Below are 110,468 nucleotides of genomic sequence, written 5' to 3'. Positions count from 1 at the left end.
TGTTCGTTTACCGACGACGGGTGCATATTCCAGCTCGGAAGTGGATCCCTATCGAGAATATTTTACCGCAAAGTTTGCGCCGTCGAGACGATAAAACACCAGTGTTATTGCCCAATAAAAGTAAATGTCGTAACGTCGCCGTTTCGCTACTACTAGGTAAATTAAGTTTTTGTTACGATCCAATAGCTGGCCATTTCGTTAGCAGTTCAGAAAATATAGTGGATATTTTAAAAGATATATTTTATTTAAATAGATCGACAGGTTTTCAAATATTACTGTTATTATTGGAAAATCCTTCTTTTCCTTTGAGTGTTACAATCTGGTGTAGTAGATCTAATGCCTATTTGACCAACAAAGTTATTTCGTCGTTCTATTTGCCAGATATTTGGGTATTTGGAAAGTTCCTTTAAAAAAAGTCAGGATGTATTTATTACTTATCAAGAAAATAGAACAATATGATTGAAGACTTCAATAGTTTTTTCTAAATTAAATTAAAGCTAACGATTTTTTTTACAAAGATTGCTTTAAATATATCAAATATGTTAACCACATGGCATTTTCTTATTTTTCAGTTTTGGTTATTAGGTTTGTTTACTTGGTTGTCAATATAACTTATAAGATAATTTTATAGTCATAGCACGGATATAAGAGCAAAGATAAAAAAAGTTGAAAAAGCTACTGCTACTGACGAAATAATATTGAGAATTTTATCCCATCGTAACCAGGGTAACTATTTCCTTATATAAAATGGTCCACTCTGTAATAAATCTTTTAACAAAATGGTAAACAAGCATCTCATTTTATAAGATTTGCATGAGTTTTTAGCTAGTTAAAATGAAGATAACACACATGATAGAAATCTTGAGGGTTACAATATTAATCACGATATGCTGTGTGGGACGTGCAAAATCATGTTTTATTTAATTTCGAGCAACAGCAACAAATATAGCTGAATTAAAATATGATAGTTTAAATAATTTAATTTAATAATTGGTCAAGTATTAATTTGTCAGTTTTTTTATACAGAATTGAAATTAATCACAAAAAATAAAACTAATAACGAAGTTACTTAGGGATTACTTGGAACTTATTTTTTATATTTATTTGGACTATTTCTTTTAATCTTTAATAAGTTAATTGGTTACCGTTTATATACAAAATTTTCAAAATTGTTTCTATTTGTTTGACCTTAATCTTACTCACCGAATTTACTACTCTTTATAAGATTTAAAAATTAAAATTCTGGTATTCACAGAATTTTCAATTCGTTTTCATAGTTCTTTCGGAGTATTTACTGCTCCGTTATGATACATTCACCGACTCTCTCAAATTACCGCTGAACAAAAAAAATTGCAAGGCGTTAAATCTGGGGAGCGAGAAGGCCAAGAAATGAGTTTATTACGCTCTATCTATTTGGGTACTTATTATGTAGATGTTCAAGAACTTCTCGCCTAAAATGTAGTGCATGTCCGTGATGTAGAATCCACACATTCTCATATTTGGAGAAACATTTGCTAATAACTATAGCAGATTGTGTCGAAATCTAAATAAATTTAACCGGTCAGTCAAGATGGAAAAAATAAGGTCCAATAGACATGTCATTTATCACGTTAGCCCAAATATTTAATGCAAATCTATATTGAAAATAAATATACTGATAAGGGAAATGATAAGAATTTTGCAGAACGTTGATGAAAACGTCACTGGATAGTAACCCAATGGCCTCCGTGCCTCAATGTCAAATTAAGACTTTCTTGAATAGAAGTTAGAAATGAAAAGAATGGTAAATGGAATTTTAAAAGAGTTGAAACGAAAGTTATGAATAGGCGGAGTTAACTGTTTTATTCCAGTTTTCTTAAAAAAAAATCAAGCTCAACCTTGTTCTTAGTGGATCTACTTTGTGATCGTGATATAATTGTGTAACTCATAATACCGATCGGCCAGAATATTAAATAGTGTGCTAAGTACAGGAAGCGGTTATTTCATTGATCAAACCCCTTTAGATATAAGTACGAACGTTTTGAAATTTTGTTCATTTAGAGCTACACTTTTAATATAACGTCAAAAAATACAGTTTTCGTTAATTTTAGAGCTTAATCGAAAATTTCATGGCCATACCTATTTTGATTTTCGATATTTTTTTTTCATGGGATTTTTATTTCCGACTGACAGTCCTTGCTAGATATTAAAATATTTTTTGTCAATTATTCTTTTATATGCCATATTGATTTTTTTATGTATTTCTTTATTACTGTTGATCCGATTTGAACTCAGTATAATGCACGTAAGATGCAACTATTTAAATGTGTTTTCATTTTAACGCGATATGTCACCTTTAAATGCCATTTCTAATTTGTTGGTGAATACACTATAACGCAACTATATATATATCACATTATGCACAAAATGTTATCTAAAGCATGATAACCTAAAAACTTATCCTCACTTTCCTCCTAAATAATTTTCGGGCCTCCAGTTAACCGTATCTAACTATTTTTGATAATTATAGCTTATTCAACTTTGTAAAACCAAACTGGTCTCCATGGACTACAAGTATACATGCGTGACCAAAATTATATTTATCTATCATTCTATCTGTCTGTTGTATCATTGTACTAGGACTCAATAATCTTCTTTTGATGATTGCTTTAACTTATTTAGGTCTTTCCAAGTCATAGCCCTATAGGAGTTAGATAACTTGCATCATTTTATGAGCCACACCACACATACATAATTTTTTAGCAAAAAACAAAGTTGAAGTAAAGTTTTCGATATTTACTCTAAGCCATTAAATATTCAATAGTCAATTCAATATGGTCACAACAGTCTAGTTGATTAACTTTAAGAATAATTAAATTGTTTGATACCTGCAAATTTGAAGGAGCACGGAAATATTTACATAATGACCCTAGGATTTACATGGTGATAAATAAATATCATATAATTTATCATATTTCGTCAAAAATAAATGATATATTCTCATAGTAACTTATAATCGACAATTTGGACTAAAGCAGAGTAGTGTTTTTCAACTAAACTTTCAGTATTAAAAAAATCTATTTTATTGTATAATTATCCAAAACTAAAGTTTTTCAGGTAATAAAGGTATTAACCCTTTTACTATAGAATTATTGGTAAAGTGCAAATAGACTGTAGGCAAATGCTAACATCGGACGAACGGAACCAACACCACCGAAATAAAAATTTCTTCTTCTTCTTCTTTTCTTTTCCGATCTATATTTCGGTGGTGTTGACGGAACTCGATTAAATTTGTTAATGAATGAAATCTCTTAATGAAAATGAATGGCAAATTGAGAGACAAGGAGGGTAACTAATTAAAAAATATTTTGTTTTTCGAAATATTTACATACTCTTTTAGCAAATGATGTGTTGTGGGCAGAATTTTTTTTTTAACAACTATGTATCATTTGATTTCCCTGTGGCTCAATAGCCAAATTATAAATGAATACAATAATGAACGGATTATCATAGAAAAAAGAGCCAATGAATAAATAGGTGAAATTAAGTGTTTTATATAAGTTTTCTTAAAAAAAGATGAAAGTGACTGGAAGTTAAATGTATACCCATCTTCGTTCTTTCTCATTTTAACGATAATTAACAATTGAGTTCAAGCATGTTCCCAGTGCGCCTATTTTGTATTTGTCATATAATTGTATAACTCATGATACCGATCTGCTAAAATATTAAATAGTGTGCTAAGTAAAGGAACCGGTATTTTATTGACCATATTATTATCCCTTGGGACATTGAAATTTTAAGGACGTTTTAAAATTTCGTTCATTTCGATTTAATTTTTGATTTTTTTTTCTTGGAATCGACAAATCGGTCTAAAGCAAATTAGTCTTTTTCCATTTTAACAAATGTACAAATAGTTGTTTCTGGTTTGTAGATTACTTTATCATTTAAGTTATTTAAGAATTAGATATAAATCTTCACTTATCCAGCAAAAACTAAAGTGGAAGGTAAGTTTGTTCTAAGCTGACGGTTTGTTATATTGACGGTGTCGCGCTTAGACTAAAGCGGGGATTTGCCTAAAATTTATTTTGTCGAAAACGGAAGCTTCTTTGCTATGATTTCCTTAAGAGAAAATATGGTATATTTAAGTGAGTTTTGTGACAGTGGAACCTATGGATCAGGCATTCTTGAGTGGGGTTGTTTGGTCATAATAATTATAGCTTCTGATGAATTTATCCAAAAATCACCCAGAAGAGAACAATAAAGAGGCTTAGGTGTCTAGTTATCTTACCTCTATATTGAGTATGCAAATAAAGTTAAAGCGCTTATATTTAAATTAGATTTGTTTGTGATCTGTTATTATTAAGTTGTTTGTTTAAGATTTAATCGACTTGTAGAGGTTTTTAGTTTTTGATATCTTAAATAATGTTATGGAACTTATGTAAATTCAGTAAGTAGATGAGATGGGTAAGTTAGTTTGTAGTGAAAATTTGAAATTGCGTGTTTTAGATGAATTTTGTAACGCAACTCAACCCAAATTAACTTATTCATTATTATTAAGAAACACACTCGTTTTATAATAATCATACTTTTTCAAATTTTTAACCTCAGATTTGAATACTTTCTCACATCCCGCATTGTCTATCTTATTTTGGATTTTTTCTAATATAAACAACAAAACTTGAACTAAATATAACTGGAAACAGTGACTGGATACCTACTATAAAATAAAATATTATAAAATCTATGAAAAATACGTTTTATCTTACATTTTTATAACTCTATGAAAGATTTCTCATCTATAAAAAGTCTTTGACTTTAGGATAGAACACATTCTGGAAAATGGATGTTCTCATGAAATTGGGTTAAATTAGTGCAGATGAAAGGGCCGTTTTAGCTATTAAAGACAGAATGAGTTTATTATCAGCTTCCTAATTATCAACTTTCAATTTTATTTCTTTCTAACCAATAGTTTTCTTATAAAGATTACTAACTTATATTTCCTGTAAAAGATGACGATAGGTTGCAAGCATATAAAAACATAGATTGCAAGGCCTAAGAATAACGTACATATTCTTGATCAAATGGTGAACAAGCCTTTACCTAACTCCAATTATCGATTAAACAAGATTCATTTCTTTGGTTTCTGCTTCGTTTATTTAATCTGTACATGAATATGAAAATCTTATTTTTGTTGCAAAGGAAATAGTTGAAAATTAGTTTTTAAAAACTTTTGAATAATAAAACCCAAAATACGTAATAACTATTTATTTTTAATACCATCACATTTATTTACAAATTTGTAGATTACTTTACAAACACATCACATTCTTATAAAATTAATTATTTTTACAGTTTTAGTCTATATTTTACATTTGATATGACAAACTTGTATACATGCCTATACCTTTCAATGTATATAAATGGTAAGAAAATTATACGTATACTGATTCTAGATTTTAAAAATTGGTAATAGCATCATATTTTAACTAATAAGGTCCCCAAATGGCTCAATTATATACATGTAAAAAATAGTTTAGAAAATTATTTCAGTAGATGCTGAAATTAATTTACTGACTTATTATTAGATTTATTGATTGACTTTCAAGATGCTGCACTTTCTCAGCACCAAATAAAATTTCTCAATTTTTTCTTAATTATATCGTATCGTAATCGTAAAATCAGAAAATCAAATCATATATTAGATTGATTGTTAGATTCGATTCGAAGTTTTCAGTTGAATCCAAATAGATTCAATTGTTAAAAAACATGCCTGATATGTTATTTGAGTAAAACATCTTTTGTTCTCCTACATCATTGGTAAAGTAATTTATTCTCATATGGGCTCTTATTAATGCTAATTTATTTATGTTAATAAAATTACAAAATATCTTAGAAATGTGATAAAAAACTATGAGAAAAATATAAATGGGAAATTACGAAACCCCTATTATGGATTTACATTAAGTCCATAGGAAGTATTTTAGGATATATAAATAGAGGCCTTGTAGAGGTCACATAAGATTGCACCTATATGTCAACTATCAAACCTTGAAAAAAATCCTCCTCAATATAAAGAGTATATGCATACAGACCCAATTGCTGTACGTAAGTCCAAATAGTTTGTTGTTTTAAAATAAGAATATATTTGGTTTTTGGGCAAAAACCTAAAGATTTTTAATATGGCAGACATAACGTACAAGTTGTTTAATAAGTCTATAGTTCTCTAAATCTTCGTAATTTCTATTTTATAAATTGCTATGACCTTACAAATCTTTAACGTACTTGGGTAAATCCAGTTTTTTTAAAGAACAACACTACATAATATGTAAGCGGAATTATTAAATTATCTTTAATTTTTTCTAAAGATAATCGCTTAATAGCCAAAAATGTTGCTAGAAATTTTAGATTTTAATTTAATCAATTGCCTTCCTGGTTTCGATAAATCTTTCGATAGAGGCATTATTTAGGCTAAATCTCTAAATCGGAAAACTCTTGACAAAATGCATATTTAAGTATTTCAAATAATCCGAAAGTCTAACAGATGTCAGTCTTTAGTTCAGACAGTTAAACAATAAATAAAGTGTTAATTGATCCAGGCCATTAAGTATTGTTGGCCCTCTAGGTTTTAATGTAAAGATTATTAACTATCTATATTGAGATTTTGAAAAGTCTTTTTTATAGGAATATTACAGGAGTGATTCACTTGATAGACTTCAGCTGTAAATGACTCAATTTTCAGATTAAGTTGAGGTCAAATATAATTTATTATGCCTCAACCTTTTATAACATAATAATAATAATTTGTTTATTTTGTAAAACATGTAACCGATATGATAGATAAATATTCATAATTAATTTCATATTTGATTTAGAAAAAAAGAGGCAAAAACCATTTAAAAATATCAAGTAATATACTTATGGTTATAAAAGATTTAACATCTTTCGTGTTTTTAAAACAGTAGTCTTGACTTTAACGAAAAGTATGACAATTTAAATGAAACAATCTATGCAAATCCTCATTTATGGCCCAAAATAAAGCTGTGTATGGTCATAGATGTGCATAGCAGATTTTTAGATAATTAACAAGGTGATTAGTATCAATATTAAAGAGTAAAGGGGTCAAGAGTGAGCTCATCCTGCCATGTTCTGACGTTCCATCTAATCTTTCAATTAAAATCTGATGTAGTATGAATACATTCTAAACTATAATTGCACGCTCTGAAAACACAATAAAACTCAAGTTTGAAAAAGAGATTTCATGATCTATATAGTGTCAAACGAGCTGCGCATTTGCTCTCATCTGCAACCCTTATTATATCGTCAGTTATATTTAATAGTGCCATTGCACAACCAAAAACAGAGTGATACGGATGAAGAATCTTATATTGATTTAAGTGTTCAGGTATTTTTGTAAACATATGTTTTTCATGAACTTTGGATAAGCTTATGACATTGGTTGGTTATTTCTATTTTCTGTTTAAATTTATAGTTGGTCTCAAGATAATGTTGAGATATGGTTTTATAGAAAGGAAGATGGTATACTTGATTATGGCGAAATCATGTGGACGACGATCGCCTTATAAGGGAGAACATTTCAGCTAATAACTCCCTACAATATTTAAGGGATGTTAACAAACGAACAGAGAATAAAAAGAGAAATGGAAAATTAAAATACTATTTCTTAGTAGAATTTAATTAATTTACTATTAGAATAAAATACAGAAAAAGTATGAAAATAATTTGCCAATATTCTAAAGATAATTATTAAGATATAATCGGATATAATAATTTAATGAATTTCACAGTCACGAAAAATATGTTTTTTCTTAATAAGGTAAATAGAATAGTATTATTAAATATAGAGAATAATTTGTGAAGCTTTGTCATTTACTAATATAATTAAGCCATTTGCTCATTTTGGTATATTTAATTTGTTCTACGGTCTGACAAAATTAATATTACAATAAATAAATCATATAAAATAATATGATTGTCATATTACGTAAGAAATTTACATATAATTTACAAAAAATAAAAGTTATAAAATAAAAGAAAAATATTTCAAATTTATCAAAACATTTGTAATGTATATTCTACACAATGTTTATCAACAGTCATTTACATTTAAATTTACTTGCTTTTCCTAGAATTAAATTTTTTGAGGAGTACGTCTAAAAAATGTTATAAAATATTGTAGTATATAACGGAATTAAAGGTTGAACTTTTACAAAGTTTTATGAATTTTTACTCTATACGACTGAAGTATAAAGGAAAAATTCTTTAAACATTTTTCATTTACATTTAAGACTGATCTTTTCAAAGCTACAGATAAATATATACTGACATTCATTATTTCACTTATTTAAACTAAATAATTTTCTAAAGTAATTTTAAAATTTGTTATTTACTTACATATAGGAAGTTAATATAAAAATATACTATACCTTTTTAATATTTTAGCCCCTAGTTAAAAAAAAATTGTCGTAAACTATATTTATTAAGGAGACAATATTCAAAGCTATTTAAGCATTTCTAATGCATATTTAACACAGCTTAGTAACATAATCTTTTTTTTTTAACTTGTAGATCTCATTAAATTAATTTTCATTAAAATTTAATACCTAATTTAAAAAAAAAAGGAAAATCTTTTATTGGAATAATGGTATTTTCAATTGATAGCTCTTACTTTTTTATTGTACTTTCATAGCAAATTCTAATATGCAAATGAGTAGAAATCATAGTTTTTAAATTCATGGAATGTACATACCGTAGAATAAATATTTTGAACGCGTTTTCGAAAAGCCAAAAGAAATGACGATGAAAGAAAATAATTTATTTTGAGGCTGGATTTAAAACAGAGCAAGCAAAAAATAAATTTGCTTGAGTGAAAATTTCATTTGTTTTGTGTATATCTTTTGACTTTTAATGCCTTTGTCAATTTTGATCGAATTTTAGTTAGACTTTGGCCAGACCTGTATATATTCTCATTATAGTTGTAGGTAGTCTAAAAATAGTGATTAAATCATTTGTCTGAATAAGGTTATCCGCATATTTTTTAAATGAATAAATGTACATACAATATTTTTAGCACATAAATGTAAGCTTTTTCATAAAAATATTTTAATGACTTTATGTGTTACTACAACTACTATACTTAACCCTGTTTTAGTAGTCTTTCTGCTTTTTCAAAAAAGAAAATTAAATTGTCAATACATTTCCAAACGAGATTTCACTTTTCTGTCCCTATAGAGTTCATAGTAATACCCAAAATACAATTAGTTAAAAATTATTAATCTGAAGTTATTATTAAGTCATTAAGGAAAGTGGCAAGAAATATATGCAATTTAGTTTAAAATTGGATTAAAAATAAGTGAAAAAAATTAAAATCAATTAATCTACATAACGGCCTAAGTTTAGAGTAATAAAATAATTTCCATACTCAAAACCTGAATAAGGTCTACCTGTACATATTTCCACAGGCAGATAGGATCAGGTTTATCCATAAAGTTGGTAAAAAAATAAAGTAATAGACTATATTTGAAAAACCTCTTTTATTAAGATATTTAAATATATAGTGCATTTGCGATGAAAGGAACAAATTCATTTAATTCAGGCATTTTTTCTTCTTTTATTTTTTGGAAACATCGATTAGTATTGTCACTTGCGCGTTTTTTGCAATAAAAATCAGGCTGCCAAGCAGCGGTTTGTCAGATTGGACGTAATACACTAATGAAACATACGACATTAAAAAAGAGTAATTTGGTACAGTATTTAAGGCAACTGATGTTCAATTTGTTGTCCATTTACTTCAATGCATTTTTAATCTTAAGTCAATAAATAACTTCCAATTGCACATTTGCGGATAGATTAGTCTAATTTCTTATTGAATCCTTTACTTGAAATCATCAACATGATTTCCTCTATTCACATAAACTTTGGACTTCAAATATCCCCTTACGAAAAAATCTAATGAGGTTATATCGGGTGACCTTGGTGGCCACTCCATCGGTTCCTTTTGTCCAATCCATCTGTTCGAAAAAGTTGTAAACAGTAAATTGTCGAACGTTGATGGCAAAGTGAGGAGATACCCCGTCTTATTGAAAGCATATCTCATTGACATATCTAGTCAGGGTCTTGAGGATCAAGGAATAAAACAACTAAAATAAGAATAATTTTAAACTGTAGAAAGTTTAAGTAGCGTTCTCCATTTATTGTCTTCTAAAAAAAAGTTCAACAAGTAATATGACAAATATACTCACTAATGAATGACAAACGTTGCCAAGTAGGTTCTAAAATTGAAAACTATTAATTAAAAAATAATAAGAACTACTTAATTTCTAAAAAATCACAAAAAAAAATTAATGTTGACGTCATAAATTTTACTTGAGGCACCCTACAATTTACTAACTAAAATTTTCATTGTAAAGGACGCGGAAGTCTATTTATTTGACTTAATGTCAGAATCATGACATATACTCAAAAGCCGTGTAAAACACATTTAACGAACACAAAACATCATTTGATTTTCCACTGGGTATTTCGAATTCTAGTTTCAAAATAACAACGAAGTTAAAATTGTAAACTCAGCAGAACAACGGAAATAAAGGGTGTCCCGAAATTACATCGCAATATTTTACTAGCCGCATCTTCATCATCCGGAACGCCTAGTTGTAATCTTTTGCAATTTTCAACATTTACTATTGGTTTTATTAAAAACTGATATTGCAATCATTTTTGCCGAAATGTATACAGGGTCGTGTAAAATAAGTGGTCGGTAAAGTTTAAATTGTTGAAACTTTTTTTCTAGCAACTCCGTGATAATTTCAGTTTTAGAATTGAAAAGAACAAACATTTTTACATAAAAAAGGTGCTCTTGTCTAATTTCGATAGGAGCTTCCGTTTTCGAAAAAATTAGATGTAAATGTTTTGCAAAGAGAACGCGTAAGTTATTTTGGTAACAGTTAATACAATTAAAAAGCATCTTAAAAATTTGTTGGGGATAAACATGACCTAAGACTATCACAAATACTTTATTTAAGATCAAAAATTGTTTTTCGAGTTCAATTGTTTTTTTTAATGTAATTGAATAGGTAAAAAAAGGAATAATTAATTTATTACGTAAAAAAAAACATAAAAACACCAAACAAAAAAGCACAATATACAACAAATGTTCAAAGTGGTTTCCATTTTGCTGAAGACACAATCTTGCCCTACGCGTTATTGCGCGAGTAGCCCTTAAAACAAAAAATGGATTTCTCTTTATTTCATTAAAAGCCCAATTAATCCTTTGCATCAGTTGTTCATGGGTATTTATCTCCACGGCATATACCAACTCATTTAAATGTCCCCATAAATAATAATTTAACGAAGTTAAATCTGGAGATCGAGGGGGCCAATTTATAAGACCACCTCGACCAATCCAACGTTTCGTGTGAAAGTGGCTTCGTCCGTCCATAAAATGGAAGTAATTAAGTTTGGATTATTAATTACCCATTGACAAAATTGGATCCTCAACGGAAAATCGTCTGGCTCTAAATCTTGGACCCGCTGGTAATGAAACGGATGTAACCCTTGGGATCTTAGCATTTTCCCAATCTAATAAAAATTAAATTACTATCGTAACAATAAGTAATTTTTTTTAATTACTTACTATAGAGCGAGGGATATATGTGGCTCTTGACACATTTCTTATATTTTTTCTTCAAAAACATTTAAAACATTTTCTAAATTATAATCTTCTTGTGGTCTGCCTTGTCCACGAGCTCTTTGAAAACTTCCGTTATTGCATAAATTTCGGTAAGTGTTTATAAAAACTTGACGATCTGGAACATGTCTTAGGGGAAATCTTCGGCGATACAGATAGCCGCTAAAGAACTACCATTACACAAACCACAAACAAAATGCATGTCAGCTAACTCTTGATTTGTAAATCTATCCATAATTTTTGAAAAATGAATCGAAAAAAACTAATTTACTTTGCCAAAGCAAATTTAAAAAATGTGAGATGTCAACAAAACGTTAAACAAAATTTAACAAATAAACTAATTGTCAACAAACACAGCCAATATTTTACAAGATGTTATTTGTAGTTACTTTTTGAAATACAAATTCATGATTTAATAATAATTGATTTTTTCGAAAACGGAAGCTCCTATCGAAACTAGACAAGAGCATCTTTTTTATGTAAAAATGTTTGTTTTTTTTTTTAATTCTAATACCAAAATGATCACGGAGTTGCTAGAAAAAAAGTTTTAATAATTTAAACTTTACCGACCACTTATTTTACACGACCCTGTATACATTTTGGCAAAAATGGTTGCAATATCAGTTTTTAATAAAACCAATATTAAATATTGAAAATTTCAAAAGATTACAACTAGGCGTTCCGGATATATTAACAAAAAACCATCTTTAACATGATTCATAAAACACCCTGTAACTTAAAAACGATGCACTTTTGAACCATACAGTATATGGACTTTTTGTCTTATTTTTAGATAAAGATGCGGCTGGTAAAATATTGCAATGTAATTTCGGGACACCCTGTATAGAGAAAAAAGGTGTGGTTAATAAAATTCTTTATATTTTGTTTATTATAAAAGATACAGTAACCAAGGTGAAGATAGAATTTGATCAAGAATTTAAAGATAAAGTGAAAATTCTTCTAGACCCCCTACATTAAATGATATATTGAATGAGTCAACAATCAAGTTTTCCATGTTTATGTTGGGTCAGTATAATTAATTAAATGCATTGAATTAAGTGGACAATAAATTAAACATTAACTGTAATAAATCTAGAATAAATTTTTATGTTTTAATTTCATATGTTTCGTTAATCTGTTACGTCATATTTGACAAACTATTCTACCTGACGCACCCTAAATAGAAATGTTTTAATTTAAAAAATGCGCAAGTGATAATACTAATCGATGTGAATCCATTTTATTGCCATTCTTGATACCTTAACTATTTAACCTATTGTTTTTGAATAGTAATTAATTAAACTTTTAAACAAAATTTCACTTAATTCCCTTTTCTTTTAATATTATCCCTAAAGAGTGTTGATAATGATTTACTGAAAAGAAGGATAGAAAATTCCTCGTCGACAAATATTTTTTTTTTCAGTTCCTAGGGGCTAAAATATTAACTGTAATATATTCTAAAATTGACTTCCGGTATAAAAATTAGGTAAGCTAAATTAATAGAAAATTTGTAGGCAGAATTGTTTAAATATTGCAGTTATTGCTTATTCATAAAAAAAAACATTATTACTTAAGTAAGTGAATTGTGAGCCAGGATGGAAAAATATGAAGAGGATAGTAAGGAAGCACATTCTTAAGTAACACTGATATCCCATAAAACCAAAACTTTAACAATATAATACTGTTTCACCATAAATATATATAATTACATCATTAAACATACAATCACTGATAAACGAAACAATAAAGGTAACACTCTGAAATTTCCGCTAAAAGAATTGATATAATTTACGTCCTGTAGCAGTCTCGAGTCCGCCGTTTTTCCTTTTGAGTCTGAAACACAAAAGAAATAAAACAGTGTTATTTATTTGCTTACAATATAATTGATATCCTATATTTCATATAAAGAAAAATGTTTAAAAGAATGGCACAATAACAAAAGAAGCATTTCCACTTGACGGAGGATTATAATTTTGCTTTTGCGAACAATGCGTACTCGACCCTTCTGTTAGGGAATATTTCTTTAGCATACGCTCTTTCTTTTATTTGAAGCGTTAACAAATTTTTTTGGAAAACTGACATAAATTATTAGTTTTTTAATTTGTATATCTCAGTTATTTTACAGTATTTTTAAATAAATTAATTTTTGCTTTAATGGCAAACGGGAAGTTTTAAAAATAATGTATTAGGCAAAAGGTAGCATTTACGGTAATTTGTATAATTTATAAGTCTACTATAACAACTTTCAACTAACAAATTAATTTATGCAAATCGGCTCTAATAATTAATTTTATTTAATGCTTTAGGCTACAACTTGAATTTGAGATTAATTATTTATATTTAGTATACATATAATTTCGCGATGGTAAAAAAGAAGAGCGTCATTACCTGTAGAGGGTGCTAAATGTGATTCGAAAGTAGCAAATTTTATTGCTATATGATAACTATTAGAGAGACAAAAAATTAAATAGAAATAGTTTTAGACAATTATATTTAAAAATAAATGCCGTTTAATTTGCAATTAAGAAACTTAAAAAAATATATATTTTTTTTAAATACCCAGTAGTTTCCCTACAAAACAATATTTTTAGAATGATTTTATGATTTTTTAAAATAAGACATTTTATTGAAGATTACAAATAGGGGAAGTCTTTATCTCCAAGAAAAATGCATGTAGGTCACTTAGGTAAATGTATTATGCATTTCGGCTGTGTAAACAACCATCATCAGATACTAAAATAAAATACAGGTAATTTAAGACAATTTTAAAAAATAGCTTATTCGCCATAACAATATAGTATCTGATGATGGCTGTTTACACAACCGAAATGCATAATACATTTACCTAAGTGATCTACATGCATTTTTTTTGGAGATAAAGACTTCCCCTATTTGTAATCTTTATATACACATTCTCCTACAAAGTATGGACTTCTATTCAACTAGATATTTTATTTACAATATCTCTGTTTTTGACACCGTCGACTTTTGTTTTTTTTTTAATTAATAAGATCTACATTATAAGAGTTAAATATAATTGTATTATAAATTTATCTGCCTAATAAAAAACAAAAATTATAAAAGATCATATTAAATTAATCTCTAAATTACTTTATTTTATATGGCCTACGATTCTGATTTAGTAAAATATATTTATTTTATTTTAAAATCGACCTTAAAATAAAGATAGGAAAAAATGTAACTGATTTTTTAGAATTTCGGATTTTTGACATAAGAATTTGGAATTAATCTAACTTAGATATATTATTGCATCTTAACTTAGTGATATCCGCACTCAAGACATGAGTGGACGAGACCGGTATACATACTCTTATAAGTTGAGATAGCTTAACATAAATTAATTAAGCAATTGTATAAATGGAATTATCCGTATATTTCTTGGCAATTTAGTTTTTAATTTAATAAATATTTCCTAAAATCGGCTTTCTTAGTTATAATATTTTATTGTGTAAAGAGATTTGATCTTTTATAAGATGGCGTTAAAAATATATAAGAAGCAAATTGGCAGCATTCCAAAATTTAAATTTTTTAATTAACATAATTTATAATATTTTTAAAATTATTATTGCGAAAAAATTATCTTAATAACTGTAATTTTTTGTATTGTGTTAATTATATATTGTCTATGGTTTTGAATCATCTTATTTATAAAAGAATTATTTGTTTCCTAGTAAACAATGCGCACCAGTACCGCCTACCAAGATCTTCAATATTTAATTTTTTTAAAGTTTGAAGCTTGATATTTTTAAAACCGTTTTAGTAAAAGTAATTAAACCATATATATTTAAAATCAGTAAATTTTTTAAATGGAAAACTTTACCAATCAAGAATTGGCGAATATGCATTTGGCATACGGAGCAACAAACTGCAATGCACGAGTAGCATCGCGGTTGTATCATGAACGTTATCCCGAACGACAGCATCCTGGATACAAAAAGTTTATTGCGGTTCATCGGCGGCTCGTTGAGACAGGCATGTTTAAGACCAAGATGCATGATACTGGTGTTGGTCGAACCGTAAGAACGGTCGAATTTGAAGAAGAGGTGCTTCAGCGAGTTGCCGATGAACCATCAAATAGTGACGTCGCTAAAAATATGAATACGAGTAACGCTTCTGTCTGGCGGGTACTACACGAGCAACAACTCCATCCTTACCACTTCCAGAAAGTTCAAGGTATGACTACAGCCGATTATCATCCTAGAGTTCAATTTTGTCGATGGCTTCTGGATCACATCATTGCACAACCAAATTTTTTACGATATGTTTTGTGGACCGATGAAGCCTCTTTCACAAGAGACGGTATTTTTAATAGTAGGAATAGCCATGTTTGGGACGAAGAAAATCCTTATGCAATTTTTCCAAGAAAACTGTCAACGTATGGGCAGGCATTTTTGATGATTATTTAATTGGGCCATACCTTTTACCGGAACGGTTAACAGGACCTATTTATCTGCGTTTCTTGGAGGAAGTTCATTCAGAACTCCTTAAAAATGTTCCACTAAACGTTAGACAGCAAATGTGGTTTCAGCATGATGGAGCGCCGGCTCACTTTGCTGTACAAGTACGCGAGTATTTGGCTCAGCGGTTTGGGCACCGTTGGATTGCCAGAGGTGGAGCAGTTTCTTGGCCTCCTAGGTCACCCGATTTAACGTCGCTCGATTTTTTCTTGTGGGGACATGTAAAGTCTTTAGTCTACGAATCTTCAGTAGAATCAGAGCTAGACTTAATTGGACGAATAACAGCAGCATTTGAAATAATTTAAAACGAGGATCAAATTTTTAGTGTAGTCCGCCGAAATCATGTGCGGCGCTTAAATCGGTGTATTGAGGTTGGAGGAAGACATTTTGAAGAATTGTTGTGATGGTATCATATACAAAAGGTAAAAATAAATGCATCAGATCCTATTTAGGTATTTAATATTTTTTCTAAATTTAAACGCGTCTTAGGCCCCTAGTGGCGTAGTGACACATTTCCGGACATGGGTTCCTATACTCAAATGGATTCTACTATTGCACTGAACAACCCCTAGAAGTTTGATCCCATAGTTCTGAAACACCCTGTATAAGGAAAGACTCTGTATATGTAAAACTCATAAATACATATTAAAGTGATGGTATTTTAGACAATATTAAATAGCTAAATTACCTTTTATAATAAATATCAGTTACACTTACCGCCATTTTTTGACAACATGGAAGGTTTCGGTATCCCTGTAAAATAGATTATATTAAAATGCAATAGTAAAGTACTAAAAAATTACCAGCGTTTCCTACATATTTATTTTGTATGATAATCGTGCTTTTTTTTTGAATGTTTAATAATAAACTTACTAAAAAGTTGTAATGTCCCATCAGTCTCTCCTAGCTGATTTTTGGCGACGCATTTATATTTTCCATAATCTGAATTTGATACGCTGGAAATTATTATTTTCATGTAGGTTTTGTATGACTGTATCTCTTGGTGGATATCGTATTTTACACCTAAAATTAATGGTTAAAATAATACATTTTATAATATTAATTAAAATTTATTTTATCGTTTTTAAGCCTTATGCTTGTAAAATTTAGCCACTTCTTCTGGAACTTCTTACTATGGGAAAGAAAATAAAAGTAAATAAATATAATACTTTAAGCTTTGGCAGACCTACAAATTAATTATTATATAATTATAGGGAAATTTAAATTTTAAAAAAGGTTGACAATTTTGGTGGGTATTTTAAATATCGTTACAATAATGCAAAATCTTTACTATTTTTAAATTACAGGGTTATTTGTATAGATCTTTAAATTTTACGACGTTTTGACATAGAATCACTATCGTCATTAAATTTTTGTGAAGTGTTTAAGTATGATTTATCAAATAAATTGAGCAAACATTTAATTTAAAAAATCAGTATTATTTTTCATATTTTGCTTTATTTCCCATGGAATTAAAAATACCTTGATAAGGTGTACATATTTGGAAATTCCCTATATTATTAATATGGACTGTAAAGAGCACTTAACCTAATAATTTATAAATACCTTTTTACCTTTATGTGAAATTATGATCCCATTTTCAGTAGTCCAATAATTAATCGATCTTGGCCAGGCCTCAGAGTGACACTCTAAAATAACTTTTTGGCCTTCATATGCTCCTACAAGTTGATTTTTGATCCATATGTTTGGGGGAACTATAAACACAATAAACATTATTTAACGTGGTATTAATTAATTGATATAAAAGGAAAAACTAGGGAAAACTATGAAATAACACAGGAGTGACCTAATAATAAGACTTAAATGTCCAAAGAGTTTTTTTAAGTCACTGACAATTCTATAAACTGTAAATAAGCCACCCTCAATAATATATATTGAATTGAAATAAAAACAATTTGACGTTGGAGAGATTTTTTATAATTATGCATAACTTTAATGGACAGGGTGACGCAATGAAAAAGGACGAAATTTGCCTAACCAATTATTTTCCACGTATTATATTCTTAAATAACATTTAAAAATAAAATGATGTAACATAATCAATAGTAGAAATATTAATAGAATATATAGGGCTATAAAAAAACCCTAAATATAATTATTTTTTTATAAAAAAATACATAAAATATACATCTTGAAAAAATAATTTATTATTATTAAAAATAAATTATACGCAGGTCATTTACACATTATTTTTCAAAATAAAGTACTTTTTTCTGTTCTTATCTTAGGATTAATTTTAAAAATAGCAGAACAGAGAAAACATTTTCAAGAAGTTTGAAACTAAAGTAATAGCCCGTAAAGTTTTCCTATATAAGTATTTTAACCTGTTAGGTTTATATTTTAGACTGTACCTAAAATAGAGAAAAATGGCGTATAAATTTTCCTTCAATCTTATCTGACGCATAAAAATATGCTTTTTATATAATTCTTTCTAGCAAAAATTATATGTTAGCCCCCTAGTTACTATTTAATATAGATTTTAAGTTTAATAATGTTTAAATTATCATAACAATTATTTTATTGCGTTAATTATGTGGTTAGATTTAATTGATCATATAAATAACATTTATAGCTTTTTATACAGGTCAAGTTTTTATTTGTCGCTTACAGTAAAATGGCTTATTTCGAAAATATCCTTCTTAAATATAAAACATTGTCTAGTAGCCATTATTACTATATTTCGATGTTTGATTTTTCAGAATCAATAGTCAACTTTTTTTATTCTAATCATTTCCTACTTGTATTTCCTCACTTAATCTCACTATCGCATGTTAATACTAAGAAAAATGTCGTTTAAAAAATACCAAAACAAAAATAATTATATACCCATTTCTGTTGAGTACACGTAACTATTAAACTCAGAAGGGTGTACAAAATTTTTTTCTCTGGAATTTCTTTCTCTGGAAATAATGAGTTAAACAGGGGTAAACTTATATAAAAATTATTTCAATTTAATTAAGTTTAATAATGAATGAAGATTGTTTTCAAAAAAAATTAATTTCTTACAAAGAGTTTTGGGCCCTTAAGTTATGTGCATATACCTTTGAACCAAGACAGTTCTTTTTGCAAAGTTTTCCAACGTGAAAAACAGAAATAAGTTTAACAGAAAGTTTTATAAATTTTAGTCCACTTTATACAGTATATACAGTTGTTAAAAAGTTTGCGTTTTTGTATAGTATAAGAAGTACAAATAGTATCCATTTAAGTTATGCATATTTTGTTTAGTTTAAATTGTTTTTTCTAAGTCAGAGGTCCACTCCTATAATGATTTTAATTGAGTAATGGTAATAACAAGTTTTTTTTTCAATTCAGTTTATTTTATTTTTATACAGTGGATTTTGTTTTGCCAAGTATTGGTTTTTATGCATTCTAGACATGACTGGGCATTTGTATAAAAAAAGTTGTAATTTTTGTTAACACAATAATTAATTATACCATATATTATTTTTTTATTTAAGAACTTTTTTATTTAAGAACTTAAATTTCTAATTAATCCAATAAAAACTTTCAATGTAATTAATAATTAATGACTGCCTTTCAGATGTATATATACAAAACTGCCTAGTACAACGATACAGACTTGAAATTTAGCTATGTAATTAGAAAAAAAAGAATAATTATATAAGATTTTATCGCGAATAAAAACAAGATATGTACTTAAGATTTATAACTATATTATAAAAAAAGCAAATAAATTCATAGAGATAATAAATATTTCTTGATCACTTAAACTGACTAAAGACGAAGTTTGATCTATATTAGTGAAAGTGACCTAAATAATTAGGTAGCCGAAATTTCATTAAAAGAATTCATTACTATAATAGCATTACTGTGCCTTAGTACACATACACTACCGGCCAAAAGTGAAGAAACATTTACAAATTTAACAATAACATCTTAACATATAAGATATTATTTTACATTTTTAGTAGAAAATATTTAGCTCTATTACTGCAGCATAAAAACGCATCCTTCTTGTTTGTATTTACCTTATCAGTTGATCAAAAAATTATTTATGCTATTTTATGCGGACAAAAGTGAATAAACATTCCAAACAAATCTTATTTGGTATTTAAAGTGATTATTTATCATTAGTTTGATCTTAACATTGAGTGTTAAACTGTTATATACGATTTGTGCAAAATGCCTCGCGGAATAGATCTGAATATTGATCTCCGAAAATTAATTGTTTCAAAATTTCAAGCTGGTATAAAACAAAGTAAAATTGCTAGGCAAATTAATCGTAATAGATCCGTTGTTTCAAAAACTATTGCTGCTTTTAAAAAATATAATAGTGTGACTACCCGTCCAAGGTATGGACGGCCAAGGAAAACGAATAAAGTTATTGAGAGAAAAATAAAAATGTTGGCAACAGAACATCCCTTGCCCGCCACAGAAATTTATAATGAAATACCTGGGGTTTCGGTATCTGTGCATACTATTCGTCGTCGTTTGACTGAATTTGGACTTTATAGCCGTCGTCCAGCCAAAAAACCATTCATTTCCAAAAAGAATAGATTGGCTAGACTCTAATTTGCACAGGAACATCTTGATTGGACAACCCAAAAGTGGAAAACGGTTCTATTTTCTGATGAAAGTAAGTTCTGCCTATTCGGATCTGATGGAATGAAATGGGTTCGTCGTCCTGCCAATACTAAACTTAATCCAAAGTACACCAGGGCAACTGTGAAACATGAAGGAGGCAATATCATGGTTTGGGGTTGCTTTTCCGGATCAGGAGTAGGACCATTAAGAAAAGTTGAAGGAAAAAGGGACAGATTTCAATTTTTAAGAATTCTTCAGAATCATATGCTTCCATACGTAGAAGAAAATATGCCGCTTCGATGGTCGTATCAGCAGGATAACGATCCGAAGCATACCGCTAAAGTAGTAAAGAAATGGTTTGAAAACAACAATGTGCCCCTTATGAAATGGCCCCCACAAAGTCGGGATCTAATCCCGATAGAAAACCTATGGGACCATTTAGATAGGACAATTAGACAAAAAAATAAAGATAAATTTAGAAACCAGGATGATTTGTTCACAGTTCTTTAAGAGGAGTGGAATTCCATTTCAGCAGATTATATTGACAGCCTAATAAATTCTATGCGAAGTCCGTGTGCTGAAGTTATAAAAAATACGGGTTTTGCTACACATTATTAGTATTTGTGTGTACAACTAACTAATACATTGTGTATAAAAAATAAATAAAAATAGTGTTTCTCCACTTTTGTCCCCTGTAAAAATAAGAATAAAATATATTAGTTGTCATTTGTTTTTTTTTTAAATTTTTTATTGAGGTACTGAAGACTAGAAACAAAATTATATTTAAAAAAAATAAAAAATTAATGATCAAATGCACTAATATAAAAATAAATACAAAAGACACTTCGTTCCTCCACTTTTCTCCGGTAGTGTATAAGCCTACCATGGCGAATCTGAGCCGACTCATCAGCATGGAAATCACAGAGAATGCTAGGTTTTTGGTGAAGGTATATCGGTAATTTCGTAATTCTAATTATAAATATTAAAGACGCCAAATGTAATACCTTTCGATGCAAACCAGTCAACCAAATTCTCTTAAATGTAGCGTTCTGTACTCCTATTTCTAACTTAGAAAAATGAAATGGTTCAAGCAAAGACAAATATCTAATTCGATGGTCTGATTAAAAACTAACATATTATATAAAACCCAATCAAAATCAAACAAATGAATAGTAAAAACTGTTTATCTTTAAAACAAGATATAATTTGAAGTGTTTAATTTTATTTTATTGCAAAATAATGTAGTTTTGTATTTATTTGAACCTCTTAACATCTCTACAATTTAAATAAGGATATTTTTTGATTGGCATTTATTGTGTCAAATATAAATTACTCGTATGTATTACTTCTTATAGGGGATCAAGAAAAAGCGAACAGATCCTTTTTAATATAATGGTATTTTAGTTTTATTAGATGTGTCAAAATCATTTAATATTATAATAAAAAAAATCGATTTAATTTTATTTGATTTATGAAAACCTGTTTTGTATACACATGAAAAATTCCGGCAATACTTACAATGTGTAACGACCATAATCCTTTTGCTAACTGACGGAGGCACCCCATTAGATGCGATGCATAAATATGCGCCCATCTCCCTTCGGTTCACCCTGGTCAGATTTAGTGACGGTCCCTCTGCCACTGCAACTAAAACCGGAAAATCATCTGCTTTTATTTTTTTTTTACATTTTACACTAAAATGAACGTCGCACTTAAATTTGTTAATTTGGCTCTTTTAAGTCGTGAATTGGACCTTTATATTCTCATTTGCCCAACCGGTGTGTATGCAGATGAAAAGATGATGAGGGAATAGGAAAATCCAAAGTAATGTTGTGTGTAATTAGAAGTTTAGGTTTGGTTTAGCTTTTTTATAATTGTCGGCTTAAACTGGCAAAAAGTTGTCAGAGTATTTTTGAACATTTTTAGAAAATAATTGTCATTTTAAGTAAATAAATTTAAAAAAAATTTTAAGTTTTGAAAAAATTATTAAAGTTATCCAGTGACAAGTATTATACAGTTTATACAGACATCATTTACTTTTTATGGTAAGAAATACGAATTTTCAAAATTTTAATTAAATATATGTATACAGCGTGTCCATTTAATATCCCGATGCTCCATTGTGGTTAAATCTTAAATCGGAGAAAACCTTTAATAGGGGGAATGGTAATTGAGTTAGAGGGACTCCTTTTTAAAATTAATTTAACTGATGCAGAGTATTCCAAAAAAGCGTGGTACATAATGTGATTTTTTTTTAATGGAAACACCTATATTTTTTTTCCGAAATGGGAGTCCTATTTGACCTTTTTTTAACCCTAAAATGCGACGTTGCCTAGTTATCAATAATTTAAAGAAATTCTCACAAAAATCAATGTTTCACTTAAATTTTAATATTTACCACCGATGTTTTTTATCTTTTTGAATAATCTATATAGAGTCCTTAACTAAGTTCCTTTTATCTTTCGAAATTCTAAAATTTATATCAAAAATATGATGGTGATCAAAATCGTTACTCATATAATAATATTTTTAAGTCAATTTTGCGCTATTTTTTTTAATTGAAGACCCTGTATCTAGTAACGCGTTTTGATAGAGCATTTTTTTATATTCAATTTAATATAATCAATTTAAGGCATTACGACACTGATGACGGAAAACAATTAATACATGTTTAATGGAATCAGAGTTGAAGAATGTTCTAAAGTAAACTTTTTTAGTTTAGACAAACGTAAATCTTTTTTTTAGGAAATTATAAATGTGTGTCGATAAGTGTGTAACTTTCAGTAAAATCCTGCAGTCTGCTGAAATCTCAGAATTTCTCTATTGATTAATAGATATATTCTGCAAATAGAACATTTCAGAATTATTTTACCTAAATATTTAGGAATACATATGATTTCAATATTTTGGATATTTTCATAATATCCCTACAATTTTATTTCATTTTATATACCTCATTTCGTGCTTGGGATGACTTTACAATATTAAAAATACACCTTTCAAGTAACACGCCATAAATTATTATCTTTAAATATAAAATGTTTATACATCGATTATTTATTAAATTTTTGGTTTTTGCGTATTTATTAACCTTATATGATTAGGATATATTTAGTAAACCGTAGTTAATACGTATATCATGTACTTTTCTGTTTACAAAAGAGAGAAAATGTTGGCACTTAAAAAATGACACATATGTATATCCACATATCTCCTAAGCAACACATCATATATTATTATCTTTAAATAAATATTAATTCAACGTTTTTTAGTAACTTTTTGCTTTTGTTAGATTTATCAACTATTTATATGGTCAAGGTATATTTATTAAGCTGTAGAATATACGTATGTCATACACTATTCTTTTTACAAAAGGGAGACAATTTCGGCATTTAAAAAAATTAACACGGGATTTACGAATCTAGTTTTTAAACTCGAATACTACACCTTAAATATTTAATAAAATGACTCCTGTATCACATATATGCCAATGTGTAGCATAGGATATACTTTTCATACAGGTATATATCTTATAGTAAAATAATGAAGTATCACAGGTAAATCTAGAAAAAAGTAGGAAATACAATAACGTGTATGAAATACAAAGTTATAATATACAAATAAAAAAAACTTAATAATACAAAATTGCTCACAACTTAACAAGGATATAAAAAATTAAATTTATTTTAGAAAAAATGCAGTGATGTACTTTTTTTATTAAAAAATTTATTATACCAAAAATTTATTTTTATTTTTATTTACAATAAATCCCTTATGGATGCCATTAGTAAAATTTTTTTTTATTGTACGTCGAATAATGCCCCCTGATGCATAAAACGCATCTGCAAAAAAATATCTACATTGGTAGTATAGGTATTTAAAAAAAAAGGTTTTTTAAGTTTTAAGGCCCTGTAGATCCGAAAGTAAGACGTTTCGAATATGCATTCAAATAAAAAAAATCTTTATTGAAGAATTATCCTGTAAAGTTTGCCGGTAGAGTTCCTAGACACCAATTTAAACTTAGATCGATACCTTTATTTTAAAATCCATATCAATAATTATTTAGCGATTAAAATAAAGGTTTTATACTGGTTTTCTATAACTAAATATTCAACGTTTTGTTGATGTCATTCCATTAAACGCATTTTGTAAAGGTCTTTAAATAGTATAACTTTTATGAAATAGTTATTGTACATTTTTAACATGTAATAAACCTTTTTGTTAAACGTAAATAACATAAACATAATATTAATTCCCTCAACGTATATTACGCGGACATTTTATTTGATATTATTAATTAAAGTTCAGATAAAAACGTACACGTGGTGTAAACTAAAAATAAACGTTTATTTTCCTATCATGTGTTGTTATTTAGCTAGTATTTAAACTCGATTACTACCTCTTAAATATTTGATGAAATAACGCCGATATTACACACAGGCCACTGTGTAGGATACGATATAATTTTCGCACGTATATATCTTATAGTGTACTAATGGAACATCATATACAAGGATATCTAGGAGAAAGTAAGAAATACATTAACGTGTATGAAACACAATAAACATATTACGCCACATCTTGGCGTACTTCATCTTTTGGGTGGCGTGATTTGCCATACCACGAGGTAAACCGGCAAAGCGTCAACATGTTAATGGCATTAATGTTCAACCACTTGAAAGGTAACCAAGTCAAGTCATAAAATCAAATAAACTAACCTTTCTTGCCACTTGCTAAGGATATGGATTCTCCATTTTCTCTTTTCCATGTAATAACTGGAATAGGAGTACCATCAGCCACACAGTTTAAGTTTACATGTGCCCCTTCTCTAACAATTACGTCGCTGCTTGTTGCATAGTCAAGAATATCAGGTGGAACTAAAAAAGGAAACATTAATTTAAAATCAAGGTTTTAAATTATTAATTCATGTAAGAATGCAAAAAATACTTAAAAGAAATGCTAAAATACTTATTATATCGTAGGTTAGGAAAAGATGATGTGTTGGTAAGTTGCCTATAAATAAAAAAAATTAATTGTTGTTGTCAAAGTTTGTTACTATATCATAACTACTAATAGTAACCGGTTTATAAAAAACGCTTATCACAAAAGTAGATTTTCCAATTTTTACATTTAAAATTCGATATTTAAGCTAAGGATTTATTTGAATAATAATTTCCAAGATCCTTGCAGAAATACACTGGTGAAATGTTTAATATAGGCGCACACTTCACATATTGTTAGGAATCTCCTCCTAAGGTCTTTGTAAGAAATAGAATATCGTACTGATGAATTTACAATAAGATTATGTTAAATCGTTACGTATCTATCTTTCACTCTTCTAGTACAACCAATATCTTCATATAACCCGCTCATATTCGAAAGAAAATTTCGGTAAAAAAAATGCATGGCCTGAAAAATTAAAAATCTCAAATTTTAAAGGTCGATATCACGGTTTCTATAGACACTATTGGGAAAATTCCGATGGTATGCTCTTATTTTCGTTCTTCTGATTTCAACGAGACTATCTGTAAGGACGTTCTTGAAATCGTCAAAAATGCCATTTTTGCGAATTTTCAAAGTGCTCTCATTCCCTTAGTTTCTGCTCTTATCCTATTATAACCTAGTTCTTTTATATTATAGGTATTGAGAATAAGTAGGTATAGTTAGTTTGATTTTGAGAAAAAAATAGCTACAACAGTAGCTTTCTTATTAGCCAACATCTCGCATTTTTAGGCCCTATTATTGGCCTCAAAACAAATCGTAAAAAATGGCACTTTAGCGAATTTTTAAAATGCGTTTATTTCCTTAGTTCTGCTCGTATACATTAGACGCCAATATAACATAAAACGCTGGTATAATTTTGTTTAATTTCGGAAAAAAACCTTTTTTTGGTATACAAAATGTATGGTAAGAGATACACGAAAGATGGAAAATCCCAAACATTGAAGGTCGACGTCTTGGGCATATATCTGTAACAGTTCAGACATATCTCTATAAGTTTTTATTCTTCTGATTTCAATGAGTCCATCCTCAAGGTCATAACGCTCTTATTAGTCTCAAGATCTCGCATTTATAGGGTACATTTCTTATATGAATTTCAGTTGCTTATTTATTAAAATCATTAAAACGTCTTTAAAGTATAGCACATTATTGCTCTAAACCTTTGCTCTTAATTTCTTGCATTGAAATAAAGAGAAATAACAATTTAAAGGATTAAAACAAATAAAGCAGGTTATTAATATTGTGGTAATATTGGGTCTCTAAAATGTTACTGCTTAAAATAACTGATATAATAAGCTAAAGATACCAAAAACACATAAGAAATATATGATAATAATAGGTTTAGGCTACATGAGTATTTTTAATAAATAATAAAACTTGTCCGTAAAATCTAAAAAAACTAATGCATCAAATATTTCACAGAAACAATGCCAAAAGCTCAATTTTAAATTTGAGATATTATTTCGTCGAAAATTACTGAAGAGGCAATAAGCGGAAATACGGAAACGTACTATCATTTATTCATTTGTGCTTTATACGCAAATTCCCGAAATATATTCTTGTATTTTAGAATTTGAAACATAAATCAGGTAACTTTATAAATTACTTCGGATCAAAGCGGATTTTGTAGTATTACCTAAGTGTTTTTTTTATGAAATAGAGAACAACAACAACATGATCTGAAGTTACTTTTAATCCACATCAGTGACTCCCAAAATAATTTAAAAAATTATCTTATTAAAAAACTATCTCAAATCTAACGGTACAATAAAATCAAAGGCTAATTAGAAAGATGGAGGTTGGAGGTTCAGAATAAGCTTCATAGACGCCAGTAATATACTACCGCAACCTGTAAAGACGTATTGTAACACCTACAAATTGTGTTTGAGCTCTTTCCATTCCATCTGTGCCATTCTATTTGCCTACAAGGGTGACACTGTTTCTTGCATGTATCTGCTTGACTTAATCTTATGTTTTCACAGTGACACCATACATATTTAGAATTTTTTGAAAGTGCTATAAAGGCACTTTATATTACACTCAAAATTCCTATAATGATAATAACAGGTTTTCTTTTCGATTAGTTGATGTAGCAAAGGTTTAAATTTTAAATTTACGAAACTAAGGATTTAAAAATTACATGTTAGTTGTGTCATTTGTCCGGAAATTTTGAAAGCTTGATGTCAAAAGCTCTAGTATGGCCACCATTTACGCCCCCTTCAAGAAAAATTTTGTTTTAAATATCGCTATTATACGAAAGTATCACACATATCTCTTTGTGTATATTACTATAAAAACCGAAAAACCATCTTATCTTTTTAATAAATTTACGTCATTCTCCGATAATTATTGTGGTACACGAAATGCTAAAATATTAAATTTCACATCATTGAACAGCAAATTTTAATTATTAATATTAATAATTAAAATATTATATAAAATTTAAATAATAATAATTTTCTTAAGCCGCAACAAATTCATGGAATAGCCTTTCTTGGATGCTAAGCATATGTCAAAATATAAGTTTGCAAATATCATAAAAACCTATTTGTTAAAGTTACAATAAAATGTATTATACTTGTTTTATTTTTTTAAAAATTATAAAAATTAAACATGTGGGGTACATCGAAGGTCCTATCTACCACTGCTCTGACCCAAAGGCGGTTTGCTTCTGCGCTGCATTGTTCCCTGCTCTGCCTATACCCGCGCCTATATTCTACATCTTTCTCCCTTCGTGTATATGTTTTTTGATTAATTTTGTATTTTATTATGTAGGTACTTTCATCAACGTTTATATTATCAATTTATTCTATTTTTATATATTTTAAGTTCTGTTTTTTTAAATTATTGATCTCTTTTTCTTTAAGTAAGATGCCATCGGTTTTTATAATCATGATTTTATTCTATATGGATTTGAGATAAAATGTAATAAGAATTGTATTTATTATAGGCAAATAAAATGTTTTGATTTTGAGTTTAAATAATGTAAAGACGAAAGTAATAACTGTAAACTGGGCTTATAAGAACATCCCTAAAATTATAAATGTCGCCAGTTATCAAGTGGCTAATTACTTTGAATATCTTAGATCTTATCGTCATTAATACCGGAGATCAAGAAACTGAAATCAGTAGGCATATTACCATAGCACGAGACTCTAAAGAGAAAATAACTTGTATCTGGAAGGACACTTCCATCACAAATTTCGAAAATGAAAATGGTAGATTGTCCCAAAACTTTCAATCCGACATTCTCAAAATGTGATGGTACAGAAGGATGCTCTGAATTTCATGAACTACACATCGCACCAACGAATCAATTCTCAGACAATTGCAAACCAAAACCAAACTATCCACTTATGTCAATTAGCAGTATTTGAAGATAATTTGGACACATTGGCAAGAAATCAGGGGCAATGGAGCAGGTCATAGAAGGAAAAGTAAATAAAAGGATAAAACAACTGAAAAATCTGAGAAAGTCTGCAAGATGCAATATACCAAGCCCAGAGATAAGTAAAGAGAATCCTAGAAACAAACAATTTTTGGAGTGTTGGGATTATATAAAAATAAAATTATATAATTATTTTGGTTATATACTCGTTTTGTCGATATTTTTTTATTCGTGAATATGAAAAATTGTGGTATTGTAATTTAACTAATATTGGTTTATTAGTTTTAATGTCCTTTAATTTTTGCAAACGATCTTTACTAAAAAGATTCTTATATGGCCATCTGTATATGGTAATTAACAGCGTTTGCTTGACCTAACCAATTTAATATTAAAAGCTTTTAAAGTGTATTATGCAAAATCGTTTTGTAGACTTACTACATCATGCCACCACACTCCTCCGAGGGGTTTACGGACGACGAATGAATGGTGCTTTTGTCTTTAAACTTTTCTGCCTCAATAATGATGTAGATTGTATCGACGTTAATTTTGGTCCCTTGCATACTATATGTATACATATGTGCCTTTTTATTTTATTTTCATTTTTTCTTTCCTAGTTTTTGAATGTTAAGTAGTAGTAGTATCACTGCTGATATACCTAATAATGAACATAGATAATTAATAGTATTAAAAATCGAGATACCATTTTTTTGTCTAAGAAAATTATGTGATTTTTTAGGCAATAAATTATAGTAAAAATATGTTTTTATAAGCAAATTTACATTTTATTTATAAGCAAATGAATAATTGAAGTTAATTATGTTAAAGATACGCATAACTTTAGTGGAAACCATTTAAAAAAACTAAGTCTTTAACCTACATACTTCAAAGAAAAGAATTTTGTAATTTTTTGAAGTTTTGTTGACAAACTACTATATTCTAATAAATTAAATAAATTAAAATTAATAGAAAATTAATCAAAAACTGCGATAAAATAACTAAAAAAGTATGCATTACAGGTAAATATTCCTTAACATAAATAGATAATTCTAGATAATTATTAGGTATTTCTAGATAATACGAATATTTTTAAATAAAAAATCGTATTACGCTTATCACGCACATGAGAATATTGTAAGTGTAAAACAAATAACCGCTTATCTTATGCGTTTAATTTAACAAAATATTTTCTTTATTGTTTGGAAATATCCAGAAAGGACTATTAAATATTTTTACAATTTTACTTCTCCTAAAAATATAAAACATATCACCAACTATATATTTGGATCCTGTATATTATTTTTACATTTTAGAGCTGAAATTAAATATTCTTTTTAAGTTTCTGCCTTTTAGTCGTAAAACTATTAAATTTTATTTCAACATAAAACAATGATATCTTTATTTTTAAGCAAACCTTACTTAGAAAAATGTACTGCTCTAATTAATATTTATATATATTTCTAATGCCACGTGCATATTTCTTAACACTTATTAATAATAAATTGTATTAGTAAACCCAATTTTTATATATATTAACATTAATTATGCCAATTAAAAATAAATTAACGAGCATAAAAACAGCTTTCCTATCAAACATACATAATTATGCTATTTAATCAAAACTCTAATACCTAGTATTCATTCCGGGAAATAACTAATAGCCAATTTAGCTCTGGTTTACCTTTTGTTAAAAGAAAATAACAGTATTATGCTTAACAATAGTAGGGTTGCGTTTGCAATATTTTTTTTAATAAACTAGCTGCTATTTCAATAAATTAATAGAAATATTTTTGGTTAATTAATCCAAATATTGGTAGACTAGGTCCATGTTATAGAAGTAGACTATACTGTAAGGCATAACAGTCAATACATATTTTTCGTTTAAAATCATTTAAGTTTTATAATCTTTTTCTGTTTTCTTATATTTTACTGTGTTTTCTTATATTTAAAATATTTGAGAAATTAAATAATTTTAATGGAATCGTATTTTATCGTATTTCTACTAATAAAATAAAAATAGGAATTTAATAAATATACCATATATCTTAATATTGTATTTTCAGCGAAGTAAACAAATTCTGTTAAGTTAATTAAAACTGACTTAATTAATTAAAATCTCATATTTGCTTATGTAGATAGGATTGATTATTCATATGCAAGCCCCTGATATAAATGAGTAGGAGTATTATTTGATGTATGATTAAATATTGACTGAAGGTTGGGCTACTAATATAATTAGAATATTTTAAAACTACCGCGAGTTATGTAAAAGAGTTTTAACTTTTTATTACATATTACCCAATAGAAAGTTGTTGGAATAAGATTCTTTCAGTATTTATATGTTTTAGGATTTAAATGCTTGCATGTAAGATATATATTTCAAAGTTCCTCCTACTATTTTTTTAATCGTGAATAAAACTTCTTAAGTCTACTTCTAATTATTTATTTAATGCATAAAGCCTCGGTCAAAGTAGACAGAGGCAATATAGAGACACAGGACTAAAAAATAAGCCAAAGTACATAAATTAAACAAAAGCCTTAAAGAAATACCGTTCTCATGTTAATAGATGATAGCATTTTAAAAATCCATGGTACAAACATTAACGTCCCTCCAACAGATGTAGAAGTGAAGTATAGCGGGTTAAGGACAGAAATCAAACCTCAAGATTTGAAATTAGCCGACGTTTCGACGTTTATTTACGTCTTTTTCAAGGCTGAAAAAGATACAATTGCTACAAAATGGTGAAAGCAATAGTTATTAATATAATAGTTAAGAAACCATCAAACAAAAACACAAATAAAACGGAGAACAAAGCATAAAAGTTAAAATTAAGATGACTTACCAAATTTACGTTAGAGGCTTACGTAATAATTAAAACCTAATAACATCTCCATCATACATACACCACAGATACGATTGTTATACATTAAAATATGCAGCACAACCATTAAGTAAAACCAAAAAATGGTTTTACTTGGTTTTTTGGTTTTACTTAATGGTTGTGCTGCATATTTTAATGTATAACAATCGTATCTGTGGTGTATGTATGATGGAGATGTTATTAGGTTTTAATTATTACGTAAGCCTCTAACGTAAATTTGGTAAGTCATCTTAATTTTAACTTTTATGCTTTGTTCTCCGTTTTATTTGTGTTTTTGTTTGGTGGTTTCTTAACTATTATATTAATAACTATTGCTTTCACCATTTTGTAGCAATTGTATCTTTTTCAGCCTTGAAAAAGACGTAAATAAACGTCGAAATGTCGGCTAATTTCAAATCTTGAGGTTTGATTTCTGTCCTTAACCCGCTATACTTCACTTCTACATTTTAAAAATCATTATTTTATTAAAAACCCAAAACAAGCCAAAAAAATAGTAAAAAAACGTGTTTAATTTGTATTAAATATAATATCTGTGCTAACCTTATTTATAACTCTGACAATGACTTAGATCAAGGTTATAAATGCTCTAAAATCTAGGTATTAGAGATAATTATACAAATTAGTTGTTCGCTCTTTATTGTCAACCCATTTTTTTGCCTTTTATCCTATGGTTTTCTAGGTGCCCTGCTCTGAAGAAGCCAAAAAGCAGAAACACGTTTTGACAGATACTACATTTGTTCTTCGGCTTCCCGTCTTACGCAGCATTACGTCAAGTTGTACTTTCTATTACTTTTTATTGTGATTCTCATTAGAAACTCTTTTATATATTTTGCAATATTTTTTATAAATATTCATTATTTTATAAATAAATGTGGAGTTCGTAAAGTAAATATTTGGCTTTTGAAGAAAGATATTATTTTAAGGATAAAATATATTTTAATCTAAGATAAGCCAGTTTTAATATTAATTATTTACATGATTTTCAAATCTTAGTTGACTTCCTATAAATATTCTTTGACAAGCTCTCTTAATGCTAAAGATTTGAATGATAGATCATTAGTTAAGATTTAGAAGGATTAATTTTAAAAATGTATTTTCTAATTCAATATTTATCTTTAATTCTCAAGTGCAAAATGTTTTAGAATTAAATGATAAATTCAGTTGAGAGCTATCTGCATACTGAGGAATTTCAGGGTGTTTAATTGATTTGTTCATGTCAGCGAGATAAATTGGAAAAAAACTATGATAAAATTAAACTTTGAAGAATGCTTTTATTTGACTACATATCTTGGATTGAAATATTATCTGCATTTGTCATGATTTTATTTACTAAATCAATCAAATTAATGGCTGTTATTTTGTTCACAAAAGAAAAAAAATTGGATGTACCGTACCATTTTAAAAATGTTTAATTTATCATAAGTTATTTTATTTGAAGGGCCTCTATGATATTTAAATTTAAAAAAATGTTATTTCATCTTTCTGTATCCTATAAGGAAGGAATATATTTTTTAATTGTTCTTTTCCTATTAAAGTTACTAATTTTTGCATGACATGCTTTGTAACACTTAGATTACAAACATGTACATAATTATGTACATCAGATTTAGTTTTAATTTAAGTACGCCTTGACTTATTTACCAAAGTTTTATTTTATTTATAATTATAAACGTTTTGGCGGAGAGACATGCATTTGTCTATAAAGTAAAAAAACACTTAATTTTGGCTATTATTAATAGTGTATATTTCATGCAGTAAAATAATTAAGTCATTAGACTAAATTTTATTTTACTTATATTTTTTCAGAATTTTTAATCAAAGCTCGATACGATTAAAATTTGTTTATTTTTATAAGGTATGTTAAAGTTGCTTGCGATATCGAGTGTTCATCATCTTGCGTTGGTAAAGTTATTAAGCCTATTTCTGTCACTTTTTAAATAACAACAAAAACCGGTTTAAAAAATCATTATCCTACTTATAAATTAAGTTCTTTAACTATGCGGAAGTGGGTTGCCTGTACATAAGAAAATCATTTAATTTAAAGAGCCTTATTTTATGCCAAGCAGAAATAACTATATAACTGGTCTTAATATGAAATTCTGGGAGAATAAATAAATTATTGTATTGTCAATTTTACTATTTTGCTTGTAATTCCCATTAGATGTATAACTTTTTTACTTTCGCACATTTAAATAAATATGCCATACAGTTTTTGGACCTAGAAAAATTCAAGAATAGACCAAGGGGAAGAACTATTTTTAATGGAACAACAAAAGGGTAGAATCGCTTTGTAGCTCAACAAGAATAAATCTTATAATATCAAATCCAGAGCTTCAAACGCAACTTTTGCAAGCTACAGGTATTAGTGTTATTTGAAGAAGGTTTTGTGCTCGGGAATTATTTAGGAGAGGACAGCTAAAAGTTCCAGAATTGTCAAGACAAAATGAAACTGACTCTTAAAATTGGCCTTCTCACTAGCCGGATCCTAATTCTATATATAACTTATGGGATATCAAAGAAAACCAAGATTACAGCGCATCAAGATAAGCAACAACTTATACAGGTGATTTAAGAAGAATAGGCAAATGTTGCCCAAGAAGAAATTTACATCTTGATAGATAGAGCACCTCGTCGATCCTAGGACCTAGGCCAATACTAATTATTAAACTTAAATAGAATTATTTTAAAGTAAATTAACATTTTCTCAAAAATTATTATTATAAAAATCTACAATTTTTGTTATTTGTTCTATTATTAAAAAAATTGTAATGTTTTAGTTTTTTTTTTAATTAACTTGTAATTATTATCTTGATTTGGAAAAACTGCTCTTTACTCCTTAATGACATTACTTCTCAAATTAGATTTTATTTATCAAAATTACGTCGTAAGCTTGGTTGTATGTAGTATTGGATTAATAGTTTTGTATGTTTGTGTTAACAAATCAACTTTTCCCATCCTAAGATGCTACTTTTCTACAAAAATAAATAAAAGATAAATCACACTTAAATCAAAAAGTAGCCAAAAAAGTCAAAAACATACTAGAACTATTCATATTCACAATTTGCACAGCACTATGTAGAAAACTTAGATTTTTTTACATTTTTACATTTTTAATTTTTACAATGAACTAAATACATTTAAACTATGTTTACACCAAAAAAAGTAAGAGTTTATTTTATATGAATTCTCGTATCATATTCTAACGCTACGAAGTTAGATATATAAAGTCAAAACTAACTAACTAAGAATTATATCCATTTAAGTTATGCAGATTTTTAATAATAAGAATTTTTTGTACCTGTGTCTTTATAAACTTTTCTCCTATTTGAGAAGGTCAAATACGATTTTCAAAGTTAAAAGCTTTGAGTTGACAGTTATATATTAAAATATTTTTTTAAACGAATGTTAAAGGATAATTTCTGTATAATTTATATATTAATATAAAGTTAAAAAATATATAAAAAAATTTATAGTTTATTTAAAAAATCAATATTCCTAAAACTAAATTTCTATATTTTATTATATGCGAATATGGGTTAGAAAGAATAACCTTTCTCCACAAATTAATTGTGGAAAAAAGCCACCCTTTTACCCTTTCTAACCCGCTATATTATAGCCACATCACTTTAATAATGAACTTCTAATTACAAATATACAAATACCTTCTATTTACTAATATAGTAATTATACTTTTACCTCACTTTTTATAACGATTAATGATTCTTTGGCATATCTTTATTATCAAGCTTAAAACTAGACGTTAAATTAGTATTACGGCTAGAACTTAACGACCTCATTAAATTTGAGAGTTAAAGTTGGTTCGTAAACGGAGAAGGTACCGACATCTCAAATACTGAAAATAATGTTTAGCGTGAAAACTTTTATTTTAACTTCAACTCCATTTTTCGTCCTTTTTTTTGGCTTAAAAGTTTAAGTGGTAGTTAACTGCGCCTTATTAAGGTGATTAAATTAAGCGCGTTAAACTTGTCTTATCCTAAAGTTTATAATATAAATAGCATAATGTTATTGAAGCCGTAATATAGCGCTATAAATTTTAAAAGCTGGTTAAAGCATGATATTTACCTAAGTTATAATGCTTTTTTATATTATTTTTAAAATTTTATATTACCCTTATAACTATTATACTTTAAACCTTAAAAGTATGTATTCTTACTGACCTAAAATAAATATTTTAGTGTAGTTTTTTAATTTTAGAGAGAAACTTCAAGAGATAAAGGTCTCTAAATGCTTTTTACCTGTATAGTTTCTAGTTAATAAGAAACATGGTCGTAAAACCTACTTCTCGTGTATAAATCAGGGTACGTGTGTTTTTTACGACTGTATAAAATAGCAAAACTTATATTTTTCGTATTAAGGAGACTAAAACAGTACATTGAAAAATGAAAATTACACAAGGAAATTTACAAATTGCTGCTTGTTATAATGATCTAGAAATGCTTTTATGCTTCACATTTTTTAAATAAAGGTTACGAATGTATACTAAAAAGGCATTTGTTTTCTAAAAATATTTTTGCTTTTTAATTAAAAACTGAATAATATAAAATTGTGTAAATTAATCTATTTAAAAAAATCATATTTAGATATTTTAAGTTTAAGGAATAGCGCTATTTAAGATTTTTTTTAATTAGCTAATTCCAAGGTTTCAACATTGCAGTTTGTCAAGCTTGGTTGCAGAGTAACTATTTTATACGAAATTCTAATTTAAATTTCTTTAATAGTTTAATTTAATAGACATTAAATTATAATAGGGAAAGTATATTTTTTTACAAATAAATCATATTACTATTAAAAATATTTACTTAAAAGAATCGGTCAATTTTTCTTTACTTCGTCAATATATAGGGTGTTTATAATATACAATTAATATAATATAAACAATTTTATAATTTATATAAAATCTCGCCTTTAAACTCACGTAAATTTTTATAGTAATAATTTTAAAGGTCTTTAGCGAGAATTAAAAATTTCATTTTATTTTTCTTCAAATGATCGATATTCCCTAGGAAGTTAATTTTTTTGTTTATTTTTTTTAATGAAGCAGATTAGCATTCAAATAATCTTTTCTACTATTCTGTGGTTACAACTAATTATATTTAAGCAAAAAATTCAAATATGAACAACTGTTTAAATATCATATGACAATTTCTAAGCAAGACTACGTCATAGCTTTTTTTTAATATATATTTTTGGTTCTGTAGTATGGGTATGACTGAGTAGCTGAGCTTAGAAAGACATAGAGTAGTATGCTTCAAATGCTGGTTTTTTCAATCTATTTACCACCAAATCTGGTGGTAAATAGGTGTATCAGTTTGTCCTTGATATTGATTTGATCCAAAAACGTTTCGTTTATTAACAATTTTTTGTTTTTGCAACTCCGAAATTCGAAAATTTTCGACTCTAAAATTTACATCTTTATAGAGATGTTTGAGTTTTTATTTATGATTGTACACATAGTTAGGCTACAAGCCGGTTCTAATAAGGTCGCATAGATCTCTTGAAGTCGTATGGCTAAATATAAGATAAAAGTGGGTAAATTATGTTGAAGAATTTCTAAAAGATTTGTAGGCTGTTAAGTATATCTCGTTAAAGTAATTACGTTTGCTTTTGTAAAATAGTCTCTACAAATTAAGGTGTTCATGGTAAAGGGTTTAATAAACCTGCGGTTTCTCGCTTAGAGACGTTTAATAGTTTAATTATTAAACTAATTATAGTTAATTAATAAACATTTCTTTTTTGGTAGTAAAAGTTAGTGTTAGATTCTTAAGTCTAATAATTGGTTATTTCAAACCGGGTAAAAGTGTCTTATATCTAATTGGTTTTTTCTTTCATTATCGTCAACACCTATTTAACTTGACAAATAAGAGGCGTCTAGCATCAGGAATAACTCTTTGATCCGCGAAAGTTAATTTTAGAGTGTCTTTAATTAAAACCCAAATATTATGTTATTACGTTATTACATATTAAAAGCCAATCAGCTCAGCTGCTCTTCTCCTAAGTTAACTATAAATACTGTTTAATATAATTAGTTTATTGTATTTTCACAAATGACATCGTAATTACTACATTTAAGGTGATTTTAAAAACGAGCAAAGTTTGATTTACTATTTACTATCTATATCAATAATTTACTTATAAGCGATTGGAGAGGGTAGGTTGTTAGCTTTGCTGATGATACAGCGATTTCCTATACTGAAAAAACTTGGTCTCATGTAAGGAAGTTGGCTGAATCGGATATTAACAATATATTTAATTGGTTTCAAATTAATAAGTTAACATTGAATCAAAGCAAAATAAAATACATTCTATTTGCATCGTGCTCCGATGGCTTACCTGAGTTTCAGTATTTAAATACTTCTAAACGCGTTATAGCACAAACAGATAATATCAAATATCTGGGTATAATAATCGATAAGCACTTACGCTGTGATAAGCAAATAGATCATATAACATCCAAAATAAGATATTTGATATTTAGACTCTTTTTTTTTTAAATCTTTTTTGACTCTTGCACAACTTAAAGACCTATATTATGCGTTTATTTATTTTCATATAGATTATGGTATTGTAGGTTGGGGAACGGTACGCCAGAATTACATACAAGGATTAGAAGTAAATCAAAAATGGATTCTAAAGATTATTTAAGATAAACCAAATTATTTTCAACAGAAATACTATACAGAGATGCAAAAATATTTGATATAAGGAAAATATTTTTTTTAATTTTAATTCTTATAAATAAGCAAAAAATATAATGTATGGTAGTTCTCTTAACAAAAAAAGAAATAGGGCACAAATTCAATAACTATTTGGCGTCAAAATTCTTTAATTTCTTACCTAATGACTTAAAAGATATAAATTTAAAATGTGGCTATTCGAAAAAAACTGAGAAGATATTCATGTTTTTTTTCTAAAAATCATAAGTATTTAAAAAAATAAGCGTAGGTACTTAAATGGTAGGTAGGTATAGGTTATTTAGGTAATAAGAAAAAAAAAATTTTCTATAAAGAAATCCATTAGTGACTTAATTCTGATTGTGTCGTGAACCTAGAATTGACTTATATAACCCTAAATAGACTCTTATAACTGGATACTTGGTAGTCGTAACACTTAAAAGCGGCGTCTATGTTGCTTCAGTGTCTTATCTATGTATTTCATTTACCTGTTTAATTGTTGCTTTGTAATATCTTTAATTTTTTTGAAATAAACTTTTTTTATTTATCTACCACCTTTAAGCCCACCATACGAATATTTAAAATACGATGTTACTGGTGACAAAAAGTGAGGAATTGGCAACGTTGCATATATATTTAAGCCACAATTCTAATATTTTGTCCTAAAATTGACTAAATTAAAAAATTGACTTAAGGATGACTAATATACAGGGCATTAACCATTTCTAAGATATGGTAATACAGGGTGTCCCATGAAATACTGACTTGGCCTAATTTAGTTAAAAATTGTGTTCTTCAAAAAATGCTTTAATCTACTTATTTTCAAATAATATTTTAACAAACTATAACATTTATTTACCAAAAAAGTAAAGCAATGGTAACGTGATTAAATCCTCTTATAAAAGCATCGAAGTGCCGTAATTGACAATTTGTAACTGATCTCATTAGATCTAAATGAAGTTAAGAATTTTCGAGATGCAACATATAAAACTCGACTATATCTTAAACTGGATTTTGACTGTACTTAGACTTTAGACAGTACTATATGTCTTGCTAGTAGCTATATTATTTCGATACCTTATATTCCAGAATCTAGTCATATAAAGACAACAAAATCAAAGAAGATATCAAGAAGAAGTTATGACAAAGTATTGTTCAGAAATCTAATTTCTTAGGAGGGTATACTCCTTACTAATATATATTTTTCTCTACTCTGCATAATATAGTTCTTTGCTTTTTTTTACAATTATTAGTGTACAGGGTGTCCCATTTTTGGGTACTTTTGCGCGTACGAAAACCTATAACAAGGAAAATAGGGAAAGAAAAGAAATAGATGTTTCGGGATATATTGAAGCAACACCTTCGTCATCATGCAGAAAAATTGAGAAATATATTGGTATGTATCATCCGTATAAATTTAGTATTATGCAACAGTTGCATCCTGGCGATGCTGAGCGCCGAACACTGTTTTGCCGGTGGTATCTACAACAAATCGAAGCTAATAATTTGTTTGGCAGAGTTTTTATTTGATCAGATGATTGTTTTTTTTCAAGTGCGGGCATTTTCAATCGTCACAATACCAGGAATTGGAAAACAGAAAATCAGCATTTATTGTTCGAAAGGGCACAACAGGGACGTTTTGGAGTTGGGGTGTCTTGTTTTATTTTGGGCAAAAAAATAGTTTATTGGATTTTTGAAGGAGGTCTTACAGCACGTAGATACCTAGAAATCCTTGAGGAAGTTATTCCTAAACTGCTAGAAAATATTCCGCTAGCACAATATAATGCAGTTTACTTACAACAAGATGGTGCTTCTAGTCATAATTCAAGGCTAGTAAGGGAATTTCTTAAGAATAATTTTCCGCAAAGATGGATAGGTACCAACGGACCTGTAAGATGGCCCATCTCCAGATCTTTTAATTTTGGATTTTTTTTATGGGGGTATCTACTAAATGAAGTGTATAAAACACGTTATGATAGAATTGCCGAACTTCGAGAGGCAATTAATTTAGCCTTTTAAAATCTGCGAAGGTTCTATTTAATGCCATTGAAAGAATCACAAAAATGTGCCAATTTTGCGTTCGAGAGAATGGTCATCATTTAGAATACTACCTTTAATTTTTTTTTCCTTTTTGTTAAATACAGTCGAGTTTTTTGCTTTGTATGTTTTGTTGCTTTATGCTACAAAACAAGCTTATGTTGTAAAAATTGGAGCTATACTGTGGTAGTGTATTTTTTTTAATAATATGCTTTTGTCTCAATAGGTATATTTTAATTGCATCCAATGTATTTGCAATGAATCCAATTATTTGTTAGTTATTTGTATGTTTCTTAAAAAAAAGTGCATACCATTATATATTTTTGAAAAGGTAAAAAGAAAACAAATTTATTAGTGCATATATATACAGGGTGTTCTATTAAAAAAACATAAGTTTGGCTTATAACTCAAAAACAGTAAATATAAAAAAAAAATCTACGCCACTGCATTCTACGGAAAAAAATATATAAAACTGTTTTTTTTACATATTCGATAAGTTAAAGAATAACCGAAAGACAAGGGGAGGTCCCAAAGTGTCGAATTTTCAAAAATGGCCTATGTCTTAAAAACTAAGAGGGCTTTGGAATTTTTGTTAACGGCATCGTTATTTTCACGAAAAAGTAGCACACTGTCGCGAAAACCGCATCACGCTAACGTTAAAAATAACGGAGATACCCGGCAAAAGTACCCAAAATGGGACACCCTGTACATATAGCAGTAATACTAAAAACCAATAGATAAAGTTGGGTAAAGAATAAAAAATAACAAGTTTTCTTATTTGGAAAAGCGATAACTAATTGAAAATCTGATTTTGTTATATCAAATAACTTTTTAGTGTTTTATTATAACGTATCTCAGTCTATAAAGTTTTATATTTTTGTCACATGTTTTTTTCCTTTAAAGGCAATATTATAACAGGATTTTCCTGTTTATAACAAAAACTATACTTACCCACAATATCCAAATATCCAACTTGGCTCTTCATGGGATCAGTGTTAATTTGACACATATACCATCCCCGATCGGAAGCTTTAACCTCTTTAATATGTAGAAACCAGGTCTTGTGCTGACTGTGCGTTACGGCAATACGATGATTTTTCGTGATTACGTGATTCTGAATGGTCAGAATGGTTTGCGTGTCCACCTGTAGCCAGGCGACCTAAAATCAAAGCGCGCCTTTTTATTTATGTATATCTTATTTGCATTTCTATCAATTGTTCCCCGGTAATTCATGGGGAAAATATTGACCTAAATAGAAACGGAAATGGAAATATACACACGGGTTTTGTTCTTTGTTATCTAAATTGTATCAAAGGTTTTATTTTTGAGGGATTTGAAACTTTTCGGTGTGTAACCTGAACAGAAACGATCTCTTGAAAGCTGATATTTGTTGAGCGTTTCTCTTTAGAATTTAAATTATCTAAGGCATTATATTTATTTGACTTGGCTGCTATAGTACTAGAACATATATATTTTATAAATTATATATAAACGTGATATTTTAAAAGTAAATGTGGAAGGTTGCTAACTATTTCAAATTATATATATGATTTCTTGTTCTTTAATTACTGGTATCAAAACTAGAAGAAGAAAATATTCAAACTCAACATTCTATGTAAAAATTTTCAAAAAAAAAGGTTTTTTAGACTACCCTTTAACTTTACCGGACCCTTTTATTGTATATAGAATTTATATTGAAGGTTTATTTAAGCTTAAATTATAGTGTATTATATGGATCCTTTGCATAACAGATTTACTTCGAAATTCATTATTCCTTAAGATTGACTGATACTGCCAAATCAGAAAACTTCCCATTTATAAAATCCTTGTACATTATTAGGTTATCGCAAAAGTCTTTTGGTTTGACAACAGCCGTCAGTCTTGGGGAAAAATTAATTATGAAGATAACATAGGTCTTTAGTTCAAGTTTTCCTAAAATATTAACATCCATAAGCATCTTTCGAAAGTCCTCATTAATTTTGTAAGCACAAGGTTTATTTTAAAATATATATCGTTTCCATATAAGCGTTCATTTTGTTATTTTTTTTAAGGTAATTTACTAGAAAATAAAACAAAATACAGATTTAATTTTTTTATTGAACTTTAGGTTTTAATTACAATATATAATTATTCTAATGTTTATTTACAATCTTTAAGTGGTATATTCAATACAGTAGCAAAATATAACAAAATTGTAATATTTAACTCGAAATATTAAAACGTGATAAACAAAACATGATTAAAAAATAATTTAATACAACTTCTTTATTAAATATAATATTTTTATACAAAATACTATTTTTCACCAAAGATGACTTTTTAAGATTATTTTGGGCATATTGGCTTACTATATGCTAAGCTATTGGGGTTAGATAAGTATAATATCTGAACTGGTTTTTCAATATGTAACTAAAATAAAAATATAAATTTCTAAAAAATGTACATATTCTAATTTATATTTGGTTCATTTAATTTTACACATGTGCTGATTCTTTGGAATGGAAAAAAATCAAGATTTAAAAAATTCGTATCAGGCCTCATTGAACTGGATCAATTGTAAAATTAAGTTAGAACATATATTATAAGAGCTATGATATACATTTATATGTATTATATATGCAGTGCGGCTCTTAATTGAGGACCGTTTTTTCAAAACTCGCTTTGTCCAAATTATGCAAAATTGAGTTTTATATCGTTTCTTTATAATTGCGACCTTCCGCATCGATTGAAGAAGTCGGTTTTTGCAAAACTCGCTTAATCCCAACCATAGGATATAATATCAACACTCGCTTCATCCGGTACATATTGGTAAATATATACATAAATAGATCTTGATGCATTATATATTTACATTTCGTGGTTCGTTTAATAATCGTTTATTTTGATCTTAGTTTGGTATAAGTAGTAAGCCGATGCACATGTGTTTCGCAGTTTAAAAATGTCTGAATATTTAACGAATGGCGTAGAAGTACCTGGAGGACGCAAACGAAAAATTCCGCGGAAAAAATCAACTACTTTGTTTTTATTCTATATGTAAAGTAGTGCCTTATTTTAGTTATTTCTTTTTTTTAGATTTTCGGAAGCTTTTGTATCTAGATAGTACCAAAGAATCGCAGGATGCATTTTTGCTCAAGTATATGAAGGTTAGTGCACCAAAGCGGCACCGTGTTGATCCTGATACCGTACGATGTCCCAAAAATGTATCCGTTAGGTACGAAATCAGAAAAACGAGTAGTAATGAACCACTGCAGATTTATGCAAAATCACACAACACAACACAACCAAAGAAGATCATAGGAAGGTGACTGCAGATGTGATTAATCACATAAAAAATATAAGTGTAGGGATAGTCATTATAGTCGCAAGAAATGCACCCGAGCTTACCTGCCACCTGAGTTAAATTTGTCCAAAATATACGAACGTTTCTGTAAGGAGCAATATAGCAAAAAAAATATGCTCCATGAGTAAATGTTAAAAAGTTTTCTATGGGCAATATAATCTTGGATTTGGCTCTCCTCACAGTGACACTTGTTCAACTTGCAAGGAACTATTGATTAAAGTGAAAGTGGAAAAAGGTTTGGAAAAGAGAAATGATATTAGAACCAAGTTAAGAATCCACAAACTGCGTGCAAAAAGATTCTTTGAGTTAATGAAACAAAAAAAATGAAAATGAAATTGACATCACTTTTGATATGCAGCAAAACCAACCCGTACCAAAACTATCCATAGGAGAGGTTTTTTACTTAAAGCAAGTGTGGCTTTATAATCTCTGCATTATGACTAATAACACTCCAGTAGATAAAAATAAAGTATCGCTGTACACATGGCTAGAGACACAAGCTGGAAAAGGAGCTAACGAAGTAGCTTCTGCGTTATTAAATTATCTGCAAATTTTGGAACAAAAAATAATTAAAGAGGAAACAGAATGGGAGCCTAAGGCACTTCGTCTTTTCTCTGATTCTTATGCGGCGCAAAATAAGAACTCCATACTGATAGCAGCTTTATATAGATTTCTTGAAAAATCGAAAGTTTTTTTTTCAAAATACAGCAAATTTATCCCATTCGCGGTCACAGCTACATGCCCCCAGATAGGATTTTTGGGAGAATAGAAAGAGAATTTCGTAAGCTCGAAAGCATAAAAATACCTGCTCAATATTATGACGTACTAAGTAAACATGGACACGTAAAGAAGAGAGGGGAGCATTGGAAACCCAAACTTTCATTTAATATGACACAATGTAGAATGTAGAATAATAGAATACCGCAAAGAAGGAGGAAAGGTAAATATGAACGTTAAATCCACATATACTGGATGTGCTACGGAAGTAGAAATATTTAAAAAAGGGGTGAAGACCTTAAAGTTATTAGACAAAGCATTGGAGATTTTAAAGACAAATCATGTTAAAGAGGTAAAGATAGCAGATATACGTAAAATAAAAAAGTACTTTGAAAATGCTGAAGACGATTTTTACAAGGAGTTTCTCGTGACAACTAATGAAAACCTTACCGAGGATGACCACTTGCTAGAGGGTGAGAATCAAGACCAAATCTAGAATGAATAAGAAAAACATTTTTAATAATAAATATTTTCAGTTTTGAATTAAGGATTAAAATATGATTATTTGTTTGAATAAAATTGGATAAAGTAAGTTTTGGCATGTTTAATTGTTTAAAAAAAAATGTATGTTACATAATCAAACATAATCAAAAAGGCTATATAATCAAAAAATAACGTTTCCTGTAAAATTTGAAATTTGGAAAAAGCGAGTTTTGAAAAAACGGTCCTCAATTGTACCGCCCCTCTAATTTTTTCAATGTTTAAATTCATTTTGAAGTTTTGCAAAATGACCCAAATTCCAAATGTAAGAGGAAGGAGGAACAATTAAGAGCCACACTGTATATACATATATATTTTATCTATATTTTATATACACACATACCTATGATACATTTGTATTTTATTATTTATTCGAAATGTAATAAAATAATTTAAATATTTTATGATTGTAATTTTTTTGAGTGCATGGAAAATTTTAAATGTAAACATCTCGAAAAGGATGAATGGTAGCGAGGTTTTTAAAGTATATCGATCAAAAAAAATAATACGAAGTTAAAAAAAATTAAATCTTGCTGGTGGCGCCGTCTATGCCATAACTTAAAAAAAGTCAATTTTAAGATATTCCATATAAAAAACGAAGAAAGAATGCTAAATTTATTACCAAAATTCACAAAAAATTCATTAACTTTATCACCCTGTATCTTGATTGTCTTTGACTTTCGGACTATAAAATTTAGATTAACCTCAGTTTTTTTAAAGAGGAATTTGCTGTTAAATTATTTAGCCTTATTTATGGGATACCTTGTGTATATGGTATCATAGTATCATGTGAGTAGTTTGCTTCAATGCCTTTTTTATTATTTGAATGTAATAAATAAAGTAATATTCATAAATAAAATACAAATAAAGTAAAATCAGCAATGACTAAAAATATCTATACTAACTAGCTCTCAGAAAATGGTAGAAAGTTAACAAAGATAAAACGTTACCATAGCATGCTTTAAAAATAGTCATTATGTTACCGAAAAATCAAGTTGTAGAAATTTTTCCTTCTAGATGAAACACTTCTTATACCAGTGATAATACATTCCTTAAATATCTTCAGTATGCAATAAAAAGTATTACTCTCATCTCAATACCAAGTAGCGACCTGGATTTATAAAATCTTAGATTTAAATTAGCGAGTAAATATACTTAAATAGAATAAATACAAAAACAGACTCTCTTAATGATAACGTAGTTAAAGAAAAGATAGGGCACGCTGACAAGAAAATGAATGACGTTATTTATTTGTTGAAAACTTTGGCTAACTGCCTTCTAAGTGAAAATAAATTTGACGCTCACGCAAACACTAAGATGTCATGTCTAGCCCTAATAAAAATATTGACAGGCCCTGCCGTACTGTGGATTTATTTACTTACCTTGTCGTATTTAGATAAGTCGCGACAAAATAAAAAAAAACAACGAAACATAAATCAATATTTTTTTTTTGCAAAAGACCCACTCGTTTTCTTATGGAGATTTTATGTACATAGCCAATATATCAATTTTTCTAATTCATCAGTATTTTTATTATAAGTTTCGAAGATAGATGGAGCTTATAAAAAATTTAGAGCTTAAGCAACTTATTTATAATTTGTTTTTGTATCATGAGATTTTTGATATTTTTATAAATTTAATAGTTTTGTAAGATTTTAAGAAAGAAATTAAAAAAAAATATTTCAAGTGCTAGTGCAGGTAAGTATTTCCACAAGTAATAAACTAATACTAAAAAATATTATGTGTTTAAAGTTACTATACAAAAATATGGGTATATTATGGCAAAAAATTATAACTAGTAAAGCTGAAATTTTGTCAGAAAAAACTGATGAACAGGCAAATCGAAAAGCCTAAGTTGCAACTGACGGATTAATTAGTGCAAAAATATCAAATCACTCATATTTCAAATTTGTAATAAATTAAATCGAGATTTTTAAAAACTACAAATATTGCAAAATTGGATTAAGAAGGGAATTTCTAAAGCACAAATGGTACTGCAATTAGATCGCTAGCAGCAACTAATTCTCAAATGTTTTTTCTTTCTTATTAAATACTTTTGATTAATTTATTCCTATATTTTTCTTGCAAAATCCTTCTATTACTTTTTTTACTTTAAATAGTCATCAGTTATCGTTTTACCTTAGGTTTCATTTTCATCAAATATTTTTGACTATAATAATAATAATAATAATAATAATAATAATAATAATAATATCATTTATTAAGCATAGTAGTTACATACAAAAAAGAATTACTTGATTACTTTATTATATTTGTACAAAATAAAGTTTAGAACAGATGTTCACAACTTAAACCTAAGGTATAGGGGCTTAATATCTTCTCCTTTCCATAAGACTGCCTTTTTTGCAAAATCTTTCTCTTATAATGTTTACCTATTATACAATCATATTCCTCTCGAAATGAAAATACCCACGCCAACAAAATTCAAATATCTATATAAAAATAACTTGCTAACACACCACTAAAACTTGTTGTTGTTTTTTGTCTATCTTTTTTTTTCATACGGTATAGTGTACTTGTGTTTTGGGTAGGTACAAACGTCTACTATAAGTATAAGAACTAGAAACTATTAGAATTTTTTAGGTAAAAACAGTGTTGTAATTTACTTATGTTGAAATTATAAAACTACATACTACTTATGATTTGCTATTGTGCTAACATTGAATCTATATAGTAATTTATTATTCTTTGTTGTTAGTTACAGTTACAAAATTTTTACGGAGTTTATTCAATATCAGTTTTACTGCCTTAAACTCCATTTTGCAGTAATACATTTGTCATGTATGAAGAATGTATACCAATAATGCATTGTAAACTTCTACTATTACTGGCAAATAAATTTATTTATTATTATTATTATTATTATCAGAAAAAAAGAATATAAAATAAACTACAAAATACATAAAACTGCAGGGAGAAAAAAAATACAAAAACCTTAAAAAGCACAGAAAATAAGACATTAAAAAGTGGTAAAAAGTAATCTGAATTAAAAATGATAAAGATAAAAAAGTTTAAAATTCTAAATATAAAATGGGAAAGATGAAATTGTAAGGTTAAAATGAAAGTTAAGATGGTACATATACAATGGCAATGACAAAATATTACAACAACACTGGCGAAGATAAGAATAAAATAAATTATCACAACTTTTGACGTCATTAGGTAGCTTATTAAGCTCAATTAAGCCCTTGAATAAAACAGTGTTGAGCATTTGACTAGTTCGACATCTATCTACCAGAATAAAATCTGTACAATTTCTTGTATTTTATAAATGTACATCTGCGATTATTCCTAATTTTTGACAAATACATTCGGGTAGTAGACGTTTCTTTATTTTAAAAATAAACAAGTACACATTAAACATAATTCTTTGTTTTACAGATAACATATTTAGGACATGTAACGACCACATTTCAATACTAATCTCATGGCTCTGTTTTATATTATTTCTAGTTTGTCCACTTTATACTGAGGCAAACCAAATAGCAGTGCAGACTTACTTGAATACTACTTGAATTATTAATTAATACGCAACAAAGTTTTTCGACCAGAAACATTTGTTTAATTATTTTTTTAATGAAATGCTTTTTTTAAAAGTTGTTACTATGAAAAATAACTTTACTCTGGTCTGAAATTATTACAAATATTGTTTAAAGTAACATTAAGGCAAAATCTTTATTGCTATGATAAATTCATAGTCAGCCATCTATTATGTTCGGTATTACACAATAATAAATATCGTTTTAGAAAATACTATTTTATGCGCTTACATATTGAAGAAAAGAAGAAAATAGATTTTTTTACTTAAAGAAGAAATATAAAATGTGAAGTCCAATAACTCCTAAATGCTTTATTACTTGATGTATTATTTTAAATTTAAAAAAAAAATTATGAAACTTGAATCTAACTTGAATCTGAAACAAGAAATAATAAAAAATTCAACACTATATTTAAATGACGTATTAGTTTATTTAACGTATTAGTTTTTTTTCTGCCATTATTCTTGTTTACATTGTATATTTATTTTATTTATAAATTAATCAGCTTCTCTTTTAATTTTTCTTCTCTATTAGAATTTTTTTACCGCAAATGCTTTCCACATAATTAAACATATTTAATACCGCAAATGCTTTCCACAGATTTAAACATATTTAATACGTTTTTCACAAGTTAAATCATAATCATTTATTACCAAGAGAAAAATACATTTCATAATTTTTTTAAACAATTTATGGTGGCAAAAGTGATTACAAAGACATTAAAACAAAGACATTTTTGTGAAATATTTCTTGGCAGCAAAAACACGAATTTTTTTTTAAACCTTATAAACAAAAAAAAAACATAGGCAATAATTGAAAAAGAAAAAGCCATAGAGGAGAGAACAGGAAGAAAATACCAATATAATTTCAACTGCAAATTATTAAATCAGCATAAATTGCTTATTTGTTAATACATATTATAAAAATTAGAGGCACTGCTAAAAATAATTTAAACATATTAATTGAAAGTAAATTATATAAAAAACTTGATGGAATCAAGATGCTATAATTTTTTTATTATATATAACATAATTTTTGATAATTAATCCGTATTTGTACAGCTACTACTAAGAAAAATTATATACTATACTAAATGGTTTTTCCAATATATCTTTTATTAAGCTATGTATAATTTTTAAAAGCCTTTAAATATGCAGGGTGCCCTCATTTCATAATTTAGAAAATTAAGTAGTACATGTTATATTTTCTAGTTATACTTATATTTAATATATGATGCTCATTTGAAAACACACATTTGTTTTATAGTTCTTCGACAAGGGAAAGAGATCTGTTATTTAGGTATAATTTAAAAAACATAAGAGTTTAAGAAAAAAAAACCATTATAATTTAATGTAGCTAATAAAACAGGTATTTCTCAGTGATTCTGCTGACTATATATTTGTTTTATTGCTGTTAAGTTTTCTAAAGCCTGACGGAGATAATAGTGTTATTTTGTTAGTACTTGCTAAGAAATGTTCTTTAAAAGTTTTAAACAGCACTATCGATTTACTTATGGACCTTAGGTTCATAAAATCTATCGGACCTTTAACTTTATAAATAACTATATTAATCATTTTCTTCCAAAATGTTGCCAAATCTATTACACAGGAATTAATTATGTATGTAAGTGAATTTATGCAGTTAATTAAACACATCTTGAGGTCTTACTCTTTTACCTTTAAAACTGATATAAATAATTATTTTATTAAGTTATGACCTAGCTCTAAATCAAAGTCACAGAAAATATAACTACATTTGATATTTAATTACAATTTTTTTTGAATATCGGACATATGCGTTGTATTTAATTATATTTAAAAAATCCTCACTGTTTTACTTTTTAGAAAAATCAAGATACTTATAAATCTACAATTAAAGTACTAATATGATTTCAGAACATCCGATTAATATGACTTACTAGGATAGAACTTAAAAACGTAATTTTTTCTCAGATCATTGATCGTATAATTTTTCAATTGTTAATTTATATTTTAAAGAGTTGTATTTTTTTAACTAGTTTTGATGCGTTTTGTTCTTTTACTTTAATCAAAATTTAAGACTATCTATAATGCACAGTGTAAGAGCTTTATTTTTTTTTAATAAAAATGTGTTTAGAGATACAGAATTTATTCCCCAAAAATGTTTTCTATATTATTAAACTATTTTGTTCAGTAAAGGTATCAATTTTTTGGCAATTAAGGCGTAGTGGTAAATAAAATTGCTTTTTCCGATCTATTTTAACCCCCGCATTAAATTACGGTCAAAAAGTTTATGAGGGCGAAATTAAAAAGGCAATATCTCATAGTAATATCGATGCATATTTGAATCTCTTTTACTTATTTACTTTTAAATTTTAAAAACTTTGTTTAATTTATTTATGCTGCCACTAAACTTAAAATTCAATTAAACTGAGAAATCAACTTGAACACTACCGTTTACATCTTAAGCTTTAACTAGATTTTAGAAAAAGTTATAAACTTTATTTCATAGTTAGACTAGAAATACAAAAAAAAATATAAAAACGTGCCTTAATTGAAAGCGTAACGCAAACGCGTTATTCTACAACGAAACATTTTAAGCCCATTAATTATTTATGCAATAATGCATTTACTATGTAGATAAATTTAACTTTTGCTTTTTTCAAAAGCAACTATTTTCCAGCCTATTAAAATAAATGAATACTGTAATTTAAACTGTATATAAAACTAACCTAAAACAAAGAAAAGACACTTTTTTTTTTAATATCTCTTTCTAGCCTTTTTTATAGGATATTCTAGTATATGCTAATTTATTTTCATATTTTTCCTTTAATTTTTTTTATTTCACTTAATATATGTACATATTTATACACATACATGCACGTCATTATAATATTTAATTATTTACCTTGTAAATTCCTAATTCATCAACTATACACGTTAATATCGCTTCTCTACCAACAGCTGATGTCACGTTGGTAATTGGGGCAACGAAATTGGGGTTTTCTAAAACAAATGTAAAATTATTTACTAAATTGTTAGATAATTATAGCTTTAGTATTTGTTGGTGAGAAAAATAAAAAGTCTGATATTATTTGAAAAGAAACCATTTCTAAATAAGTAAAAATGTAATTTTTATATTGGGCACAATAAGCTTAAAAATAATACAATGTCAACGTATGTAAAATCTAGCTTCATCATTTGCTTAGTTGCAAAAATTGGCTAAAAAGGAGTACGAAAAGACTTAATACATAAAAACAAGATATAAAAATGAGTTTGCATTTTAAGACTGTATTACATGAATAAAAATAATGATCTTATGGTTTCTTATCCTACTAAATTTTCAAAGCAACAGTGACTGTAGTTTAACAACCGAATTTCGGTTAGGTATTAGTTAAAGCCCAGCAATAGTGTCAAATACATAATTTACATTAAATTTCAGAATCATGTCGTCTGTATTTAACTCATTATGCTAGAGTATACTAACGTACCAGATTCGGTGCTTCTGAGATCTTCCATTATTATCCTGTTATCGTGCACATTTAACTTCAGGCATATAAAAGAGAAATTTCGAATATGACACAATTTCTATTTTTATATTCATGTACTAGATCATCCGCAATATTTCTAGTAATTGTTAGATGTCAAATCTTTCGATTTCACAAATATCCTACTTTAGCCTTTCCTGTAATTCAGCTTAATATTTTTAAGTGGTCCATTTTTAATAATTTCCGATAAATCAGCATCCAGTTTGAATTATTTATACATGAACCAGTATTTTGGCATATCCCAAAATGAAAATAAAATATAGAATAGGAGATATATACGTTCAATAAAATCAATTTATATTATTTTCATTTCATCTTCTGCTAATGAGTGTGATTGTGGGTTTTTAAACCCACTCTTGCTAAAAATAATGGTTGGTTTACTTGGTAATTTTGAGAACTATTAATAAAAAAAAAATTATGACACTTGCATTCTCAATGCTGTGCCTTTCTTAAGATGTAAAAAAAGATTGATTTATAAATTTTATTAATTCTAGAGATAGAGGCTTTATTGACTGAATAATTTATTTAAATGTGCGCAAATATTTACGATAAATATTATTTAATGTTTTTATTATTTGTCGCTAATCAAAATTAGGCTAAACGCTTTGATTAAAAGATCAAAGTCCCCTTATAATTAAAAAAATTTATACATATGCCGCATAAGCTAAGCATATTTAAAACAATAAACAAATTCTATATAAAACACAATGGGTACTTCAAAGATCTTTTAAGTGATTATTGAAATTGGACCAGTATTACCAAACAAATTTCTAACAAAACAACGTTTGAGTAAGGAATTTGTAAAAATAATACAATTATGATTTTATTATCTACATTAACTGATTTTCATTAATTGCTTAGGTTTCCTGTGTAATTTATGATATGTATAGCTTTCTAGCATAAAAAAATAAATGTGTGTGACGTCAAAAGACATTTTTGCACCATGTTCTAGTATTATGAATTAACGTGCATTTTCGTGTCATTATTGATGATTTTTGGAGGGAGCAAAGATAGAAAAGAATTTCTAGGAGAAGAGTCTGCTAATAGTTTTTTAATAAGGATGTGAGATATGTCATACAGTTTGATCATTCCATACATGTATGTGCTTTGTCAAACTTTAACACTTAAGATATTATTTAAAATATATCAATTGTCGTTTTTATTCAACCTGACTATTTAGTTAGTCTGACGCTGCTCTCCAGGGTGCTTAAGATAAAAATCCTAAGTATAGGGATCTCGACACGTGTCGGAGATACAGAAAGTTTGACAATAATGATTTTTTTTGTCTTTATTTTAACAGATATTAAAAAACTAATGACACGCTTTTTTGTCAGTTTTAAAATGCTGCATTTTCATTTTTTTTATTTTTGTATAGCCTAAAAATGCATTTTTCATTTTCATGCATTGGTTCTATTTCTTCTAATGAATTCACTGATGTCCGACATGTAATTTTTTTTAAGTATAATGAAATATATGCTATTAAAAAAAATACTTTTTTGCTTTAAATGCAGAACAATTTTATGTTCAAATTTTAAATAAATATATTTTTTACTCCACCAGCTTATAGCCACTGGCCAAAAGTAGATGACAAATAAGAGTGGCGGAAAGCCAAATTTTATCACGAAGAGGGTGTTATCACGCACTAAATCACTCACTATGGGACATGAATAGAATAACGTCATTAGAATAACCCTGTATTCAATTAGTTTTGACAACAAATAGGTTACAACTAAGGTGAGGTTAGGTGTGGTGTTGCCAGTTCTGTCGTCTACTGCGTTTTGTCACTCTGCAGCTTCAGCCTTATCCCCAGTGTAGTGTGGCTGACTCACGAGTGCCTTCTCTAAAGTGGCGAATTCACTCTATATTTTTTAGTCACGTGAAATGTTAGGTATTAGGCGTAAAATAAATTCACAAAAACTGTTTTTACCTTTTCTTGTAACTAAATCTGTTATTTTCGTGCAACAAACATACCGAAGACACCCATAATGTATTATTATTTTGGTAATTTTTAGATTTTGGTCCGAATTAAAAATAATATGATTCCGCACTTTAGCGGCTTTTGTCAAATTTGGCGTATTTTCACCGGTTTTCTTTTTTAAATAACCTAATCAAATCAAGCCCAAACCAACCCAAAGGAGCTTACGCTCCCCGATGGGTTGGGTTGGGTTGGTTCTTAAATTGCTCAAGCACCGCTCATCAAATTTTGCGTATTTTTACAATTTTTTTTAAATGGCCCAATTTTACCCAAAAAAAATTAAAAGTGGCGGAATGATACGATATAATTCACCGCAAATATGTGAATTTTGATAGAACTTAAAAAAAAAGAAATTTTAAAAATGATGTACTTCTAAAAATAAATTTTCAATTTAAACAAATTTGTGTTTATTACATGTAATTGACATTTTAAGTGATATGTTATTAAACTAGTTTATAATGTTATGATTATACACTAGTTTCATTCATCATGTTTTATATGTTATGATAATGAATGACTAAAAAAATACAGAGTGAATTCTCCACTTTAGAGAAAGCCAGACTGGAGACAAGTCTTTAGCTGCAGAGTGACAAAACGCAATAAAACTGGCAACACCACACCTATCCTCAACTCAGTTGTCACATATTTGTTGACAAAACTAATGGTATACAAGGTTATTCTAATGATTAATCGCATCCTATAGTAAGTGATTTAGTGCGTGATAACACCCTCTTCATGATAAAATTTGGCTTTCCGCCACTCTTTGTGAAAAATATATATCAAAATCTACCCACTTTGCAAAAAACCCGACCATTTTTCATTAATTTTGACAAAAGCCGCTAAACTGCAGAATTATCTTGATTATATTAGAGACTGAAGATTGACAATACAAAAATATAATAGTAATAATAAGATCACATTTTCTTACCAGAAACCTGGAATTGCTCGCTGCAAATTAATTAAAACATTAGTCCCAATATTAAAAGAGAACTTTTTCAAAAAAAAGTCATGAATTTAAAGTAACAGCCTTAAAGCAAATAGCAAACTCACACTTCCAGCATTCACTAAAATGAAAAACAAACTCAAATGGTACGACAATGACAAATGATGTTCTATCAGTCAATGTAACTGTCTGTCAGTTCCCTGTCAATTTTGCCAAGCAAGATGGCCGACATACCATTCCGATTTTCATCATACAAGCTTCCAACATGTGCCAACAATGATTTTGGGGCTAGCAATTTAAGTGGTGGGGAAGTTGGTCTTAATATAGATTAAGTTGTAGCGCGGTTGCCAAATGTGTTTAGATTTGCCACACTTTTAAAGAACCCTTGGCTTTTCCTAGACTACAATAGGTGTTGCGAAGATTAAATCATGTTTAATATGTTGTTTCAGATTAGTTTAGGATTAAAAATTGATTGTATTTAAATTATTGAACAAATAGTATTTATTTGCCAATAGATACTTTAGTTTTTTCGAGGTTAAAATTACTTAAGGCTTGGAAGTAAGTTCAATTTCTGTTTAATTTATACTCTTCCTGCTATACTAATAAAGCAGCTATATCCATGTCTATTTATTTTTAAAAACCATATAATATTATAATGTTTGCCTTCTCTCAACCACTGTTAACTTTAGCATTGTTTCAGCTCCTTATCAGATCGACTATCTGCGTATATGTGACCTCAACAGTAACAGCTTGGGGTTGTTATGACGCCATTTACGTATGATAACCCTAAAATTGTCCTTTCCTTATCATATTTTCACATTTGTTTGCTCCATTTTTCTGGCATAAAAGTGTTATAAAAGAAATATAATGGATGTTGTATATAGAAAGGAAAATGATATATCAAGGTATTAGTTTATTTATTAAAATAAGTAGTAGCTTTAAACATATTTGAAACTTTTAATTTTTTTTGTTAACCAGTTTATAAATGTATCACGGTGTAGTTGAATATCACATATATTACATAGTGTCAATCATTAAAATACAATAATGTATTTTTTAAGATTACCAATTAGGATTTAGAAAGATACTTTTTTTAAATAATTTTAAACGCACAGATTTTTCCACGAATAATTTAAATTATAATATCAATAAAAAGAATTAAGAAGCAGGATAAATTAAAAACAAAATAAAAAACCCTGCTAAAACTTAATAAAGTTATTAATTAAAACTTACTTATTAATTAAAACAAAAAATAATTACTATAAATGAAAAAATAGATTCATATAAATGAGGAATTAATAGCGCTTGATAGGAATAATACAAATGAAAAAATTGTCTACTAAAGCTAACCAGTAATTTTGGATGAATTTTAGTTAATGAGAACATTTAATTAGCAAGATATACGAGTAATATGCAGAACTAATCTATATTTAAATTTAAAAGAGTTTTTATAAGAACTGGGTCTCTGGGATCATTCCTATCCTTCGAATGAAGTTTTTATCTTTATGGGCAACTTAAGTAGATATTACTGGAAAATAATGAGGTCATTACTTGAGGTCTTATTCTAATAAATTATCTCTATTTAATAGCGGTAATTCAGGAGTCATTTATTCTTTACTGATTTGACTTACAGATATTTGGTATCATTTTCGAAGTGGATTTAAAGACTAGAGTTACCTTATTGTTAATAACTAGTAGTAAGAAAAATTAAATATATATTGTGTATGATAGATAATATTTCTATTTACTTATTAAATTAATAATGTACTTCGGTCTAATAATTTTATATTGATCTAAAGTATTTTTTGTTTCTATAGTGAATAAATTAATTTTTTTTTAAACTGTTTACCAAATTGTAATCTTTAAGTTAGGAGCATTGACGTTTATAATTATTAAATAACAAATTGTTGGCTTAATTGGGTTGAGTTCAGGAAACATTATATCAAAAGTGAGATGGTTGCTCTTTTTATTTTTTTGAATATTTACTATAAACTGGTAATAGGAAAAAAATAAAATTTAGAATAAATAAAATTTAGTAATTAATTCAATATTTTCTTATTAGTAATACGATCTTACGAAGGTGAAAACCAGAATTTAGTAATTACTCATGTTAATAACTGTTGGCACTTTAAACAAAACCTTATAGGATATTGTCAAATATCGCAACCCTGGTAAACATTCTTGTAGAAAATTAGTATATTGAAGTGTCTTTATCATTACATCATATAGTAGAATTTCTTATAAAATGTTCATATACAAAATATGGTTCATCCGATTTTTTTTATATTCTATATATCGTACCCTTTCTACAAAATTTTTTTCTAAAAATTCATGAATCTTAAATTAATTAAGCACCTTTTATTTTCCATAATTAAATACAACTCAATATAAATACAACTCAATTTTTTAAATAAGACTTTCTTCTATTTGAGTGATCTATATTACCCTTTTTCTACATTAAGTATACCTAAAATTTATTTAAAATTTCATTCAGATAGTAGAAATATTTTTTGTTTAATTACTTTGTCCAAAAGTTCTGTTTCAAAAGGCTTTAAGATCTTATACAATGAACTTATATATTGAGAGGAATTTTAGTGTAGAAAAATTTTAAATAACCGAAATTGTAGCCGATTAGGAGAAATTTTGCTTAAAAAGTCGGGATTATAATAATATGATCGGTTGTTTATGCATCTGACAATATTCCAATTTATCTCTATATTTAGGTAATATTACTAGAACTATTTTAAAATACATTGACCCATACTTGAAGGATGCATCAATTAGAAATGTTGTACAAAATATAAAAAAAAAACTATTAGTGATTTTTGAGTGAAATTCTATGAAATAGAAAAACCTACCCATTGATGCAAAACTCCTTATTCTTGAAGGATAATAGACTGTGATAATTTGGGAGTCTTTGAATAGCGAAGAGCTGCTACTAGGCACTAGATTAATTAAGAAATTACCTTGTAATTATAGTGAAAATATACCATTTATATGATATACATAATGATATTCTCATTAGTGATGACCATAATTTATAGTTCAATATTTTGTAATGATATTACGGACACAACTCCTTTAGAGATTTTAATAATATTTACATATATTGAAGCCCTAAACAAATATTTGAATACAATTATTTTAGCTGAAACTGGTATAATTACGAATATATAGAATTTTGGTATAAAATGCTATGCATATTATTTAAAGCTAAAATGTAACCTAGTATAATTAATGGTGTAAGTAATAAAAGTAATGGTTATGTGTAATATGTTTAATAAGAATTATTATTAAATAATATCAATATAGACGTAATTAATCATAAATTTATAATAATATTATTATGTAAAAATCAGTCAATTATTATTATTATTATTATTATTAATATTAATATATAAAATGATTCTTTTTCATTAAAAACAAAATAAACATGTATTATAGCTTCCTATTATGTCAAGCTACTGGCTCGACTTTTTTTTCCAAAGGAAAAAGGCATTAAAGTAAAGAATGGACAAATATTTTGATTAAGAAAATTCACGTAAGTGAATGTTATATCAATAATTTTTCATTTCATTAAATTATTTATCAATGTTGCTGGTTATTAATCTATATTTCGATCATTTGGAAATGACGCCATTAGTATAATCAAAGGACCATTAAACTATGCATTTTATCTTATATTTAGGAATATGTAAATAAGCATCTCTCAATGAGCAGAGAAATATTTTTTACTCAAGTGGTTTTTGAAGCATAGCAAAAATTGTTATCAATAAATTCATTTTAAATATTAACACCATCAATTATTGCGAACCTTCAGTTTACTGTAAGAATAGTGAGTGTTCGTGAAAATTTTTCTTTAAAGTTAGCTTGTTTAGTGCGTTTTTTAAAATGGATTTGGATGTAGAACATACTTTTCCTCTGCCAATGCCTTCTAAGGAATACTTAGGTATGCAAAATTACTTCATCGTAATTAATTAAAAAACGGATATACATTTATTGTCGAGGAATCAATTTTAAACGTTTAGTCAATTTTTGTTTTTTTTTGTACAAACATTGCAATCCTATGATTATTTTTATAATTTTATATTTTTATCTAGTAGCTTTTATTTCTTTCTGGTGTGTAATTTTAATTTATATTAAAACTTTTTTTTTGTTTTTGATAAATTACTTCAATTTTCTTGTTCAGATCATTGTCTTAAAAAAAATGTCTTGTTTACCATTTTGTTTTAAATTATTACAAACTCCATATATTATATATTGCTATTTATATTATTCAAAAAAAGTATAATTATTTGATTCTAAAATAATCTATTATTAATATATAGGAACTCAAAAGATATGAAAAAAATCTGTTTTACATTCATTGTTTTACAACTTTTGATAAAAAGCTGTGACTGCACAAAAACTAATTATGTGAAATCAGAGTGTTTTTCAAAAAATCTTATGATTCTCTCATAGAAAGTTGCTCAATCTAATTGAATTGATTAATTAATTTATTTGCACGAGGTTTATATGACATATAAACCTCGTGTTATATACATTATATAGTTTTATATACATTGTATATAAAACTGTACAGCTAAACTGAAATGAATAAATATGACAGATCCTCAGCACATATAACCAAATATCCCGCGAAGACATATTTAAATATATCAGGAATAAAAGTGAATGAGATGCACCTCAATGGAGATTTCTAGATTCACATATACCTTTGATGACCTTTACCGAGACCACATATAGAGAGAATAGTATATGCTTATAGTTAAAACAATTTTATTTTAAAACATAACAAATAGATGATTGTTTCACTTAAGTCTTTATCAAAAGACAAAAACCTCCATTTCTTAATTATATATTATGAGGTTTAACTGAATCATGTCATATTTTCTTCTGAAAGGACTAACCACTTTGACTCTAATAAAGACCTATTTGATTATGACAGATATTTTTTTCTGTCTTTCGTTTGATTCCACGAGATCTTATAATGAATAGAGTCAAAAAAGTCTAGGTATGGCAAAAAAAGGTTTTATTTTCGTCGATGTGTCTTTTTCTTCTTCTAGAGACTCGATAGACTAGTATCTTTGATATTGAGTCATTCTTGGTTGCTAATTTTTAATTTTTCTATTTTAATAAAAGGTCCTTGGTGTGACTAACTAACTTACAATAAAAATGTAATAATAGCGTTTTTTCACTCCCCGTATTCGGTAGTCAGACCCAACATTAACATAACCAAGATTAACGAGAGTGTTACATAATGAATAGCGAGAGAATAATCTGGACGGACCACGATCCCTTTGAACGCTATGAAGAAGTCAAAATCGTCATTGTATTAAATAATAAGTGCTCATCTGTAATAGATCAGAATTGAGCAGTGTATATTAGAAAAATTACATTTTCTTGGAGACAATTATCATTAATTCCTTATGTTTCATCGATCCCTGTTAATACAATACCATTTATGGCTATCTAACTACTAGGATATCCAATATTAATTATATTTTTTTTTTGGAAAGGCGTAATATTGAAATTCAATGATTATCAAAAAAATACAGATTTTATATTGTCTTATTTAAAAAATTATAAAAAAACGTTCTAGAAACGATATTTGTGTTTCAATTGAATAACCTTTATAATCGAAATATACTGTTTAATCAAAATCTTGATCTTAAAGTATAACTTTACAAAATAATCATGCATTAAATTGTTAATTTTATTTAATTTTTAAAAGACCAATGGTAAATATTTTTTATATGAGCTAAGAACAAGTAACACTTCATTAATTATTATATTAATATTAATAATCATAAAAGTTTATTAACAAACAATATACAGGCTGGTCCAGTTGAAACGTCATTAATTTTAATACGTGATAGAGAATTTAAAAAGAAATAGACTTTCATTATAAAATTTAATGTTTAATAACAAAGATACAGGATGTTAAATTTAAGAATAATTATTTGCTTATTTATCAGAACTTGTAAACTACCAGCTCATGCAGGTTATTGTACTGAATTGTCAAATATTAATGAAGCCAATTTTTAAAAAAATTTCCAGTGGCGTAACATACGGAGGGACTTGGTCCTTTTTTGTCTCAAATCTGCGAGGTGATGAAATATCTTTTTATAAAAAGTAAACTGTTAGATTCTCCGTTTAATTTGGAAAAAAAAGTTACTCCTGCAAAATTATGATTTAAGGCACTGTTTTTAAAATATCTTAATTTAATTGTTCAGAAATACCTGCTAAAATGTTCCGAAAAATTAAAAAAAGGAAATCAAGCTTGGATTTGTAAAAAAGTTGAATATAAAAGATGATTAAAAGTTACCTTAAGTCATTATTTTATTTGACAAGTTTAATTTAAGATTCAAGTCTAATTTTCTTTTTTTTTTTAAGTTTTTGCAGCATTTTAATTGGCGTTTCTGTACAATTAAACTAAGATATTTTAAAAACGGTGCCTTAAATTAGAATTTTGCAACAGTAACTTTTTTTTAAAATAAATGAGGAATGTAATAGTTGACTTCTTATAAAAAAATATTTTATCACCTAGCAGATTTGAGGCAAAAAAAGGACAACTGCCTCCGCATGTTACGCCACTGGCCATTATTTTAAAAATTGGCTTTATCAGTATTTGACAATTCACTACAATAACCTGCATGCGAAATTTAATTAAAATTGAGCTAGTAGTTTAAAACTAGCAGAAAAAAAAGCTAGTAGAAAAAATTTATAATAAAAGTCTATTTCTTTTTAAATTCTCTATCACGTATTAAAATTAATGACGTTTAAACTAGACCATCCTGTATATAACATGTACTTACCAACTAGTACAAAAAAAAACCTTTAGAAAATCACTAAGCACTTGTGCGTCATTTATGGTTACGTAATCGGTAAAATTTAGTTCACTATGTCCTTATTGGGTAAACCGACTATACTCGGGTAAGAAATTTAATTTCAGGGTATAATTAGTACAATATACAACAGTAATACATCTAAGTTTCAATTTCAAAAGCAGTTAAAACAAAAAGCATGCATTAAATGTATTTAAAATTTATTAATAAATCATTAAATACTTTTCCACCCTTAGAAAATATCCAGTTCTTCGTTTTGCACTTAAAAGAGTCACAGCATCCTTATACCATTTGGGACTAAGTTATTTTGTCTATTAGATGAATTTATTTAACTCTATCTTGTTTTTCTTTTTTTATTTTTTGAGGATTTCTAAGCAACTAAGTTGATGCAAATCCAATACATTACCTTTAGAAAACAGGTTATCATATTCTGTATCTGCCAAAAATTATTTTTAAACCTGGTGTGTATAACCTACACCAATATTTAAGTTTTTATCCTCTGATGATGGACACCGCTGCTTCCGAAACATATCAGAAATTTTTAAGACTAAACTATGTTTAACAAATAAGTAGAAGGAGACTGTATGATTTTCATTTTATCTTAATCTACGACTCCACTTCAAGTATGGACTATTTGTTCACAATTTTTGAATTGATTTTAATTTTTGTATGTGTTTCAGAAACGCTTCCCATCATAAAATACCATAAGCCTAATGATTTGGTACCAGAGACATATACAGATCGTGTTATCGTGAGCTACGTATTACCCAAAATAATGGCAACATCGCTTGATTGCGGCTTGCAGGCTTGTTTTCTGATGAATCTTCTTTTCCATTACATGGCAAACACAATCCTTCCATTGTTCGTTATTGGTCTCAGGAAAACGAGCACAGAAGTTTTTAGTTTCGTACCCAGTATCCTCAGATATTGAATGTTTGGGCACGTATTTGGGGCGACAATGTTATAGGGCCATTTTTTATTGATGGCACTTTAAACGCCCAAAAGTATCTTGAGTTGCTGCAAAACCAATTTTAGATGTTTGGTAGTCAAAAAGTCTTAAAGGTACATACATGTTGAGAGATGTCCCCTTAACTTCTGAACCACTTCATCGACATGAAAGTCCCATTTAAACAAATTATCAATTTTAATACTGAGATATCAAAAAGATCTACATCTTCAATCAAATCAATCTACATCTCTTTAAACTACCTTTGGGGATTTCATAATCGTCAATTTTAATATTGCCAAGCCTTTGTAAGGAATTTGTGTCAGTGGTAAAAGACATGTACTTAGTCTTTTGTATATTTCAAGTTAATTTTTTGTGCGGAAACCAGTTTTTTAATATCACAAAGTCTTTTATAGTTTGAGTTGTTATAATTCTCAAAGACATCACAGAGTAAAACGGTGGCATCTGCAAAACTAACCAGCGTCCTATTTATTATAATATTAAGCATGTCGTTTACATAAATTCTAAAAAGTAAAGGACCCAACACAGTGCCCTTGGGTAAACCTAGCATGTTGTTCACTGCTTATGGTTCCATTAGGTCCCTACAGACACACGCTGATGACTTAATTCATGAACGTGCGTGCATTAACGTGCATTCATCGATTCGAATTTGCTTTACGTACGCTCAAACTTTTGTACTAGTAAGTGGTTGTGCGCGAAGAGAGTTGTGATGTCGTCTGATGAAGAGCTTGCTATTATAGCAGTGGCGTGCAATTAAATTTTAAAAAGTACCAAAAAGACAAAAAAGCGTCGTCATCTGTGGTCTAAGGAATGGCTTTTAAAAAGACAGTCATTTTCACATACTAACATATTGGAAGAATTGAAAGGAGAACCCGATGACTGGCGTGATTAATTACGAATGGATGAAAATACCTATGTAGTATTGTTAGAAATGGTTATTCCATTAATGAAACGTCAGGACACAGTTATGAAACCTGCAATAAGTGCACATGAACGGTTAACCGCAACCCTTCGATATTTAGCGACAGACATCATGAAACTTTAATTACTTGTTCAATTATTATTCGTCTTCTGGGCTTCTTTATCAACGAAACGACACTGACCTATAAATGTATGTCGAATTCGCACGTTCTTTGGCATCTACACGTTGAGACTTGCATGCGCGTCTCCTCACGCGCGTTCAAAATTTCTGTAGAGAACAGAAATTTGCACGTCACGTCAATTGTGAACGCACGTTCATCAACGCTGTCGATATACGGTGCATACATACGGACGTTTTTGAGTAAGCGTTTATGAATTAAGTCATCAGCGTGTGTCTGTAGGAGCCTATTGACGTCAACACGCTGCGTTCTATTTATACGGTAGCTTTTACGCAAATCGAAAACTGTGCCTTAGAGTTCATAACTGTGTAGTTTTCAGTAACAGATACCAGCATTTGATACTTTTTTTCGTGAGTGTCTATAGTATCAAATGCTGTTGAAAGACCCACGAAGAGGCATGAGCAAGCTTCATTATTATCTAGTCCATCAGATGATTGTGATGTTAAAAGTTTAATTGAATTCTGCGTTTCCTGAATTCAAATTCCAAGTCTGATAATGCACGAAATTTTATTAAGGATTTTGCCATTTTTTTTTATTGTTCAAAAGTTTTTAAATTCATTTGAAGTAGTCTATTTCTCAATGTATACATATATATCATTTGTATTTTTATTTGGCGTATTTCAGTTTTTGATTAATTTATGTTACAAAATTTATTTATGCATTTTCAAAGTTTCAATCTTTTCTAGATTTTTGGTTTAGTTGCATTCGAAATTATTCGATTTGTATCTACATTATTTGGTTGTTGAAGTAAGTTAGTGTATAGTTTTTTTTTCATGTTTTTCATTTTTTTTTCATTTTTTGTAGATTATAGTTCATGCATTCTCTTCGAAAATGGTTTTCGTTTTGTTTAAAGTTTACAACCAATGTGTTTTAGTCTAAATAGAGTTGCAGTTCTATCTATTAAAACCTGTATACTTATACTTCCATCATTTATGGCATAAACTTGATCCTATGTTTATCATTCTTAAGGTTAGTATTATTTGTTACGCGTTTAGTTTGAGCTGGTTTTATTTCATTAAAAGGTTGTGAAAAAAAGAACAAATACTGCTACTGCGTAGTAATCAGTAATATGATTTCAATACACAAATTATTTAAAATTATCTAGTAACGTACATTGACCGATAAAAAGGATATGATCAAGACAAGTAGCAGATCTAGGTTGTATGGCTTTGTTTATGAATAATTTATAAACAAAGTCACGAGATTAAAAATACAATAACTATTATACAATAAGTATAATCAATAAATATTAAAAAAACAACGTTAATTATATAAAACCCCACCTAAAAATCCTAATGATTTAGAGGATCAGACAACTCGCGAATTAGAATTAGAGGATCATATATTCGCCGAGAGACATCTGCCAACGTTCTTTAAAACAGCAAATAGCGAGGCACATTTTGAGTACCTAATAAAATTAATTCTGTGAACTAATTAAATTGTTTTGTATTTTTTAAACACCTTTTTACACCCTTACTGTTTATAAGTCTATGAACTTACATTTTTATACAGCGTTGGGTGGTAGATTGTATATTCTTTAAAATGATGTATCACACTATACGATAACCATTTGACAGACCAAAGTATGACGTTGATAAAATATTCATTATTACCAGACATTTTAGCTCACTATTTGCTGGTACATCAACCGATTTAATTTTTTTGGCACTATTGAATATATGACATTTTAATGCTGCTCACAATAATATATTATACAATGTATTAAAGGTGGTTGGTTTTGAAATGAAAGCACTGTATGTAGGTCATAATACGTTTAAAATTTTTTAAACAAACATATTAGAGGGTTGACTTTTAACATTTTTATGATAAATTTTCAAGTCAAAACTTTGAAACCAATTATATAAATAAACTATAGGATTTATTTAAAAGCGCTTAAGCAAACATCCAAATTTTAATATATTACAGCAACATTAGAAGATTGCCAAAGGTAAACAATGGACAGTTTAGATTATTTATTTAATCAATACATGTGAACAACCCCATTATAAAAAATAAGTATTTCTGAAAAAGAAATAAAAGTTAGACTACCTAACTACCAATAATTATTAATTAACAATACTTATCAGACTTAATCTAAATAACCAGGATAATTAAACTGTTTTACCAGTAGTAATAATAATCTCTCAAAATCTAAACAATTGACAATGCAAAATTAGCTAAGAAAAAACAAAATTTATTATTATTAATGGCAATGATCAAATGTACTTCAAATTAGTAATCATGGAGCAAAATTATTTCAAAAAAACAAAATCCTACAAATTTTTAATAAGACTCCTAAAATGCATTAAGGAAATTCCCAAAACTTCAATTCCAGTAGAGTTACTAGATTGAGGTGTGGAATATTAAATGAAATTTTATTAAGTAGTTCGGGACAAATCACAAAGCCATTCGAAAGTTTATAAATAAACATTAAATCGTTCTCAGTGCGTCTCTTAAGAAAACTTCGCATATTCAGCAAGTTCATTGCTTCATCATGACAATGGTCATTACAAACTGGAATGTAAAGTTTATAAAGGTAGAATCGTAAAAATGTATTTTGAACCCTCTCCAGTGCGATACAATTATTCATGTAAAGAGGAGACCAAATTATTGATCCATACTCTAACAAAGAGACAACAAGTAATATGTACAACCTCTTGCAAGTTTTAACCAACAGATCTTCACCATTGTGCAGGACAAATCAAAGGACCTTATATGCTTTAGTTATAATAGTATAGTATTACACATGGGTATATTATTAATTTTAACATAATAATTTTAACTGAAACATGGAACTTAATACAGATATGTTTATCATCCTCAATTATTAAAGCAAATAATCATGAGAGAACTAATCAGAATAATGCTGTTGTAATTTACGTAATAATTTTCTAGATTTAAATTGCGAAATATGTAGCATGGCTAGCATAGTAATTTAGGTTATCAGAATAAATTTGGTTGTTCGAGAGCAGAGCGCGATCAGTTACGATAATTTACCGTTCATAAAGTATAGAAGGAAAAAGTTTAATTATAGTTCAACTCAATGCCGTAATACGGAAATTCTTATCGGAGATATTAATAAGAATCTTTCTGATATGAGTTTTGGTACACAGGATTACCTAAATAAATTCCCTCTTATACTCGGGTTGCAAATAATTCTAAATCGTGTATTGAGTACGTCTATTGATAAAGAAAATATATCTTTGGTTATTAGAAAATTCAAAATCATGGATCATTACCCATTACTTAATAATTATATAATTACCCATTATTTTAAGATTAACTACAAAAAAAAAATAGGTGAAAGGTTAAGAAAATTATAAATAATAAAAAACATTTAAATGATTTTTTTTAATAGTAAGTATCTATTCATTATAACAAGAAAAAATAAATAAAAAATCATAAATACCATAAAATCCAAGACGAAAATATTTATATAATAATTTTAATATATAAATATTACAGAAATAATATCAAAACGTTTTTTGGAGATCTGAACAATCAATATTATAGAAATATAATAAATCAAAACTAAAGTAACCCAAAAAAAAAATGGAAATCTGCATACACTTCATTATTTAAGTTAAGTCAGTAGGAATAGACAAATTTTTAATGTCCAAAAATCTAGAAACGTTCACCTTAGATAAGAAAGCCGGAATATTTAATAAGCATTTTATAGACATCGGTTTGAAATTAGCGTATGATATTATTAAAAGCACAAATAAATATAACAAAGAAAGTTTGATACAAAATAATTCAGTATTAATTTTTTCGAGGGACTTAAAAATCAATTCATCACCAGGAGAAGAAAGCATAATATTGGAAAAAATTAAAATATGAGGCACATAATTTAAAAGCCGTTAATTAATTTAATTAATAATGAAATTCCTTCTGGAAAGTACCCAAAACATTTTAAAAAGCTACACACTATAAATCTAACATTTACAAAATATATGAAAAAGTTCTCAAAAAATTATATCTCTAATATAATATAATATATATATCTCTAATGATAACTCTCTAATAGTTATCGTTGGCTTTCGTTAGTACTGCAAACGGTTGATAATAGTGCGCCTGCAAATGACTCAATGATCAAAGGCTTCCTTAATAATTTTTAGCAAAAAAAATATAAATGGCCACGTAAGCACATGAAATTCAGTAAATTATGGAGTACCGCAGGTTACAGTTTTGGGGCCCCTTCTTCTTCTAATCTATATCTATAAGCTTTTAGTATTAAAGTTTTATGAAACTATAAGTTGATATTCGGATGATATGTCCTTTGTAGAAGGATCCACATGGAAAGATGGATACACATGGACAGCATGGTTTGGCAGTAATCTTATAACCATAGATGAACAAAAAACTAGATACTTGGATTTTCTTCACATATCGATACGTTGCCGCCAATATAAAAATAACACTTAAGTAGAAATGGTTTAGAAATTAAATTGTATTTTTTTTAAATGTTTGAAAATTAAATAGGAAATACTTAGATACTAGAGTTCACTGTTCCCTAATATGTGATATGCATGTAAATAAATTGGTGAAAGAACTTTAATTACTTCTGTATCTTTTTTAACAGCTTAAAAATATTCTGCCTTAAATATCTTAAACACTATCTGCGATGCTCTTGTTCTATCGGATCTGATATATGGATTTATTTCTTGAGGATATTAATGAAGCATACCAAAATACTATTGGACCTTTGGAGTTTCTATGGAAGTCAATAACTACAAAAATATTTCATTTCCTGATTTTATACTCTTTTCAACTATTACATATTTTACCAAATAAAAAAACGGTCTTACGCAATTTTGAGTTAATGAATATATCATATTTTCTAAAGTGAAAACGTTAAAAATAAATTAAAAATATATACATAGGTAGAAAAGCAAATGTTTCACTTGCTTCCAAAGGAGATTAAAACTAAAATTAATAACAGAAATTTTAGCGAAATGGTTTTTGCAAAACTCAATAAATTTTTAAGAGTAAAAAAACTCCTTGATGTATTCTTGACTTGCAGAAGACGTAGATTCAAAGTAAGACAACGTTTCTCTATATCAGTGTATTTTTGAATTATTAAAAACCTATTATATTATACACTGCCATACAAAAACGTTGTCTTAATTCGCTAAATATAGTATCGAACAGTAGCATAAAAATAAAGACCAAACATATTTCTCTACGAATTTTTTGAACGGAGTAAAGGCCTTAAAAATTAATTAAGTATTTCAAAATTTTAGATTAGTAATATCACGTCCATAAATTGATGTGAAATCAGGTATTTATGTTTGCGACAGCTTTACTTTTGTTTCGTTGTGTCTCATTTTGATTTCTCATGTTCTTTCTTAAGTTACTACCTTCATATGTTATTTTAAAATGTGTTATTTTAGATTGAAAATTATTTTAAAAAACGGATCAAGGACTTACGTTCTGAAATACTGCTTTCGAGTATACTTTTGATAATGAGGCTTTGAAATATTTATTTCTTTTTTTGCTCATTAGATATAAATTAAAACTAGTTGCTTGCACAATAAATATTTTTAATTATCCTTCTATGGAATCATGTAGTGCTTATGATGAAGAAAAAATGACAAAAGATGTGTCTTGTATCACTTCTCCTTCACCAATTGTCAGTATTACAATGAGCTAATCAATCTCTTGATTAGATATAGAGAAATACGATAAAGTTACGACGACCTCAGTTATACTTTTTCTGAGAAGTAAGGATCTACTACGTTTGCTTTAACTCTACTTAAATTATGGACCTGGAGTCATTTAGGTGCCTAATGTATTGTAAACTCCGTGATTCAGAGATATATCCATGTAATTTATTTAAAAATTAACAAATGTGGGTTCAAATAAACTTAAAAAAAATTTTAAATATTTATTCAAGGCATACGAATATACAGATAACATTAAAAAAAATAGATATTTTGCTTATTTAAAATATTGTACGATATTCAACTAAAATTTCAATGTTTTAGTTGCAGCTCGACGCTCACTTCAGCACGATTTTCTTCCATATCCTAGACTTAGCAAACAACGAAAAGGAAGTCTACACATTAATCTTGATTATTACTGTGAAAAGAAACCGACAGAAGATTTCCAACCCTGTAAAGGTAAGCGGTGTAAGAGAAGTGTAGAAATGTCTAGTTTACTGTATAAGTTTTAATGACTTTTAGAATAGAAAATAAAAAATAGAACTTATTTCGGTCTGCTTAATATACATAGTGCTTACCTTAAACTAGAGTCTTAATTACCAATGTTAATTGCATAAATCACTTATCTATATTTCTAAAGAGATAGTAGAATTAAAGATCCATTATTATGTTAATTGAGTCTCATGGTAAGTTTGACTTAATCATCAGGTCTTCATTACTTAGGATAATCTTAGAAGAATCTAATTTCTTAAGTTTACAAAGGTAAGTTTACGAGAATAGACAGTACCAGACCAGAATAGACAATACAAGCCCCTCAGGTAAGTGATTCGCTATCCATTCAATCCAAATAAATATGAATTTTTATATATCAGGGAGCATATGCTAAAATGCAAGGAGGGAAACCAGAAAGAAACTTATTGTAACTTTCCGGAAAGTATGGTGAGATTCTTTTTTTTTTAACTTTAAAGAATAAGCTATAAAAAATAACGTAATTTGATTTATAATACTGATTATCTACTTTTTTAGAACCACCATCATCACCAGTAGGAGTGTTCCAAAATGGAAAATATATAAAAGACCCCAATGCACCTAAGGATAAGAACCATTTTGTTCTAATCACAATTGCTCTTTTTGGATTGGTACATATGCTGCCTTTCCTGTTTTTTATGACAGCCAACGAGGTGAATAATAATTATATAATAAATATACATCTTTTTTTATTCAATAATAGAATTAGTCAATCATAAATCGACAATTTTTTTATTTAATAAAAAATTTAACATAGCAATAAATGTAATAACTGGAAATCATTTGTATATATGTTTATAGTCAAATTTCATATATTTTAACCAATAATATATTTTGTTTTATTAATTGTAAACCATTCTCATTATTCAAGACAGAACCAGTGGAAAGAAAATGTACAAACTTATTGACCAAAATGCTGAATATATAGTTAAAAAATTAGTTATAGTTTGAGAAACCTCCAATTATAATTTATTTGGTTAAAAAAAAATCTGAAAAAAAGCTTTTCTAAAATATATTGTAATTTTTCTTCTTCTCCTTCTTCCTCTTCTTCTTTTTTCTCGTTTTTTGTTCTTTTTTTTTCTCGCCTTTTTCTTTACAAATAGTATATCCTCATCAGCTGATAATTCCTGATAGCAACTTGATCATTCATTATAAACATTTTAATAATTTTTATTAATTTGGTCATCATGTCATCCTTTAAAGTCTCATAAAAACGCATTGTTCTATATCTAGAGTTATTTTATTTCAAAAATCAGATATTGATTTTCAACTACAATAATTTTCTTGTTTCAGTACTGGATGTACAAGTTCCGAAATGTGACACACGAAAGTTCCGATGCAAACGATCGAACATATCTTCAAAGATATTTTTCCTCGTTGAACTCTGTGACAATTACCACTCCTGGAGTAATTTGCAATTTTATAGCAGGAATTGCTGGACATAAAATTTTGGCTACGACACGGATTTTTTGTGTCCTAGCGGTCCATTCTACTGTGTTAACACTACAAGCCGTTTTTGTTATGGTAAATACTGATACATGTAAGTATATATACTAATGTAATGTATATCCAAAGACATAACAAATTTCCCCCAATGCAAAATTCTAAATCAGTTTCTTTATAGACAATAAAACGGTCATAGGCAAACTGCTCAATCGTAACATAAATTTTTTAAAGGTACATTCTGCATTAAAAAGGGTTCAAGGATCACGGAAATATGTTTAAATACAATAGAGTTATGTCAAGTTTTATATTATTTTCTAATTAAGTAATTTATGTTACGCTACTGTTTTCAGACAGGCTTATAGACAGTAAAGGATTAATTAAAGGAGAGAGACGACTCGTTACCACAGAATAAACGATCTCACAGAAGCGAAGGCTTGCGTCGGCTCCTTTGATATCCGTGAACCAGTTTTTTATAAGCCCAACTGACAGATGCACCCGGCGCAAATACACTGAGATATCTCGTAAAGTTGTAGTAAACGCATACACCGAACGAAGTGCTTTGATTTTTAAAATCGAAATGGTTATATTCATATAATACGGGAGCAAACTACAAAATTTAGTTACATTTCAAATAGGATTTTTTCTTGTTAAGGCTTATATTGGTCCTTGCTTTTTAGAATAATTATAATAATTATTATTTTTATAAAAATTGTTATTTGACAGTTTTGATACACGATAGAGGTGTAAGTTAGTATACTTTTAATTTGTTTTGGAATGGAATTTTTGTGTTTTTTTGTGGAAAGTTGTTTTTTTGCAGGTATGTTTTCTCGTATGTTTTAAACACAACACATTTAAGAGTAGATATCATCGGCTTTTATATATTTATATATAAAAAGATATATATATAAATATATATATATATATATATATATATATATAATAAAGATATTTTATATGTATATATTGTAGGTGCCACACATACGTCCATATTTTATAAAGGTATTATACGTTGTATAGTCGTCGTCCATTATGATAGTCTGGAACAAAATATAAGATTTTTAAGGGTTTTACTACTACTATATTATGCACTTGCATGGGTAAACCAGTCCATAAAAAGACAGATAATTGAAAATTAAAGTCATTATTCTTTATCACATAAAAATACTGTATACCTTAATCAACTTTAATATTTTTATCTATGTGCAATGTTATATACCTGCACGTATGTACACATACATATAGATACATATGGTTTAGGCATATACATATATGTTTATTAAATTAAATAATTTTTATTCTGTATTTATTTGCATGGCACGACAAATTAATTAGGGAATATTCTGAACTTTTCAAAGCTTTTAAACAACCATAATAATAATGAATAATACATATTAATGTAACTTTTGTATACCTACTTTAATGAAAATAAAAAACGGCAAATTACAAAATATCGCAAATATACACACTAACGCTCGTACTAATTATGACCCGATACACCACGTGGGCGACGACAGTTGTACCCGTTAGAATGGGGGTAAATGGGAGGAGCCTGAATGAAAAACCGGTACGGTAGAAATGGCTAGCCTTCGCTTCTGTGGGATCGTTTATTCTGTGTTGTTACCGGTGGTCGGGCCGGTTTTTTGACATTAATCAGTTCATGTAACTCGCTGATCTTGAGCCTGAATCCACATGGATACCGAATTACGGATCCGTTGGTACCACGTGATTGCTATCAGCTAATAAGAGACCCAAAATCGGGATTCAGGCTCTAATAAGTAGCAAGTTCCTTCACTTTGTGTTTATAAATTAAAGTTGTAAAATTGAACTAAAGTTTCTCTTAACACTACGAGTTATATAGAGTAGAATAACTAGTAATGTATTCACAACGCGATAGTGTGATAATAAAAATAAACTGCTTCATTACTGAAGGAAAGCTCACATTTTTTTGGCAACCTAGATACAATAGATGCCTGGATTTGATACATTAGAATGAATGAATCTATCCATGAATTCATGATAAAAAGAGAAAACCACATAAACCAAATTCTTTGTATTTTCTGATATTTTGATTAACGTAATCATTTATTGCCTTTATGTTTTAAAGGCAATAAATGATTACGTTTCTGATTTAGAGCAAAGTATTATGTAATGGAAAAAATAAGGCGAGAAAAACTGATTTTTTTCTTATGAAAAAGTTTTTTTATGAGATTTGAAAATGATTTATCAAAATTCTTCTGTTTTTCTGCGAATCTTGAGCTGATTGAATATCCAAGGTTCATTTGACCAAACAAGAAACAAAAAAGGTATTGTCGTAAGTCTGGGAGTAAACAAGTAAATCTTCTAAATATTTTTATAGTTTGTGTTAGTAGCTAACCAAATTTTGAAATTGATTATAATGAGAGATTTAAGTCAAATATCGCAGAAAAATATTGTAGCAACTGATTAGACAAAGGAATATATACAGAACTTAAGATAAATCCATAATTAATAAAATTCGAAAACCTTTGTTAAAAATATCCAATAACGTTTGATTTCTTTGCAGAATCTGATTAAATTACCGGGAGATTAGTTTTAAGAGAAGAGTTGGTAACAATATACAAAAATTCCAGCAAATCTGCCAAATAAAAAAATGCCTGGCCCTCAATAGTAATAAGGCAAGATAATCGGCCTTACATTTTAATTTATTAAGAAGAATCTGTAGAATAAATTTTAATAGTATAAGAGTATTGATATTTTATGACTTATTTAAATATTTTTAGTGTAAAAAAATAGAAAAAACAGCAATTGCTTGTGGATAGGTTTTTCCATATCAGAAAGAAGAGAATTATCAAAGACAAATTATATATTGGCACTCTGCAAATTTGATAAAATGGCTATGCATCGGCAGAAATAAAATACACAATTTCTTTTAAGTTTTACGATTCAGCAAAGATTTCTTTGTTAACAGGTCTGCTTCTTGAAGATTTTTTTATTGAAACTTTTTAATAAAACGTAGTTGTACTGTTAGCGAAAAAGGTTATTGTTTTTCTATTTTAATCAACGTAATACTAAACTAAATAATTTTTTCATTGCCATATGTTAGTGTTCGATTGGCTATTTTCTTCTCAATATTCATTACACCTAATAAATCTTCAACAAGCATCTGAGTGACTATGTCAATGGTCTCTTCTGCCCGCCGTATCATTACGCAGGGAACTATGATTAGAACAAATATATTTTATCGTTATGCTTTCTAAGTTCGTCCTTGTGCCATGCAATTCGGAATGAACATAAGTACTAGCTTTATCTTTTTGTTCTGTCATCCGCAAGAATCCACCAAAAAAAACACAAGATGCTCAACTTTTAGTTGAGTTTTATTTTCTCTGCTTAGTTTTAAAATATTTAATAAGGCAAGAGCCAATTTCTTGGGCGCTTTATTGCTGATAGTGCAATGCCCAAAAAAGTATCATGATGATACTTTTTAAATATGGAAAGCTGCATTAATCGGATCTGGTAGAAAAATAGGCTTGAAACCATGAATTTCATCATCTAAAAATATTTACTCTATATATTTTTAGACATCTTTAATTAAATAAATTAAATCGAAATGAACACGTAGTTTGTTTTGCTTTCATATTTTTTAAGCAGCTAAAAATATGGAGACTAGTTTGAATAAATTAACTTAAATGAAGCAATAATTAGTTATAAAACTTAAAGTAAATAATTGTACGAAGAGCAATTTTTGGCCATCTAGCCAAAAACTGCTCAGTGTCAAAAGTTTGTTCTAGATGCGCAGAGAATTATTCTTATAAAGATTATGGGTCAAATGAGCTAAAATGTATAAATTGTTGCAAGTCTAATAAAAACAGTTCAGGTCTAAAGCTGAGCACATCTCATCTGGCCCTCGATAGGCAATGTCCATGTAGGCTAAATTTATTAGAGGTCATTAATCAGAGAGTAGACTATTTAATTTAAGTAGAGGGAAGCTAATACTTTGGACACTTGAATCTTGTCGAATTCACTAATATAATTCAGAATAATAGCTTTGACATAATTGGTGTAACGGAAACATGGTTAACAACTGATACATCATCAGATGCTGTTAGTATGCCAAGATACAAATTTTATAGAAAAAATCGTAATAGAGGTAGAGGTGGAGGCGTAGGTTTCTACATAAAAAGCTCAATAAAATGTGAAAGTTTAAGCTTTATGAATTTAATCAATAGAGGGTTTTGAACATTATTGTGTACGTATTAGAGTAAAGCAGAAGTTATCCATAGCAGTAGGTATTATCTATAGAGTAGGTAATAATGTACTAGAATGTGTTAATATCTTGGATAGAATATTACCTGAAATCTTGCCTGTAGATGAGTATGTTTTAGTTTTTGGTGATTTAAACATCAATATGATGAATATTCAAAACCCACTCATCAAATTATTTGATAGCTATGACTTTTCTCAGGTAATTGATGAACCAACTCGTCACTGATACAACAGCCACCTTACTAAACCCAATTTTTATTAATGATAAAAATATTGTAACTCAGAGTGGGACATAAGATTCAAATGGGATAAGTGATCACCTATTGACATTTTGCTATGTAAACATAACATGTATTATAAAACCTCAAAAATTTTTGACTATAAGGGATTTTAAGCATTTCGATGAACCTGAATTTTTACTTGACCTTCAGTCTGAAGTATGGTGGGATGAATTGTTCTACCTTCATGATATAGATAGTAAAGTTGAGTATCTGACTCATAATATAAAGGATTTATTTGATAAGCATGTTCCCGTAAGGTCCCTTAGAGTGACTAAGCCTTATGCACCATTGTTGACTTATGCAATAAGAGGTTTAATGAGGGAAATGGACAAGGCAAGGCTCAAATGTAAATTAAACAACTCTACAGAAAATTTTGGACATTATAAAATGCTTCGAAATCTTACTAAGAATTCTATACGTAAGGAAAAGTTGGCTTATTTGCAATATTTGGAGACCCAAAAGCCTCAACGAAAAGTTTGGCAAACTTTAAGAGACCTCAATGTTTATGTTCCTACAAATACAGTTATTCAGATTCCTCTTAAATTGGTAAATGTGAAAGAGATAAATACATTTTTCTGCAGCGTTTTTAAAAAATCAAACAACTGTGATAATAAAGTAGCATATTTTAATAATAATAAAATAAGGGAAGGCATACAATTTACTTTCAAATTGGTCGATCCCTCTGATGTGTTTAAGTATGTGCAGAGTATTGGGTCAAATGCTGCAGGTATTGCATAACACTTCAGATGGTGAAACTGTTTTTGCATGCGATAATATTACATATAACTCATATTGTCAATAGTTGTCTCGAACATGGTCATCTCCCAAATTGCTAGAAAGAATCTCTTGTTACCTCACTACCTAAAAAACATAATCCAGTCAGTTTTACAGATTTGAGGCCTGTTAGTCTGCTTCCTGTAATATCAAAAGTTCTGAAAAGAGTGGTTCATGTTCAGATCACTGATTACTTTAATACGAATGGCTTTTTTCCTGTGCATCAATCGGGCTTTAGAGCTAGTCATAGTACAACAGCTGCACTTCTAAATATTACTGACGACATTGTAAAAATTCAAGATAGGCAAATAGCTGCTATATTGATTTTGATAGACTACTTTAAAGCCTTTAATGTTATTGATCATGAGTTGATGTGTGCCAAGCTATCATATTATGGTTTTGGGAAGGTTGAGATACTGTTCTTTAGGTCATATTTAACAGGTCGAAGGCAGGTAGTTAGGATAGGTGGTGAGACATCGCAGAGTAGAAACATTATTTCGGGAGTGCCACAAGGCTCCATACTTGGCCCTTTGTTGTATAGTATTTATACTGCAGATATGTTTTCTATTATATCAACGCACATATTCTGATATATATAATACGTACAGAATACATGCTGTAGATTTGTTTATAAATTTAAAAAATTTGATCATGTCTCAGAAAATATAAAAGAGTTGGGTTGGCTTAAGTGTGATAACTGGTATAATTTTAACTTGACTCTATTTTCTAGAAAACAGTATATTTGTTTAAAAAACTTATTTATAGGGAGGCTGTGCATAATCGCTTTTTTCGAGATAAAAATTATTTAACAATGCCACAACGTAGAACTTCTTTTTTTAAAAAGAGCTTCATTCGTAATTGTGTTAACTTATATAATAACTTACCTCTTCAATTTAAGGTATGCAATACTGGTTATTTAAGGTCTAAGTACAAGAGGTATTTATTAGATGTGCAGTAGATTTTTAGAACTTTTTTAGTGACAGATATATTGTATGTATATATATACTGCATTGTTATATTGTTATGGTTGGTTAAAACTCTTTTATCCTGAGTGTTATTTCTTAAAAGCATTCTATTGGTATATACTTACTTTCTCTGTTAACATTTGGAGATGGTGAACTTAATATCCGGAGAATTGGTTGAGTGGAAGAATGGCCAGGAGGCTAAACTTCCCAGTTGCGCAATTCTTGTACATATGATGTGAGTGTACATTTTCATATGTTTTTGCATTGTATGTGCAAAGAAATACTTGAATAAAGGCGTTATTTATTTATTTATTTATTTAAAAATTTCTTACCTGTATTTTAATTTATTAGAAGCGCAGCTTTTAAAATTTTAGCAGTTGATTTGCTGGGCATAACTATTATTAAATAGTGTACTTTAAGCCACTTTACACTGTATTTTCAAATCCTTCTTTACTCTTTTAATACTTACTACTTAACACACTACCAGACTTAAATAAAAACAAAAACACTTTAAAACAGAACAAAAATAAAATAAAACAAAACAAAAACTAGGTTATAGTATTGCAATTGAAAGGGCCGTTATTTAAAAAAAGCTACCAACCTATTTGGAATCATCTGGTACCATATTGAACTAATATTAAGTAGAACGCCAGGTTTCTGCAAAACATAGATCATATATTTAATAAATCTAAATACGCACCCAACTCAATAAAGTGTGGGTTGGTATCTTTTAGATTTTAACTGGGCTTAGATTATAAGGGTATTTATGAACCTGTACTAGTTTATTAAAAGTGTAAAGAAAAACACCCGTTTTAAGGTTATTAGATAGATCTAAGCTTGGTCACTGAGTCTGGAGAGACATCTTATTAGCGTTTAAGAGTTATTACTAGAAAATGATTATTTTATGACCTGTGAGAATCAATGATGTTCTTAAAATTGTGAACATAAGCCAAATAAGAATTAACAAATTTTAATGACAGAAAAGGGTATTATTAAGTTGCTTCCAAATAAAGTCCAATAATGGACCTACCTAATATTCTGATAATAAATGACGTAGCTGCGTTCGCGTTAATTTTTGTTCTTAGAAGAAAGTATTTATACATAATTTATATAGTAGCTTAATGAATAATCATTTTCTTAAATTTATACTAAAGATATTATGTAAATTATACGCGAGCAAAGAAGTAGCTCGACTCAAAAGAGTATCAGATAATTAACTTTTTTAGCTTTATTAAATTCATTTAGCCTAAAATTAGCTTGGCAAACAAACTGAATAATAAAATCTTGTTTTAAGGCATTTTGCTAATTAAGGCGAAATTTACATTTCAAATATATTTTCTTCCTTAAATAGGATTAATTAATTTTATAAAATTTTGTTCATAGCAACCTCTTTTTTAATTCACGAGATTTAATAGGCCATAAAGAAAGAGTGAAAAAAGCTTCTTATCATGTAACAGCGTACTAATTTACTATCCTTGTTGGATTAGTTAGATTCCTCTCAGAACAACGTGTATTAACTTTGAACAAATTCTGATAATCCCTAAGTTTCACTTAAAGTTAAATCTAATCCAACTACTAAATAAATGTAATTAATAATCAGTTAAATTATTTACTTAATTTTTTTTTTTTAGGGCAAGTGGGATTTTTCGTGTTTGTGCTATTATGTCAGCTAATGATGTCATGTAAGTAAAATTATCGTTCATTTAAGGACCTTTGTTTTTTAAAATATAAAGTTGAATAGTTTCCAAAACCACTTAATTTATTTACAAAATTCAGTATTGACCCTTAAGTCATTTAATATTGAATAAAATTCTGTTATATAATATTTTAACTTCTGTTGTGTCAAAGATAAGATGTCTCATTATTCTAGGTGCAATGTCGCTGGGCGGTTCGGGCTCTATGGGTCTTGTAGCCAAACTGCCGCCTTTATATTTAAAAGCAAAACTACTCGGAGAAGGTGGAGCAGGTGTATTCTCAGCAGTATTAAGATTAGCTTCCATTATGGTCACTCCTTCGACCGAAGGGGCGGCTTTAATGTATTTTGGAATCGGAAGTGTCCTTATGATAATCAACATGATCGTCTTTTATTTTGCTACTAAAACTAAATTTTTTAGGTAAGAAAAATTAAAATAATAAAGGTATTTTGTACAACTAATTAGGAGAACAGAAAAGTATAGTATCTGCCCTAAAATAAAAATATTCATAATATTTATACCAATCTATTTTTCCTAAGAATCAAATATTACAAAAAAGATATTTAATGTATGTAAACACATGATTACACAAGTATATACATATGAGAAAAAAATCAATTTTTGTGCAGACATCATAAAACCCAAAGGCCTACTGAAACCAAAACGTAATAACTAAAAAGCAAAAAAGCGAACAAAAATTATTAAAAAAAAATAAGTTAATGATGAAATATGATTTGGTCTACGAACACCAAAAACCAATCATAAACAAAATCTCGTATTTTCTGTATTCTCCTTATTTTAATCTGATCTAAATACGGTCTATGTCTGTATCGCCACATAGATAGAGTCACATAACTTTCCATTCATCTCCATTCTTGGAACGTGCCTCTGTGTATAGATGAGTTTTAACGATCCCTATAATTTTCTAATATCAACATTTTCTCGAAAGGAAAAATCCAGTGTCTGAACTTCATTATTGTTCAGAGACTTTTTCCAACAAACTTTCAAAATTTAACAAGTCTAGTAAGCAAGCAACCGAAAGCCTCATAACTAGAACATGATAATAAAATAGAGCCCTATCAGAAACTTAACATTGAGTTAAAGCCACTCTATACAAAATTCAAAGACACATACTTAAATTAATCAAGCAGATAAATAGAAAAGTACAAAAACAAAAGTCAAACTGATGATTGAGAAGATTATAGAGGAATCACCAATACAAGTAAGTCACAATTTTGTAAGCAAATCTGACGTACTTAGAAGTGAAGTTAAAATAACAATAAAAAGACAAAAGGGCCATAAAGCCACTGGCATAGATAATATACCCATTGAAATATACCCAAACCCATTGAAAACCATTTAGGCCTTAGGTGACATCGGAGTGAATATAATGCACCGAATCTGCCAAAACATATTAGAGATATACATGTGGCCAGAGAATTGGATAACAATAATAATATACAGGGTGGCGCATCGAATACGAAACAAAGGCATTTAGTGACAGTTCAGTTTTTTTTTTGGAAAAACACTTGGATCCGTCGATTTTGTTTTTAAGGGGGACACAAGTTTGGTAAAAAAATCACGTTAACACATGCAGTCCCCTGGGCGAGGGTGACATCACCCCTTAAATCTTAAATGGACAAGGGAGTCGAGAGATCTTTCAAATTACTTTATAATGACGTAAAATTCATGTTCTTTAATTCAGTACCTTTGGAGATTTATTGATATGAATTTTAAAGTAGATTTTAGTAGGTACATACATCAGTTTAATAATATAATCTATACATAATTTAAGCCTTTTTTGTGGCAAAATAATTATTTATTTAAGAAGGATATGTAAATATTGTCTTGTACCTATTTTATATAAGAATTTAGTACATAATTTGTGATTAATTTGACTTGACTTTGTTGCTAAAAGACCTTTTTACGCTTTAATCATGTTAGCCATGGCTAAAAGGGTTGAAATTATCGAAATATTTTTCGAAAATAATCGCGAGCTAATAGAACACCATAAATATTTAATGAGAGACATGAGAATAGTAATGTGTATCGAAAATATGTCGAAACTGGAGCAGAGAACGAAGCGATGGAAGTGGGGGTTTGCACAAATTCCATATTCAGTCTTTCGGCGAAGCTATTTTTAGCAATTTATAATCAACTGTACCTTTATTCGTTAAGAAAGAGCCTTTGGCAGCATAAATTGATCACATGGGTTTTCAGTCTCTCATATCCTATCGGATAAACAGAACACTGGTACTATCTGCTTTCTACTGTCTGTTATGTCTTTTATAATGCAAAATTAAACTACTTCTAGGAAAAGACTAATTAGTTAAGGGTGTGCCTCAGGGCTACTTCTCTTTATTATCTATGGATTTAATATACTTAATTTAAGTTAGGCCTCAGAAAACTATTTATGATCATATTGAGTGTCTGCTAAGCAGACTCCGGCAAAGCAGTTCATCTGCATTTTTTACCGATTCTGGTACTCAGAATCCACTACCTCTCTAAAAAAATAATATTTGGCCTTGTTTGCATTCCATCATACAATACGAAATTCTATTATTGGCATTAAAATTTATTGCTATAAAGTTTGTAGTGCTTAGGTAAGAGCAATGGAGTGATTTCTTCCTCGTGTATGCAAAGCTTTATTTCTGGATGTTAAATTTTCTAATAGGTCTAATATCCAAATCCCAATATATAAAGAACTTTGGTTTGATCTCTACAAATGGCAATAATTACTCTGAAGCAATTTTAGTCATTACTAAGTAGTAATTTTAAAGTAAATTTCAAAGTATAAATTGTATATTCTTCCTTGAGGCATCTTAACTTATAAGGCTCTAATATTTAAGGAGCTCAAATCACAAAACAGTTTTAGTGCTAACCAAAACATTTTATTTCTTCTCGACACGTGTTTCGCCAACGATGTATTTTCGGGGGAAGATTCAGACTAAAAATGACAACTTTTGTATATTTGTTTAAGATATTTCAAAATTGCCTTGATATAAATATTTCTTTTAAAGCTTCTTATTTACGGACTGCTGCCTGATACATCTACTATGGTTAATATTGCCTTCAATTTCATTAAAACGCCGAGTATTTTCATTAAGTCACTATCAATGTGATCACCACTTTTAATTTTAATTCACGGAAAACGACTTTAGTCAACTTACCGGCTTAGTAAACCTGCCGCCGGTGACACCGCGGCTATGAGTTATGCTTGTGGTTTGGAATTCATAAATTAAAAACGTAAGAAGTAAAGAAACGTACCAAAATTCATGCTGTTTCTCTTTGGGAATATTTCTCTCTCTGAAATCTCTGTCAAATATCGAACAAACCTTTATTCTACTAGCCTACCCTATTCATTGATTATATTGACGAACATTGCCGATCACTTACGAATTTATGAGGCTTAACGCACTGAAATCTTTTGGAGCCTAGTTAGGCAATCCTGGAGCTCAGCTTGTTTTTTTCTAATACCTACTTGCTTCGAGTTAGAACTGACCGGTTAAACATGCTATAATGTAGAGAGGTTAGGCAGATGGTCTATAACCTTGACAAATCCATCGTCATCTCACACCGCCAACAACTTTTTAGTAAAAATTTTCACTGATGCTCCTGTTCAGTTGAGGTGATCTTTTTGAAAAGAAAAATGAGGACTAACGACTTGTCTAAGAACTTTGATCCCTGTATAGAGTTTTATAGCCCGATATAAACTCAACTCGTAAGCAAACTCTCCTATTTGAATAGTGTCTGATTTGACGTTAGTCAAACTCTGTTTTGAGTGCAAAAAGGGAATATTTCACTTGTCAAGATGGGTATTGATTTTTATTTTCGACCTTGCCATTGACTCGGTTCCCGTATGTTGTTAGGAGCACACGTAAAGTGTTATCGCTCACCCACAGAAAGAAAATTGTGTGAGTCGTCTAAAAAATGGCTTGCAATTTCTTGAAACCTCTTTTAACTTATAAGGCCATGGATATATAATCATACAGGATGCTTAAGTTTAAATTGGAAACTTAGTGGGGGTTTTAACTTTACTACTGCCTTAAGGATGTAATAGTTTAAAGGTCCAGGACGTTCAAATCACATGGACTGTGGGGAATTTTAGCTCTATCATCGACAATTATGAGCACTATTTGAACAAAACATTTTAGAAAGACCGTCCAGCTTGTCTTCGTGAGGCTCTACGAATCGCTGACTAGAAACTGGGACAATTTAGGCCAGTTATTTTATAATAATTAATCTTATCATAAATCTATTTTTTTATTCTTAAATCGTTTTAATTATTATTTATGTTTGTTTTTCTTATTTTGATAAATTTGTTACATGTAAATATCTCGAAAAGGGTGAATCGTAGCGAGATTTTTAAGGTGTGTCTTTTTTTAGCAAAAATGCACAATGCATAATTTAATTAAAAAATTTTATTATGCCAAGCCTAAAAAAGTTAAAAAATGCTGCTGGTAGGGCCCTCTATGCTTTCCCTATAAAAAAAACATTGTCGAAATTTTGTTCAAAAAAGAAAAATAAACGCTTTTAAATTTACGGCCAAAATTCAACAAATTACATTAAGTTTATCACCTTGTATCTTGGTTGCCTTTAACTATCGGACAAGGAAAATTTAAGTTAACCTTCGTCTTCCCGGGTGGGGTACAAATATACCCCATACATCTCTTTTCTTACATATTTGCAAAAAAAAGCTTATTTCTTCTGAAGAATTTTATTTTCTGTTAATAAAAGCTTTGTAAATATTTAGTGCCTTTTAAACCACATTTTTTTCTCGGTTTTTCAAAAATAAAGTTTGTTTGAATAGGTTGGGGTACATTTATACCCCACGTAGGAATGCAAGCCTACTGGCTTGGCGGTGCTCTGTACTTCGATCCGGCGCGCGCTGCTTCTAAAAATAGACCATTAGTTGATTAGAGTCATCGGTGCAGTGTGCACAGACTTATTTACTGTTTTATTTGTTTCAAAGCCATTGAAGTGTTTAGTTTTAGCAGTTAGTTTTGCGAGTTTTGTGGTATTTCGCTTTTTTAAAATTTAACCAAAAATTTCGAAAGGCCTTGGTGATGCCGAATTAGAATGGCTATTATATGCAGACTCCGATGATGAAATAGGGGAATTTGACGTAATTTTGTCTGACGATGAGGAAAGTGACGGGGAACCGGAAATAAATGACGAGGAGTCGGATCTTATTGAATGCGATAGTGACAGTCAAGGTACATCTGTAAAGGAACAGCAAGAGTCTATGGACGGTGGAAATCTATTTTATAAACCTAAAGATGGTACACAGTGGTCAAAAGTTCCCCATCCTCAGACACGCAGAGGAGCTAAAGATATAATAAAGAATAAACAAAGTCTTACTCCGTAAGGTCAAATTTTACCACTGAAATTGAAGCTTTTCTACTGTTCATGTCAGACAATATATTGAATATATTAGTAGTTCAAACGAATAAAAAAGCTGAAGAGGTAAGTTTCCTTTTTCATTGACCTTATTTGAAATATTATTTATTAGTATTATTAGTTTTCTTTATTTTATTGTTACTTATTAAGAATTATTTTGTTAGAGGTAATAAGACAATGGAATGAAGAATATCCACATAAATTGCAACGAACTTGGCAGCTTACCGATTCTACGGAAATCAAGGCGTACCTAGGAATCCTGCTGATCCAAGGAGCGCTTCAAGCAACCAAGGAGCCCCAAAAAATATTATGGTGTACAGATAAGAAATATGTCAGACCTATTATTCCGGCAAGTATGTCACGTAATCAATTTCAGTTGCTTACAGCATTTATTCGATTCGACGACTATTCTACTAGACCTCAGCGTAAGATAAACGATAAATTGGCGCCAATTAGACAAGTTTTTGATTTGTTTGTTCAGAATTGTATCATGGCCTATTCACCTGGGTCACATGTTACTATAGATGAGCTACTTGTTTCCTTCAGAGGGAGATGTCCTTTTCGAGTTTACATGAAAAGAAGGCCCGATAAATATGGCCCTAAAATTTGGGCAATGGCGGATAGTAAAAATTCGTACAGTGCAAATTTACGGTTTATCTTGGTAAAATAAATAATAAACCAGAGAAAAATCAGGGGGAGAGAGTGGTTCTGAATCTTGTTGAACCAAGGAGAACCTTGTTTGAGAACCTTGTTGAACCCCTTAGCACTGGATATGGAGTAACCACTGATAATTTTTTTACAAGTGTACCACTGGCAGATAAGCTTGCTGAAAAAAAACTTACCCCGCGTGGAACACTCAGAAAAAATAAGTCATACATTCCAAACGAGTTGCAACCCAAATTGTTTAGGCCTGAATTTTCTAGTATGTTTGCATTTACAAAAGAACATACTATTGTGTCTTATACACCTAGCAAAGGCAAAGCAGTTATTTTATTGTCTACGGAACATCATGATGATACTGTTGCAGATGAAAAATATAAGAATAAACCTCATATTATACTTTCATTATATTGATACAAAGGGTGCTGTAGACACCACAGATAAAATGGTAAAGCAATACTCTGCTCGCAGAATTTGCAATCGATGGCCAATGGCAATTTTCGGCCAATTATTAGATATTGCGGCACTAAACTCTTTTATTTTATGGCACATCAAGTATCCAAAAATCAAAAAATCTAAGGACGACCGACGATATTTTTTGCTTCAGTTAGGAGAATCTTTGGTAAAAGAATATATTGTACGAAGATATAATAACTCAAGACGCTTGAGCAAGATGCTAAGGCAGTATATGCGCGATGTTGTTCCAGACTTGGCGTCTCCTCCAGTTGAAAACCAAAATGAAAGACTTAAAAGTGGACGTTGTTATCTCTGTTATCGAAATAGAGATCGCAAATCTAGACAACTTTGCAAGGAGTGTCAAAATTTCGTATGCACGGAACACTATGTAAAAGAAGTGAAGTGTGTTAAGTGCAAAGAAAATTAACTATGTTTTTTTATAATTTGATTACAAGTTTATTTTATGTATTTGTATAATTAAAAACATGTAAATGTATCAGTAGTATCATTTTCATGATGGGGTACAAATGTACCCCACTTGGAACTTAACGTAACTTTTGTTACGTGGGAAGACGAAGGTTAATCACATTCTTTTTTTAAAAGGAATCCGTTGTTAATTTATTTACCAATATGTATGCGACATCCTGTAAAAATAATTTTGTATCTACATCAATTTAAAAATAACCCATAAAAATACAACTAAAAATTTTAAAAAATCTAATAAAAATCTTTCTTTTAAGGTCTTTTAAAGGACATTTAATAAAAATATTACAAACTTAACTAATTATGAAGAGCTTTTTAGATATCAAGAATTTAAGTAATGTAAGATATATAAATCTACTTGTAAAACTCTTAAAAGTATTCCTTTATATGTTGGCAGAAACAGAAATCTAAAAAAAAAAATTTAGGCGAACTTTTCAAAAAAGGTTTACCTAAAGGACTGGAAATTTTATTGCTTAAGCCAGAGAATTAATAGGGATGCTGTAACTGTAAATCTCCGGCACTTTTATAGATTACTTGTGTATATAAGGGCCAAAAAGTCGTAAGAATAATAGAGAGCAAAGGGATCGAAGGGTTGGATTAAGTTAGGAAATCGAGAGGCTTAACGGCGAGCTTTATTACGGAGTAAGGGCTTAAAAAATATTAAATATTATTGTTAAAAAGTTATTAAATATTATTGTTAAAAAGATCATACATATCCTCTAAATTATATATTTATTTATTATATTAAGCTTGGCATTCATATTTTTCAGATATTACACACAAAGCGCGGAAGAGGACGTCAAGGAGAACTTAAGAAATTTTTCTGACTTTTTAGAAGTGTTTAAAATCATATGGCCGCTAATCCTGCTAAATCTATTTGGAATGCTTGTACCTATTTCTTCTCTTACAAATTTAGTGGTTTCCGAATATTACGGCACTTCAAGCATTTGGGGAAGTAAGTAAGGAGTACAAGCTTTTTTGACCTTAAAAATGCTACATTTATACAAAAAAATATAAAACAATTAAAAATTAATTTTTCAAGCTTTTGTATGCAATACATGGTATCTAGAAGTTCGATATAAATCTTCGGAAGACGTAGAACAAACTATTTGGAATTTTCTGTTCCAAGTATACTGTAGTATAAAATCTTACGGTTATCGAGTTGTTTGTGGTTTTCAGTGCTTAATGAAAATTAATATATTTTCTACTGTTATTTCCTATTATCACTAAAATAGAACATGACACACTAACTGGATTAATTTTACATACCTGAAAGTATGGTTTTTTCTTCGAATTTAGAGAACAGAAATAAGCAATGTCTTTTTTTATACTTTCTTAAGCGGATAAACTTATTCATGTTATTATTAATGAAATCAGTTTGTTGTATCAATTCGTGTACTTTTTTTTTCTAAATTCAAAAATAAATTCTTGCTTTATTTCTTTTAATAATATTATAAATTTTAGTCCTAGGATTTATAACAACTATAAAATCTAATTATTATATAACTAATAAAATTTTTTTGTAAAATTGCAATGGACTAAAAGCACGGCGAATGCACCATGAGCGATTACATAAGAAAAGATTGCCTTATGCCAAAGTATTTTACAGTAGTTACCGACGTATTCACAAGACTGAAAGTGTAAACCCTAATTAACCTAGTGTCAATCTAGGTTACAAAGATTATCCGACTGATTACATAAGATAATGACTGAAAGCTGCCGCTGATCTTATCTCAGAAACCAGTTTCGTCATTTTCTCTTAAATAGTGACATCGAGAATGCACAGTCTCTAGAAAGCATCATACACAGACAATTCCAAAATTTCAAAGGAGGGCATTAGAAATGTTCACAATTTACATGAAAGAAACAGGTAACACTCCAGCACAAACTTTCCGTTAAGGAGGGCGCCCACTGAATCGGATCGGCTCGGTCGGTTCGGCACGTTCGGTCCGTTCAGTCGGTAACTAGCACTTATACAATCGGCAGAATGAAGACACGACGACGTTTAAAAGTGGTTCGACTATTCGAGCATATAGAAGTATTATGATTAAGCACCTGTTTAAGCGCTTTAAAAAAAAATTAGCAGTTCCTCAGATTCTGAAAAGGATATTATGATTGCAGTAGCCTGTGCTGAAGTAGAAGCGGTAGAAAAACGTAGGAGATTTTGGATTTTTTTAAAGAGTATCATTTAGAGAACTGGTTTTTGCGCCATCTCAAAATTATTTTAGCTGAATTGCGCCTCAACATTGGTATACTGTCAAATTTTAAAAATTTTTGAACTCTACTTTACGAGATATAGATAGCTGGCATTCGTTGTGGGACACCCTGTATAGAGTCAAATAAAATAAATTATAACATAACATTCCAACGTGCATTTGAAACTATATAATAAGCTGTATTTTTTGTGTATTTTTGTAAAAACATAAATTATATTCAAAGCAAGAGTTGTACACCACTTAACACCAAAACGAGAACTTTCACACTCGCACATTTCGCCGACCAAGTTGGCATTTTCAGACAATTAAAACTTTAAAATCTCCTGATGGCCAACTTAACAAACAGTAAGTAACGAAAACACCTTTTTAAGCTATAATAAATGACACTTACCAGAACATCCAGTTAATTTGGATATCTCCTCCCAAGCGTTTTCTTTCCTTAAATTATCATGATGATATATGATTTGTTTATGATACAATATTCTAAAACTGCGAACAGCTTTGATTAAAATTTCATTTGATATATTTATCAAATCAACGGTTTTTTAAATTCTTTAAAACAGTTCCTCACTCTATGCGAAAAAATGCTAAAATAGTCGCAGGCATTCGGCAAAAGTTGCCCTCTCCACAATATGAGATCGTCGCCGAAGAAAACCGAACCGACCGAACGTACCAAACCGATTCAGTGCGCGCGGCCTCATTTAAATACATGTGAAGCAAATCCGGCCGATTGTACCAACCGTGTCGAGACGGTCGATGCCGATTCATTGGGCGCCGTGCTTTAATGTATGGGCCGTCGTCTTCGGATAAAGATTAATCGGTTCTCTCATTTTTATCTCGAAAGATCCGACGACGGTAATTATTTGAAGAAGTAGAAATGGCTGATGACACGTAAATTATTTCTCAACACGACGCATGTCCAACTCACTTCCATCGAGGCACAAGATAATATTTGTATGCTTCGTGACCTGCTAGATCCTCAGACTTGACACCATTGGCTTAAACTCAAATATCTGGAGTCGGACTACAGAGTTAGTTCATACTGAAGAACGCATAGTAAAAGACCATTCAGTAAAAAAAAATTATCAATACAACAACTATTGAAGTAAGAGGTAGAGCTTGTGAACATATTAAAACAGCGATTCTCACTTTAAACACCTTTAAGACATGTTTAAATAATTTATTGTGTTTCATTTATATAACTTAATTTTTTAGCTCCTGAGCTTTTTAGAGCCAACTGGATACCTAAACAGATAAAAAAAAGTTTTAAGGCTCGTTTAAAAGGTCATAAATTGACGATTTCTTTTAATTTCATCTAGATATATTATTCTATTTTGGTGATATAAGGAAAGAATGCAGAAAATACTTTTATTTTAATTCAAAATCGAATATCCCGAAAACCATAAGACTGTATACTCTGTCACCTCACCAAGACTTTCCATTGACCTTCCAAACACCCTGTATAGGTTATTATTATATTATTAATATTTGTTAAAAATATACAGGGTACCTCTGATTAATTCGACACTATTGGTATTTTTGTTAATATTGAAAATACAGGGTCGGTTAAATTAGCAAACTGGTAGAATTTTTTTCTGTTGATTAAAATGGTGAAAGCAGAAAAAATTGGAAAATGCGTTTTCGAGAAATTGTAAAAAATTAACCTCTGTTAAATGAAATCCGTTGTTTATATTTATATTAATTAAAATAATTAATTTTCCTAATAAAAAAGTTTACTTACACTAATAGCCTAAATATAAAAGGTTTAGTTCAATGCAGTGTTGTGAAATGACTTAAACGTAAGAGAATATATTTTTCTGTTATGATTATATGTCCAATCAGTGTGGACATATAATAATAACAGTGGACGTTTGAATTTTCATTATTTAAAAACGGATTAAATAATTCAAATATAGTGCTCTTGACATATCATCGGTTAAAAGAGGTTAAGCTAATATATCTTCAAAATTAAGAAACGCTGTCGAAATACTGTAGGAATCGAATGTCTCATGGAGGATACTCGATCTTAGTGATTTGTTCTTGGCGCAGAGTTATTTTCAGAAAGTAGACAAGTTTGACCATCTTCTTAGTGAAACCATTTTTTAATTTTCTTTTATTTTCTCCAAGCTTAAAAATCTTTATTTTATTTGTATTTATCGATCAGCGATATCCGATCTAAATAATATTTTCTTAGGTTTGGAGAGTTTATTAGCAGATATTTCTTGCTCACAACAAACTCTACTGGAAGGAGACCTAAACATCAACTATATTGATGGCAACTCTGCCACCACATTGCCCTTAAAAAACCTTTACAATTCATTTAACTTGGCACTGCACGTTAATTTGCCGACACGATTTACTAGATCTTCGTCCAATAATATAGACAATGTATGTTATAACCTTTCGAAATGCACCATGCAAAGGGCAGGTCTGTCAGATCTGGCCTCATGATCTGACAAGCTTTTAGAATCTTAAATACACGTTAAAAAAATAAGCACGTTTTAGAAAGGTTTTTGGTAAAATAAACTTTAACCGGTTTCATGAGATATGCACTATAATAGACTGAAATAATTTATGTAAACTTCCCGATGCACTATCAAAATTCTATGACAAAGTCGTGCATCTATTTATTGTTGCTTTCCCAGTGGTTACGTTAAAGACAAAGGCGGCTTTTAAGCGCTTCTGGTTTTCTAAGGGGTTTCTAAGCCATCTAAAAATCTGCGTTTACTACATATAATAAGAAGGCATATGGATTTTCCAGAATTTCATTAACCCTTTAATTTCTATTACTCATTATATTGCCGTCTAGTTCGACTATGCAAACAAGCCCATTATTCAGGTCGCATGAGTAATTCGTCAAATAAACAAAGCGAGTAATGGAAGGTAGTCAACGACTCCGATTAGTTGTAAGACCAGAGGTATCTCCCAACGAACTTAATACTTCTTCTGTAGCCTAGCTCAAAATCTTCATAAGTGCCTAAACACATCACGAAACCCACGTAGCAACTTATAATAAAATCAGCATTGCCAACATAGTCAACTCAATAGATGCATCTTGGACATCGGAAGTATTTTCAACCTATCTGAAATCTCCAAACGTAATTCCCATCTACAAAAACGAAAATCCTGGTAAACCAACTGGTGAAAAAACTGGTGAAAAGCTGGTCAAAAGACGGTTAATACATTTTCTAAAGCTAAATGACATTCTTGCGTATCAGTTTGGCAGTTGTATGATATTATCCAAACTGATACCTGTAGTATCAGTTTGGATACCAAGAGAGAGTAAGCACCGGTGATGCTATATTTACTTTCTTTTCGACCTATATAGCCAAATAAATGGTGGTGGAGTTTCCGTAGCAGTTTTTCGCAATTTGTCAAATCTCTTAATTTGTCATCTCATACAAACCTCATTATAAATTCATGGAAAAAAATCAAGTCAAGTAAACAACTTGCATCTTCCTATTTCTACATCTACCTTGACGCAGAAATGTCATGTGTATATTACGTATTTATTCTTATTCTTTTCCACATTTTAATGTGTGATAATATTTGTATATACTCTTCTTTTGAACACTTATTTGAAAAGTGCTATCTGTTTGATTATTTGTAGGTAAAGTAGGTATTTTTAATAGCTTTGTGAACAATAATTTATTGTTAAAATTTGCTATAAATTAGTTTATTCTTCAGATCTTCTCAGTAAGTTTTCGCTACTCCTAATTTTTTTCGGTTTAGCAAAGTACGAGTCTGGAATGTCTGGCAGTACTCTTCTGTCTCTCTATGACCATTTTTTTAGTTTGGTTTACTCAAGGTAACACTCTAATATATCATAATTTTCAATATACGCAAAAAGCATTTTACTAATTTAAATTTTACAAAAATCACAAGCTTTGCTTAAATATACCTGTCAGTATTTATTTATTATAATAAATCATTATGACTACTGTCATTTTACTATCTAAGCAGTGATTTATTTGTTTTGCTTTAAAAAAGTTTTAAGCCAACATGCCTATATTTCGCAAAATTATTAATATTGTTATAACTTTATTATTTTTAGATTTACACCCTTACTGCTTTTTTTATTAAGAAAATTATTTCTGTTGTGAAAACTATTTTTGTTTGTGTTAAAATATAGTAATAGCGAAGACTTCATCAGAGGTACCCTGTGTGGGTTAAATATATTAAACAAATGATTTTGTCGCTTTTAATATTTTGAGAAAATATACATTTTATTTTAATTTCAGCCAAATATTTTGTTACTATTTGTACGTATCTCATTCCCGCTATTACTGGATTATGCGGTAGAGCCCTATTTAATGGAATGGATTATGTAAGTATTATAAAACTAATTAAGAAAAACTAAGTAAGACTTTGGCTTGACATATTTGTTGTAATTATTAGTTAAAGCCATATAAACATTTTATTATATCCAAATTATAAAAATTAATAAAACAAGAATTTACCAGGGGAAGTAGAAAAAAATGAATAGTACTAATAAATATTATATTTATAATTCTATCTTTTCTGTAGGATATGTCTCTACCAGTCCTGTACCTCTTATCTTTATCAAAGGAAATTATATTTGGAGTGTTATTTTTTCTAACAAACGCTAAACCAAGGTATCACCTTCCAGTTATCATAAATCGCGATTGGGAATATGGGATACTGACCGGTGCACAATCCTTTTTAAGCGGTTTTTTCATGAATCTTAATATGGTCAAATCGATGAGGTAAGTTCATATTAATAAATTAGGAAATAACTAAAAATACGGCGTGTCCGATAATTAATTGCACATAAAAAATCATTAGCCTTCTCATGCAATAAATTAATGACAGAAACATGATCACCTCTATTCGAAAAATGATATTAACTGTGATAAGGTAAAATTTAATTTTTTTTTCCTGAATTTGGAAAAAATTCTGTTTTTTTTTTTCAAAGAAAAGAAGCACAAAGCATTTGTTTCTTGAAAAGTCTTGAAATGGTTGTCCATACATTTAAAGAAAATTTATTTATTTCCGGGCAATGAATATTATTAAGCTTTTAAGCACTTTTTTATTTTAATCGTTTTTTCACTTCTTTCAGGAAGATTAAATAATTATTTGTACCTAAGCAAGTAAATTAATTATATTTTATATTTATCCAGAAAATATCTATATTTTTATGTCTCTTCAAGCAATCAACAGTCATTTATTCTAATCTTTTCTAATCTTTTCTAACTACCTAAAACTACATGAATAAGAACTTAGTGCAGAAGCATTATTTCAATGTGGAAAATTTTATAAAATACATATTTTTTAATAATACGATACCAACCCCAAAAAGTACCGAAGTCCAATTACAAAATTTTACGGATTTTTTTTAAAAGTTTGTATAAAGAGATTATGATTTTTCCATCTACTATTAATTAGCGGATACTTTCTATAATCAGCGATATAAAAATAAAATCTTCTAAATGGCGCATGTGTGATTACAAAAAGCGATTATCAGAACTTAACTACATTAATACCAATTTGTTTGCGTGCAAAGTAAATATATACTCATAACTTAATTGGACATTATTGCCAATTGTGTGCAATACATTTCCATACGTAAACATTTTAACATATGAGGCTATTCTATAGCAAGTACATTTTGTAATATTATCCAGATATAACTGCTAGTGAAGTTTATTATAATTTTTTGAGTTATAATATAACATATTATTATTTTTTAAGGATGGTCCCACCAAACCGTATAGAACTAGGCATGATGGTCACTATGTTCTTCATGAGCGTTTTTGCAGCTGCAACCTCACCATTAGGTGTCCTGGCGGTCAGTTTGCTCTAAGAATTCTCCAAATTTTTTCAGTTTTATGAGAAAATAAGAAAAATTAATTTATTGTTAATGCATATAGTTAAATCTCAAATTTATGTTTATTTGTAGTTTTTATTGATATTCGTTTAGTCATTAGCAATGACAAATTGGAATTTGTACAAGGGTAGGTTAATTAAGCATTATTTATTTATAATTATCTATATAAATTTGTAGTGTTCCTATAAACATATTAACTTTTCATTACAGGTATAAAACTGTATTTTTAAGATCTATGTCAATAAATCTTTGAAAAAAATATATTTTTTATTTTGGCCATATCTATAAGCATTGTTTAAATTTATAAATTTTTGAATTTATGCTATATAATTTAAAAAAATATATTTAGTAGCTACAATATATATATGTATATATATATTATTTGTACTTAACAATGTCGGAAGAAATTTAATTATTACAAATAACATTGTCAGAGTTTTTTTTTAATTGCCAGGAGCATAAAATTTATTATTTCAATAACCCTGTTGAATTTGTAATTTAAATTATAAATTAAATATTTATTTAAATGCTTTTAAACGGTTATTTTCTAGAGACATTTTTTTATTTATAGTTAAAATAAAATTATAATTTATTATTATATTATTCATAGACTATGTGTGACATTTCGCGTCTTCGAGTCTTAAATAAAAAATTGTCAAATTAGTTCTAGAATAACGAAGTTATTTATCATTTAAATTGAACTCATTAGAACTCATAGATTTTTTATTTTCTCTCTAATTTAAAAACAAGTGAGATCCGAATAAGAACATATGAGTTTTTAAAATATTTTCATGTTTACAATACTCACCTGGAGTTTGGTGCGTCCGTCCCGATTCACCCTATATGGAACAAAAGAGAATTTATCAAATACCACTTCCAGGTCTTTCACCTCAACAAGCCTATTTAAGATGCAGTATTTAAATAAAATTGTTTGCTTTTTATTTAAATTGATAAAAATTTATTCGTACATTATAAACGTGTTGGCAAATACTAAATAAAGTTTGTAACAATATTTACTCTATTTTATTATTAAAATTGAATTTTAACTGGGTAAATAGAGTGTTTGAACTAAAAATATTAAATTTAATAGTGTGTTTGCTTTACTCGTATCCATTAATATGAGTTAACAAAAAACATTTTTGCTGCTAAATTCTTTTAAATAAATATTTTATTATTATTATTATTATTTAATATAAAACTATAACATAACGTAACAGCTTTTTGTAAATATTCATCTCTATTTTTTTCGAATTAAATTTGTAATTATTATTAGGAAAGATCGCTATCTGGGTATCTGAACCATCCTTAACAAGTTAAGTATTTGACTTATTTTTTTAAAATTTAATCTGGTCCCAAAATAACTCATTAATATTTTTTTCCTTAATTTCTAAGGATTGCTTAAGAAAAATGATGACTAGTTAATTTAACATATTAATTGTTTAGTGTTTACTTTTCGTTTAACTTTATTTGCTACGAATCTTTCATTTTAAACAAGTTTGATGCTTATTTTAAACTTGAACGAAAAAGCTTTTTCTAAGTCGTTCATTTTAGTATTGTAGAATATTAAGTTGTTGATAATAAAATGAATAAATGTCTCTAATCTAAAATTATGTTCACTTAAATTAGCATATAATTCTTTGAATAAAATATTTGGTTGTTACTACAAGTTAAAAAAAAAACACGTTTTAAATATTAAAGCAAATTCATTTATTATATTACATGTAGTACGTATTTTATCTTATATTAATTAATATTTAAAAAATCAATTTTTTAAGTGGAATACAAATCAAAGCAAAAATGAACATCAACAATTTTCAATAAAATAATATAATTCCGCAAGTTATAGCAAGTTCTTAGTCTAGTGTATGAATAGTGAAGAAAATTAAAACTCACTTTGTAGTAATTTTTTTTAATGAGGTTAGAGAGTTAGGTAAGTAATTTAAACTTTTTACAATTTAATATTAAATTAAATTTTAATTTCTACAATTAACAAAAATCTGTATATTCCTAAGTATTCTTAGCACTGGTCAAAATTTTTTTCCATGGCGGTAAAGTAAAATACATTTATTATATTTATCATTTTTAAATCAAAAAAATTAATGTTTACAAAGTGAAACCAGAAAAACCCAAAAGAGAAACTTAAATATATTTTTCAAATTTATTGTAAATAATTTTAATGGCTTAATAAATTATTATTTCTGAATTTTCTCTCAAAGTACTTTATTTTACCATAAATTGATTATTTTTTAGTATAAGATATAACATTATCAATATCAGGCACAAATGACATTTTATATTTTAGTAGAAGGTTTTTATTTAATTTTATATTATTACTATAATTAATATGTGCGGCTATGTTCTAATTTGCCTTTTAAATAATTAATCGAAATAAAAGGAAAATACTATATTCGAAAATTAAGCATTTAAATATAAAACTTACACAGATTTTAAACTAGATTATTAAGAGTCTTCTATATTCATAACATATTTTTATTTTTTATGGGATCTAACCATACCAGCCTTATAATTTCTATCACTGACATTTGATATCATGAGATCGTTATTTTTTTAATAAACGCTAAACCAAGATATCACCTTCCAGTTACCGTTAATCATGATTAAGACTCAACTATTAACACAGTCGTTTTCATATGATTTTTTTATAAACTTTTAGATAGTTTCATCTATGAGGTAGGCTATATTAATTGTAGAAATATACATAAATTTGAAATGTTAATGAATAAATTATTAATATATACATGTAAATACAAAACAATTTCAATAAACAAAAAAATTATTAGAAAAGTAAATATGCATAACTTAATTGGCTATGCATATTTAACTTATCATTTTTAAAACTATGTTTATTGATACAGGGTTTCCTGTATCAATAAACAATCAAAAATTCCTATTGAGTTTCCTGGAAACGCATCGATTGTCTCTGATATACTATAATCAAAGATTCTTACACTATAGTAAATACGATATACTATACTTAACACTATAAAGTAAATGAGGACTACTGGGCTAACATTTTCTTAAGATCACTTTTGATTATACTGAAAGAAAATGTCTTGATTATTTTAAATAGAACACCCTACATATTATTAAATTTTTTACTTCTATATTAAAATCTTAAATATTTTTCTGTATATGCCTTTGCTGATACAATTTAGAAACCGTACAGTTTTTTTACGATAAAAAAAAAATTAAAATACAAATATATAAAAAACCGCACATTCTCGGAAAAACTATCTTTGTACAAATTTACCCTTTTTATTATTTAATGTATAATTCTTATTTTTTAATGTATAATTAAATTATAAACATAGGGAGTTTCGATTTAAAAAAGTTTCTATGGACGGCTGACTAGATTTTATTTATATTTTTTTTTCTGTCCACCTTATATTATTAATTATCGAAATTAGCATATAATGTGTATTAAAACTGTTTCACCTCTACAAGGAACAAAATATAATGATAAAAGTTTCTTAATATTTTAGTCGATTTGCCTCCATCGACTTTAGTATACTGTCAAATTATCAGAATTTTCCTATAACTAGAAATTTCCCATAATCGATCGATGGGCTTAATGGAAACTCTCCCTACATATACATTATAGCATATATCATTATTACATTCAAAATAAACTTTGTAATATTGCTTGCATAAAACCAGTATTTGATTTTAGGTATATAAATATATAAATAGATTTAAACTAAATTTAAATTAATATTAGTTTTTTAGGATGCTTCCACCAAACCGAAGCAAGCTAGGCGTGATAGTTACTTTATTTTTCATAAGCACATTTTTGCTGCATTCTCACTGTCCGGTATCCTGGATATTAAATTTTTTTAGGTATTCTCAAGTGCAAAATACCAAAAGCTTAATTCTAATTACTATGGACCAATCAAATATATTGTGTATGCACATTTTTAATTAAAATTATATATCATAATACTTTAAATTTAGCTATAAGCTTCATTCACTTCTGTGTAAGTAAGACATTTTTACGGTTATGTGTTGGAAAACTTTATAATATATTGCTTTCAAAGTTTGTTTCTATAAAACTGGATGTATATTTAAAAAAAAAAATATTATAAAATATCATTTATATTAAAACCAAAGCAGAAAATAATTTTAAAATAAAGTGTAAACTGAACTTCAGTTTACACTTGATAACGGTTGGAGATACTTACCAACCGAAACGTCGTGTTACATTAAATAAATAAGACAATGCAAGTTCGACAAGATGTTTTCAAAATACAACTACTTATTAAAAAAAAAATTATTCGTATAGGCCAACGAAGTGTCAAAGGAACGTAAGTTTTAGGTCCAAATTGATATTGACTCGTTTATAAAAAGTATTAAAAAAACTTAAATTTACATAAAAGGTTTTGTTGATCATATAGACAGTAATTCTCGATAAAGTAATATATTTAGGAAAATTGAAAAATAATTATTTACCTTAATTAAAGAATAATTATTATTACATTTGGAATCGGTACAAAATGTACTGGTTTTAAAATCAATAAATATGAATTATCTAGTTTAAAAAGGAATAAGAAAATAACAACGTAACCTATTTTTAATTATTAAGCCTATTTTAATAACGAGTACATTTTTATAACATAAGAAAAATAACACATGTTTTTTCCGGTTCAATTTCTTTTTATTCCCTCTTTGTTCCCTCTTTTAATTCCCTCTTCTTTATATTCAATGTGTCGTGTTATTTCAGAGGACTAAAACAGACATTCACAAAGTTTGGTAAAAAGTAAACTTTTAACAGAGTCTGAATGGCAGGAATAGATGTAAAAAAAGACCTTTAAAAATTATCGAAAGTATAAATAAAGTCAGAAAAAAAATACTTAAATCCTAATAAACAGATGAAGAAATCTTGGATGATAGACGAGATCTTTGAATTGATGAAAAAGAGATGAGACTGTTTAAAAATAAAATAGGAGAATATAAAGAGAAATAAGGGCGCAAATAAGATCAGCCAAAGAAAAACACAAACTGTTAAAATATGGAAAGTATGGAAAACGAAGAATGTCATGCCAAATTTTATAACCTGGACCTTTTATTAATCTGGACAAGAAGGTAAAAGAAATAGCGGAAGTAGTTAAAAGAAGAAAAGTTAATGTACTTAAGAATAACTGAGGCCGAGTTGTAGTAAAGATGTCGGAAATAAAGCATATCTGGAAAGATTACGTTAAACAATTATTTGATGACGTAAGGACGGTGCTAAAGATCAAGAGACCTTAGATCCCAATGGAAAGTCTGCTGAAATATTATTCTAACATGTTAATTGTTAATCAAAAGGAAGAATTTAATGTAAATTTAAAAAGTGTTCAATTTAATCTGGCTGAAATTCATCAAAAAAAGGTAAATCAGCACCAATAAATATAACTTAAATTACAATTTATTAAAAAAAGTTTATTGTAATAAAATAAGTGCAAAGAGTTATGAAAAAAAATTTAAATCATTCTAATTAAATATTTGATGACTATCTATTTTAGTTTGCCTCAATTTAATGTGGTTTTACAAACAGCTTAAAAAAATACTAAAATTAAATCTATCAGGTTTTTTTTCTACCCTGAAATTAAATGTTTGTACATACATACACTTCAAGTTAAAGTTATACTCGTAGATTAGCTCAGGATCAAAAAACTACTAATAGAGCTCCAGGGGCTTAAAATTAATCAAACAATATATTACAAGATCAAACTAAAAGAGGTAGTGTAGCTGCCTATATATATATATATATATATATATATGTACATATATATGTACTATGTACATTTTATAAAACATAGATCGAAATACAAATATTAGAGTATACTAATAATAGAGCCTTTCCTTCTGTTTGCGAAGTAAGGGATATAAAATTTATTACCTTCATGCGTCATTGTATCCGTTCAGTTCTAGTATAATTTTATTAGCTTTGTTGGAGTATCTGGTGATCCACGTTGATAAAGGCATATTAACTTTAAAAATGTTCTATAATATACTGAGTATATCATACAAAAGTGCTTTAGCTAGGAAAGCACCCTTATAATAAAAGAAAGGAAGAAAATATTTTAATTGTTAATCAAAAGAAATATACTAGCAACTCTAAATAAATTTTTATACTAATCTCATCCAGTTAACTACTTTCCAACTTTGCTTACTTCTAGAGATTTAAGAAAAGCTTTCTCAGTTTGCAATAAAAGTTTACATATTTAAGCTACAAAAAAAATTGTAACTATTAGCGTAAATAGGCTGCTATTAAGATAAAATACGCTTAAGTATTTTTAAATTATTTTAATTAACTTAAATGGGTCTGTGCACAGATAAATGAATTATAATTTTGTTGATTTAGATCCTCCAAGAACTTATGACAATTATTTCTTATTATTTTTAATAAAGTTGTTGCAACTTTCCTATTTTTCTTAAAACTAGTCACGCATTTCAATAGACATTTGTATAGAAATAAAACAAAACATTATGCATAAACTGAAGACTTCTAAGTATTAGCCTCATGACAAAAAGCATTTTAGTAGTAAAAATGGTAATTTAAAAAGAAAAATACCTTGGCTATTAAAATATTGCGCCGTTGATAACGTCAAGGTATAAATTTATTAGGAATTTTTGCCTTAAGTATTTTTTATCTATTTTATGTTTTCTGCATTTTACCTTAAAAGATCATCATTATTTGCCTACTTTTTCTACAGAAAAATAATATAGGGTGTTAATATTTTGCACATTTTCCTATATACATACATAAGATGCTGGTCTTTAAGAGTGTTAATCGTTAGATGATTTTAACAAGAAAAGTTCAAAAAAGCTATGTTCTAATTTCTTTAACTTTTGAGCTACACAGTGTTGAAGTTCTAGAAGTTCCATCCTTAGAACCAAATTTGGAAAACCCTGTATGAAAATGTTTTAAACTATTTAATATTAAAGTACCGCTAGACTTTTATAATAAGAACTGTTATACCATAATGGTATAACAAAAAATCTACTACATCAAAAAATGGCTGTTCATACTCAGAGGGTGTGTGCTTAGTTTCAAAAACGTATCTAGAAAGTTAAAAAAGTTACGATGAAGAAAATGTTATTTTTTTAAGAGTTTAACACCCAGTAGCTAAAAAGTTAAGAAGTTTAGGACATAGCTTTATTTAAACTTTTCTTTTTAAAATCACCTTAGGGTTAACACCTTGAAGGATCACACTAAATAGCTTAATAAAGTATTAAAGTAAAAACAAAAAATAGGCATAACTTAAATGGACACGACCCTTACTTTTTGTAGCTCATGAACTGACTTAGCAACAGGTATTACAATATTAAAAACGATCATTTTAGTATTTCTTATGCTGATTTTAATTGTTTAATATATAAGATCAATAATTAAACTTCCAGACAACAAAAAGTCTTTATTTTAACATATTCTATCCAGTATATGCTCTAAGGCAGTATAATTTATAATGTTTTTTTTACATATACATTTTTGTTCAAAAAGCATTTTTTTGTTAAACCTAAATTCTGCCTTTTAAGGTAATATTATCAAATTAACTTCACTTACTAAAAGTATACTACTAGCAGGAAGCTTTTCTTTTTAAAAATCAATTATGTTGACATTAAGCCTATTTTTTTATAAAGAAAACAGATCAGTTAAAAGGAAAAGACAACATAATATTTACTTAGGTTTATATTTGAAAGGGGCAGAGCGCATTTAATATCATTTCCGCAAAGAAAATAAAAAAGTAAATGTGTGTGTCATGTCGTAAAAGAAATATGGCTCTCACCCATAAAAATATCAGTTTTACAACACCCGCTCGAAAGCGAAATATAATTTTTTACATCAATGTCTCTATTAAGGCACATATACCCTACAGGTGGTTAGATATTCTCTAAAATATTACTAAGAGAAGGAACACTGTAGCAAGCTTATTATAATTTATTCACAATAGCATAGAATTGAAAATTTCCGATATGGCTACATGCGGATAAATAGTTTATTGGTTAATATTTTACTAGCATTCGTAATATTTGTTGGTAGCAACGTAGAAACTGGTTATTCTTTACCGTAAAAACTTAATAAACCTGACTCTTCTCAGGAAAACTGGGACAGAAAATAGAATAAGAAAATATCTTTTTATGAAAAGCTTATAGTTTATAGCATCATATCAGGTTTTTGTAGTAATTGCAATATGTTACCAATTTAGTTATTAGTTCATTATAGCAGAGTAGCTGTACGATAGCACACAAAGAAACTTTAAAAACCCTAACGGGAAGGATATTGTACCAAGTCATTTCTTGTTGGATGTAAAATAAGAACTAAATTTCCAAATTATTTTTAATCTAAATTTAATAAAGGAATCAAGAATATTTACGGCATATGAAATATCTAATACTATTAACCGTTTTTTATAATGTGGTATTATTAAACTTCTTAGACTAAGAAATTAAAAATCAAAAAATAAAACATTTAGAATCGTATCACTTCAAGTTATGTATTACCCAATATCTGCATTTCATACTATTAGTTAGAGTTAAATAAAAAATTTTAAATACAACTATTTTTGCTAAAATATTTAAATATTTCTGGAAAATAAGAAGAATCTTGTAATTAATCCCGATGGAATAATGAAAATATTTTTATATAAATATATTAGCATATTGGTAAAAAAAAAATATATATATATATATTAGATATGTATAAATATATGTTACGGGTAAAGTTAGAATAACCGTTAAACTTAGGTTTACCCGGATAAACTGCACAATACCCAAAAAACATGGGTAAAGTCCAAAATATTAATAAAATTGTACACGTTTCAGGCTTTACCCGGGTAAACCGCGTTCTATCCGCCTTAGTGTGGTTAATGTTAAAAAATAACGCCATAAATACTTGGAGAAATTTATTTAATTAAAAAAACAGATTTTACAAATCAAAGGTTACACTAAAACTGTATCCTAATAAAGTAAAAAATAATATAATCTATTTGTTCAAACAAGACAAGCTGCTGTGACATTTCGAGTTACAAAGATTTCCAATAGCTTTACATTTACAGTTATTGATCATGCATTTAGTTTTACAGTTGCATCGTTTATAACCTGGACCTCCTAAAAGTGATTGTTGCAAGTCTTAAATTTGTCTTTTCCAGTGATACACTTTCCATCTCAATAAGCTTCTCACACAGAAAATTGGTTCCTGGAAAACATTTCTTCGATAGTTCCTCTCTTGTTCGCTAGCTTATACAAATCGTCGTCAGTTTTCTCGATAACTGTCATGAGAATATTTCTAAAATCACCCCTTCCTCCATCAACGATTTTGAAATTTTTACTCTGACTGTATCTCCAACAGAACATGAGGGAAACTCTAAATTAGATAAAGCTTTCATCTTCTTTGCTTGATTTTCTAAATTTCTTTTTGCGTCTAGTCTGTTTAACTGTATATTTCTTTGGTACAAGCAAAGTTCACACCTTATATTCCGTGATGTATTTAAATTGTCACACTCTACACACTTGCTCTGATTTTCTGAAATTTCTGTATTACTAGCGTTTTCTCGATAATTATTGTTGCCATTTTCCATATTGCCACCTTCAGTAATATCTTCTTGCAAATTGTCTGGTTCTGGGTCGCTATACATAGACTGGTTTATATTTATTTCTTGCTGAGGCTCACCTAAACCAAATTCCTTTACTACTTTCTCGCGCTCTTCTTTGGTTCAATAGCTTCCTTTGGAAAAGCTGATGTGGATAGGCCGACTCTAATATCATGCCCAAACATGGCGGCATAAGAAGCTTGTTTTATCCCATCATGGTATGCCCTATTTTTCATTAACTGAACAAATCTTAGACCTTCTGACCATCGCGTGCAGTTTTCATCATCCATCCACGTCATAAGCATGTTCTGTATATCTTGATTTGCGCTTTCCACGCTGCCTTGTGACTGACTGTGACGTGGTTTCCCATGGACTATTTTAAGGCCACTCCAGATCGTACATAACTCTTCAATGACATGGTTGGCGAACTCCCGGCCGTTGTCCGATTGTAGTATAGATGGGGCGCCGAAAATACAAAATCTGTCTACCAGGCTCTTAGCTAGTTCCTCAGCCCTTTTCGACGTTAATGGACGTATTTGAACAAACTTAGTTAAGTGGTCTTGATACACCATAATTAATTTGTATTCTCTAGCCGGATGGGATTGCATGTCAATTAGATCCACTTGACAACGGCTGTTCATCTCCGAAAAAACCATTGGTTTAACCACAAGTCCTTTTTTGGCAGATTTCAGTTGCTTTTGGCACCCTTCACACAAGCGCAGATATAACTTAATAACATCTTGAGTTATATTCTTGTACTTTTTTTTACATTCGCTTTCCATACGGTGCTTACCGCCATGTCCTATAGCTAAATGTGCATCATGCAAAATGTCAAACATTTCGTTGTTTGTAACGTAATATTTAATGCTAGATTCACCTGACGATATACGAGCAATAAGCTTTTCAACGCCTCTAACAGAACATATGTCAAACCTCTTTAACCGCCGATATTGTAGCGTAGTCATAGATTTTTTTGCCAACTTAACTAATTCTAACATTTCTTGGTATTGTTCATTATTAAAATAAAAACTATTTGCACTTTTCGTAGACACCAACTCGTTAAAAACTTCATAAAAACGCTGTGCTTAACGCGCACGTCCACTTTCTTCGGTTGCGATTTTAGAACTGAACTAAACGTGGTGAAAGATGATGCAATAATAATTCTTACATCCAACTTTACCCATGCAAAAGCGGATAGAACGCGGTTTACCCGGGTAAAATCTGAAATATGTGTAATTTCAATATTATTTCGGACTTTAGCCATGTTTTCTGGGTATTGTGCAGTCTATCCGGGTAAACCTAAGTTTAACCGTTATTCTAACTTTACCCGTAACATATATATAGCTATTTTTTAAGTAAGCAATTGCCATAAGCTATATTTTTAATCAGATATTGCAAGAGTTTCCATTTCCTTATTAACAGTCGTTAGAGTGGCCATAAAAAAATAAAACTGCTAATTTTATCGATTATGTAAAGCTTTCCTATAATTATATTAAGTATTGGTTGTACGCAAAATAACATGAATTAAAATGTTTCCAATTGTAACTGTAAAAATAAGCTAAACGCGAAAATAATGAAAAGTTATTATGCTTCGCAAATAATAATTAATACAATATTAAAAGCAAATTTTACTTTAAGTGCCCGTTATTTGCGAAGCACTTTTGATAAAAACACTTCACTTCAACAGCCTGTTTGTTTATTAAATTTTAATATTATTAGGAGTGTAGTGGTTTATCAATGCTTGAGAGATAGAAGTTATTAAAATTATAAAAATTATTTTTTTATATTTAGTTGCAATTTTTAACTTCTTAGGATAATTCATTTCCTTTACTAAATTAAAAATCAAAGTATGTACTATTTTAAATGTTGAAATATTTTTTCATTTCATTACTATAAAAGAGATTACAAAAAATTAGTATTTATATATATTGTAGATAATGAGCATTGAGTCTATTTAAATAATATATTTATTGCAAATTACTGCGATTTATGTTAAACAAATAGTATTATTTTTAGAATATACAAGTATTTATATTTAAAGCTTATACAAATTTTAACAGTATATTGATTTAGGCTTATTGTTGTTACAATACTGATTTATTTAATTAGCTAAAAATATATTAATATCTTTCAAAAAAGCATTTGATAAATATTTTTAATATCATAATAAACTAAAATCAGTAATTTTCTTTACTTATAGTTATTGAAGCTTTTAAAAACAATAACTAATAATATAATATATACTTTATGAATTTATTAATTCTAGTGTAAATAACAATATTTTTTTTAATTTGGGACAGATTCATGCCACTAGTTTCCTTTAATATTTCATTTTTTTTTCTTTAATACCCGATTTAGTAAATCTGTATCTGAAAATCAACCAATTTTTATTTTGACAAAAAAACAATAAAGAAACATTTTTTAATCCGTAAATAGACTAATAAAATCCATTTATGTTATGCATTATTTTTAAAGTACACCTGTTTAAAAGAATAAAATATTAAATTAATTTAAAATTCTTTGCAAATTTAGGTAGTAAATTATTTAGTCTAATTATTAAATAAAGTAAGCATTAATCACAATAAATAGAATAATATTTTTTCTTTTACTATTTAAAATTTAGAGAAAAATTTACGGTCCTATGTATCTGCATAATTTTTATTATTTTTTAACAGAATTACAGAAGAAATATTACCTAAGACACCCATAAATTGCAGCCGTCCTCAATACTAGAAACATGACATAAGAAATTATTCCAGGCACTTAAACACGTGAAAAATTTAATTACCTGGAAAAATCCGGAAAAGTGACCCTAACAGCCTCGAAGAGATAAACAGTTTTAACAGGGTCATAAATCATGTGGAAAACAATTTTAGTTGCTAGGAAAATTAAAAACTTGGTTCCAATTTTCTATAAATTAAAAACATATTCCAGTAGCTTAAAACAGGTAAAAAATTTATTCAAACATTAGAAAATATTAAATATTTTAAACTTAATACATAAGATCAATCACTTAAACTATCTAATAAAGGGAGAAAAGGTCCTAACTATCTGGAAGAAAAAACAAATTAATTCACGTGCGCGAAAAACTATTTCACCTACTTGAAATAAATAAATAATTCTTCTAGGAGTCTAACGTCTTCTATTATTGAGAAATTTTATTTTTTTTTGCACTTTGCCTTTTATCACATAAAACACTATCAGCTAAATAATGCTTTATGGTTAACTTCAAAGCATGATTATATTTCTATAGATTATGTATTAACTAAACTAAATACATTAAAAGTTTAAATAGAATATTTAGCAACTCACGAACCCATATAAACCAACCAAACTCCTAACAAATTTTAACAGTAAAAACTTTTTTACACTGTATTATATCATTTCATAATTCTCAGAATTCGAAATTTCTAAAACAGAATAGCGGTACACCATAAAAGCCTTTAATTGGCCATTAAATTCAGCCATCATAAGCTAATAAAGAAGATAAAAGACAGAAGCCGCAAGAGACATCAGAAATACTTGGGGCATAATAAGAAATGGCCTAATAAAATTACAGTTTTTCATTTATAACGCGACGTTATCAACACCACAATATTTTAACAATCTCTTGGGGGATAAAAATAATTTAAAGCTCCAGCACCGATCCGTGAAAGAAAAAATGAACTTTTTATTTCACTTTTAAAATTAATTATATTTCTTAATAAATATATGCTTATGTTAATTAATAGTTGTATGTAACTTGTATTTATTATGTTGAACAAGCAACTGCTTTAATAGCATTTAATAAAGTAGACGCCACGCTTTCATTAGTTATTCGTTTGAATGAAGTATTTGACTTAAAATGGCAAATAGCAGAAAAATTGACAGTTATAATGGATATGAAACTCTTTAGGAATATGTACAAAAGAACAATGGTTAACAAACAAAGAACATGAACCGGTAACCTTAATAATGAACAAAATACAAAACCGCTTACTTTTTCGATTTTCTGCCTATTTGGGTGCATTTCAGACTTGTATGGGTATCAATACAGCAATAGTTTAGGGTAATAACATGTTTTGTCTTATATTAAGCAAATATATCGAAATAGAAATAGTTCACTACCTTTTCAAGGTACAGCTTATAAAAATCAATTAGAAAAAATTATTTGCATTTCCCTTTTTCTATTTTTTATGTTTTTTTTTTTAAAGACATTTAAAAATAACAATTTTCTTTTTTATTAAAAGCTCATCTAGCATTAAAAAAAAAAGGTATCCAACACCAAGGATTTTACTTGCAACTAATCCTAACCGCAAAAAAACTTTTAGTTTCCTAGATTTACGGCCTTTTGTATTAAATTATTTAGGCCTTATTTTACTTTTGCTGCCCCAAATGAGGTCTAATATGGGCTAAAACGTTGACATTGAGACAAACGAAAAATTTAAATGATTGAAGTTTTATTCGGCCTCATATTCAACTAAAACTATAGAAAACTAACTGGGTGACTAAATGTCATACTAAATCAACTTTATATTTTGGTCAAAAACATACATCTTTTTAAACCAATATGTCCCATAAGATACTGCTAAACTTAATAATTTAAGTATACCTAAATTAAGATCTTATTAATTTGTAACGAAATAGGTCAGAGGAGCTATTTCTTTTTATAATCTATTTATACCTGGTATTGCATAAATTGTTTATTTCTTCTTGACGAGTTTCCCATAAAGGTATTATTTATAAAAAAAATAAACATATGATTAAAAGAAACATCAATTATTTTAATTAAATAGCCAAATTAAATTTAGCACGTGGGTGTAGCACCCAAATTGGGATTGGCTTACGTATTCAGTTGTTTTCTGTTACTTCCGGTTTAACCGGAAATGACCCTAACTTTCTTATTTTAAATAGGATTCCCCAAATTTTTTTGACATATTTTAATTGAAAATGACATTCTATGATACCCCATATGTCAACTTTTGACACCTAACTTTTAAATTATTTAATTTTTCATATTTCAATCTAAAGTGCCATGAATAATTTAAAATCGTGATCTTAATATAATTATCTTAATCGCGTTTATCGTATTGTTATTTATTATTCTTATCTAGTTTAGTAGTTTTTATAGTTTATTTTTATTCGTTACTATTCTAATAATCATGCAAAGCTATACCAAATCGGAGAAAATACACTTTTTAACTATGGTAACTTGACAACTTGAGGACTACCTGATTAAAATTAACTGATGATTTAACTTAATTGATGAAATTTAAAAAATTAAATAATACAATGGTTAGATGTCAAAAGTTGACATATTGGGTGTCATTTTTCTTAGATTGTAATTTCCTATTAAAATATGTTAAAAAAGTTGAGGGGTCCCTTTTAAAATAAGAAAGTTAGAATCATTTCCGGTTAAACCGGAAGTGACAGAAAACAACTGAATACGTAAGCCAATTTCAATTTGGATGCTACAGCCGCTTACCAAATTTTATTTTTTTAACTTAAATAATAAAAAAGTTATAGGGGAGAACCACTTTTCTAAGACACCCGGTATAGTTATAGCATACATGTAAATTCCTAAATGTCCTTGCTATATATCTCGAATCAAAAAAATAAATTATCCTTGACGGAATTTATACCAGGCTTTCCATTTCAAGTAATAAGGTAAACTTTGCCTTAACATAATAAAACAAAAAGATAAAAAGTCAAAGAAAAAGGGCCTTCTGTTAGCGGAGGTACATAAAGACACCCAGAGTAATAAACGAATGTTGTATTATACTGTTTAAAGATAAAAAGACAAGAAAAACAAGGAAATTACTTGGCTCCGTAGCTGCAGCGTCTTGGCATTCATTACGCTGTTCATGGCGCCAATTACTAACGAGCCGTGTAAATCTTAATCGCGTGTCTTTTAGCCCTAATGGTCTGTCGCATAATTTAGTTGCGGCCCGCTTTCCGGATTTTGCCTTATTCCGCATCTTTTTTTTTCGCTTTAACCGCTTA

At 28.4% G+C, this 110,468-nt stretch overlaps 3 protein-coding genes across 3 annotated transcripts; 1 reads left to right on the top strand and 2 right to left on the bottom strand.

The window, feature by feature from the left end:
* Positions 1-13,350: 13,350 nt before the first annotated feature.
* On the bottom strand, positions 13,351-97,512 carry LOC126735124 (neurotrimin-like). Its single transcript, XM_050439090.1, has 10 exons — positions 97,492-97,512; positions 95,705-95,735; positions 51,768-51,865; positions 41,676-41,883; positions 25,446-25,604; positions 22,246-22,374; positions 17,736-17,876; positions 17,035-17,184; positions 16,879-16,914; positions 13,351-13,516 (listed from the first exon to the last, which is right to left on the bottom strand). Exons 1-10 carry the CDS (start codon positions 97,510-97,512, stop codon positions 13,389-13,391), a joined length of 1,101 nt encoding a protein of 366 aa, XP_050295047.1. The 3' UTR covers positions 13,351-13,388.
* Positions 59,108-95,159, top strand: LOC126738619 (equilibrative nucleoside transporter 3-like). The gene is made up of 10 exons (XM_050444043.1): positions 59,108-59,274; positions 70,228-70,362; positions 70,930-71,084; positions 71,725-71,971; positions 79,771-79,821; positions 80,010-80,253; positions 87,603-87,787; positions 93,290-93,375; positions 93,576-93,775; positions 94,761-95,159. The coding sequence occupies exons 1-10, from the start codon at positions 59,217-59,219 to the stop codon at positions 94,870-94,872; spliced, it is 1,473 nt and encodes a 490-aa protein (XP_050300000.1). The 5' UTR covers positions 59,108-59,216; the 3' UTR covers positions 94,873-95,159.
* A 6,957-nt stretch (positions 97,513-104,469) lies between the features above and the next one.
* Positions 104,470-105,536, bottom strand: LOC126742292 (KRAB-A domain-containing protein 2-like). Its single transcript, XM_050448928.1, has one exon. The coding sequence runs from the start codon at positions 105,482-105,484 to the stop codon at positions 104,585-104,587; it is 900 nt and encodes a 299-aa protein (XP_050304885.1). The 5' UTR covers positions 105,485-105,536; the 3' UTR covers positions 104,470-104,584.
* Between the last annotated feature and the right edge of the window lie 4,932 nt (positions 105,537-110,468).

Source organism: Anthonomus grandis, chromosome 1 (assembly GCF_022605725.1).
Source record: "Anthonomus grandis grandis chromosome 1, icAntGran1.3, whole genome shotgun sequence".
Lineage (NCBI taxonomy): Eukaryota > Metazoa > Arthropoda > Insecta > Coleoptera > Curculionidae > Anthonomus > Anthonomus grandis.
Note: the sequence above shows the minus strand (reverse complement) of the source record. Positions and strands in the feature narration are given on the sequence as shown.

Coding starts and splice junctions, on each gene's coding strand:
- LOC126738619 (XM_050444043.1), top strand. CDS start 59,217: ATGGATTTGGATGTAGAACATACTTTTCCTCTGCCAATGCCTTCTAAG. Junction 80,254..87,602: donor ACTAAAACTAAATTTTTTAG/GTAAGAAAAATT, acceptor CATATTTTTCAG/ATATTACACACAAAGCGCGG. Junction 87,788..93,289: donor CACTTCAAGCATTTGGGGAA/GTAAGTAAGGAG, acceptor TTTTAATTTCAG/CCAAATATTTTGTTACTATT.
- LOC126735124 (XM_050439090.1), bottom strand. CDS start 97,512: ATGATTAACGGTAACTGGAAG. Junction 41,884..51,767: donor ATGAATTAGGAATTTACAAG/GTAAATAATTAA, acceptor CTTTGATTTTAG/GTCGCCTGGCTACAGGTGGA. Junction 17,185..17,735: donor GATCATAATTTCACATAAAG/GTAAAAAGGTAT, acceptor CATTAATTTTAG/GTGTAAAATACGATATCCAC.
- LOC126742292 (XM_050448928.1), bottom strand. CDS start 105,484: ATGTTAGAATTAGTTAAGTTGGCAAAAAAATCTATGACTACGCTACAA.